General features: G+C 33.1%; 2 protein-coding genes, 2 long non-coding RNA genes and 1 pseudogene across 6 annotated transcripts; 3 read left to right on the top strand and 2 right to left on the bottom strand.

Moving 5' to 3' along the window:
* Positions 1-9,300: 9,300 nt before the first annotated feature.
* On the bottom strand, positions 9,301-18,659 carry LOC134278585 (uncharacterized). Its single transcript, XR_009994475.1, has 4 exons — positions 18,624-18,659; positions 17,619-17,678; positions 17,063-17,105; positions 9,301-9,394 (listed from the first exon to the last, which is right to left on the bottom strand). It is a non-coding gene; the product is annotated as an uncharacterized LOC134278585 (long non-coding RNA).
* Positions 18,660-32,189: 13,530 nt separating this feature from the next.
* On the top strand, positions 32,190-91,312 carry LOC134278586 (ficolin-2-like). Of its 3 annotated transcripts, none has more exons than XM_062760888.1 (6): positions 32,190-32,495; positions 88,108-88,244; positions 88,535-88,631; positions 89,208-89,375; positions 90,503-90,768; positions 91,128-91,312. In XM_062760888.1, exons 1-5 carry the CDS (start codon positions 32,210-32,212, stop codon positions 90,766-90,768), a joined length of 954 nt encoding a protein of 317 aa, XP_062616872.1. In that variant the 5' UTR covers positions 32,190-32,209; the 3' UTR covers positions 91,128-91,312. The 3 variants fall into 3 exon arrangements, with proteins under 3 accessions (XP_062616872.1, XP_062616874.1, XP_062616873.1); XM_062760889.1 differs by lacking the exon at positions 32,190-32,495 and adding an exon at positions 84,509-84,850; XM_062760890.1 differs by lacking the exon at positions 91,128-91,312 and having other exon boundaries at positions 90,503-90,831.
* On the top strand, positions 34,085-37,229 carry LOC134278584 (uncharacterized). Its single transcript, XR_009994474.1, has 3 exons — positions 34,085-34,132; positions 35,440-35,561; positions 35,668-37,229. It is a non-coding gene; the product is annotated as an uncharacterized LOC134278584 (long non-coding RNA).
* A 3,995-nt stretch (positions 91,313-95,307) lies between the features above and the next one.
* On the top strand, positions 95,308-138,935 carry LOC134278592 (thrombospondin-2-like). Its single transcript, XM_062760894.1, has 7 exons — positions 95,308-95,392; positions 121,959-122,051; positions 122,828-122,986; positions 123,066-123,242; positions 138,268-138,438; positions 138,606-138,776; positions 138,870-138,935. Exons 1-7 carry the CDS (start codon positions 95,308-95,310, stop codon positions 138,902-138,904), a joined length of 891 nt encoding a protein of 296 aa, XP_062616878.1. The 3' UTR covers positions 138,905-138,935.
* Positions 126,977-131,940, bottom strand: LOC134278583 (uncharacterized; annotated as a pseudogene).
* Positions 138,936-144,179: the final 5,244 nt, after the last annotated feature.

Below are 144,179 nucleotides of genomic sequence, written 5' to 3'. Positions count from 1 at the left end.
TGAAGGGGACCACCATGATGATCAAACGTCATTAGGTAAATATCATTAAATATTGATGACCAGAATATTTTTCTTTTTGTATTTCTATGAAAAAATGTTAATGGTTATCAGAGGGTTTTTTTTTTTTATTATAATTATGCTTTTATTTCTGTGAAACATTAGTTTGTTTCTAATTTTTTCCCTAATTTTTAACAGATAACCGACCACCAAACAATCAGAAAAATCATTCATGATAAAGGAGATCGGTTTGAATATATCTTCATCACGAGGTCTTTTTTATATAATGTCTGATATGAAGTGAGAACACTTGCGAACAAAAAATGACGAAAGGCGGTATACTATTTTTCAAACCAATAAATTATTGTAATTTTTCTACCAATTGTATCTAGTAAAAAATATATATTATATGTGTTCTAATAAATTTGAAATTAGATTTTAAAAAAAATCGTTGTTATTTACAAACACTGATAAATGAAGATGTCTGGACGGATAATTAGGGTGAAGATTGCTCTATTGCTCAACCTATTACAATGGAACATGTTTAATCCGACACATGGGCAAATCGCTTTACTGTAGTGTCCGCCATTCAATTTCATTTCTCATTTCTATTCATGTCTCTGATCTTTACACGTTGCAATTCTACACCGTGTTCATTGTACAGTTGTAAAATGCTCCCATTGCATGTCGGATAAGACAGGTTTCATTGTAAAAAAAAAAAGATTTTAAGATATATATATATAAAAAATTATAATATATATTTGATGATTTTGCAACACAACACATGTAAAATTATTCTTCTCGTACATGTAAGAGATTCCCACATCGTTTTTCTTCCATGCAGTGTTGGATGAGCAAAAGGAGTGGGACAACCAGAGAAAAGAACGTATCTTATCTGACAACCCCAGAAATGGGAAATTGGTCTAAACTAAGTCGAAAATCACTTATTCGTGAGGGGTTTGTGGTAGGAATCGAACTTCTTCTGTACTTAATTTTATTCATAAAGTATTACGTTACCCTTATTTGACTACACTTTGACATACTGCAATCAAAAGTCAGGGGGATTATTCAGTAAAAATTTTCAATTAAAACAAATTTTAAAAAATAAGGGGGCGCCAGCCAATCCATCAATCCCATATTACCAATCCCCCACCCAACCCTATATAATCCCCTCCTCCAATCCCCAACCAATCCCCCACCACCCAACCCTATAGAATCCCATTCCCAACCAATCTCCCACTTCCCAACCAATCCCTCACCACCCAACTAATCTCCTAACTCACCAAACCACCCAACCAAGGAATAGTCACATGAAATTGTCTTTTCACTGACAGTACAGCACGGGGAAACTGCAAACAAAAGGACCTGTACAATGGAGTGGGGAAAACTCTAATTTTTATCATTGTTTATCATTTGTATGCAAATAGGAGCATGGGATTAGTACATAATAATATACAAGATGCATTAAGCGTGTAAATGCTTGGGAAAATGCATATTCCGAGAGCGATTTCAAAAACTAGCCTTTTCGAAAAACACATGTAGTTTTTTATGTAGTAACCCATAAATATATAAAATGCAACTCATTGAGCTGTTTGGTCGATTTGTCAGTCATGTTGGTTCCTTACTGAGCAGACGTCACAAAAAAGTTTCCTCGACCTAATGATTCTCGCAATGCTTTCCCGCGCACATGTGCAGATGCAGCATAAATATCAGTCCTTTATCAATATGCATTTGAATATCGTGTTCTTTTCCTTGACCGGAAAAAAGTACAATTAAAAACAAATGGTTTCTGGCATTTTATTTGAAAAAAATAAATTAGCTTTGAATTAAAAGAGAAAACAAAACAAAGATATATATACAAACTAGGCTTTATATATTTAAAACTGGTTAACTTATTTTAACTGACAGTTTGCATCAAGTCTGCAATAGGTTGAAAAAAAATTGTTAACATCAAAAGCAATCCACGTAATAATTATTGAAGCAAGTCATTTTAACATCAATTTTCGTACAGAAAGTAATTTCATTATTAGCTTTTCACTAAAGGAGTAGCATACAAAACAATCACTTTAAAAGGTATAAAAATATATAGCAATATACATTGTAACTAAAGTGTTCCAAAGAACACATGTGTCACCTGCATTTAGCTTCTTTTATATAGATAAAACTATTTACATGTACATGCTACTAGGACATACAGTATTTCATGCAAAAGAAAAATCTAGCATGATACATTGTCACAATATTGTAAATATTGCTCCAAATGCGCTTCCATACATATTGGAGTGTTTTACTTTACTTGAGCTGCAAAAGGTAGACCAGCAGAGCTTAAGGAAATCGATTATGACGTCATGGTAAAACTGCACAAATGAATTTCGGCGAATAAATAAAAATTTTCTTTTTCACACACTCTTACAGGCAGTCATTTCTCATAAATATTGTAAACATAAATTCATGTGTAACTTATCTTGTCATTACAACACTATTTGATTGTAAAATCAAAGAGAACTAAATCTCGCTGTACTGACAGATATGATGTCATAGACTAGTTTGACATGCAGTTTGTCTGCACTTGAGACGCAGATAAAGCTATAATTGCAACTTGTAAATGTGAAATCTAAAATAAGATAAGCGTGATCTGACTAAATTTGACAAACGTACTACAAACACATGCACACCCCTTCGAAAATATGCATAAATACAAGAAGGATATGGAGATAACGAACAGTATTCAATCTCAGCGTCCATTAAACAATATACAAAATAAGAGCAGAGCAAACACGGACCTCCGAAATATAAGAGGTGGGATTGGGTGCCATGGAGGAGTGAGCATCCCCTGCCGACCGGTCACACCCGCCGTGTGCTCGTTGTCCTGATCAGGAAATAACGAAAAAAAATCCGTTGTCAATTCAGTGTATAAATAATGGACTAACAATTGGTATGAAAAACGTCAGTCAGCATTTAACTCAATGATAAATTGTATTTACTGACAAGGTCATTGTATCGACCATAGAATTTACAAAATGATGACTTTAAACGAAACTGTTGATATTCTTGTTTCATCAACTTGCTTGTCAATAATTTACCTCGTTTAAGAAATTGTTCATACGTAGAGCACGGTCTTGCGTATCGAATCAATTGAGATATATAGACTCCGTATGCAGGTGATGAAGCTATATTGCTGCATAAGTAAGGGAAGTTGACGATAGAAAAGTAAAAGTCATAACGTTTATCGTATAGCTTGGTTGTTAGATTACTATTAGTGTCTTTTTCAAGTAAAATATTCAAGTATGAAGCAGAAGTGTCGGACTCTGTTGTATCTTTTATCTCAAGCTTACCAGAAATATCGTATCTACGTAGGAATGGAAATTATCATTATTAATTGACAATACGTCGTCGATATATCTAAATGTCGAGTTGAAGGCCACAGGAAGTGTTTCCTTCTTTTCACGCATACGATTTTGCATAAATTCTGCTTCATATGAATATAAAAATAAGTCTGCTAATTACGGAGCGCAATTTGTACCCATGGGAATTCCAATAGATTGTTGGAATACCTGGTCTCCAAAAACCACATAGAAATTGTCAATCAGAAACTCAAGCATCTTCTTGATGTCAACTTCAGAGTACTTATATGTGCAATCAGAATATGTTTTAACAAAATAATTTTTCAAATGACCAATGACGAGGTAAGTAAGTTTACGAGTTCTATTTTTGTTGAAGAAGCAGCTGTCAATGATATCAAAAAGACTGTGTTTTAATTTGTCGTGGGGAATTGTTGTGTATAAAGTTGAAAAGTCGTAAGTTTAAAAGCTGTTTATTTTTGTAAAGTCTTGTGATTTCAAATTGTCCAAAAGTTCTTTAGAATTTTTAAGTATCCACATCTGATTTACACCACGTCTTGAATATATAGTTGCACAGTACTCTTGCAGTTTTTCCTTCACTACTGTTAATATTTTGTGAGAAGTAACGAAAGAGGCTTGGTTGAACATTTCAAAATAGTAGAGAGGGTTAAAAAAGGGTACAAAATACCAGAATTTATAGTTACCAGGGTAATCGGATATTGTTGAAATGAAGATTTTCGAGGGGTGTGTATGTGATTGTAGTACGTTTGCGTATAAAAGCGCATGACTGCGGCTCTATAAGAAACCTATTCTTTATCAATTAATAAGACTATGAAATATTGATTAATGCATTCAAAAATATGAATCAAATTTAGTCAGATCACGCTTATCTACTTTTAAATTTCACATTTAGAAGTTGCAAGTACAGCTTTATCTGCATCTCAAGTACAGAGAAACTGTGTGTCAAACTAGTCTATGACGTCATATTTGTCAGTACAGCAAAATTAAGTTAAGTATAATTACAAAAATCATGTGACTTTTACATCACGTGACAAGTCTAAATAAAAATCTAAATGTACTAAACAAATTTATCCTTTTATTAAACCTATGTAACGAAATAAATGTGATTATTATATTTTTTGAAACTAATTTTTTGGCATTTAAAATTTGCATATTTATGAAGTTGCAAACATCTAATGCATTTTGTAATGCTGTCAATTAATTGCAAATCCTTGTAGCTGTTCCTTTTTCAAGATTTGGTCAAACTTAAAAAAAAAAATCCTGAGATGAAACTAAAAACAAGCAGGACATTCATAATATTTTACTCATTTGAACTTGTTACTTTGTTTATTTATTTATTAAATTCATGGGCAACTGCAAACTCAGATACTTTCAATCAAAAATTTACCCCCACCCCCACCCCCTTCTGATTTTTCTTTTAAAACTAATGAAACAACTTTAAACTTGAGAAAAATTACATCTGTTTAAAAAAAATCACATCCTCTTGGATAAGTTATCTTGAATTTAAACATAAATATCCAACAATGGAAAACTTTAAACATAGTGTTTGGCATATAATTAATAATTAGATTTGCAATGGATCATCTGTATTCTGTAAAGTCAGTTGAAAGAATCCCCCATGAGACACTGTCTCCCACAAGTATCATTTTAAGGAGGTTCTTCATTTTACTTGGTTCCTACCAACATCTCATCACACCAGCTATATCAATGATGAATCTCCTCTTTTTTTTACACATGTAAATATAAATTCCAATAAAACAAGATAACTTTTCGCTCTTTTTAATTTTTATATTTGCAACCTTTCGGGTACATGTATTCTCAACTACACAGTATTAGATTTATGTGACAAATTTTACTGTTTCTGCTGCTCTGAAAATCTTGACTCCGGTTTTTCCACGTTAAAGTTTCTATTGGTCAGACATGCACCAGTAATGACCTACATTGACATTCACAAGTAAAACTGATAATTAGTTAATGAGAATTATGCTGAGTTGAGGGATTTTTTTGGCAAGGTACAGGATAACGCTTTATAAGTTCTAAAACATATCGGTATACGGTACAAGATTTGAGGATGCAGTCACATAATGTGATAAACATGTTCTTGCTATATTTGAACTTTGACATCTCAAACACTGAAATCTTGAAGACAGTGGGTACAAGTAAGTTGAAGTGGGTTGGAATTCAGCTTTCACTTGCCTGGTTTCAAACCTAAATGATATGGCATCCCTTCTTAACCTGCAATGGTAAATAATTCCTGCACTTTCCAATATACACCCATTTCAAGCTAATTAAATGTGTAACTATGTAAACCTTTAGAAAGTTGTTTTCTTTGTTCTAGTATAAGAATTGATCTGTTACTGGACAGGTATTAAATCATGTTAAAAAAAAATAAGCAATGTTAAAATTTCAATAAACTGAAATATTTTGTAACAATTTACTTTACTTTCATATTTTAAGAATGGTTACCTTGAAAAGAACAAAATCTTGGCCGTCCACTTTCTTGCAGAATGCTCTTGAACTTCTACAGTCATGGCCTATTTGGTCTTGTTCTGGTTTAATGGTCTTGCTTTTTCTTTATTCATCTTATATGGTAAATCCTTTGATGAAAAAATAATGAAAATAATTATTTTTCTAGAAACATGATCAAAAGAAAAATTCATTTATTCATACACAGACATGTTCATGTGTGTGGTCATCTTACCAGTAGTGGATCTTTGCCTGAGTATCAAATATACTGTAATTTGTTTAGAATATTATAAAACATGGTGAGTGTTTATACAACAGATATTAATCAGAGGTGAATATTCTACATGTATGTAGTTTTATCAAGTTCTGTTTTAACAATAATACATAAATACAACTACAAGTGTACATATATATTTTTTACTGTTTGCTATTTGGAAAGATTATTATTATACGCACAAAATTGAACTATAGATTACACAGTAGCGGTACTTCACAGATGAATGAAAGAGTCTATATAAACAAAAAAAAATCGATAAATATATCCAGTGCATTCTTAACCTATATCTCTTATGTCATTTGGATATATATAATAAATTTAAAGTTTAAATGATAGAAGCTTTTAAATAAAAATATGACATCAAAACAAACATGCTGTTTTCCTTTTTTTCTGCTTATGAACATCGCATGACCATATTTTGCTGATATATAGAATACTATAAAAAAACTTAGTTACTTTAAGCTTATGCTCACATATTTTAAACGTTTGATATACTTTTTTTATAGAAACAAACTTGCTCTAGTTTAATATTTTAACAACACAATTCTGTAAAATATGTGCCTAGTACCAATAAAGAATTGAAATAATAGGGTAAACAATGAAAAAAAACTTAAAGAAGTGGAAATTTATGTTTTAAAGATAAACTAGAGGTACTGTGAGCAATGAGCTCACTAAATGATACCCCCCGCCTCCCATAATGTCCATGTGATGCTTTATATTGTTTTACGGTAATGTGTAAAGAGGAATAACTCGTCCTATCAAATGTTATCCAGAAGCTTCTATACGTGACGTCATAGGTAAACATATAATCCATGTTTTGCTATAGGAAACCTAAAATACGTGTCAAATAAAAAAGGAAAATAGAAGGTGCACAATGGCAATATGTAATAAAGATTCTGTGAAAGTTTCAATAAATTTCACTCGGTAGTATAAGAGGAGTTGCGGATAAGAGATAAAGCGTAACAGACGGACGGACGGACGGAATCCCGATAACTATATACCCTCTCACTTTTCAAGCGGGGGATATAATAATGTTCACATAGTCTCTCTCAGCACATCATCAAAAGTAAACCTACTGAATGGCACAAATTTTATATAATCTCATTTATATTCCGGAGGGGGGGGGGGTATCAGCTGTATCAGACAGTAATGTTTATATGCTTCAAATTCATTTTTTTAATAAAAATAATTAATTTATTGGTCAGAGAGTCAAACTGTCATAACGTATACTTCGCTTGATTTGGTAAGGAACAGCTAGGAATCACCACTGACCACTACCGGTAAAACCATTGGGTATTGTAGGGCAAGTAAAATTAAGAAAAATATGCATTGGTTAATCTTGATATTTTTGTAATGCTCACAATATACATAAAATTACCTTCTGTCTTCATCGTTTAAGATGTCTAGCCTTTTTTTCGTCTTCCAGACTGTAAAACTTTGATGAGACCTTTCGCCAGAAAATGTTCATGCGATGTTTACTAAATACACATTGTACCTCCAAACGCCAGAGAGTAGTTCAAGGGAAGTAATTAGGAAGCAAAAAATGGTTCAAAATGTAGAAAAAGGTAATCTTTAACTTTGCATTTCTTTTACATCTTTGAATCTCCCACCAATATTTTACATAGTTTGATATAATCAAATATCAGCCTTTCATAATTAATTATTACTAAGTTTGTAATCAGTGCGCTTTTTTGGTTTAAGCCTCCAAAAACTCCACGAAACCAATCACCCATCTGATATTTTGTTATATGTAAAATGAACATTTACTTTTGAGAGATTAAATTAGAACTACAAATATAATTACTTTAATTTGTAGTTTTAAATTTATATAATTAAGGACAGATGATACAAACAAATTGTTTGGTGAATTTGAAGAGGAAGATCGAAATGAAAAAAAATGGCAATATCACATAGGCTGATATTTACCATTTAGCTTTTCCTAATAAAATTCACCTGGCTTGGTATATTTTTCTTAAGTTTCTATTACACTTTTAGCGCCAAGATAACATATTCTGAAATTTATTTTCACCTGTAAACCTTTCCTGAATGTGATTTGTCTATATTTGTTTTTTCATTGAAAAAATACTAATGTTTTCAAAGTGTTTTTCATATTCCAGTTCTTCGGAGAAAAAAATCTAAGAACCATTCACTTTTCTAAACTTGTGACATGATATTTAATCTTTTTGAAAGAAAAAAATTGTTTGTATCATCTGTCCTTAAAACATATTATGTTATAGCTTTTCATTTCTGGACACAGTTTTTCCTGATAAGTACGTTTTTCAAAATTAACGAAATTGAAGAATTTTGCACCCCGTTTCTATGGCAACCAAGGGTCTATTTCATAAACCCACTTTAGATTTTACAATTTTATGTAGTTGTATAAAATTATTATAAAAAAATCAAAATGTTTTACTATGCGTGACCAACCTATTTTGATAATTACAGGGAATTGATATTAAAAATATTTCTCTTAGGTTTTCGTTATCGTTATCGTTTTCAATTTCATCTACATAAATACTAAGTATTTCATTAAGCAGCTTAAGTGTTAATGGAACCGATGTATACAGACAGAAAACGCCTAAACAACATTTAAGGTAGGATGATAAAAAATTACATCCGCATATTAAAGACTAATTAAACCAATTTTACAATTAAGAAACCTTTTCCGAGTGTTACTAAACATCTCACAGAGGTATTGAGGTAGGCCGATCGGGAGGCTCAGAATTGATTCTTGAAACTTTTCCCTCGGCAGTTTCGCCACCTCAGTGAACCAAAATTTGCTATATACTTCGTACAAATTTCATAACTGTATACTATTTACCTGAAACACTTCAGCCTCTATGTGTTTTACTATTTGTTAGTATTTAATTTGTTTTCTCAAAAAATCGTTCCATTATTTGGGTTATTTCTTGAAGAGATGGTGAAATTATAAATTGAGGAATTCATTTAAGTATTCTGGAATATACACCAAGGTCATGCTAGTTATTTTTCTTCCCTAGAAGTCTTTCGGTATCTTATGTTTAATCTTTTTTCTCTGTTAAATAAATGCAGTTTCTCTCTTAAAACGCAACAGCAGTTAAGATATATGAATATATTGTTCATTAATTTTGACAGAAAGTGCAGGATCTGAATAGAAGAAAATGCCCTTTTTCTGGAGAAACAGTGAATCTAAAGATTTTAAAAATATTTATTCTCCGTTTGCCATAGTCATGGACTGCTTGTATTCTGACCCACTCTTCCTTTCATGAAATCCATATGTGATCCATTAGTAGATCATTTCCTTCAACACCAACTAAAAAAAAACAAACTTAAAACATACAATGTATATTAATTATGCTGCTGATCAAGGTAAATAATTATTATATACAAGAAAATTAGTTTTGAAAATTTCAGTAGGAATAGATTGGTTTTTATTGTTTTACTTTTTTAATATTTTTGTAAAACTCGCGTTTATTACAGGTCGCCGATATTGCGCATAGATCCGGTTAAAGTATCATAATCTTTGAAACAAAAGGTTGTATATTAAAATAATTATTTTCTTTATAAAATGAGTCGAAACTTAATAAAAATTTAAATTTTCAAAAATTGACAGAAAAAGCGAGGCTGGCCATCCGAACGGGATATCATCCGATCAATCATGTAATTATGGCTTAATATGAATGGACCCACGTCAGACACCAAAAAAAATATTTAATCAAATTGAAATCATATGAATATATTTTGTCTGTTCATTCGAAATCGAAGTATAAAGCTTTCCAACGATTTGTAAAATTTTAAAAACAATACAAGAAGTTGAAATAGCTGTAATGGATGAAAATAGGGTATCCTTTTTATGACATTGTTATAAATCTGGGACACTCGGACTTGGCTCTGCAGGGTGGTCTATATGAATGATGCACGTTAATTAGCCAGTATTTGGATTTGGATTTCAAAAGTTAAAACAATTAGGGTCACCACAATTGTATTATTGAACTCATTTTGCAGTGGGACTTGTTAAAGAAAATAAGCGTGTGTATTACAACATGATATAAAAATTCAAAATCCATATTTTTGATTTTATTGTGAAATTAGTGTTACGTCAAACTGACCAATATAGCTAGCATGTAAAAAATTTTTAAAAACTTTAATGTTAAAAAAAGTGTGCATTAATTAGGGTCTTCCGTCTCCAGCGGAAGACCCTTCTATTATTCTATTGTTTCTTTTTCACTTTTATTATTATTTTTTCTTTACACATTTTTGTGCAGACGATTTCTCGGAGATGCTTGAGTGGATTGACTTGAAATTTACAGGAATGATGTATCGTAAACAAAACTTTATTCAGATATTTATTTTTTCGAAAAATCACTTCCGGTCGGAAGTTATCGCCCTTTAATCGAATTTTTAGTGTCCATTTTGTCCGGACAAAAACTAAAAAAACGACAAAAGCTAGATTGCTGTCATTTTCAGAATAATAGACAACCTATTGTAGTTTTGCACCTATACTTTCAAATCTTTCGGAAGTGCTTAGTATTGAAGCTCGGTAGGGGTAAAAATTTAGGACACAAATCATGACTCAAATTTTGAGACATTTTGCATCATATCTTTTATAGTATAATTATTTTGTTAAAACATACTCAGGAATATTTGTGCAAAATGACAAGATCTTTAATATGATATCAGGAAAAAAGTGCTGACTCATCACATTAAGGGCTGAGAGAGGTTGAGAGAGGCCAAAAGTCTTTATTCGATAACTCTGTAACGGTCAATAATTTGTTATACATTACTGAAGCAAAATTGTTTCCCTCAACAATTTACACCTATATATTGTAATTTTAATGTCGTATGAAACATAATTAGGGGCCACAGGGGCCAAAATGCTAAATCTTTGAAGCTATATATCTCAAAAGTGGGAAAAATTTTGATAAATAATATTGAACAAAAGATGTTCAAAATCATGTTCTGAACAATATGCAACTTTTCATTTTTCGCTGAACGTCCCCGGTAGGGAGTTGAAGGGTTGGTCCCTACATGATTCTTTTGCGAATAACTCGAAAACGAAAAAGAATCTCTGAAAAGTTGTTGAATAAAAAGTGTTCAAAATCTTATGAGCTTTACGATGAAATCAAGAAAAAGGGGCTGGACACTCACATTAGGGGCCAAGAGGGGCCAAAAGTCTTTATCTGATAACTCTTTAGCAGTTTATATGTTGTTATACATTGCTGAAGCAAAGATGTTTATTTCAACCATTTACAACCATAGATTATGATTTTAATGTCACATGGTACATAATCAGGGGCCACAAGGGGTCAAAATACTTAATCTTTGACACTTTATATCTCAAAAGTTGGAGATATTTTGATAAGTAATATTGAACAAAAGTTGTTTTGAACAATATGCAACCTTTCATTTTTCGCTGAACGTCCCCATGAGGGAGTTAAAGGGTTGGTCCCTAAATGTTTCTTTTGCAAATAACTCAAAAACGAAAACAGAATCTCTGAATAGATGTTGAACAAAAAGTGTTCAAAATCCTAAGAGCTTTCAGGTGAAATCAAGAAAAAGGGGCTGGACACTCAAATTTTGGGCCAGGAGGGGCCAAAAATCTTCAATCAATAACTATTTAACAGTTAATAATTTGTAATTCATTACTGAAGCAAAGATGTTTATTTCAACCATTTACAACTGTATATTATGACATTAATGCCATTTGTTACAAAATGGGCCAAAATGCTAAATCTTTGACGCCTTGTATCTCAAAAGTGGAAAATATTTTAATAAGTAACATTGAACAAAAGATGTTCAAAATCATGTTCTTAACAATATGCAACCTTTTATTTTTCGCTAAACGTCCCCATTAAGGAGGTGAAGGACTGGTTTTTAAATATTTCTTTTGCAAATAACTCGAAACGAAAAAGAATTTATGTATAGTTGTTACACAAAAAAGTGATCAAAATCCCGAGAGCTTTATGATGATATACAGAAAAAAGGGCTGATCCCTAATGTTTAGGGCCGTTACAGGCCAAAAGTCGATTTTTTAAGTCTTTAATGTTCAATTTCTTTTAACAGATTATGGAAAATCACTACTTTAAAATGAAAATCTCATTCAAAATCTTATCTCATCTTATCAAGAATTGGACGGAAGACCCACTCGTTGCTCGCAACGAGATCGTATCTAGTTAAGGTCTTCCGTCTCCAACGGAAGACCTTATTGTTTTCGTTCTGTTTCTTTTTCCCTCTTCTTATTATTATTTTTCTATATTCTTACCGATTTTGTGCACGCAAGTTCTCGAAAACGGCTCGATGGATTTTCATGAAACTTTCAGATCTAATAGATATTGGTCTAAACCTTATTGGACATTTTTTGTATTGAGATCGTCACTTTCGGTCGGGAGATATGGACGATTTTCTTATTTTCAGAGGGTCTGCTTGTCCGCGTAACTCCACCTAAACGACTTAAGATATGGAGTTGAGATTTTCAGTGTAGATAGAGAATGGATTGTAGAAGTGCCATTTTGAGCCTATATCTTTTCAGCCCAAAAGGCACTGAAGCTAGTCTGGGTTTAAAAAATGACTCAAAAATATCTCACAAAATTTAACAACTTTTTTTATTATATCTTCTTATCTATAAACATTTTGTTAAAACATTTAGAAGAAAAGTTATTCAAAGATGCGAGATCTCTAATTTGATATGGAGAAAAAGGGGCTGCCTTTTCTAATAAGGGGCCTAGAAGGGCCGATAGACTTTCATCTATAACTCGTTCACTATCAATGTTTTGTTATAAATTACCGAAGCAAAAATGTTTACCTTAACAATTTTCAACAATATATTACAAAATTTTGATCATATGTTACGTAATTAGGGGTCACAAGGGGCCAGAATGCTAAATCTTTGAGGTTTTATACATATGTATCTCGAAAAGGGCGAATATTTTGATAAGCAATATTGAGCAAAAGATGGTCAGAATAATGTTTTGGACAATATTTATACTTCAATTTTTTTGCAAAACGGCCCCATTAAGGACTTGGAGGGACAGCCCCTAAATATTTCCATTCAGAATATATCCACAACAAAAAGAAATCTCTGAATAAGTGTTGAACAAAAAATTTTTGAATTCACAAGACCTTTCATTTGAAATCAAGAAAAAGGGGCTGACTCTTCAAATTAGGGGCCAAGAGGGGCCAAAAGTCTTTTATCTTTAGCACGTTAACGATCAATATTTTGTAATTTATTACTTAAGAAAAAATGTTTATCTTGACGATTTGCAACTATATATTATAAAATTTTGATCATATGTTACGTAATTAGGGGTCACAAGGGGCCAGAATGCTAAATCTTTGAAGTTTTATATCTCGAAAAGGGCGAATATTTTGATAAGCAATATTGAACAAAAGATGATCAGAATAATGTTTTGGACAATATTCATCTTCAAATTTTTGCAAAACGGCCCCATTAAGGACTTTTAGGGACAGCCCCTAAATATTTCCATTCAGAATATATCCACAACAAAAAGAAATCTCTGAATAAAGGTTGAACAAAAAGTCTTTGAATTCACAAGACCTTTCATTTGAAATCAAGAAAAAGGGGTTGACTCCTCAAATTAAGGGCCCAGAAGGGCCAAAAGCCCTTTATCTTTAGCTCGTTAACAATCAATATTTTGCAATACATTACTGAAGAAACTGACAATTTGCAACTATGTATTATAAAATTTTGATCATAAGTTACGTAATTAGGGGTCACAAGGGGCCAAAATGTAAAATTTTTGACGGTTTATATCTCAAAAGGGGGGAATATTATGATAAGCAATATTGAACAGAGGATGATCAGAATACTGTTCCAAACAATATGCATTGTTTGAGTTTTTGAAAAACGGTACATTAAGGACTTGCATAGGTGGCCCCTAAATATTTCCATTCAAGATATCTTTTCAACGAAAAGAAATATGTGAATAGGTGTTGAACAAAAAGTCTTTGAATTCACGAGACCTTTCATTTGAAATCAAGAAAAAGGGGCTGGCCCCCTCAAATGAGGGACGGAGAGGGGCAAATCACTGTCATCTATAAGTATATTGTTAAATAAATCAATACAATTCAATCAAGTAAGAGAAGTCTTGATCATTTCTCGTTTCTCCATAGCTTTCAAAGAAAAAAATCAGTGTAAACTCAACGTTAAAATGCACTTATGACATATAAAATTTATTGCAATTTGAAGTGCAAATTGTATTGGAACTACAGAGAGGTATTATGTTTGACATTTTGCCGCGATGACGTATGATTTGGTGGATTTTCCTTTCCTGCACCCCAATACACAAAACGTCAACATTTGTACTTAATCATGTTAAATTCGTCTGAATGCAGACTATGTTAAGTATTATTAATTTACAGGAGAGTTAAGATATTTTGATTTTCAGAATTGATTTTACTTAATATTCCACAGTCTATAATTGTAAACCCTACATTGTATGCACGTGTCATTTTAGAATTCACGTGTTACAAGTAAACGGATCTAAGTTGTACGACCCTTGATGTTCCGGCAGATTCTAATTACGTTAATTTTGTATGAGGAGGGAATAAAAATTTTTCTTAAATGCTTAATTCAACTTTTTACTTTATTCCTGTATGATATATTGGGTAAATTTGAATGAAAAGCACACGATTTGCAACCGTATAGCCGCTTTAAGAAACTAAGTATCGTACATGCTTGTCATTGCGAGCTTAAGTAAAAAATATCTTTGTCCACAAATTTTTGGACAACCCTCGTGCAAATCTATTTAAATTATTTGGGCATTTTATAACTTTAAATTTCTCAAAGAAACTCCAATGTTCAGAACGAAAATTCTTTTAATGATGTACGATATGTACTACGAGTGAAAAGGCAACGAAGAATCACCTTGAACTATGATGAAAAGAAATATATATACATTGTAAACATTGTAAACTATGAACTTCTGTTTATCCAAACTGGATAAAAATGGAATTATTTATAAATTTAGTTATGTCTATGGACGGCTACAAATCAACTCATAAAATTCATGTTCAAGGGAGTATAACATTCACTTGACTAAGGGAATTCATTGAATTATCACAGATAACTTAGGTAAGTAATTAAAAAAAAAGAAGTTAGAGTCACAAAAAAACTTCCATCTACAAACCTGATGAAATACAGGAAATTGAAATCTAGCAATGTCAGAACTGCAACAGCAATCTGACGATGGAAATGACGCTGTAAGTAAAAGTAAAATTGAGACTAGTGCATCTGATCTCACCAAGACTGTGCTTGATCTCCTCAGAAGATAGCTATAAATCGCAATTTTATCTCGGAAATACTAATATGAAGAGATGCAAATGTTTTCCACTTGAATAAAATAATCAGATTTGTTTGTTTGTTTAAATTAAGGAATATAAATAAATGTAATATGTTGCCTAAAATTGAGCAACGTAAGATTCTTTATCAGGGATATATTTCTATGCATGTATTTATCGAATATTATATATTGAAGGATATGGTGGTGGGATAATGTGCCATAGAGGATTAGCATCCCCTGCCGACCGGTTAAGAATGGAAATAACTACTGGTAATCAGGAAAACAATGCCTATATATCTAAATGTCGAGTTGAAGGCCGCAGGAAGTGTTTTCTTCTTTTCACGCATAAGCTTTTGCACAAATGCTGCTTCATATGAATTCAGATATAGGTAAACTATTTTAATAACGGGAGCAATAAAATTTAACTTTGAGAGAAAAGATAGATTACTTAAACGGGGGGGGGGGGGGGGGGGGGGGTTATGGTGTATGTTTCCAATAATTTGTATTACAAACGTCGAAATGATTTTGAAAATGAAAGCATTGAAACAATATGACTTAAAACTAATATTCAAAATTCGAAACTAATATTTATTGATCGACACATAGAATCAATCTGCCACAAACTGATGGGTAGAAAATTTAACACGGGATATAAAACATAATTCCCGGTCTAACGGTACTGATATGATTTTAACAGATGTGTTTAATGAATTAATCAATTCACTGTTTAAAGACCCCCCAAGATAATGGGCGTCTGCTTTTGAAGGGTATGAGTATGAATAAATACCTCATCAACCTTTACTGACCATATACTGTGTGTGTACCTAAAATACTTTTTTATCGTCTTTGGCGCTGACAACTATGTGCTATCAATGAATAACGCTAAAAAATCACTTATAAATACAATACATGACTTGGACATGTGAAGCGCTTATTCATGAGCATGCCAATGACTAATTTCCCATCAACTTCGCTCTTGAATACGCTCATTTATGTACACTTTTGTGAATCTGCAGTACCATCAATTGCAATATCTGACCACTTTCCTGTTTTACGAGAAAATTAAATAGTAACTTCAACATTTATTCCTTTCATGCATACAATTTCGCAAAAAAATTGCTTCCTATAAATATAAGAATAGGGCTGCTCATAAAGGAGCGCAATTGGTACCCTTGGAATTCCAATAGATTGTTGGAATACCTGGTCTCCAAAAAACATATAGATATTGTCAATCAGAAACTCAAGCATCTTTTTGATGTCAACTTCAGAGCACTTCTGTGTACAATCAGAATGTGTATTTACAAAGTTATTTTGCAAAAGACCAATGACCAGATAAGTAAATTTTTATTGAAAAAGCAGCTGTCAATGATATCCATCGCATGTATTTTGTACATTGACGTACATCTATCTCCAGTATGACATATACATTTTTACAAAAGTATCAAACTGTATATCATACGTGCTTTAAATTTCAAAGACTGAATTGCATATCATAAGGCCTAGCGATCAAGTAAAATTCAAATAAAGAATAGATATCCGTTTACAAGTATTCTTCATCTACTTTCTAAATGTTTGTTAAGACTATCTTTACAAGAAGATGTTTTTTTCATTATGTGCCATACTACAAAATACTTTTGATCTTTTTATGTATCGATTATTAGAAATACCTCACAGATACATACCTTGCCAGAAAGGAGGACGCTGCTGTAGAGAAAACGGGGCAACCTGTAATTACAATGAAGGAAAAGCTACCGGTAATTAAGATAAAAGAAATATTTTTCTTTGTTTCCACTGTTCATTGTAAGAGTTACAAAAAAAACTCAAATGCTGGTTTCACTCGGAGAAATGCTTTTCAGATGTTACATGCACACTGTAACTGTGTAAATGTGATCAGGTCTGTAGTGGTTGAAAAATATTTTATATTGAAACCGAAGTCAATGCAAAAAATAGTAAATGATTGTAAATATAATTTCCGGTAATAAAAGTTGATATTTATTAATTTTTATAAATTTTTAGTAATATCAATTATCATAAATAATTTTCTCCTACTTTTCTATAAGTATAAAATGTTAAGGAAAGCTTATTAAAAAAAGAATCATTAAATTCATATCTAAATGAAAACTGCTCCTTAATATTTGTTCCTTCTTTAACTCTCGCAAACGTGGGCAAAATTGAAGAAAAAAAATAGCCCCAATTAATTAAAATTCCAAATAACATATCCGTTGTTTATAATATTACCTGTGGAAATCGTACATCTCGTACAGGTGTGTAGATCTTTTTGAATCTTTGTGACAACACCTGTAAATGGAACATAACATGAATATCTATGATTTCACAAAATCAGCTCAGATAAAAAAACTGATCATAATAATGTCGATACACGTAGCTTAATTTAACTCATTAACATATGTTACGTAATTGATTTTACTCAAACGTTACTTTTTGATATGGTCATGTAATATAATTATGTGTCTTATTGTCTTATATTGTCATTACTGTAATTTAAAACATGTAACGGAGAAAGTACGGTAGTTGCTGAATCTGATTTGATATAAAAATCAGAGCAAAGATAAAACAGTGATAGTTCGTAGTGAGGAACTTAAATTGATGCTTGCTTTAATACGAGCACTAATATTGATTCAAAGCATACACGGAAACCACAAGAGGGTGCAGAAATAGGGCGCTTTTTCGAATTTCTTAAATTTTGGTGGAATTTCATGCTAGATATACTTTTCACTTCGGTCAACACTAACCCTGACTATTTCCATTAACATAGGCAAAGGGAAATTGATATTATACCGTCTTCCTCACTAACATACGTGTAATTGTAAAACCTAAGCCAAACTAAGATGTCAAATAATGATATTTGATTTCAATCTGCAACATTTCAAAATACAATTCATATATTGATTGACAAAATCATATGATTTATTTGGGAACAGTATTTATTGAATATGGGCTAATCGTTGTTTTTTAACATATATGAACATTTAAAACATATTTCTATATTTCTAATTTTTATGCATTTTTTTTTTCGAAGTAAACAACCATTTGACAAAAGTTGTAAACATTTTAGCTTTAATTATCTTTTTTTTATCTAATAGTAATAGATTTTCACCATTGTTTTCTGTTAATGTATATTGCTTTCTGTAGAATGTATTGGAAAGAATTTTTGGCTGAATAAACTTTTTTTATAGAATTTTAAAATAGAATTAACCAGGAAGAGATCTTTATCATACTTACCACAGATAAAATAATGCAGAGAAAGAGTACATGTAATCGAAACATTGTAGTAAAACACAGATGACACAGATCTATACATTGAAATAGACAGTGAGTGGTCTATAAACCTGAACCATTCTGTTTTCTAGTTTGATTAAAATCTACGGAAGTGAAGGACAACATGCCTTAATTTGTCTTCATTCAGAAGTAATTCATTAATTCATTAATCTTAGGTGACTGGCATGCCCTTCCTTCTCATATAACCCCCTTTAAAAAAGGTAAAACATTCTATTTCTATTTCATGTACTTAAATGTTTTACGTTTTGAACAGTCTGAAACAATCCTTGTTACTTTTATTACTACAATGATTATATTTTTTCTTAATTCCCGAGCAGTCAATAGACCAGAATAAATCTTTAAGTTCCATTTTCATCGAAAAGGCAGCTGTCAATGATTTCGAATAGCCTGGACTTTAATTTATCGTGGGGAATTGTTGTCTGTAAAGTTGAAACGTAGTAAGATCTTAGGCTGTTGATTTTGGAAAAATCTTGTGATTTTCAAATGGTCCAAAAGTTCTTTAGAATTTTTAACTATCCAATCTGATTTACACCACTTCTTGAATATATTGTTGCACAGTAATCTTGAAGTTTCTCTGTCACTAATGTTAATATCCTAGTGAGGACTAAAGGAAGAGGCTTATTTGAACATCTACTGGAACCTGCTATTAACTTTGTTTTTATAGATTCTTATGAAGATTCAGAATCCAACATTTATTTGGTAGTTCAAAATCATTTTGATTCTTTTGGGATATTTAACATATTCAAAACTGACATATGATTTTGAAGAATTTACTCCTTAGAATGTGGACTATGAGTATAAGTTGGATTACCACTTGTAGAATTAAATCCAAGTTCTTCTTGAGTACAATTTATATAATGTGCCTTACAAACGAAGACAATGTTGTTACATGTACCTGCTTTGTCAGCAGGGACCAAAACGTACTGATCTGATTATGCGATCTATTAGTAGGCCTTTCAACTAATTTTTCAAGTTGCACATATGGTAAAAAACATTGCATAGATAGATTTATAGGCACATGAAATTATCAAAAAAGATAAAAACTTATGCATACTTTTAATTACATCATTAAAAAGTTTAATAATTTATAATTGACTTTTCCGATGTTGTGTTTAAGAACAGGTAACTCAGGTGTAAAAAATGACCAACTATGTGACGATTCATGAGTTATCGTTTATAGGAATGGCATATAGGCTGTTTCAGCATTGGCATTGTTAAATACACAAATGGTTCCTTACATTGTTTTGTGCACAAAAAGTTTTGACCAAGAGAAAGAGAATGCCTTCACTCTACCTGAAATAACAGGGTCAAATAAACCTGGAACAGACTACATTCATAGTTTAAACTCTCTTTGACGATTACATGTATTATGAAGAAGAAAGTTTAATGTCATGTTTTTTGTTTTCGCGCTTTTTTGCTTCTTGTGTATATATATATATATATATATATATATATATTACAAGTAAATGCAACAATTGATCATCTTATTCGTGTTACTAAGCAAGAAGGGGAACGACCGAGCATAAAAATTTAATTAGGTTAGAACTGAGAAGGAGGGTAGATTTCATTTTATTTTTTAATTAAAAATTTTAATTATATCCAGTAAACCGATGTCCCCAACTATACAGTAAATAAGTTTAACATTGGGGCTAAATTTTAAAACCACTGGATTCTATTGAGAGTAAAGAAACACTTGGGAAATGCTAAAAACTGCCTTGCGTGTAAACAGTTTAATACCCCGAGCCTGCCCTAACGAAGTTTAAGCAGTGAGTTATCGTTCATAACACCAACCCCTAGCGGCAGTTGAAAGGCCTACTATTAGTCCTTTTTCAACTTCTAGACTTTTGAATACAGGATAGTTGTATTTCATATTGCCCCTCAGACTTTTGATACAAGGTTTAATCATGGATCAGATACATTTAATCCATTCTGACAAAGCACCAAGGTCTTCTTTTTCATATCTGGCCCATCGCATGACGTGATCTTCAACGAAATATATATTATTCATGAATTTCCGAGGCCAATTTAAGGATCGGGGTTCCCTATATTTAGGACCTTTTAAAATATGCGATCTAAGGTCCTGAGTATTTACTCTTTTTACATCAGCTGTAATAACGTGTCCAGCGGGACAATAGGTAAGATGTAGATCTAACTGTTGATTTACATAAGGTAGTAATGATCAAAAGAGACATCGTGTTTTAAAGGTTTATTGTAAGACCGATACCCAAGACAACTCTTACGTCTCCATGTATGGTTAAAAAGTCCCATCAGAAAGATTTCTTAAACGTATCCTTGTCTACGTGAAGGTATACTCAGTGAGGGGCTGTCTGTGTGGTGATCAATCTTTATTTGATAAATCCAAATTTCCTTGAGAAAATAGAATGATTAGGTGAATTGAAATGTTTGTATAATAGCTGCTGACCCCCATGATTTATTTGAAATCGATGACCTGATATTCTTTTATTAAATGATCCATTGGTTTCACCAACATGAACAAATTCACACTGATTACATTCTATTCCGTAGACACCATGAGAAGATTAGCAGGTAAGATTTTCCCAAGATTTGGTATAGAGGCTTTGTCCATTAAGATCACTGGTGAAATAAGTGTTATTTATCAAAATATCACAGGTTTTACAGGTTTTTTTTTTTTTTTTTTTTTACAGATTCTGAACATTTTGAAACAGAGGGCATGGGTTTGAAAAAGGAATCTTGAAATACATCTGGAAAAAAACCTTACATTCTTTCATTTTTATATGTTATTTGATTAATACCAAAAGTGGGAATCTGAAGATTAAATTTTAGTGAGTGGTATAAGAGGAGTTTCGGAAAAGAGATGGGTATTCTTCAATAATATAGAAAAAATGGCAGTGGCCATGCTTTGTAGAAGACCCAAAATATGTGCCTTATCGAAAAGCGAAATATGAGGATACAAAAGTATTATGTAGCAAAGGTTCTCTGAAAGTCTCATTAAATTCAGTTCAGTGTTCTAAATACCCCTAAGCGTTAAGATAGACGGACGGACATACAGACGAACATCCCATTACTATATACCCTACCGCTTTTTAGGTGTGGAACAAAGATATAAATCAGCTTATTAAGGGTATAATTTAACCAATTTTGCAATTAAGCAACATTTTAAAGTATTGTTGAACATTTTATTTGTTTATATCCTGGTAATGAGGCCCGGATTCGATTGTTTTCTCCTTGCCGTGTCTAAGTTAAGGGACTTTTAATGGAGATCTAAATACATTTTCAATCTATACACGGAAATAAATCAAACTTTAAAAAGAAATTACGATAATCATTCAATGAAATCTTGTCAACATAAAAAAAATATTGTCAACAGTTAAAAATATTAAAGAACTAAACAAGGCGTAATTGACGCAAAAAAATAAGCTACATATTACATTACAACTTTCTTGAAGGATTTTTATTTCTAAAGTATAAGTCACGTTATCCAACGATGGGGTATACGATGAGAAACCGATGCGTTTTTTGATGAAAATGGCGTAGTTGCCGGCCGGGCACCATTAGTGATCGGACGGTGACTGAGTCGTTTTTGCGAATCGGTTTGGTCATCGGTAGGAAATAATTCGTAGTTAAAATTCAGCGATGTCTCTACCGATGCCTCACATCTCTCCTCATCGGCAACCCATCATTAAAACATCTTTCAAGGATCGGCCGATGTATGGCCGAGCATCGTCCAATATCCGTTGAATCTGAGGTCATCGGGGAGTTTAGTTGTGTTCAACAGATAACGACCGACCATCGGTCGATGTTCGACCAAACATTGGCCCGTAGTCGACCGATGTACGAACGATGTTCACCAATGTATGAGCGATGTAATATACATCGACCGATTATCCTGGAACATCGTTTTATGATTAGCAATGCATCGCTGGGCCTTTTAAGTCCGGCCGGCAACCACGCCATTTATATCATAAAATGCATTGGTTGCCCATCGTATGCACATCGCTTGATAATGTGATTTTCTTTCATTTACAATTGATCTTAAAGGTCTCCATTCTTAAAATTTTAATAGCATATGACAGAAAAAAAAATGTTAAACGTCGTCAATATGTTTCAATGTCGTCTAAAGTTTATTCTCTACAGCATTTGTTTTTTTGATATGTTAAGAAATATTTTTTTTTTATTTGGCATATATTTTCTTTTTCTTTTGTATAAATATTGCTTTTGTTTAATGATTGTACGATTCGATAGTATTACGTATTTTATCAATCAATACTCTTTATTCATGGAAGCCAATCACAAAATAAATATCAGGAAAACATCACCATATTTCATTAAGAAAATTTATGAGTACAGTTATGTTTGATATAATTTGATAGACACAACACGGAAAGTATAATATTACCGAAGAATTCAAGCTAAAGTAAGTTATCAAATTCCACGTGGGACATTTTCAGTTCTTATTAATATTTCATTTGCTCAGAGAATTAAAATACAGTAAGTGAAAATCATTAAAATAAAAGCCAATGCTAAACGACTTCTGCTTGTGAAAATGAAATGAAAAATAAAGCGATTTTTGTAACATTTCTAACAGAATATTTATGTAAGAGAAGAAAACATTAAATTAAGGAGGGATTCTTGTCAGATTTCATACACCTTACAACTAATTGTATTCCATTAATTCAAGAAGACAATATAATTTAGTAATTGTATCGATTCGATTAAATTTGAACGTTTTATATTAGAGGTAAGGTCATTATATATTCCGTGGACAATACGAATTAGAAGATAACTGTTGCCGATCAGGCATATGCTATGTCTACTTTTATTTAACGACGTTCGATCCTGATATTTAAAGTCTTAAACTTTTTTTGCCAAGTATATTTTTAGTTTCTACATACATAGCTTAATTAAAATTCAAATCAAAAAATGGGGGTCAATACCTTCTTTTGGCGCTACAGTACATTTAATATGATCTTTTTGCACTGAAATTTGTGTCTTAATCAAAAATTAATTTTTTTTATGTTTTGCCTCCAATATTTTTATCCAAAAGCATGAAACAAAATGAACTCTAAGTTTGTTTTAAAAAAGACTCTTAAAAATTGTGAATAAGAAAAAATTTCAAATTGCTTCGCATACTCAATTATTTGACCTTTCTGCACTAATAAAAGGTAATATTTCCGGCATTGAAATTTAACAAGCTAGAAAAATATTTTAAAGTCTTAAACTTTTTCTAATCTTAAGCAAGTAGGTCAAATTTATCTTGAATATATAGAAAAGGACATCAAAAATGGGGGTATATGATGTGAATTTTTAGATATTACTAAAAAAGTGTCAATTTTACGTTAAAATTGGCTCTGTTTTTTTCCGGATTTTCAGAATATATATACTATATTTGTCACACTTTGTTGATAAAATTCATAAGAAATAATTTAATAGACATTTCAGAACCAGCGTAACACATTTCACTGCAAAAAAAGCCATTTGTACAACCAGGATGGAAGAAAAGGAATCCAAAATTAACAGTACTGTTATAGTTCAAAATGGTAAAACTGATTATTTTCGTCTAAAAAACCTTCCGCCACAAAATATAGTCCCTAGCTTAATTCTACTTGAATGGAACTCGCGGTTTTTTCATTGAATATAGTTAAATTTGCACTGTAGAATTCAGATTCAATGTTAGAACTTAAAAATAATGCAGAATTTTAAAAATAAAGAACCTGATCAAAATACGCTCAAAATCTCAGGATCGAACGTCCTTAAAAAGATTTTTTTGCATAAAAAAGATATGACTTTATAGAGTTTATGAAATGATATTTCCAAATTTACAAAACTGAAATAGATATTTGCAATTATGAATTTTCTCTATTTTCCTATTTTTTCTAGTTATACAAAAATACTTAATATGTACAAAGAAATAATACAAGATTAACACTCAATATGATTATATGCAATATCATTATAATAAAAAACAATATTTCTAATTGGATAAAATAGCGAGGCTTTTATTTTTTATTTTTTTTTGGGGGGGGGGGGGGGGGGTCTTTTACAATAAATTTAAAAAGTCTAATTTGGTTATTAATATTTTTCGGTTAAAATTTTATTTGCATATGAAAGAAAAATAAGAATTCGTTAAACATCATCAATATGTTTGAATGTCGTCTGAAGTTCCTTTTTTTTCTCTACAGCAGTTTTTTTTTTCTTTGTTTTTTTTTTTAAGAAATACCATTTTTCGATTGTGTAGATTTTTTTATTTCTTTTGCATTTTAACATTTTGCTTTTGTTGAATATATGCGATGTTATAGCATTAAATTAATCGATAATCTCCGTACATGAAAACCAATCAAAAATTATGTATGAGGAAGCGATGGATTTTATCTTCTTTTTTCATAAATAAAATGTATATTCGTGATGAATACAAATGTAAAGAGGATGTTATGTGATAGAAACTGCATGTCAAAAGTGGACAATAGTATAATAGTAGCAAAGAATTAAAGCTTCAATATAAGTTAAAACTGCCTTGGAGAGTTTTTTCAATGGAAAACTTATAAATATTTTATATACACAGGGAATTAAAAGGCAGTGAGATGGAAAACTTATTGTCGTCATCATAATAAATCTTTTGTTTGTGTAAATTCAATGAAAAATAAAGCGATTACAGGTATTACATAACGTCTCTAACAGTATGTTTGTATCAAGAAGAAAAAAACAACATCGACCAGTTTTGTAATTTCACTTGACTAAGAATAAATATTTTGTTGTCATTTTAGCATAATACCTAAATGCAAATAGATTGCACTGGTAAAGAATTCATTTAATTGAAATTTAAACATACTGCGTCACTAAATGATACCCCTGCCTCCCCTATGAGTATAGCGGTAGAATAAATGACCCGAAACAAGAGTCAGATCAGGAGGTGCCAATGACTGTGAAAGTATCATTTCATATTAATCAGTGGTGTAGAAAAAGTTGCGGATGCTAAATGGATACCCCTTTAAAATTTCAGCAATCAAATCAACATTTTTGCAATATATAGTATCAAAACTGCAACGATGTGGGCAAACAAATTAAATAGATTTCCTTATTATTTCTGATCAAATTTCTTGCACGAAATCATGAAACAATGCTCATATTTACATTTTTTAATTTCTTTTGACTGCAAAAAATATAAATTGAAACCAGACATATGCATCACCTGTATTCAAAATGTTTTTTTTTTTTATTTTAAGAATATAAAACATGAACTGTCTACTGTACGTTTTATGCGATAAGTAAAATTCGATGTTCTAAAAAAGGGCCTGTCGATTTTTTTTCGATAGTATATGATGAGTAACTTTATTATGTATCTCGTAATTTATAAAGAGAAAGAACATTGTGATTACCAATCTTTTTGATGTTTAGAAAACCTTTAAGTCTGAATAACTTCCCCAAGCTCAATCCACATATACCAACACTTCAAGAAAGGATATGGAGATAACGAACAGTATTCAATCTAAAAGGCCATTAAACAATATACAAAATTAGAGCAGAGCAAACACGAACCTCCGAAACATCAGAGGTGGGATCAGGTGCCATGGAGTAGTAAGCATCCCTTATATGTATAGAGTAGCCCGGTCTTCCGGGCTGCAATAAAAAGTTCATTAGCTACCTGAAAACTTTATGCTTTTTTTACGAATGCATGTACTGCGTCAATTATAGAATTATTTTGACTTTTTTCTTGGAAAGCCCAATAAAAAGGAGTGTGTATCAAAAAGCAAACACCTAAGCGCGGGTATTATTGTCTCATGACAGCATCTAGTTGTACCTGCGTATGACGTCTGTAAGAGTAAATAAAAGCGTAATTTTTAACGGCCCTCGTTATTTTATAAATTGCGATACTTCATCGCATATCTGAGAAAAGAATTACGGACGGGTATAATAAAAAAGAATATTCCCCCATCATCGCTGCTTATTCAAGCTTCAACGAATATTTTTTGCTTATTTTTACATGCAACAAAAGGAATGATATATTTAAGATTTTTACATGAGAGAAAAAAAAACTTGGAGTGACCTTCAAAACTTCATTAAGATACATGCATATTGACGATATGTTATCAATTAACAAGCAACTTTTATTTATATGTCGACTCAGTTTACCACTCTCAGGTTAAAATAGAAAAAAAAGCTGTCTGACACAACTGCTTCATATTTGAACATTTAAGGGGCCGACTGGGGTTTAATTGTGTAAAAACTACAAAAACAAAACTACTAATATTTATACCATATATAACTTACATAAACTTAAGTGTACATGCAAAGTTTGGGAACATCTGCATACCAGGCATTGTTAAGGGACCATCTCAATGACAGGATTATATGGGAAAGTGCCAATTTTTTCCACTTTAAAGAAAATTATACAAATACTACATTAGACATTTTGTTCAAACTATAATGTATGATGATAATGTATGATGAGTAATACTATATACTATATTGTATATTATATGTAAGAACCACGAAATTCTACCACACTGTTTTCAAAGGGGGCATCTCAAATGTCAAAACATAACGAATTTCCTTGTTTTTAAAGGATCTATACAAAAATATAAATATGACGGAGAGATTATCGAATTCATATGTTTAAATTTCAAGAGCATATATTTATTACTTTCTATTTTATAACATTTCTTTTATTGCCCCGTCTTTCGGAGGTTCACGTTATCCGACGTCAAATGCACACTATTGCGACGTTTTTTCTACATATCAGTTTAAAAATCGTTTTAAAAACCAGTTATTTAAAATTATGATAAAATTTTCGACCCGTAATATCTTAATTTTGTTTAGTTTTATTAATTAAGCGAAAAAAGTTGCTATAAAACAGTGAATACGCTTCATTTTACTGTGATGCGCGAAATATTGCGCAACGGAAACTACAGTCAGCCCCCTTAAATAGCAAATGACGTTAATGGTAACCTATTAACAAGATATGATGACTTCAACATCAAATCGTCAACTTCTCTTACGTATGTATCAATATGTCTTTATCACCTGTATATTGTGTGTCTCTCAGTTAATTAAATTTGATACGCAAGAGCATGCTGTATGTGTCCAAAATGAAGCAAGCTTTTGAAGAACATTGATATCAACGGCTTTGATTCAATCCATTTTTGCATTTTTTGAAGCACAAGTTCCAAAGTGGTTACAACGAAATTGTTAGTTAGAAGAATCTAACTGTGTCTCGGTACAAGCCCTCACCACAGTTAGAATACCACCCATATACTCGCAATGTTGCAAAAAATTGCAGAATCGCAACGAAACGATTTTGAAGGATACAAACGGATTTGCACAGAAAATAACTCATAAATTAATCAAAACAAACCTTTTTGAGATTGCTTATGCCTTTTATCCTTAAAAATAATCCATATAAATACGAAAATCCAAATAATTTTCTCAACGTTTTTCTTGCGATTCAAATCACCTGCCATCATGTTTACATTCGGAACTCTCTAGATTGTTCCTAGTAAATGCACTATGCGGGTTATTCTTTTTGCTACATTACGAATACATGGAACGAATTCTATCGTTAAACCGGGTCCGTAGGACAATATCATTTTAACGATAGAACATTCTATCTACGAAATTGTCAGCAAAAGCAGCCTTCTTTAAGCCTAATGCTGTATGATGTTTTTCACACTAACTGTTAGGCCATAATATGCAAACTTAATTTTTTTTCACTTTTCCTGATCATTACTAGAAGGATATGGAGAAAACGAACAGTATTTAATGTAAATGGCCATAAAACAATATAAAAATAGGAGTAGAGCAAACGCAGACCTTCGAAACATCAGAGGTGGGATTAGGTATGATGGAGGAGTCCTGCTGACCGGTCACATCCGCCGTACGCGGGTGTTCATTGTCATGATCGTGAAATAACGGAAAAATCAGTTGTCAGGTCAGTATATAAATAATGGATTAACAATTGGAATGAAAAATGTCAGTCAGCATTTGACTCTATGATAAATTGCATTTGCTAACAAGGTCATTGTATCGACCATAGAACTTACAAAATGATGACTTTAAACGAGACTTTGATATTCTTGTTTCATCAACTTGATTGTCAATAAATTACCTCGTTTCAGAATTTGTTCATACGTAGAGCATGTTTTTGCTTATTGAATCAACTGAGATATATATACTACGTATGCAGATGATGAAGGTATATTGCTGCATAAGTAAGGAAAACTATAAAAACAACTACATTAATGATTTATCCTTTGGATAATTTAAATTTACTTGATGAGCCGTAGCAAAGCAACAGTTTCTGTTCAATGAGAAATTTTTTTTTTGGTTTGTGACGTTTCATTTGTACGCCTTTCAACGTTTGTGACGTCAACGCCAACCGCATATTTTGACTTCTATACGTGTTATGGTGTTTTGTAGAATGTAAATATTATTGAAAAAATAGTAATGTTCATGTTTCATAATGGGAAACACAAACTATAAGGATTTATCGAAAATTTCATGGAATTTCTTTCTAGAATTAAAAAGCAAACATTAGACATATTTATGAAATACAGCCGTTCTGCAACAAAACTTTCCGACTACCCATATGGTCACAAGAGGCTGCTGATTCGAACAAGGACAATTGAAAACTAGTGCTAATTGTAACGGGAACCGTTACAGATGTTCCCCAAACGCTCCCCAACTTCATTTTGGTGCCTCATTCCCTCTAAGCTTCATCAAATAAACTAAACTCTATGCATCTTAAACTTAAACAACATTTTTCCTAAAATATACCAAGTACGTATATAGCAAATTTTTGCATTGCACGTGCGTACAATTGCATGCATATGCGGAATGACCATATCATTGTATCTACACTATTAATTCATTTAAATGTACTTAATATCAAGGCATTTAATCAAAAAGTATTCGAAAATACGCTAAATCAAGTGCGTTTGATATTATACGTATTGCACGTGCACGCACGTGCGTGCATATGCTTGATGACCATACTCTCTTGTAGATGTCTATTAAGACTATCTACTGTGGAATCATTTTTATTCGTGGGGGTCAATGTTCGTGGGTAGCCAAAAATTTCCTGGTTCGTGGGGACGTAATTTCGTTGGTAACAAGTTCCATTTCGATTTTTCCCTCCAACATAATTACAAAGAAGGATAACCCCGTCAATAATGCTTATTTAAGTTATCTCTCTTGTGAAAACAAAAATGTACCGCGGCTTGCACCGTCAAATTACAGCCGAATGATAGGAATGATAATTAGTAACATTAATGAATTAATTATAATTCACCCTGTGACATGAGAACTACGACAACAATGCCAAAATTGACTTAAAAACGTTTACCCTGAAACCAGATCATGCTAATTGGCTAATTAGCACCCACTCAAAAATTGCACTAAAAATTGACCTCATCAAACGGGCATTTGAGCGTGTTGAACTATAATGTAAACACTACTTAAATTTTATTACTTATTACTTATTGTATATAGTTCTCGTAACTTCTCGATGTCTTTGATACTTAATTTTTTTTTTAATTTTGGTTTCGTGTCAATAATTAATAACATGCAGATTGTCTTCTTTATGCGAGATCACTCGGACACAAGCTAAGAGTAACAATTATTTTACGATGTAAATAACTTTTAACAAATAATAAACCAAATGTTTGTATATACGTTCGTGTGGATGTAAATTCGTGGGTTAGGGTTACCCACGAAAGGCACGAACATTGGTCCCCCACGAACAATGATGATTCCACAGTATGTTCTTAATCCCATCCTGTTTGACTGAAAACCAAGGGAGTTACTGCGATTTAAATTTTTAGCCAATCAGATTGCAGCGCACGTGCATGCGCGTCATTTCAGAAAAATTATTTTATATCATATCGTAGGATATCTTAATGCATGACTATGTTTTAAATTTCAAAGTATTTCGTCTAAAAACGAATAAGATATTGAGATTTTTGTTTCAGCCAATCAGAGCAAAGCGCACGTGCATGCGCGTGAGTTCATGATAATTTGACCATGTCCTCTTGTCTATAATACTAATTTATTTTTATATTCTGAATTTCAACACATTTCATCAGAAAATAGAAAAGTTACGGCTATATCAATTATATTGGTCATTTTACATGTTGCACGTGCGCGCTCTTGCAAGCACGTGTGCGCAAAATGACCTTGATTCCGCAAATCTACATAACATGTCTACTTACCCTAAAATGTTTTACCTACATCAGATGAACAGTTTACAAGATCATTCGCGGACAAATAAGTACCCAGGAAGAAGAAAAGTAATAATAAGAAACAGAGTAAAAACAATATGTTCCCCAACTTCGTTTGGGGAACATAATCAGGTGGAGACTTCGACTTCACGTCAAGTTAGGTAAGTCACGCTGTAGGAATATTTCGTCCTTACTTTCTACATAAAACTTCATTCTATTCCGAAGAATAACCTAGGTACCCTCTTATCTTCATATTACAATGATTGTTCAAAATACCGTCTTCGTCTTTCTTAGGATGTTTCAATTGCAGATTCAATGTAAAACAGAGTACATGTACATTGGTGGTCCACGTCCATTAACGCTTAATTTATGAACGAGGATATAATGACCTTCCAAAAGACGGTGGCCCTTTTAATCAACCTTCATGGAGGTTCTTTTTTTCCTTAAATTTCTCACGCCAATGGAAATTCGATTGCTTACATTATTTTTGTCAGCCAGTATCAATATTATAATTTTGCGTTTCAGTCAGTGTTTTAGTATTATCAAAATTTTAGGAAAACATAATTTTACCGAATTTTGACGTTGTCTTACAATGTCACGATTAGCAACAAATCAAATTGATCAAATAAAAATCCATAAAATCAGTACAACTTTAATATGCAGAGGTTTATGAAAGATCATAATTTCGTTTTGTATCCCACTTAAAGTCATATGCAAGGTAGTTTGAACTTTACTGGGTTCTTCCCTAGAGTTGAAGAGTTCCACTAAATGAAGGACCTGTATGCAATACTTATAAGGTCTATATATGGATTTGTATAATCCATTCTAGAACAATTTTAATGAAAAAATCTGAAATTCATGTTTTGTAATTTTTGTACATTTTCCTTTGAATAGTGCAAAAACTTTCAAAATTTGATATCTTTTCAAAACCCCCGGTAACGCTTGCTGATTTTTTGTTTAAGGACAAGTAATGGTATTATAATTTTCATTAAATTTGATTTCATTTTTTTTTTTTACAATATGTTGCGAATGAGAGATAGGTGCACCGAATCTTAAGAAACAGACGCACACGAAGACGAATGGATGGACATCTTGATGAAAATCAACGGATATTTTTAAAAACAATATTAAATGTATCATTATCATATTTAGACCAATTAAATATTCAGCAATTCTTGTTCTCGAATCGATCTATCAGAGATAGTAAAATACGTTACAAACAGCCAATCACTGGTACGCAAAGCACTGAAGCTTTGATATTTATACCCGCTAGCTGGAAGATTAGCTTGCAATTTCTTCGCAGAAACCGTACAACTGGTTCAATACACAGCGAACAACATGAGCAATCTCTTGGCTGTAATTTTTATTGCTGCCTACTTTACAGTGCCTCTGGGTTCAATGTTTTCCCGGAGATACACCAGAAGCATGGACTTTGACAACAAAAAGTCAGAACAAGAACTTCTAGGAGAGTATGTTATATCGTTTAAAGACTGTGCTGAGAAATGTCGGGGAGATTGTGGCGTGTTTGGGTATAATGAAGGACTGAAGAAGTGCCGGCTCCACAGGAAACTCCACAGGTCGTCAACATCAGATGAGGAGGGCTGGAGATACTTCTTTCATGATTGTAGGTATTACTTTATGTACATATTGGATACGTGATTGTAGGTGTAACTTTATGTACATATTGGATACGTGATTGTATGTATAACTTTATGTACATATTGGATACGTGATTGTAGGTATTACCTTTTATATATTGTTTGGGAACTGAAATATATGAAGATAACGAACAGTATTCATACTCAAAATTCCTTTCTAACAATACAAAACAAAAACAGACAAAAGAATGACCTTCAAATCAATAGAAGTGGTATCAGGTGCCATGGAGGGGCATACCTGATAATTGGTCACATTCGCAGTGTGCTTCTTGACGAAATAACGGATGCAAAATTAAGAATCTAAGTTGAATAATGACCTTAATAAATATCTGAAAGTACAACAGAGAGAACCTCGGCTTTTGTTGGTTTCTGCTTAAATCCATTTCCTCATAAGTATAAAAGAAAACTATCCTGTATTGTTGTTATTGTTCATGTCTCAGATAAAAGCATTACCCTTATCAATTCAAATCTGCATTTTTATTAATCTAATTGAGAATGATATTTGTTTTTTGGGGGGGTGCATATAATTTGCTCTATATACATGTATAGATTTGCGTTTGCATTGGATAAAAATATTTTAAATATAACGATATAAAAATCATTAATTAAAGCACAATTAAGAGCAAATGCCGAGATATATCCTAAAGCACATGCAATTTTCTGCGAATTGATTCCCATATTTTTTTTTTTAAATTTCTGTTGAATGATTTTAACTAAACAAAACATAAATGGTGATTTTGTTTGCGTTTCCTCAATCTAGACTATTTTTTTTTTTTTTTATTTTTCCTTATCATGTCATTTAATGAAATTATTAACTTTGAAGAAACAAAATAAGTAAGTTTGCATTGGTTGTTAAGCTGTAGTGACGACAGACAAACACAAACGACCATTTGATTGGTTGTAAGGCTGAAGTGACGAAAGACAAAAACTGGCAACCATTCGATTGGTTGTTAGGCTGTATTAAGGAATTTCCATACCCGCATTACGTCACAAAATTGTAATAATATTTTCCGACCGTATTGACTCTTTTATTAGAGATCGTTCTTCATTTCCGGTTTCAATATGGAGCGAAATAAAAAGTGGAGGTTTGTAAAAAGGGCCATAAACATTAAGTAATCGCCTTGGATAAAGGCAGAAAATCTCGTTTTCCATCGGATTTTGTTCCTATTACGGCCGTACATATAGTTGACCACGATTATAATGTTTAAAGGTTAGAAAGTTGCGATGAACACGTATACATCATGTTGCTAGACAAGAAGATGTGACCACGGATAATTTAGACGACAGAGAATGGAGTATTGGAAGAAGAGCGGTAGAATTGGAGACCCTGGCTGATGGACTTAAAGCATGTTATCTTTGCAGTCAGCCATTACATCTCTTAAACTGTGTGGGTGAAAAAAAACCGGTTTAGCCCAAATTTTACTTGTTAAATGCCAATATCCTGAGTGTGGTTTTATAAATGATATACCAACTGGCACTAAACATGCTAAAGTAAATTGTCGTAGAAAAGCCAGTATTGGTCACTTCGACGTATATATACAGATACAGATACAGATAGTAAATGGTGGCCAAGCCTGGGATGTCAAAACAAAGTAAGCTGCAGGTATGTGAACATAATATATCCCTAACTTCATGTATAGTGGAAAAATAATGTAATATGTGAATGGCAATTTCTTCATTTACCATGTTTACAGGCATGTTTGCCTTTAAGATCTGAAAGTTTTTTTTTTTTTTAATTTTAGGAATAATTAATGGGGGTTTGGGGGAAACCCACATAAAAATATGCTTGCGGAATTAAAAATCCCAAACATAACACAAAAAAGTTGTTAATTTAAGGAATGTTTTTTATTTTTGTGTGAGTTATTGGTGTGTGAATCACACAGACTTGTCACGTAGGCATATTTCATTCATGAAAAATATGCCTACATGCAAGTCTGTGTGATTCACAAACCAATAATTCACACTAAACTGAAAAACATTCCTTAGGCCAAAATAAAAAATAGTCTTGTTTCCTGCTACCCGACCTACCCTATTTTTTTGCACCTGACCCTAAAGTTTTTTTTAAGCTTTTGGGGAAAAAATAAAAAATTTTAGGAATCATGTTTCAAAAGTGAAAAAAAAAATACTCAAGTTGTGTTACATGAAATATATGTTTAAAATATAGACTTTCATAAAATTCCACTGTTGTGCATCAAAAGACATGGAATTTCATTTTAAAAGATAATATTGACCTATAGCTATGACATGTTCATTTTGGTTTTGTAGTAGTTCATATCCAGAAAATACCGTTGGAAAAAATAAAATTGAATTAAAAAATAAAATAATTTTCCTACCTACCTACCCTATTTTTTTCGGGCTGGTAGCAGGAAACAAGACTATTATTTTTTTTTTGGCCTTATATTTACATTTTACATGTTTGGAAGCAACTAAAATATGCTAAGTATTTGAATTTCTTGCTGCCCTATATATCGTTGCATTTTTTCCAACATCGCTGCTGCCTCATTGTGACGTCATATTAACGCATGTTTCTCCGTGTATATTTCTACGCATGAGTATACACGAAAATGGTTTTCAAATCAATTTCACAGTTGGCTTACTAGAAAAACACAGCGAATGTAAATATTTAACTTTGATGATCAGATTGTGTGTAATTGTTGATCTGTTGTTGTCATTTCTAGAATTTGAAATATTGGATGTGCCCCTCTGTGTATAAGTCTCATTATATAATGAACTCAAATACATATTTCAAATTTACATTTTTAAATAAAATTTTATTAAAGCTGAACAGGAAGTGCACCATGTCTCCTAGCTGGGCGATGCATTCAAAAGCATGATATTACTGATATTGTTGACATTAATCAAATGATACATGTTTTTTTCCATTTTCACTTTTTTGCCTTTTTTGAACAGGTGAAACCTACCAATCAAAGATTGCTTTTCAAGATCATGCTGATCTCCAGGACATTGTTTTGAAGCAAGACAAAGTTTCTCCAGATCATAGTCCACAATGATATTTTTTCACTTTTGGCTAGGTAAGTTTACTATTTTTTTCAGCTTGCAAATAGTTTGTTATTTTTTGGTATATGTAAATTTACATTTTTGCATTGTAAGTTCTAATTGTCTAAATTATAATTGTAGCCAGAACACCAGATATTCTACAGATTGCTGCAGTATCAGGGAATGAAGAGATGAATGTCTATATGTGACCAACAACTCAGATTTGTCTTGAAGCTTCTGTGGCCACTCGGATGACATGCATTGGTGGAGTACTAAAACGTAAAGGACAAACAGTTACATCAGTCCCTCCAGAGGATGGTCTTAGATATTTCCTTGTGTTTTTAAAGGAATTTTTCAAGCCCATTTTGGTTGGCCACAATGTGCAGAATTTTGATGTCCCAGTCCTGGTGAATCAGCTGACAAAATATGGTTTATTGGAACATTTCAAAGAAAATGTTTCTGGATTTCTTGATAGAATGGAACTTGCAAAAAAAAAATCCGGAAAAAAGGGATTGATGTAGAGAACTATAAGCAAGAGATTTTAGTGAAATCACATCTTAAGATGCACACAATCACTTAAGCAACTCTACGAGAAAAAGAATATCTGATATGTCATCTTCAAATGATGTGTTCGCTCTGTCATACTATGCATGCAAATCATCATTAGACACCTCAGTGAAGTCTAAAGTTATTTCATCCCTGCCAAACATATTGAAGAATCTTGTTGATTGTTCCCTTAGTCTGTCTAGTATCAAAGCTGAGATGAATTCACAAACGTGACCCATACAATGGAATCGGGAATGTGTTCTGTGAACGTGCAGATGAAACAAAGATCCTGAGAGTATCAAAATCCAAAAATGTTATTGACAAAGTTGTGGCTTATTTGAATGCACCATGAGAACATTTACAAATGTGTAGTATGTATTTACTATTGATCTGAATTTAAGAGATATCCCAGGTCCAGATATTGAGGGTAAAAAACATGAAAAATACCAGCAAGTGGTTGGGTCTTCCAACTTTTTCTCTCAAAAATTCTTATTTGCTGAAAGGTTAAAGGTCAAGGTCATTTGGGTCACTCTGTAGATGTGCCTCCTCATGTTTCACACTTCTTTAGTACATATAATGGATATCAAAAGAAAAGTTTCATGCAGGTAATTTTGTATTTTTTCTTTGTGTTTGAGAAAAAAAATGGGGGGGGGGGGTTAAACAGCAGCCTGCACTGACTTTATCAATATGGAAAGGTATACATTTTTTTATGTTTATCAATTTGTTAGATGTTTATTTACTTACTTTAAAAAGAATTATTAGGTTTAAACCCATATTTTTCTTATTTTACCTGAACTTGCTGATAATTTTCATTTTTTTTTCAACTTTAGCAGAACAACATAAATGCTTTCTTTTTCATTTAAACATGTATATGTGACTGTATTGTTACAAAAATTGTGTAAAAATATTATTTCAGTTTATCTATTGTATTATAAGAGCTACTTTCTAGCCAAATAATTAGCAACCAACGTAAAAAGTACCTCAGCATGAATTTTAATAAATTTGAAAAACAGACATATCTTGATCTCATTGATATACTTATTTAATGTGGCAATGTGCTAGTTTTATTTGTTTTTTGTGTTGCTTAGATATCCTACTTTTAGTATGCAAAACAAATTTGGGATTAAACCCATATAACTCTGAGTATGGAAAGACCTTAATGGTAAAGTTAAAGTCCGTTTTTCCTTCGTTCCATTTGCTTTGGGGAATCAATCTCTTATCCACAACTTTTTTCATATCACTGAATGCAACTAAATTAAACTTTCACAGAATCGTCGTTACATAGTGCTTTTGTGCACCTTCTAATTTACTTTTTGATCGGACACATTTTTCGGGTTCCCTATAGCAAAACAATGACACGGCCATTCTTTCTAAAATATTGAAGGGTACCCATCTCTTATCTGTAACTCCACTTATACCACTGAATTAAATGTTATGCTACTTTTATAGTATTTTATTTTACTTTCAGATCTGACAATTTTTGCGAGTCTCCCATAGCAAAACATAGACTTTACCATTATAATCATGTGGGAGGTGGCGATATCATTTATAAATAAAACTCATTAGTGACTCACAGTATATCTAGTTTAAGTACTGTTCAGAAAATCATTTTAAATATTATACAGATTTTTTAAAGAAACGTGTTTAAGATTTAACAATCGCTTTGTTTCCGTTTCTAAAAGCATGCTCAATTGATGAAGATTTTATATTAAATAATAAACATGCTGTAATCGTTTAAATATTTCCAATAAAAATCAATTCTATTTGTTGCAGAAATATCTTAATTAAAATAGATAAGAAGAATCAATACAACAAGATAATAAATTAACAAATTAGAATTTTAAAAAAGGTGCACAATCAAGATTAAAAATTTCATTCAAGTTTTTTTTTTGTTCATATATGTCCACAGCCAATTCAAATAAAATAATTTTAATTTAAGCTTAGAATAACAGGTTTTTTTTCATTCTTAAGATTTCAATATTCGTCTGCATTTGCATTTGCTATATCTTGTAATGTGATGTACAGAATATACAGAATATAAATACAAAATAGAATCATCGATTATTTATTTTTTTGTTTGTTTTTGTTTTGTTTTTCCGTTTTTTGTTTGTTTGTTTGTTTGTTTTTTTTTTTTTTTTTTTAGTTCTCGCTACAGACTGTCAGGATATTCTTGATAAAGGTCACAATAACAACGGCGTGTATGACATCTACCCTTATGGGATCAGCTCTATTCCTGTCAAGGTGTTTTGTGACATGACTACAATAGGAGGGGGATGGACGGTGTGTTGTTTATTTATATAGCTTTATAAATGGTGTATACAATGATTGAGGTTTGATGTTCCTTAGGAGATGAGTATTTAATATCAACCTGTAATTTGTTTGAGATTCGATCTATTAATCTGGGATTTCAGTATCAACCTGTAAGTTAACTCAGATTTGATTTGATATTCAGAGAGAGAGAGAGAGAGAGAGAGAGAGAGAGAGAGAGAGAGAGAGAGAGAGAGAGATATATAGTATACACCTATAATTTGATTGAGATATGATTTGTTTTTCAGAGGAATTAAGTATAAAATATGCAAATTTAATTAAATATATATTTAAGTTCTTCAGGGGATGGATATATGTTAATTTTATATGAACATGAATTTCTTACTAAGGGGATAGGTAAGATAAATGAAATTTCTTCCCTTTTCAAATTTCTGATGCAGATTTATCTGTTTTCAAAATAATTCAACTGTTATGTAAATTTTTCAAGGCAATTCAAAAACGGATAGATGGATCCGTGACCTTTGACAGGAACTGGACAGAATATAAAAATGGTTTTGGTTCACCGGAAGAAGAAATCTGGATAGGTAAATACTGGTCTTTTGATCTCGTTTCGAATTTGGACAAACACTATTTTAATATTGACTTTTCATTTATGAACATTACAAAAAGATTAAACTAATTTTTAAATGTACCATTAATGTTAACTGTGTGTTGTTGAATTCCTAATTAAAATATATTTACCAATTTTTGAAGATTGTTTAGTTATTGTTACAAGGGATATATAAAAAAACATATATTTCCAGGGACAGTGCGTCTAAAGATGATTTCGCATGTTAATTAAAAATGATTTGAAATATATATAAAATGAATTAAAGGTTGCATTCCTCTTTAACATTTCAAGTGTATGTTGTTTTTAATACTTTTCAAATATTTACTCAATAATATATTTTGATCAGTTGACTTTTGTTCACGTGAATTCCATTATAATAAAAGTTTGTAGTTCAACACTTGTTGAAAAAAACTCAGATATTAAGATAACTAAGATGTGTATTTGATATATTTAAAAGGGATATATAAACTTTGACTTAATTCATATATTTCCTTAAAAAACAAGAAATTTTATAAAGCTGAATTAGTTTATGTCAATACGAAATGATTTAAAGATCAATAACACTTTCTTTTCAATAAACATGCTAGTGATAAAGAAATAAAGAAAGTGTTTTTAACTTTGTTGTCTATTTTGTTTTCTGATATTTAAAATGTATTTTATATTTGATATATTTCTTTTCATTTTCAATTATTTACTCAAAAGCTTTTTTTTTGAAACTTTACTCACATAATTCTTCTGTTAATGTGATTGCAACATTATGTGTGTTTGCATCATTCGAATAATTTATTGATTCAATATCTTGATACAGGAAATGACATCATCCATCAGTTAACAACAAAAATCAATCAAAAACATTTAATCTTTCATTTAATAACACTCTCCATTTGATATATATGCAAATTTTATGAAAAGTAAGAAAAGTTATAATCTTATTAAAATGATAAGACATAGAACAAAATGATCGCGCTATAAAGTGCTTGCGATGAAAGGTTAACGTCATGTTTCTTATGTACAAATTGAGTGTCTGTTGCATCATGGTGAATTATTTGAAGTGAAATGAAAATCAAATATTTCCAAACATTTTTCGAACACCAATTCTTACTTTTTTAAATTCCAAATTATTTGTTGAATATTGAATTTTATTCATTTTTAAGGCACAGTATCTACAAGATTCTTTTTGAAAAAGTCATTTTTAAAAACAATCTTTAAGGTCAATGGCAACGAAGGGTTTCCGGAGAAAAAAGGTTTATACCCAGGTTTTTTTACTTATGAAAAAAAGTCATTGAGAGTGATCTTTATGGAATTCTTAGGCGCTGAAAACAAAGAAAGCATATGTAATAGACTGAGAGGTAAACAAAAGCATGTATGTGTTTTTTATCGGATATATTCAACTTTGCAGTAATAAAGGAAAAGCAGCGATGGGTTTGTTTACATTGTGTTGAGGGGGCAGACAGTTAACAGGTGGTCATTTAGAATAGGTAAATGATTGCTGGGAAGTGCAAAGGAGTGAAATAATTATGCTGAAAGTGTTGATAGCTAGGTGGACCGAATGAGAACGATTCCATAGGTTATGTGAATGATGCACCATTAAAAAGTTACTATAAATCGTTGCAAAAATGTTTGTTTTGACAGTTCGTTTCCAATTAAGTAAATATATGCAAACAACCACTCTCTTGATCATTATGAATATTGATTAGATGTTATTACAGTAAAGGGAAGTAACTCAAAATTAAAGAACAATGCTGGTATTTCTGTGTTTTGTTTCAAAGTCGCATTTTCAGCCAAATTATATGCATGTCATCGGAAATAAGGTTTCAACAATGTGTTTTATGTATAAACCTTATGAAATAAATGGGTTTTAGAAAAAACGTATGGTTAAAAATAATGTAGGTCCATTTAACAACATTTTAACAACATTTTACACAGGAAATGCATTGAAAATTGTAAAAACATTGATTTGACAAAATCGTTAAAGGAAGGCTGGCTTGATGGGTAAAAAGAACCTGAATTGAACATGTTTGGTACCATTAAACCTCTTAACAAAATCTTGTAAAATTCTCTACGAAAGCCAGAAACGTTGCCAATGTCCTTAAAGTGTAACAAATCAAATGTTATCGTTGCATTAATAGGATGCTAAATGAATAATAGAATGCATTTTATGTATTGTATTTTTAAATAAATATTATCGCTCTTTTTAGCACACAGAGCCGCCTGTCTTAATTAAATGTACCCCAGTATAATCATTGAAGATTAGATTGGATATAATATCTTATATGAATCAATTATCTCTGTGATATATTCTCTGTACTTCTGTTATGAACATAGTGTATTGTATAATTTATACAAAGGGATTGGATACAAGTTCTTATAATTTTAAAACATCTGTACTTCTACAGGTGACAGTATGTTAGACACAGGTAATTCTATGTACGATCTGTTTGGGATGTCCTTCTCCACCCCAGACAGAGATAACGACACAGATAGTAGACGTAACTGTGCTGCTAACTACAGAGGAGGCTGGTGGTTTAACTGCTGTCATGACGCCTTCCTCAACGGTCCCTGGTACCCGGGGTTCTGGGCCTGGCCATGGTATTCCCATTAAAGTATGGAACATCCGTGAGGGGGACTACCATGATGGTCAGACGGCACTAGGTAAACTTTATTAAATCTTTATAACATTTTTTTTGTTTTAGTATTACTGTGAAAATTTCAGTTATAAAGTTTTTCTTAATTGAAAAAAAAAACATGTTATTATACATTTATCTGTGAAGTATAAATTTAATTTTGTTTAACAGACGAAAGATCATCGATGGAATATGAAAACCCTCAAGAGACGATTTTAAATTAATTTTTATTGTTGAGTTCTTTTTTTAATATTTAACATCAAGTAACAAACATGTAAACAAATATGTTTTAGGTAAAGGAATAAATAATTGTAATTTTTTTCTACTGAATGTATTTAGTAAAAGATGTACATTATATGTGTTGTAATAAAGAGTTTGAAATTAGAAAATTTTGTTCTTATTTACAAACATTGATAAATGAAGATGTCTGGACGGAGAATTAGAATGAAAATTGTTCAACCTATTACAGTGGAACCTGTTTAATCCGACAAATTAGCAATGCTCTTAACTGTGATTTAAATTCCACCATTCAATATCCTTACTCATTTCTACTTATGTCCATGAGCTTTAAACTAATAAAACACCTTGTTCATATAGACACATACTTTGTAAATGTTCTTCCCGTGCATGTCGAATAAGACAGGTTTCATAGTAATAAAGATTTTAAGATAGTTACAAAAGAAATTATTAAATATATTTTATGTTCATGTTTTGCAGTACAATACATCTTAGATTAGGCTTCTCTTAAGAGATCTTTCTCCATGCAAAATACTGAATACTGTTCGTTATATCCATATCCTACTCAAAAGTAAGGGAGACCACTCAGTAAACATTTTGAATAATAAAAAGTTAAGTTTAGAAGTAAGCTGGGGACAGCACCAACCCTCATCCCCGGTTCTACGTGCCTTTATCAGCCTGTGACCCCCCCCCCACCCCCACCCCCACCCCCGTTCTCCCACCAAGAGTTGTCGTTCGTTCCTTTCAACTTTGCAATAAATTCATAATAAAAAATAAATTATGATAATGAAAATTAAAATAAATATAATCGTAGGATCATTTTAAACTAATATTTCAAAATCTATTTAGTTACTATGTACTTTTATAAAGGAAAAACATGAGCGCAAGCAAACAGTTTAAATGAAATAGAATAAACTCACAATAACTTGATTTTTTTAAATTAATTTATGAAATCTTTAGCTTTACTTGTTGGATACACATATATTCTTTGTTTTTCTCTCTATCCGTATCTTCGTTAAGAACAAAATATGCAAATTACCAAAAAAGTCCGTTCTTCTTTGTAATTATAGTTTTGTATGCAAAGTATCTTACTTTTCCAGTTTTTTAGCTCACCTGAGTCGAAGACACAAGTGAGCTTTTCTCATCACATTTGTCCGTCTTCCGTCTGTCTAGTTGTCCGTCTGTAAACTTTTCACATTTTCGACTTCTTCTCAAGAACCACTGGGCCAATTATGACCAAACTTGGCAAGAAGCATCCTTGGGTGAAGGGAAATGTAAATTGTTAGAATGAAGGGCCAAGTCCCTTCACAAAGGGAGATAATCAAGAAAAAACAAAAATAGGATGGGGTCATTAAAAAATCTTCTTCTCAAGGACCACTGGGCCAGAAAAGCTGAAACTTATGTGGAAGCATCCTGAGGTTGTTCAGATTCTAAATTGTTCAAATCTTGACCCCCGGGGATAGGGTGGGGGCCATAATTAGGAATCAAAGTTTTACATAGGAATATATAGGAAAAATCTTTGTATTTTTTTTTTCAAGAACCACTGGGCCAGAAAAGCTGAAACTTATATGGAAACATCCTGGGATTGTGTAAATTATAAATTATTCAAACCATTACCTCCCGGGGTAGGGCGGCGCCACAATGGGAAACAGAGTTTTACATAGAAATATATAGGAAAAATCTTTGAAAATATTCTTCTCAAGAACCACTGGGCCAGAAAAGCTGAAACTTATGTGGAGGCATCCTGGGGTAGTGCATATTTCAAATTGTTCAAATCATGACCCCCGAGGATAGGGTGGTGCCACAATGGGGAATCAGAATTTTACATAGAAATATATAGGTATATTTACATTTGCAAATGTTTTCCTTTATATAAAACTACTGAAAGCAAGCGTTTTTATAACTGTATAAATACAAGTACGAGGTCAAGAGGTCATAGATGTGCGTATGGATAAACGTTCGACGTAATTTCTCAGTGACGTCATAAAGGGTCGACGCGCGTTCTCTGGATTACACGTTGGTTTTTGAAAAAATAACGCATTTCACAGGTTAACAGTCACACGCAGGCAAATCTAAAGTATGAATAAGTCACAAATGTAATTATAAGTAATAAGGTATCATTTTTTGAGTTTTATTGAGATGTAAAACGGGTTGGTCACGTGATCAAATCTTCCATAAAGCCCCTAGGGCTTTATGGGATTTGATCACGTGACCAACCCGTTTTACATCTCAATAAAACTCAAAAAATGATACCTTATTTCTTAAAAAATCTTTTAAAATCTTTTTCTCAAGAACCATTGGGCCAGAAAAGCTGAAACTTATGTGGAAGCATCCTAGTGTAGTGTTTATTCTAAATTGTTCAAATCATGACCCCCGAAGGTAGGGCGGTGCCACAATGGGGAATCAACGTTTTACATAGAAATATATAGGAAAAATCTTTGAAAATCTTCTCAAGAACCACTGGGCCAGAAAAGCTGAAACTTATATGGAAACATCCTGGGATTTTGTAAATTCTAAATTATTCAAACCATGACCTCCCGGGGTAGGGCGGGGAAACGATGGGGAATCAAAGTTTTACATAGAAATATATAGGAAGCATTTTATTGTTTAAATAAACTTAATTTATACAAACTCAAAAAAGATGAATAATAAGAATTAACTCATTTAAAAGAAATAAAAATATGTCGATAAAGATAAGTAACATTATTTTTCATCCGTGCGAGAGGAGAAAAAAGGGTCACAATTACCTGCCTATGTACACGTATAATGTAGAAATCAGCCATTCTTTTGATTGTGTCATTCTGTCTATTTTATCTTAATCAGTACTATACATGTACAGGAAGTATGACAGCGAATTCATCATTTAAGAAATTAGATATAATTTTTAGTGTTTCACTGGGGTATGACATGAAGTCGGTCACGTGATCAAATTCTATAACGCCCGAAGGCGTTATAGTAAATTTGATCCCGTACCGACTTCTGTCATATTGAGTAAGTTATCATATTGAATAAGTAAATTTGATCACGTACCGACTTCATCTCATACCCCAATGAAAACTCTAAAAATGATATTTTATTTCCTATATTTATATTTTACGTTTTTATTCATGTTACAAAGAAACATTGGCATTATTTAGACTTTGATTTTGAAATGTAACGTAACGTATCTACGGCGCTATGTGACGTCACAGTCGGAACTTTCCAAATTGCTCGTGCAGTTTGCTTTTCATGCGCAAGAAAGTCTGATCATGTGACCCACTGCATGTCATTGAGAATTGAATTTCAATTTTATAATCAATGTTGTGTAAGGACAAACATTAGCAAATGTAAATATAAGAAATTTTCTTCCTTTACAATTCTCCCTGATTATCCCGGTTTTAAATGCCTTATCACCGTTCTAAAAATTATCTCAATATTTTATTTCTACCATAGGCTTGATTGACATGTCGAAAAAGTAGACCTCCGATCACTAATATCTATGGGGGGTGACATTTACCGAGTTTTTAGATTGTGCGAAAAAAAGGTTTATAATCTAGTATTTTCAAACTTACAAAATCAGTTGGACATTTAACTCGATTTAATTATTTTTCGACATTTATACAATGTAGCTCTGCGTTAATCTAACGTAGCAATGGACTTTTGAGATGTATCTAAACACACTTGGAGACTTGACCGTTATATTCTTCTGTGTAATATGGAATTGAAAAGAGCACCTGTTTGACATCCAACTTTACTTTTTGATCGGACATATATTTCGGGTTCCCTTTAGCAAAACAATGACACTGCCATTCTTTTGATAATATTGAAGGGCACCCATCTCTTATCTATAATTCCTCTTAAACCACTGAACAAAATATTGTGCTGCTTTTACAGATTCTTTATTACATAATGTCAATGTGAAATTCCTATTTTACTTTCTGATCTGACAATTTTTTCGTCTCTTCCATAGCAAAACATGACTTTACCATTATTATCAAATGGGAGGTGGTGATATCATTTAATGAACCAAGTGCTCGCAGTGCATCTAGCTTTAGTACTGCTCAGCGAAACATTTCATATTATACAGATTCTTTTAAAGAACACTGTTTAAGATTTAACAATCGCTTTTGTTTCAGTTTCTAAAAGGATGCTCATTTGATCAAGATTTTAAAAAAAACATACTGTAATCATTTAAATATTTCCAAATTCATTTTATATGTTGATAAGAATATTAAATTAATTAATTGAAATAATTAAAATTAATTAAATTGAATTAAAATAGATGAGAAAAATCTATACAACAAAATAATAGATTTGAATTGTTAAAAGTGTGCACTATCAAGAGTGAAAATTTCATTCCAAATTTTGGGTGTTCAAATTTGTCCACAACCAATTCAAATAAAATAATTTTAGTTTAAGCTTAGAAAAACAGCCTATTTTCTTCCTTGATATATCGATAGTTTTCTGCATACTATGTTTGTGTGCCTCCATCTTGTAATGTGATATTCAGAATACTAGTATAAAAAATATAAATACAAAATAAAACCATCGGTTTTTTTTAAGTTCTCGCCACAGACTGTCAGGATATTCTTGATAAAGGTCACACTAATAGCGGCGTGTACGACATCTACCCTTATGGAATCAGCTCTATTCCTGTCAAGGTGTTCGGTGACATGGACTTAATGGGAGGTGGATGGACGGTGTGTTGGGCATCTTTATTCTGTTTTGATATGTTTCATAAACATAAACAAATCACCACAGATTACATTCTATTCCGTAGACAACATTAGAAGATTTACAGTCTAGATTTTCCTAAGTTTTGGTATAGAAGCATTGTCCAGTTAGATTACTGGTGAAAGAAGTATAAGTTATCTAATTGTCACATGTTTTACAGATCTTTATAGAACATTTTGAAACAGAAGACAACGGTTTGGAAAAGGAATATTGGAATACATCTGAAAAAGAGACATTACATTCTTTCAATTTTTGTTTGGTATTAGCTTTTGGATTTAAAACAAAACTTGGAATCTGAAGATATTCAGTGGTATGAGAAGATGCAGATAACAGATCAATATTGTAGAAAAAACGACAGTGTCCGTGTTCTGATGTAGAACACTCCAAATATGTATCCAATCGAAAAGTAAAGTAAGAGGAGCACGATAGCATTATGAAGCAAAGATTCTCTTGAAGTCTTAAATTCCGTTCGATGTTATGAGTACGAGTGTTAAGACGGACGGACGTACAGACGGACATCCCGATCACTATATACCTTATCGCTTTTCAAGTTGGGGAATAAAGATATACATCAGCCTAATTAAGGGTATAATTTAACCAATGCTGCAATTAAGCAAGATTGTCAAAGTATTGTTGAACATTATTTGGTAATGTCGCGGTAGTGCAAGTGAGAGGCTCGGTGTTGATTGTGTTCTCCTTGCCGCGTCAAAATTGTAGTACAATTCGTTGTATGTATCCTGTGCCGAGCCCCTATATGTATCCCTTGATGTACCCCTTTTGTGTATGTGTGCGTATGACGTCATGCTTTTGTGTGTAGATATAAGAAGAAGACTCCATTCTGTGTGAATAACCACCGGGTAACTTTTGTGAACTATTTCGACCTGCTGTGTGCGGTCTGGGGCTGCTGTGTGCGCCTCTCATACATAATAACTTGCTGCTGTGTGCGCTCGTTATCTTTGTATATTTGTGTATTTGTTAACTGTCTTGTTTATGTAATAAATGTCATTACAACATTGGCGACGAGGATAAACGGCGCGAAACATCCGGCCATGTGCTTTTGAAAAATTTCAAACTCAATTTTACTTTAGATAACGATTCAGAACCCACATATTTTAATTTGTACTAGTGTATTGGATAAGTTTATTCACATATAGAGTTATTTTTGATAAGATAAGGGTTAATTTACAAAATTTATTGTTCGTTCGAATTTCCTCAGAATGTAAGGGTAGCCAAGTTCTGAATAGGCTTACAGTTACACTTGTTATTCCATGTAGGCAATCACATACTTGTCATCCAAATACACCAGGGTAAATACATACATGTTAACCTATTGTGATGAAAAAGAGGGAGATTCAGACCTCAAAAGCGGTAGCATTGCACGCGTGTTGTTTAACGCTTGGATTATCGATATCTTTCATGTAATATACATGTATATTATAAGCCTTAAATGAAGTCAGGTACCTACACTAATTAACTTTAAATATCAACAGCAAAGAAGAAGACAGAAACACCTTAAGTTTGACATAAATTGTATAAATTCAAATATTTTTCATGCTCATCATTTTGCTTGGATTGGCTGCTTTACTTAGCCTTTTGAAGAGTGATCTTTGCTGAAATAGCCTAGAAGCAATAATTCTGAATGTTCATTCAGTTTTTAAACAAAACAAATGATGGCATGGTTTAATCTAGATCTAAAACAAGTTCGTATCTTTCGTTATATAAATCAGATTTCCCGCGATGATCGAAAACGAAAGTAGAGATGTGCCACATGGCTTGGTCAATCGAGTGATTTCTATTGACTTTATTGATAAAGTTGTGAGCTTCTGTGCTTTTAAAGACGATCTCAAATGTTTTCTTCTAATTCTTAAAAGCTGTATCTCCTTTTTCACGGCAGGGATGTTGATTAATTTATCGTAACCAATGTAATCACTGGTAGTCTTATGTTGTTGTCGTTGTCAAATCCGTGCTTGAAATCTATGTACAAAAAAAGCGTTTGTATGATTCCGAGTCAAATCACGCGATATCTAGCGAGATTTTATGAGAGTGGCTTCAAAAATGGATACCCAAGCGAACCAAAAATACTTTAGACGCAGCTTTTGTAGAAAAGCGGTAGATTTCTGAATTAAATCGGTAGGCGGGAGATGGAGTGAAAAAGCGGTAGACTCCCGCCTAAATCGGGAGAGTTAACATGTATGGTAAATAGCTGTTCTATTTTTTTAAGTCCTGTTCCCATAATTAATAACAAAATTGTAGAAAAAAAAATCGATCAGAAGTTTAATACTCCCCCCCCCCATTCCTTAGAGTGGGCGCGCACTGCGGTACAATTGCTAATTTTTTTTTTTAGAAAGGAATAAAAGAAAGGTTCATTCAAATTGCTTTGCGTATAACTAACACCTGTGTTAATTTTTGATTTCATCAAACAGCAAATACTGTTTACCTTACCAATTGCTCCCTAGCAATTTGTGTATGGTTATTTGCCATAATTAAATTGCTAAATCTTTCTCCTTTCTTTCTTTCTATCTATTGTCTAACATTAAAAGTTTGTACTGCTGTTTTTAAATAAATATCACCAACATTGAACATCGTGTAAGTATTCAAACCGCCACTGAGGAAGAGCTCCAAACTTTAGAGAACATTGGAGAAAAGAGAGCTCAAGCTATCATCCAATTACGAGATATGCTGAATTTTCCTATTTCCATTCAACTGCTGGCTTATGCCTCAACAATCAAGGAAGGAGTATGGCAGCAGTGGATCAATGAAGGCCGCATTGAATTAGACGACAATAACGGACGACCAAGTAAAGCTGCAGGTAATGAAGATCTTAGTCGCGAACTAAGACATACCAACCAGAAATTAGAAGCCTGTTATTTTGAAAAGGAGGATCTGCACCACAGGTTAAATATGCAGCAGGGCAGAATGCAAATGCAGGCAGAGGAGCTTCATAGTAAAGACTTAGCCCTAAAGGAAAAAGAAACTCAAATTTTTGAACTTCGAAAAGAGCTAGATAGACAAAGACCCGTAAACATACCAAACTTGCCACTGGGTTATCCACAGACACCTTTAGACAGGGCAGGAATTAAGCATGAACCCATGACACCGCATCTGACCTCTTTGAGGGCAGAACCTGGACAACGCACCTTGGAAGGAGGACACATGATGACTGGTATTAGGTCTCATTCACCATTTGAGTTGGGATCAATGCAGTCATTTACTGCATTTCCTTCCTCTGGAGGACCATCCTTTCAATCCTCTACCCCGTGTAGTGTGGGTGGTGCAAATATGCAACTGGATTTTGGCCATCAGCGATCTACTCTTGGAGATAATTTTTCCAGTGCCGACCTGAGACAACCAAAAAAGAGACATACACAGGCTACTAGATATAGAGGAGAAAGTAGCTCTGGCTCATCAGACTCGGAAGATTCCAGTGAGTCTGATGACTCACTTAACTTATCCAGAAGGAAAACTCGGCATGGTAAATCCCGGAGGAGCCCATCAAGACCTAAGATGCCTACCTTTCGTGGCGACAAGAACTGGGACTCGTTTCTCTTCCAGTTCCAAAGACAAGTGAAACAATATAATTGGAGTGAGCGAAAAGCAAAGGGAAGGCTACTTGACTGTCTGCAGGATAAGGCGTTAGATTTTGCACGTGAACTTACACATTGTAGCTATCAGGATCTCTTAAAGAAGATGTCAAGGCGATTCAGTACAAAGGAGGCACCCATATCTGCGAGACGACAGTTACAATTTGTACGACAGAAGGAAGATGAAACTTTTGAGGAGTTTTCTCAAAGAGTCCATTTTCTAACCATGGATGGACTTCCAGAAGCAAACGACAGCACTGTTGACCAAATGGCGGTTGAAGCTTTCCTAAGGGGATGCAAGGATAAGGAGGCTGCTCATCTTGCTATGGAAAAGAATCCAAAGAGTATTTACAAGGCCTTGAAGTATGTCAAAGCAGCTGTAAATAATCGCAAGGCACTGTTCGGTTCGAGAGCTAATTACAGTACTCGCCGTGTAAGTTTCCAAGAGAACTTTGTTGAGACAGCTACAGACGAAGCATGTATTCGTACTCTTCATGACTCGAGACGAGACTCTTCCGAGAAACTTGAAGGCCTGATCTCCAAACTCATAGGACTTATGGAAAGTAAGGACCAGCCAAGGTCAAGGTCACCAACACCCCCACCAAGCCCACAACGTCGTTGCTGTTACCTTTGTAAGGGTTATGGTCATTTACAAAGAGATTGCCCTCAGGCTAGAGACAAGGGAAGGAGCCCTAGCCCCGATAAAAGGGATTTAAACTTCAGAGGACTGGGCGGATCGGCCAACACTCAGTCCAGCCAGTAAATGATGGCCAGACATTACTGACGAATGAGAGTCTTGATGAAAATTATGAAACATGTCATGAAGAGCTGGAAGAAACACCAGATGTATCACTCTTGTCATTGGATGAGCTCGGTCATGAACTGAATTCATCTTCTGACAGAGATGTCAAGGAAATACTTGTAAAACAAGTAAATGTAGATAACCTGGTGATCCCTATCCATACACATTCAAAGAAAGTCTCTGCTGTAATAGATACTGCTGCTCAAGTATCTGTGATGAATATTCAACTCGCGAGAGAATTGGGACTGAAGATTGATGACAAGCAGTTCATATACCTAAGGGGTGTGGTACCTGATGAAAGGATACCTGGGTATATAATTAAAAATGTACCAATTTGCATAGGTAAAACCTACCTTGCAGATCTTTATGCAGCAGACATAACTGATAGTATTTTACTTGGTTTGGACTTCTTAGCAAAATACAAATGCATTGTAGACTTCAAGGATAACACATTGCAAATAGGCAACAGAACCATTACTGGGATATTCAAGAGGACTGAAAGTGACACAGATGTTGACATAAGGAAAGTTTTCATGCAAGGAAGGACAGTCATCCCTCCAAATACAGTTTCCTGTACAAATGTTGTTATTGATGGGCCCAACATTGATGATGACAGATATCTAGTCCTTGAACCTTTGAAGACTAATAGGAAGTTTGTCATGGCAACAACCATAGTTGATTCAGGGAAATTGGCTAAAGTCAACATTATGAACCCAACAAATGGTACGATTGTTATAAAGGCTGGGAAGCACATAGGCAGCGCAATAGACCTCAGCGAGGAATTAGGAGATGTAGAACAACATTACATAAAATGTGCTCAACCAGTAAGTCAACCAGCCCCAGCAGAGAAACTAGATCTGCCTGAGCACTTGCGTGAATTGTTCGAGAGAAATTGCAAGAACCTAAATGCTGATCAGACAAACAAAGTCAAGGCACTGCTTAATAAGTATAGTGAAGTATTTGCAAAACATGACTTAGATTTGGGATGTTTTTCGGAGATTAAACATCATATTAACACCGGATCTTCTTCCCCAGTGCGACAAAAAATGCGTAGAACTCCCTTTGGGTTTGAAGGAGGAGAAGAGGCACACTTGCAGAAGATGTTAGATGCCAAAGTTATACAGCCTTCGACTTCTGAATGGTCATCTGCTCCTGTGTTAGTTCGTAAGAAGGATGGATCGGTCAGATGGTGCATCGATTATTATCAGTTAAACCAAAAGACAGTCAAGGACTCTTACCCCCTTCCTAACATAGAAGATTGTCTCTCAACATTGTCCGGCTCAGTCTACTTTAGCACATTAGATATAGAGTCGGGATACTATCGAGTAGAAATTGACCCAGCAGACCGGATAAAGACAGCATTCATCACTAGATTTGGGCTATTTGAGCATGTTCGAATGGGGTTCGGACTGTGTAATGCCCCCGCTACATTCCAGCGAGTTATACAGCTTGTGCTACGAGGCCTTACATGGAAAGATGTCATTGCGTACTTAGACAATGTTAATGTTCTATGCAAATCCTTTGAAGAACACCTGCACAATCTTGATGTAGTCCTAGAGAGGGTCAGCAGATATAACTTGAAGCTCAAGCCGAGAAAGTGCTTCTTATTCCAGACTGAATGTGAGTTCTTAGGGAAACGAACTACTCGAGAGGGTGTAAGGATTTCTCCAGCCAAATTGGATGCTGTACAGTCCTGGCCTGTCATTACAGATAAGAAAGAGGTTGAATCTTTCCTCGGCTATGCTAATTATCATCAAGATCATGTACAAGAATATGCTGGCATTTCAAAGTGTCTCTATGAGCTAACAGGTTCAAAAGCAAAGCAATTTCACTGGACTACAGAGCATCAAGAGGCATTTGAACACTTGAAAAGAGCACTATCCTCAGCACCCTGTCTCGCCAACCCAACTTACACTGACGACTTTATTTTAGACACTGATGCGTCTGAAGCAACGATAGGAGCTGAACTTATACAGTTGCAAGGTGGAAAGGAACGGACGATAGCCTATGCCTGTCATGTTATGTTACCAGTACAACATAAATATTGCACCACTCGCAAGGAGTTGTTGGCTGTTGTGAAGTTCTGCCGTCATTTTCGTCATTATCTTTTAGGGCGACGTTTCACGATACGGACTGACCATAACAGTTTGGTGTGGTTATTTAGATTTCGACACATCGAAGGACAGTTATCTCGCTGGATTGAGGGACTTTTACAGTTTGACATGCAAATCATTTATCGTAGCGGGAACAAGCATTCCAATGCTGATGGCTTGTCACGTATTCCTGATAGATTGGAGGCTTGCGATTGTTATAATGCAGGCACCAACTTGGAATCTCTTCCTTGTGAAGATTGCAATTATTGCATCAGAGCCTGTCAACAGTGGGAGAGATTTTCAGAGGATGTAGACAACGTAGTACCTCTAGCTGTCAAGGTTATTAATCCTGAGACAGGTAAAACTGAAGAAGTTTTAAAGGTGGAGTGCAGTACTGATGTAAAAGAGGATGATCCTAGTTGTGTAGTAAATTGGCCAGAAAAAAGAACAAAGGAAGAAATATTAAAACTACAAAATGAAGATACAGACTTGTCAGTATTATTCCAGTGGCTAGAACGACCTCCTACATCACATGACCTACTTCAGAGTAGCCCAGCCTCAAGGTCATATTGGTTGTGCAAACGTCAGTTGGTCATAAAAGACCGGATACTTTTCTATGCCTGGCGAGATGAAGCAAACCGGAAGCTTTGCTTACTGGTTCCCAAGACTATGCAAGAAGAGGTACTCTACTGTTGCCATGATATGAAGTCAGCAGCGTATTTGGGACAGGACAAGACGTTGCAGCGAGTCAGACAGCAATACATGTGGCATCGAGAAGTTCAAGATTTAGTAGATGGCATCGAGAAAGTTCCAAGAATTAGAATCCACGGTTACAACTAGAGCAGGGAGGAAGACCAAGAAACCTGCATGTCTGGAAGAAAATGTATAATTACAAGTCTTGCTCTTTTTATTTGGTTTTATTGGGCCAGGCAGTCATATAAGTCAAACTTATTGAGGTCATTATCTCGATAAGGTACATACTAATAATACTTGCATATTATTTCATGATGTTTTGATTAGCAGCTTCTATTTTTGTACAAGAATATATCTAATTTTATGAAGGAAGCGTTTTTTGTGCTAGGCTATGAAATTGATCTGGAGGGTGATATAATATTTAATTCTTATTGATTCATATTCATTGTATGTGTATTGTGTATTTCTTGCCATGCGGTGACCTGCCGCATCATTTGTTTTTATTTCAGGTCCAGGATAGGGTCAACTCTTTGGAACAGGGGGGAATGTAGTACAATTCGTTGTATGTATCCTGTGCCGAGCCCCTATATGTATCCCTTGATGTACCCCTTTTGTGTATGTGTGCGTATGACGTCATGCTTTTGTGTGTAGATATAAGAAGAAGACTCCATTCTGTGTGAATAACCACCGGGTAACTTTTGTGAACTATTTCGACCTGCTGTGTGCGGTCTGGGGCTGCTGTGTGCGCCTCTCATACATAATAACTTGCTGCTGTGTGCGCTCGTTATCTTTGTATATTTGTGTATTTGTTAACTGTCTTGTTTATGTAATAAATGTCATTACAACAAAATTAAGAGAGTTTTAATGGGAATCTAAATACATTTTTAATCTGTACACAGAAATAAATCAAACTTTTAAAAGAGATGACGATTTTCATTCAATAATTTCTCGTCAACCTGAAAAATTCTTGTCAATAGTTAAAAATATTAAAGAATTAAACAAAGTGTAATATAGGCAAAAAAGCTAAATATTACATTACGAGTTTCTTCTAGGATTTCTATTTCGAGAACTTATCAACAATTCACCATCCAAACAATTTGAATACAGTTAGTGAAAAAGTTGAAAGTCATCATCATTTCAAAAGCTAAGGCTTATTGTTCATTATCTGAATGTATATAAAAAAAAAAATAAGGATTGTTTTATGACATTTCATGTTAAGAAGGAAAAGAAGCCAGATTTGTAATTTTACTGTTGTACTGGAAAGTGGTTAGATTGCAGGGTTGAAAGTTTGGCCATTCCAATTTATTAGAAAAATGGCGAGTAGAAACTCTGGAGATCTACAAGTATTTACATGCATCAGTGCTCTTTCACGGAAACTTGGTTATTGATGAGTTGAAAATTCGACGATTGTCAACAATTGGTCAGTATTAGTTCTAAATAAATATTCATCTGCTCACAGAACAAAAACAAGTTTAACAAACGAGATAATAATAAATAAAAAATCTCCTGTTACTTTCTAGAAAATAAAAAAAATATGATTAAACGGTCCAAAATTCTTTCAATTACAAAGGATCTTAAAGGTCTGCTTGGCAAAAATTTTATTATTATGTGACAGAAAAAAATAATCTATCTATTCAACGTCGTCAATACGTTGGAATGTCGTCTGTAGTTTATTCTCTATAGCATTCTTTCGAGTTAAGAAATACTTTTTGATGATGTATATATCTTTTCTTTCATATTTTTATATCAATATTGCTTTTGAATAATGATGTTACTATTTGAAAGTATTACGTAATTTATCAATCAATACTCTTTAAACATGGAAGCCAATCGCAAATTAATTATCAGGAAATCATCGTCACATTTCATTAAGAACCTGACAATGTATGTTTTATGAGTACAGTTATGTTTGATAAACTTTTACAGAAACAACATGGAAAGTATAATAATACCCCCAAAAAATTGAATCTAAAATCATGTTATCAAATTCCTTGTGTGACATTTTCAGTTCTTTTAAATATTTCATTTCCTAAGAGAGTTATAACACAGTAAGTAAAAATCATTATAATAAAATCCAATGCTAAACGACTTCTGCTCGTGAAAATGAAATGAAAAGTAAAGCAATTTTTGTATCATTTCTAACAGTATGTTTATGTTAATAAAAAACAGTAAATTTTGGAGGGATTCTTCTCTAACTTCATACATCTAACAACTAATGAAATTCCATAGATTCAAGAAGACAAAATTTAGTAATTATATCTGTTAGATTGAATTTGAATTTGAAGAAAGAGAATAATTCATTAAACTTCGAATTCCATTTTTCGATTGTGTATTTTTTGGTCTTTTGCATTTTAATATTTTGCTTTTGTTGAATATATGCGATTTTACATTACTATTGAATTGATCATCACTTAACATGAAAACCAATCACGAAATAACTACCATGAAACGGTGAATTTTATCATTTTTCATAAATAAAATGTATATAATTGATGACTACAATGTAAAGAGGATATTATGTAATAGAAACTGCATGTCAAAAGTAGACAATAGTATGATTAGTAGCAAAGAATAAAGCTACAATGTAATTTATCAACTGCCTTGAAAAGCTTTTTTCAGTGGAATACTAATGAATATTTCATATAGACAGGGAATTAAAAGGCAGTGAGATAGAAAACTTATTGTCATCATCATAATAAGTCTTTTTTTGTATAAATTCAACGAAAATTAAAGCAATTACAAGTACTACATAACTTCTCTAATAGTATGTTAGTATCAAGTAGAAAAAACAATATCGACCAGTTTTGTAATTTCGCTTGACTACGTATAAATATAAATATTCTGTTGTCCATTTAGAATAAATACCTAATTGCAAATAGATTGCACTGGTAAAGAATTCATTTAATTGAAATTTAAACTTATACTGCGTCACTAAGTGATACCCTCGCCTCCCATATGAGTATAGCGGTAAAATATATGACCCGAAACAAGAGTTAGATCAAAAGAAAAACGGGAGGTGACAATGACTGTGAAAGTATCATTTCATGTTATTCAGTGGTGTAGAAAAAGTTGCGGATGAGAGATGGTACCCTTCAAAATTTAAGCAATCAAATCAACATTTTTACAATATACGTATAGAAAAACTGCACGATGTGGGTAAACAAATTGAATAGTCCTCTTTATAATTTCTGACCAAATTTCTTGCACGAAATTATGAAAAAATGCTCATTTTCACATTTTTCAACTTCTCTTGACTGCATAAAATATAAATTGAAACCAGACATATGCATCACCTGTATTCAAAAATGTTTTACACTTTAAGAATATAAAACACGAACTGTCTACTGTACGTTTTTATGCGATAAGTAAAATTAGATGTTCTAAAAAGGGACCTGTAGTTTTTTCGATAGTATATGATGAGTAACTTTATATAGTAAATATAAAAATATATATATATAAATATTTTTTTCAGATTCACTTTATGGAAGTAAATATGTTATGTATCTCGTAATTTATAAGGAGAAGGAACATTCTGATTACCAATCTTTTTTAATGTTAAGAAAACCTTTAATTCTGAATAACTTTTCCCACCTCAATCCCCATATACCAACACTTAAAATTATATGTATAGAGCAGCCCGGTCCTCCGGGCTGCAATAAAAGGTTCATTGGCCACCTTAGAATTTTATGCTTTATTTGACGAATGCATGTACTGCGTAAATTATATATTTATTTTGACTTTTTCCTTGGAAAGCCCAATATAAAGGAGTGTGTATTTAAAAGTAAACACCTTAGTGCGGGTATTACTGTCTCATGACAGCATCTAGTTGTACCTGCGTATGACGTCTGTAAGAGTAAATAAAAGCAGAGTCCGCGTTATTTTTGAACGGCCCTCGTTATTTTATAAATTGCGATACTTCATCGCATATCTGAGAAAAGAATTACAGACGGGTATGACAAAAAAATATTGTTTGCATTTTTTTACATGGAACAAAAGGAATGATATATTTAAGAATAAAATTTTTACATGAGAAAAAAAAAACATGCAAACACTTTCAAAATTTGATATCTTTTCAAAACCCCTGGTACCGCTTGCTGATTTTTTGTCTAAGGACATGTAATGGTATTATACATTTTAATTTAGAATAATTTAATTCGGTTGCAGTGCGTCATTTGATTGGATAAAAAATTAATCTCAATAGTATAATCTGGTTTGCTTACGTCACAATGACTTACGTCAAAATTGTATCAATCCGCTTGACGTTACGTTTAAAATATGAACAATTTGAAGGCGTTTTAAAGAGAGAAATTGACTTGTTTTATATTCTTAATGATTGAAAATTAAATTTTAAGGTATGAATTAGATAGCAACCCAAATTATACTGCTATAACCTGGGTTGGAACAGTTTTCGCCTTTTTATACACTGCCCCAACCGAGGTAATACAGTATAATATGGGTTGCTGTTTAATCCATTCCTTAAATATCTTGAAAAATAATCAGTAGGTAAGGTACCTTGCGTATGTCCTCAATGCGTTTTTTCCTCACTCTTAGAAGGTACCGGTCACGGTAGCCTAGTGGTTAGAGCGTTCGCTTCGTGATCGTGAGGCCCGGGTCCGATTCTCGGTCGCGGCGCCGCGTCATACCTAAGACATAAACAAAGGCAGTGACTGTTATTTCGCCAAGCGCTCGGGAATAGATGTTAAAGTTGCGGATCTTTCGGATATGACCTTAAAAACGTAGGCACCGTGTCACGGTAGGCGCTGGCACGATAAGAACCCTCACTGCTCAATAGCCCTGAGTGCCGAGTATAGATCAAAATTTGAAGCCATTCACCGGCATACGGTGACGTCTCCACATGAGTGAAATATTCTCAAGAGAGAAGCAATATACAATCAATTACTTCTAGAAGGGTATGGACATAACGAACAGTATTCAATATAAAAGTCTATAAAACAATACCAATACAAAATAAGAATTGATATATTTTAAGAAAATTTCAAAATATCCGGCACTGTGCATCAGAGATTTTGTGACATTTTCATTAAATTTCATTCAGTTTTATTAACACTGGTTGCGGATTAGAGATAGGTACACCTAATCGTAAGAGACGGACGCACAGGAAGACGAATGGACGGACATTTTGATGATAATTAACGGATATTTTTTTAAAACAAAGTTAAATATATCATTTTCATGTTTAGACCAATTAAATATTCAGCAATTCTTGTTTTCGAATCGATCTATCAGAGATAGTAAAATACGTAACAAACAGCCAATCACTGGTATGCAAAGCAATGAGGCATTGATATTTATACCAGCTAGCTGGAAGATTAGCTTGCAATTTCAGAATTACAGAAACCGTACAACTGGTGTAAAACACAGAAAACAACATGAGCAATCTCTTGGCTGTAATTTTTATTGCTGCCTACTTTACGGTGCCTCTCGATGCCATCTTTTCCCGGAGGTACGCCAGAAGCATGGACTTTGACGATAAAAAGTCAGAACAAGAACTTCTAGGAGAGTATGTTATATCGTTTAAAGACTGTGCTGAGAAATGTCGGGGAGATTGTCGGGTGTTTGGGTATAATGAAGGATTAAAGAAGTGCCGGCTCCACAGGAAACTCCACAGGTCGTCAACTTCAGATAAGGATGGCTGGAGATATTTCTTTCATGATTGTAGGTATAACTTTATGTAGATATTGGATAGGTGATTGTATGTATAACCTTTTATATGTATTGTTTAGGAAATGAAATATATGGAGATAACGAACAGTATTCGTACTCAAAATTCCTTTCTAACAATACAAAACAAAAACAGACCAAAAGAATGACCTACAAATCAATAGAAGTTGTATCAGGTGCCATGGAGGAGCATACCTGATAATTGGTCACATTCGCAGTGTGCTACTTGACGAAATAACGGATTCAAAATTTAAAATTCTATGTTGAATAATGACCTTAATAAATATCTGAAAGTACAACAGAGAGAACCTCGGCTTTTGTTGGTTTCTGCTTAAATCCATTTCCTTATAAGTATAAAAGAAAACAATATCCTGTATTGTTGTTATTGTTCAGGTCTCAGATAAAAGCATTACCTTTATCAATTTAAATCTGCATTTTTATTAATCTAATTGAGAATGATATTTGTTTTTTTGGAGGGTGCATATAATTTGCTCTATATATAGATTTGCGTTTTATATATAGATTTGCGTTTTGTTCACGTGAGCATTGGATTGATTGATTGATTGTATATTGTTTAACGTCCCTCTTGAGAATTTTTCACTCATATGGAGACGTCACCGTATGCCGGTGAAGGGCTTCAAATTTAGAACAAAAACCTGTCAAAAACGCATACTCGGCACTCAGGGCTATTGAGCAGTGAGGGTTCTTTATCGTGCCAGCGCCTACCGTGACACGGGAACTACGTTTTTAAGGCCATAAGACCCGTGAATTTCACTTCTGATGCCGAGCGCTCGGCGAAGGAACAGTCACTACCTATTTTTACGTCTTAGGTTTTGGCGGCGCCGCGAACGAGAATCGAACCCGGGCCTACGATTTGTTACCACTATATATAGCATTGGATAATAATATTTTGAATATAACTATATAAAAATCATTAATTAAAGCACAATTAAGAGCAAATGCCGAGATATATTCCAAAGCACATGCACTTTTCTGCGAATTGATTCCCATATTTTTTTCTTAAATATTTCTGTTGAATGATTTTAACTAGACAAAACATAAATGGTGATTTTGTTTGCGTTTCCTCAATCTAGACTATTTTTCATTTTTTTTTTAATTTTTCCTTATCATGTCATTTAATGAAATTATTAACTTTGAAGAAACAAAAGAAGTAAGTATGCATTGGTTGTTAAGCTGTAGTGACGACAGACAAACACCAACGACCATTTGATTGGTTGTAAGGCTGAAGTGACGACAGACAAAAACTGGCAACCATTCGATTGGTTGTTCGGCTGTATTTATGGTAAAGTTAAAGTCCGTTTGTCTTTCGTTCCATTTGCTTTGGGGCATCAATTTCTTATCCACAACTTTTTTCATATCGCTGAATGCAATTAAATTAAACTTTCACAGAATCGTCGTTACATAGTGCTTTTGTGCACCTTCTAATTTACTTTTTGATCGGACACATATTTTGGCTTCCCTATTGCAAAACAATGACACTGCCATTCTTTCTAAAATATTGAAGGGTACCCATCTCTTATCTGTAACTCCACTTATACCACTGAATAAAATGTTATGCTACTTTTACAGTATTTTATTTTACTTTCTGATCTGACAATTTTTGCGAGTCTCCCATAGCAAAACATAGACTTTATCATTATAATCATGTGGGAGGTGGCGATATCATTTATAAATAAAACTCATTAGTGACTCACAGTATATCTAGTTTAAGCACTGTTCAGAAAATCATTTCAAATATTATACAGATTTTTTAAAGAAACGTGTTTAAGATTTAACAATCGCTTTGTTTCCGTTTCTAAAAGCATGCTCAATTGATGAAGATTTTATATTAAATAATAAACATGCTGTTATCGTTTAAATATTTCCAATAAAAATAAATTCTATTTGTTGCAGAAATATCTGAATTAAGAAAGATAAGAAGAATCAATACAACAAGATAATAAATTAACAAATTAGAATTTTAAAAAAGGTGCACAATCAAGAGTAAAAATTTCATTCAGGTTTTTTTTTTGGTTCATATTTGTCCACAACCAATTCAAATAAAATAATTTTAATTAAAGCTTAGAATAACAGGTTTTCTTCATTCTTAAGATTTCGATATTTCTCTGCATTTGCATTTGCTCTGTCTTGTAATGTGATGTACAGAATATACAAAACATAAAAACAAAATAGAATAATCGATTATTTATTTTTTTTATTGTTTTTGTTTTGTTTGTTTGTTGTTTTTTTTAGCTCTCGCTACAGACTGTCAGGATATTCTTGATAAAGGTCACAATAACAACGGCGTGTACGACATCTTTCCTTTTGGAATCACCTCTATTCCAGTCAAGGTGTTCTGTGACATGTCTACAATGGGAGGGGGATGGACGGTGTGTTGTTTATTAATATAGCTTTATAAATGGTGTATACAATAATTGAGATATTATGTTCCTTAGGAGATGAGTATTTAATATCAACCTGTAATTTGTTTCAGATTCGATCTATTAATCTGGGAATTCAATATCAACCTGTAATTGAACTCTGATTTGATTTGTTATTCAGAGAGAGAGAGAGAGAGAGAGAGAGAGAGAGAGAGAGAGAGAGAGAGAGAGAGAGAGAGTATGTAAATAGAAAAAAAATGTAATTTGATTGAGATTCGATTTGATACTCAAGGGATTTAGTATAAAATATGCAAATTTAATTGAATATATAGTTATCAGGGGACGGATATATTGTAAATTAATTTGAACATGAATTTCTTACTAAGGGAATAGGTAAGATAAATGAAATTTCTTCCCTTTTCAAGTTTTTATGCAGATTTATCTGTTTTCAAAATACTTCAACTGTTATGTAAATTTTTCAAGGCAATTCAAAAACGGATAGATGGATCCGTGACCTTTGACAGGAACTGGACAGAATATAAAAATGGGTTTGGTTCACCGGAAACAGAAATCTGGATAGGTAAATAGTGGTCTTTTGATCTCGTTTGGAATTTGGACAAACACTATTTTAATATTAACTTTTCATTAATGAACATTACAAAAAGATTAAACCAATTTTACCATTGTGGTGTGGAAAAATTGTAAACATATTATAAGATGATTGTCTAGTTATGGTTACCAGTCCACAAAAAACATCCAGGGACGGTGCGTCAGGAATTGCATGAATTCTAGTCAAATATATCAAATGAATTAAAGGTTGCATTCCTCCTCATGTCTAATGTAGGTAGGCAAGAACAACTCAATTATAATATCAGTTGACTGGGTGTTGTTGAATTCCTAAATAACATTTTGTAGTTCAACACTTGTTTAGACAACTAAGATATTAAGATAACTAAGATGTGTATTTGATATATTTAAAAGGGATATATAAATTTTGACTTAATTCATATATTTCCTTATAAAAATCAAGAAATTTTATAAGGCTGAATTAGTTTATGTCAATAAGAAATGATTTAAAGATCAATAACACTAAGAATAAACATGCTAGTGATAAAGAAATAAAGAAAGTGTTTTTATAACTGACTCTATTTTGTTTTAAATATTTAAAATGTATGTTATATTTGATATATTTCTTTTCATTTTCAATAATTTACTTTGATTTTTTTTTTTTTGAAACTTTACTCACATAATTCTTCTGTTAATGTGATGCAGCATTAGAATAATTGATTGATTCATGCATTATCTTGATACAGGAAATGACGTCATCCATCAGTTAACAAAAGAAAACTCGTCATCTCTTTATGTGTCCATTACTCTCCAGAATGGTACAACGCTGTATGAAATGTACGACCGATTCTCTGTCTCCGACGAAGCAGGGAAATATCAACTCTTTCTTGCAGGACCTGTCACGGGGAATTTAGGTAAGTGTATTCACGTTAATGTCTTAAAACTGCATAAAAATCACGAATATCATCATATAATTCTTTTCAAAGAAAGACGATTAAATTGTTGCATATAAAGCCAATGCTACATAATTTATTTGCAATACTCTGTAGAATTTTCTGATTCCGTGTTAATTAAAGGTTTTCAATATTTCATGATGTCATTTTTTAGGTAAATTTACAATTTCCGAGGACATTTAATTTGACATAGCTAAGTAGTTGAAATTTTAAGTTATATATTCTAAAAACAAAGGAGATTATGTTGTACAATCAGAATTATTTGTAATTAGCATATCCAGTGGCTAACTTTAAAATTTAAGAACATTTTTAGCCGAAATTATGACTGAAATATTGCCGATTTGGCGTAAAACAAAAATCAATCAAAAACATTTAATCTTCGATTTAATACCGATTCCCTTTCATTTAATATATATGCTGAAATTTCAGAAAATAAGAAAAGTTATAATCTTATTAAAATTATACGTCATAGAAAAAAAATATCGCGCTATAAAGTGTTTGCGATGAAAGGTTAACGTCATGTTTCTTATGTAAAAATTAAGTGTCTGTTGCATCAAGGTTCAGTGAATTATTTGAAGTGAAATGAAAATAAAATATTTCCAAACATTTTTATGAACACCAATTCTTACTTTGTTACATTCCGAATTATTTGCTGAATATTGCATTTTATTCATTTTTAAGGCACGGTATCTACAAGATTCTTTTTGACAAAGTCATTTTTAGTCAATCTTTAAAGTGTAACAAATCAAATGTTATCGTTGCATTAATAGGATGCTAAATGAATAATAGAATGCATTTTTTGTATTGTATTTTTTAATAAATATTATCCATCTTTTCAGCACAAAAAGTCACCTGTCTTAATTGAATGTACCCCAGTATTATCATTGACGATTAGATTGGAGATATATCTTATATGAATCCATTATCTCTGTGATATATTCTCTGTACTTCTGTTTTGAACATATTTTATTGTATAATTAATACAAAGGGATTGGATACAAGTTCTTTTAATTTTAAACATCTGTACTTCTACAGGAGACTCCATGTTAGACACAGGTTATTCTTACTACGATCTGTCTGGGATGTACTTCAGTACCCCAGACAGGGATAACGACAGGTCTGGATATAACTGTGCTGCTTTCAGTAACATTAGAGGAGGCTGGTGGTTCAACGTCTTTCACCAAGCCTTCCTTAACGGTCAGTGGTCCCCGGAGTCCTGGTCCTCTCCATGGTCTCCTACAGTACAGAGTGGGACATCCATAAGGGGGACCTTGATGTTGATCAGGCGCCAATAGGTAGCCCTCATTAAATCTTTATAACTAATTTTTTTCCTTGAAAATAAAATAACATTTCTGTGAATATTCCTTCTGGTCATAAGATATTATTTTTAGACATATATGCTCTTATTTCTGTGAAGCATTATTTTATTTTATTATTTTTTAACAGATGACGCTGAAAAGTCACAAGAAACACCTCCGAAGTTTGATGATAAAAAGTTGGAGGAATTTCGGTCGCCGGAAAGGGATGAATGGTTGCGATGGATTGAGACACTTGTCCGAGCAAGTTAATTTGCAATTTGATCCAAAACATTCTACGATTTCAGTAACTAAAGACATGCTTATCATAAAACACATATAAACATGGACACTTGCGACAGCTTTAAATTGAACTACGAAAACTCCGAGGTGTTTGGCAGCTGTTCATGGCATGATTGCAATGATATTTTCCAACAGATTTACACTTTTATCGTGAGTAGAATTTAAAGATAAAATAATAGTTTATCAATTAAATCTAACGAAATGTCTACCCAAAAAAATAAGGATGAACATTAGAGACTGTGCAGCTGTCAAAAGTGAAGAAAAAAATGTAAACAAATGCTAGTTTTCTCTACATGTATGTACACAGGTTGAATCGATAGCCAACAAACTGTATGAAATACTAGTTTACGTTGTAAATAAAATAGTTATCATTTTACTTGCTTATTTTGTTATTTTTTTTTACATGAAAAGCAAGTAGAGCAGGTCATTTATAATTTTTGAACCGGTAGATATTATTGCGCCATGTGATTAGGTCACGTATTGACCTCTGACCTGTGACAAACTTTATACGGAATTGAAGATATTTTCTCTCTGTATGTTTATATAATGGAGAGATACCACAAATGTATATATTTTTAGATAATGTTTGACATCAAGTGAGAAAACTTGTGCAGAAGAATGTTTTTAGTATATGGGGTGAACTATTTTTAAAACCAGAAAATAATTGTATTTTTTTTCTACTGAATGTATTTAGTAAAAGTTGTACATTATATGTGTTGTAATAAATTTGAAATTAGAAATATTTTGATCTTATTTACAAACATTGATAAATGGAGATAACTGGACGGAGAATTGGGATGAAGATTACTTTACTGTTAAACCTATTACAGGGAACAAGTTTAATCTGACACATGCAATACTCTTTTATGTGATTTCTGACATTCAATATCCTTTAACCATTCCTACGTAAGTCCATGAGCTGTACATGTTGTTCATTCCGACACATACTTTGTAATTTTTCTCCCCGTGCATGTCGGATAAGACATATTTCACTGTAATAAAGATTTTAAGATATTTACAAAAGAAATTATAAAGTATATTTGATGTTTATGTCTTGCAGTACAATACATTTTAAATTATGCTTCTCTTAAGAGACCTTTTCCCATGCTGTATTTGAATGGTAGCTTGAATCAACTACCTTTCACTCCTTAATTTTAGACACATTCTGGAGCCAATGTGTATGTTTGATCCACCTATCAAGCATTTATAGTTATCTCTACAGACATTAAAGTCGCTTGAAGTAATTTACAGCAATCTAACAAATAATTTCAATCAAGAGAATTTATCACTTGTAGAGACGACCATAAAGGGTTTGAAGTTGGATAAAATATACAGATTAGTTAAATAATGTATGTAGAATTAGGGAGTGAAAGGTAATTGATTGACCAATGCTGGAAAATGAAGAAATTCTCCCCAAAAATGCGCAAAAAATGTTGCGCCGTAAATTTCACCTTTTTTACATCATTGGATCTGTAGGGTTATGGTCAAAGATTAATATATAAAACCATAAGGCTATCTCCCACCCAGAGTTGTCGATCGTTCCTTTCAACTTTGCAATGGGTTCATAATAAAGAATAAATCTTAATAATAACAAGAGGCCCATGGGCCTTAAAGGTCACCTGAGCATTATTCAACAACTTTCCAGTGATTGAATTTGATCCATGTTTTAAGCCAGATGCTGTTACTTAAATGTGGACATTTCAGTTATTACTTGAATATGAATGAAATGTATTGGATTTTCCTTACAAAGAAAGACTCGTGATGTATTTGAATGCCATTTGACACACACAAATGCTCTGATTAGAACAGCGTATTTGACATTGTTAAACATTAATTTTATAACAAGAAAAATCAAACTTGATCTATCGCTGTCACTGTAAAGGTATCCAGCAAGTTTCAGATTATTATAATCTCGTTAAGAACATAAATTCAAGTACTGCATCAAAACATAAATTTAGTGTATCACGAACCCTATTGTGAACCCAATTGTAAAAAAAGATAAAAAAAAATACCATAATTCATCCAAAAAGCAATGAAGCAAAACGAAATGCAACTTGATCCAAAACTAATCAAGGTAAAAGATATCGAGCAAGTTTCAAATCATGACAATCTTGTTTAAAACATGAATTAAGTGCATCACGACATAAATTTATTGCACCACGAACCCTCTAATAAACCCAAATATAAAGTAAATGAAAATAAAAATACTATATCAAACATCAATTAAGCAGAATTAAATGCAAACTTAAATGCAATCTATAATTAATAAAGGTAAAGTGCCATGCTAAAAATCAGCACAATATCTTCACGCGTTTAGGAGAAAAGTGTGAAAACCCTGAAAAATTGAAAAGGTCGTAATTCCTTAAAAAATCATTGAAGCGGAACGGTATTCAATCTTCATCTGTAACTCATCAAAATACATCCACTTATCAAACATCAGCTCAATATCTACAAGCGTTTAGAAAAAAAGTGCGGAAAACCAAGTAGGACAGACTGGCAGACAGACTGGGAAAGATAGAAGGACGGACCGACGAACGGACAGACGCAGAGGAAACCTTTAGTCCGCTATGAAATCAGCATTTATGGTCACAAATACCAAATTAAAAGATTAGTTATTCCCATTCTGATGCAATCCATGCCTTTTGTTTGCTGTGTACGTCTTACATGTATTTAGTTGAATGTCGTTACAAGAAATACGTCGCGGAGCATTGTGTTTTTGCGTCGCTCTATTATGACATTACAATGAAAAAGCTTTCAAGCTCGTTAATGCTCATTTTACTGCTTCAAACAACAGTGCATTGACCAATCCAAACGTGTTTCACAAAAGTGCATTATAAAATAAACATTTTAATTATATGTAGTTAAACGGTGTTCGCAACTATACAGTACTTAAATAAGTTATATAAGTATATTTTCAAAACCACTGGATTCACTGAGAACAAAGAAACACTTGGGTAATGCTTAAACTGCCTTGCGTGTAAACAGTTACAAGTACATACCCCGAGCCTGCTTTAAACAAGTTTCAGAAGTGAGTAATCGTTCATTACACCGACCTCTAGCGGCAGTTGACAGGCCTAGGATATAGAGAAAACGAACAGTATTCAATCTCAACGTTCACAAAACAATACAAAATAAGAGCAGAGCAAACACGGACTTCCAAAACATCAGAGGTGGGATCAGGTGCCATAGAGAGGTAAGCAGCCTCTGCATGGTAACAAACCATTTTGCATGTTGACTAAGAAGGCAGAATTTGACTTCATTAAGGGAATTATCAATGGAAATCTAAATACATAAATAGTAGGCTTAAAGAAATACAAATGTATATGACGATTATCATTACAATAAAAAGCTAAAGGACATTTATTTAATTTGTTATGAGCTATTGGATTTATACCAAAAATGGAAAACTGGGAATATGAAGAATACATTTTATTCAGTTGTATAGGGTAGTTGTGGATAAGATATGGATATCTTCCAAATTATAAAATATGTTTCCACTAGCCATTTTTCATTATGTGTTGAAATCGTCTAAATTTCAACCCTCTAATGTAACCACTTTTAGTCCCACAGTAGAATTACAAATCTTGTTTTTTTTTTCCTTTTCAATGAACCTGTCAGAAAACGATCCCTTTATTTTTCAAATAAAAATTACTAAGTGATGGACTGGTGGCCTTTGCATTTTTTGTCTTTTACAAAAAAAAAAACAAGTGTCAGATCAAAATGAAAAAAAACAGGTCACATTGTCTATGAAAGTATCATTACATTTTATTCGGTGGCGTAGAAAAATATTCGGGTGAGAGATGGGTACTCTTAAAAATTTTAGTCTCAAATTACCTTTTTTTCTGCGAGAAATACATGTAGTATCATACCTGCAACTACGTGTGTAAACAAATTGAATAACACTCCTTATTTGTTCAAAACCATTTTTTGCACGAAATTATGATCCAACGCTTCTATTTACTTTTTCAACTTCTTTTAAATTAGGAATGATGTACATTTTAAAATCACTATTTTTTTTTTAATTTTTCTTTTTTTTTTTTTGACAAATAAATATCGATATTACCAGTTAAACTCATATCGTCTTTTACAGAATATACAGAATATGCTTTTACTTCATTTTTTGAATTATAGGTACTTAACACAAACAAAAAATGAATGCACAAATTGACATACTTTTTTTGACTGATCATAATTTGAAATGACATAAGTAGTTAATCTGTAAAATACACATGTATAAAGAAATCGTAGGATTTCCTTAGTGCGTAGATATCATGAGATTTTGTTTAAATTTCTATTTAATTTCATACAAAATTATTTTGTACAAATTTTCAACCTTATGACAAGGTCTTATATAATTCCTCCGCTATGTGTGGTAAATGTTAATCAAGTTACCAATTTAAATGTAAATCTTTGAGAAATATTGCTGATTTATGAAAACAAATCGTGTGATCCATCCGTTATAATTAAAATTAAAGCAATAATGAACAAGTACATATCTCCCTTGCATTTCAAAACATCCATTTCTATATTAAATGAACTTTACTATCAGTAATATTCAAATACTTATTGTTGTAATCATACTTAAGAAAATTCTAAAAGTGTTTTTTTTTTTTTGTTATTTTCAATCATTGTCACTAATAGATAAATAAAATAAGTAGAAATTTCCAAACTTCTGAATCAATCTTTGTATGTATACGATCTATAAACTGAATTTGTACAATGGCACTAAGTTTCAAAGCTTCTGTGAAATTTCATTAAATTTCATTTAGTGTTATAAAAAATGTTGTGGATTAAAGATGGGTTCCCCAAATCTTAACAGACTGACGGACAGAAAGACGAATGGACGGGCATCGTGATGCTATTCCTGGGGCTAGGTAGGGGCCAAAATGGCCGACCTCAATTTTACATAGGGATATATAGGGAAACCTTTTAAAATCTTCTTTTCAAGTACTTCAAAGCTATGATTAGTGATATATATATATATATATGTAATCATCCTCAGGTAGTGTAGATTCTAGTTTGTTCAAATGATGAACGCCTTGAAGGGGGGGGGGATTATTCAAGCCTGATGTGCTCAGGTGAGCGCTGTGGCCCCTGGATCTCTCGGTTTTTTTTTTCTTTTTTTAATTGCAAAAATATGCTTTTAATTCTATGAAACATTAGTTTGATTGCATTTTTCCCTAATTTTTAACAGATGACAGACCATCCATCAATCAAAAAAAAATCATTTAGGATAAAGGAGGTGGTTTTAAAATAATCTTCATCACGGGGTCCTTTTTAAAAAAAATAATGTTTGACATGAAGTGAGAGCACTTGCAAACAAAAAATGGTTTTGCTAAAGGCGGTTTACTAATTTTCAAATCAATAGACTATTGTAATTTTTTTTCTATCAAATGTATCTAGTAACAGGCGTATATTATATGTGTTGTAATGAATTTGAAATTAAAAATATTTCATTTTATTTACAAACACTGATGAATGAAGATGTCTGGAAGGATAATTAGGATGCTGATTGCTTTATTGCTCAATCACGCATTTTAACGCAAATACCTTTACCCCGGAATCACGCTCTTTAACGCACTTTTCGTTTTTTGGCGTTTCCTGCTCTGATAACGTGTAAAGTTTTGATGGCACGATAATTGATGATTTTATAATAAATTTTGTAATTTCATTCCAATATTTTTTGCAAATAGTAATATTTTCCTCAATCTAATACTATGTCCGGGTCGTTTGATTTATTTGACGAAACTTTTGATTTGAGACAAATTAAGCTCTTTCTTTTGACACTGAGGCTCACCACTCTATTTCAATTAAAATTTGTAAAAACACAACCAGATTTTTTTTCCCGCCTTACAAAGCAATAAAAAATGCACATACAAAAATAGAAAGAAACAGAATAAAGGAACGACAATATCATGTCGAAAAAGAGGTTGATTTAGGGAATAACTATCTTCTGATTTGGTATTTGCGACCGTTAATGCTGATTTAACGGTGGCAAAATGAGTTTTACCGGCGACGTGTAAAACGGATGTTTGCGACCGTTAAATCAGCATTAAGATAAGTTATTCCCATTCTAATGCAGTCCATCCAATCCATGTTGTTTACTTCTTATTTTGATGAATTTTGTTACATGAAATACGTCATGGAGCATTGTGTTTTTGCGTCGCTCTATTATGACGTCACAATGAAAAAGCTTTCAAGCTCGTTAATGCTCGTTTTACTGCTTCAAACATCAGTGCATTAGCCTATGAAAAAGTGTTTTACAAAACAATTGCATTAGAATTTAGTATTTAAATCTTAATGATTTTATTATCAAGTCTACATTGTCGGCTAATTGTATTCGGCGCGTCGGCGCGCCAGCGCGTCCATCTCATCCCTATATCACAAAAGTATTTTCTACCTGCATTAAAACACTCAAATGACAGCGATTTTCTTTATAATTTAAGCGTTATCGCTTATATTCAAATGGACAGCCCGATCCCGATTGCATTTTTTGTTGGATGGATCCAGAAAATTTTTCCTAAAAGGTGGTGGCTCAGATTGATTGCCAAGATTATTGCTGTTTTATGCCGAGTCGGCAATATTTCAACAATTTTAATTTTCCAGGGATTCGGATCGTCTTGGATCCACGCATTCCTTACCACAATTTGTGCTAGAGTAATCCAGAATTTATCCCATTTTTTTTAGTTGGTATCCTTTTATTCTTTCTTTCTCTCTCTTTCTCTCTCTCTCTCTCTCTCATTCTCTCTCTCTCTCTCTCTCTCTCTCTCTCTCTCTCTCTCTCTCTCTCTCTCTCTCTCTCTCTCTCTCTCTCTCTCTCTCTCTCTCTCTCTCTCTCTCTCTCTCTCTCTCTCTCTCTCCAAACGTAAACTATTGCATTTAAAAAACACAAAATACTGCAATTAGGCGTCAGAACCCACTACCCCCACTTTTTTTGCAAACATAGACATCATATAGGTATCAAATAATGTAGGATTACCCCCTCCCGCCCCTGCCCCCAACATAAGGACACTCTCACCAAGCACGTTGCAGTGTAGTTGAAAAAGGGTAAGTGGTGGTGTTTGAAAGAAAAAAAATTGTTACTGAAGGAAGTTCGTCCCCACCCAACCACACACACACACACGAAATGGGATTTTCATTTTGGACAATTTTTTTCTTTCTTTCTTTTCTTTTTTTTTTTTTTTTTTTTGCTTATTAAGATTTTTCAGGTTCAATTTTTTTCTCTTTCTTTTACCCCCCCCCCCCTTTGCTTACGACGCCAATGTAACAAAATAAAATTTTCCAGTATTACCTAGTGACCTTAGACTCCAGAGTTTAACCGCTTTTTTAGAAACTTGATTGTCATGGCGGTTAGTTGCCATACATTGATATCAGTGTTTGAAAAAGATTCCTTCTTATGTTTTAAACTAATGATGCTACTAAAAATTAACTTGTCTTTATTTGAGGATGGGAGTAACTTTAGTAAAGAAATGTCTGCTATTAATAGTCCTTAAAAACAAACTTTTGGTAAAAAAAAATTACCTTATTAATTTATTGAATAAAATTGAACAAAAAAGTCTTCCACTTGTTGGCATACCATTCTTAGGTTATGGCAGGGACCTATATACATCAATACAAACATTACCTTTTTGACTCTGAGGAATCCTGCCATTTTCTTTTTTATTTGATTCTCACAAACTTCTTTATAAAGCATAAATGAACATAATTTTAAAAAGTTGTGAACAGAGTGGCAAACATTATTTTTTTTTTATTGAAACCGTCATTAAAATCAATTCCTATCAGTACATTCGGTACTTTGATTAGCAGAGGAGATTGAGCCCGATGCTAGTATAAGCGATAATTTTTATTTTTAAAATCTGTTGCACGAGCGCTCCGATGCGCCAAATACAATTAGCCACATGGTCACCGTTTCCGATATTGTAAAATGTTCCACTTACCTAATCGTGTGTGCTCGTTCCTAAAAATAGACGTATACATGTATACATAAAACAGGATATTTGGGAGAATTTTATACAGGTATACTACATACCTGTTTGATATTTTTAAAAAAAAGCAGAACAAACAAGAAGTATGTGCGCCAATGCTCACATATGATGCTCCGCTATAATGTGAACATACAAGACTATGTTTAATGTTCGGTTACAGGCAGATGCACGGAACAAATATGATGTTGACATCAGATTCATATCCAAAAATAAATCCCATTATATGGCATGTCTCAACAAAGATTGTGCTAAAATTTGAAGAATATGCAATGAGTAATTGATAAGAGAAATGCGATAAAAATTCGCTACATATATGTATGGTACGGACAGACGCACGGTAAAACAGGAAGTTGGCATCGGATTTGAACAAAAATGAATATCATCACATGGCATGCCACGGCGATGAATTTGCTAAGATTTTAAGAATCTGTAATGGGTACTGCGAAGTTGCTGAGAAAACTTCGACTAAAAACGTTGTTACAGACAGACTCACAGCTAGGGAAACAGAACTACAAACAAGTGTAACGCAGTATACCCCCTCTCCTTGGCAATGTCTACTGATTGTCAAAGGGTATATAGTGCCTAAGGAATATCCCTTGATATGCCTCGTTTATATTGCCAGTACATTATTATTTATAAATGTTCACTTATAAGCCGCTTTCACATGTTTAAGAAAACATATACACTCTGTAGGTTCATGTATGTCAACACTGCATACACTAGAAATAAAAGGTTTTTAAAAAACTTAATAGGCGAAGTAAAACTTTCAAGAAGAGGACTAAGATGTGGTCTAATGGGATTCTTCCACCAGCCTGATTTTTGTTAAATACACAGAAAATACTTATGACATCTTGTGGATGGACAGTTAACTCGTGGCTGTTTTAAAAGAGTAGTGCAGGTGGTGAATACCATGTAGATACATGTATAAGGAGCAATACATTTGGGCACTTCAAACTCCATTCTTAATTCTTTCGGGGGGGGGGGGTTACACATCTTTGACCAACAGCGATCTTACTTATCCCTGCATTTCATCTTTGAAATTACATTATAATAACCGCACTTTCTAAAGAAAGCACGGTCTTACCTAAACTTTTTCTACATATAACTCAGCAGCCTAATCCTCTTTTGGGAGATGGTTAGTGGTGTCACGAGATGTGCAGTAAGGTTCGGAATTCTGATTTTGCCTTGGGGGGGGATCAAATGGGGGTCGAAAAATGATGTTTTATGCTAAAAGCCCCGTCTTCCCTGAGCTTCCTCTACGTATTACTCTGCAGCCTAATCATCTTTTGGGACATGCTTGGTGGTGTCATGTAGATGTGCAGTAAGGCAGTAAGGTTTCGTAATTTTGATTTTGCCTAGGGGGGTCAAATGGGGGTCGAAAATGATGTTTTTATTCTAAAAGCCCGGTATTCCCTGAAGTCCTTCTACATTTTACTCAGCCCTCTAGTCATCTTCTGGGAGATGGTTGGTGGTGTCATGTAGATGTGCAGTAAGGTTTCGGAACTTAGTTTTTTACCCCGGTGGTCAAATGAGAGTTGAGAAATCATGTTTTTTATGCAAAAAGCCCCGTCTTTCTTGAACTCCTCTTAAATTTGACTCATTAGCCTAATCATCTTTTAATTGAAAAATTCTCCAGAGGGACGTTAAACATTGATTGATATACAATCATTCAATCAATGGATTGATTATATATTGTTTAACGTCACTCTTGAGAATTTTTCACTCATATGGAGACGTCACCGTATGCCGGTGAAGCGCTTCAAATTTAGACCTATACTCGGCACTCAGGGCCATTGAGCAGTGAGGGTTCTTTATCGTGCCAGCGCATACCGTGACACGGGACTTACGTTTTTAAGGTCATAATCGAAAGACCCGTGACTTTCACTTTTAGTGCCGAACGCATGGCAAAGGAACACTCACTGTCTTTGTTTACGTCTTAGGTATGACGCGGCGCCGCGAACGAGAATCGAACCCGGGTCTCCCGATCACGAAGCGAACGCTCTACCAATCAATCAATCGAGAAAAAAAACATGCAAATTCACAAAATAGGCCCTTCTTTTTCTCAATTAAAGTGTTGTATGCAAACTATCTCATTTTTCCAGTTTTGTATTCCCACAATTTTGATATTTTACTTTTTTCCTGGCAGGTAAAAAACGGAAAAACGTATGATATACTTGGACTAAAATCTGAATAGCACCGTAATCATGTTTCCCTTTCAGCTAATGTTATTCTTATCAAGCAATGCATCCTAGAAGATTTTTTTTTCTTTTAATGCGAACAACTTTAATTGCCCCTTTTAAGTCTATCAGTTTCTACAGGAATGTCACAAATTCAACTGTAAAATTCTCGAGTACTTGATGTTGGAGAAACGGATTCATTTGGTCAATTGAATTTTGAACTCCCGTTTTGTCAATATATGCAAAACTTCTTTAAGCTGAAGACCATAGCCTGAAAATAGATTTAAGTAATCATTTTTTATTTTGAATATCCTTTGTTCTAATAAAGTACATTAGCCTTTTTTTCAAATTTGTATAATTGTTAGACTATCAAAATTTCTTTAAAGAATCATGATGGTTTGAAATTTAGACTATTCTCAGATTATGGCCTAGAAGCGGCCGGGTGCTGTTTTGTGAGGTAATTTAACGAAAGTTTTATAAATCATCATTAAGAAAAAAAAATTGATATTATACATACAGTAACATAAATCAACAACACCAATAAAACACTTTGAGCGCTAAAAAATTATTCACTTATCATAGGCGTCTGAAGCAAATTGAAAGAGGGGGCAAATGTAAGTCGGGGGGGGGGGGGTGGGCTAAGCCAACAAAAAGGTAAACCCCAATTTTCAATATATAGAAGATGTTTATCTTTGCAAAAAAAAGTCCCCACTAAACCCCCTCCACTCCCATCCCCTGGTTACGACGCCTATGCTCATCTACAAATTGCTTTCTTTATTTATTTATCAAATTCTTTTTAATAATTTTTTTTTTGGCAAGTATTGCAAAATAAACTTAACTAATACAAATTCAAAAAAGATAAGTCATCAGAATTAACTCATTTAGAAAAAAAATATTAAAGATGTCGAAAAAGATAAGTTACATTTATTTTCCATCCGTACAAGAGGATAAAAAGGGTCCTAATTACCTTGCCTAGATACATGTATACAAAATCAGCTGTGCTCTTAATTCTGTCATTTTGGCTATCTGATCTCAATCAGTACTATACATGTACAGGTTAGCATAACAGTAAATTCATCCTGATAATTTGACTTCCTTTCTTTCCTCCCTGTTTTCCCCGTTTTAAATGCCTTATCACCACTTGAAAAATAACCTCAATATTTTATTTCTACCTTAGGCTTGATTGACATGTCTAAAAATAGACCTCCGATCACTAATATCTAAGACCGAGGAATGACATTTACCGAGTTCTTAAATTGAGAGAAAAATGTTTATAATTTAGTATTCCTAAATTTTATATAATTTGTTGTACATTTAACTCATTTTCATTAGAACCCTTTTTCGACACCGGTAATTCTATGTACATGTAATTCTAACTTAGTTATGGACGTTTGAGGTGTATTTTAATACACGTGGAGAATTGTACCATTATATTCTGTGTAATATGGAATCAAAAAACAAATGTCTGACGAAAGAGGTTTTTTTTAATGTGATACACCGTGAAATGCTGATACCTGAAGCCTAACTGGGTAGTTTATCTAGGGAGTGTGACTGTATGTCTTATATGTTCTACGTAAGTAATATATACCTGTAGGTATATATATCGTTTTCTTAAAAGTGCGTCGAATTTAGATGATATAGATGATGAATACTTTTTAATATTTGGTTGAATGCAGCATTTTTTAAAACTTGTAAATGGGGTTAAAACTTACAGAAGTAATGAAGGAACGGAGTATTTTTATTACACAATAGTCGAATCAAAGGCGCCTATGAATTGAAACCGAGGCAAGATTATCATATCTAGTGTAGGGGTCTGTCACAGGTAGCGCTAAATAAGTTTCACAATTTACAGGTAAAATTTAAAAGCCGATTTCTTATAAAAACAAAATATACTTTTTATATTTTTTCCCATTTATGAATAAAAAATATGAAACGAGAAAATATTGTATCTCATTTTGGAATAAAGATTAAATAAATTAAGAAATGCGATATTTTTGTGAACTTAGCGTTTTCGCAGACCCCCTTGAGTCCCCGATAATTGTTATGAATGAATATTCCAAATTGATTGCTGCATTCCCCTTGAAGTCTTCCGATAATTGTTATGAATGAATATTCCAAATTGATTGCTTGCTTTCCCCTTGAAGTCCCCCGATAATTGTTATGAATGAATATTCCAAATCGATTTCTTTTCATCATATGAAATGCACGATGTACTTTTAACATTTCAAACAAGCGTAGAACAGAATTCTCGTGTATGAGGGGAATTTAATTAAGTGTAATATAACCTTACAAAAAGTATAATTTCAAAACAAAAACAAAATTATGTCGATTTATTTTTTTCTTTCCAAAAACTGTATTACTGCAATGCAGACGATTTGATTTGTTTAGCAAAGAGGGATAATCAAAAAAGAAACGAAAGTAGAAAATAAATCGGGTACGTAACGGACAGGTTTTGAAATTCAGGAAAATATTTTCTAAAGTAAAAGTATTTATTTATTCCTTAAAGAAGGATATGGAGATAACGAACAGTATTCAATATCAAAGTCCATTAAACAATATACAAAATCAGAGCAGAGCAAACACGGACCTCCGAAACATCAGAGGTGGGATCAGGTGCCATGGAGGAGTGAGCATCCCCTGCCGACCGGTCACACCCGCCGTGTGCTCGTTGTCATAATCAGGAAATAACGGAAAAAATCCGTAGTCAATTCAGTGTATAAATAATGGAAATAAAACGTCAGTCAGCATTTGGCTTAATGATAAATTGTATTTGCTGACAAGGTCATTGTATCGACCATAGAACTTACGAAATTACGACTTTAAATGAGACTGCTGATATTCTTGTTTCATCAACTTGCTTGTCAATTGATAATTTACCTCGTTTAAGAAATTGTTCATACGTAGAGCACGCTCTTGCATATCGAATCAACTGAGATATATATACTCCGTATGCAGGTGATGAAGGTATATTGCTGCATAAGTAAGGGAAGTTGACGATAGAAAAGTTAAAGTCATCACATTTATCATATAGCTTGGATGTTAAATAACCTTTAGTGTCTTTTTCAAGTAAAATATCCAAACATGAAGCAGAAGTGTCGGACTCTGTGGTATCCGTTATCTCAAGCTCACCAGGATATATAGTATCGACGTAGGAATGGAAATTATCATTATTAAAGCTGAACACTACTCGTAAATATATATTGTGCACCATATTTACCGTTCTTTAACGCTCTCCCTACAACTTGCATATAAGAAGCAGGTCGCTTATCATTGCAATGTATTTTACTATAGAGATCCAACGAGTGTAGACGTGCATCTTACAAAACATGCCACTCAATCTCGATGAAATTATCAAATTTTACGTATTTATTCCAAAACAAGACAAAAGTATCATTGAAAATACAGGTCAATACATTATTTACAAAAATAAAATGTACATAAAAACAAGAAACAAAGGCAAAAGACCTACGACCACGAAAGGAGTACTAAATGTCGGCCACGAGTTTGGAGTGTGCAATCGGGTGTAACGAAATTGGACGGTTTATATACCCGTCTGACTGTGCCTATTTATGAGAAGTGTTCAGCTTTAATTGACAATACGTCGTCGATATATCGAAATGTCTAAAAGAAGTAACCTGGAAGCGTGGGGAAATATATACATGCAGAAACAAACAAGGTAGTTCAGGCTGCTTAGTGCAAGCGAACTCTAGATTTTATTGACGCAGTTATCAAAAGAATTTTTTAACCAATCAGAATCAAGTATATTATAGAAATTAAATGATATGACTAGGAAATAGAAACTATTTTTTCAATTAAACATTCTAATGCAGATACACTAAAATCTTCAAAACAAGTTATGTATCTTTTCAAGGTAATTCACAAACGGATAGATGGATCCGTGATCTTTGACAGGAACTAAATTGAATATAAAAATGGGTTCGGATCCCCGAAGCGGAAGTCTGGACTGTTAAATAGTTATCATTGATCCCGTTTCAAATTAGGACAAAAACTAGTTTGATAATAGTTTAAAAGTAGTTGTGAATTAAGGACTACGTTTTAGGGCTAGTTGTTACGTATTGATTAATGTAATGGGTGAAATTTGTTGACTGAGTGTTAATGAATTCTTAAATCTTTTTTTAGTCCACTTATTTATTTTAGACTTTTGACAATGAAGTTGTGAGTACGATAATGATGACCAGATAGCACTAGATTAACCTCATTAAACATTTTTTTTTCTTTTTCTATTTCATTTAAAATTTCTATGGATAAAAGAGATTTTTTAAAGAAAAATATGCTCTTATTTCTGTGAAGAATTATCTTATCAGAAAAAAAATCATTTATAATAAAGAAAAAGATTTTGAATTAATCTTCATCTGTTTAAAATAATGTTTGACATCAAATAAGAAAACTTGTGAACGAATATATTTTAAAGAAAGAGGGTAAATTATTTTTCAAAGAAATCAATTATTGTTATTTTTTATATTACAAAATATTACAATATTTTAGATATCAGTGAAGTCCTAAAAAGAATAGTCCATCCTGATAAAGTATATATATTTATCTTAAAAAATTGCAAATATTTCCATTTGTAACCTACGGAATGAGTGAACATTCCCTTCAGACCAGTCACTCAATCCGTTTGCTCCTTCTTATGATTAAAAGCATTAAAAAAAACCCATTGGATATGAAAATTACGTCCTAACAATTACTAAGAAGAACAACAGTCAGTATTTCACTTACCAGGAAATAATAAATTCTCTTTGCTGACAAGAGCATTGTGTACACTCAGATACAATTGAACTATTACAAAGGCAGATAATGTTATCACCTGCTTTGTCAACTGGGATCAGTACATAAAGGTTGGATAATCTATCTTATTCTTTTTCACTTCTGAATTATTTAACAGCTGAAAGAAAAATGTCTTCTGGTGAACAAATCCATTTCCTTCAAGTTTAACACATGTAGTGATGAGTTATTAGTCAGCATTAATATAAGATAAGTATCGGCCATTTAGCAAAATTGTATGTCAGGGATCAAACAAATATCAATGTCTATAAAATATGTGTTATACCAAGTGTTGAGATTGAAAATTACTTGTTTATATCATTCGAATTTCAATAATTATTTATTAACATGACACTAAAAGGAATTTATACATCTAAGTAAGCAAATGTATCAAACCTCCTCAAGAATATTTAGCTCATCAGTACTAAAGCATTATATTTAAATAAGACCATATAGACATTGATATTAAATAGTATTAGCTAAGTTAGCAAATAACCGCCTAGTAAATAAAGGAGATTACCAACTTGTGCCATACAATGCAATTGTTTTTCAAAGGCACATTAAAATATACGTGTATGATCTACACAGAGATAAACAAAGGAGAACAAAAAATAAGACCCAGAAGATGCATACGACTAAAAAGTGAATTAAACTAGCATATTCATTTCTATTAATTACTTTCTTTCTCTCTTTTTCTCTTTTTTCTATATCTCTCTCGTATTTGTAATTTGTAATTGACATTCCAATGAATAGGTATTTGAAATTTTTGTAGCCAAAAAGGTAAACATATAAAAAAATAACCTTGTTTAGCCTTTAAAAAATCATAATACAAATATGTCATCAGTGAGGAATAAATGCATTTGATTGCTGTTTTGTCAAATATTAAAAGTATTTTATATTTTCAGTTGAATTATTATTTGTGGATGAAAATGTGTAGCTATTTCAAGAAAGATATGGAGATAACGAACAGTATTCAATTTCAAAGTCCATAAAACAATACAAAATAGGAGCAGAGCAAACATGGACATCAGACGTGGGATAAGGCGCCACGGAGAAGAGTACATCTCCTGCTGACCGGTCACACCTGCCGTGTGCTCTTTGTCATGATCGTAAAATAACGTAAAAATATGTGGTCAAATTAGGGTATAAATAATGGACTAACAATTCGTATGAAAAACGTCCTTCAGCATTTGACTCAATGATAAATTGTATTTGCTGACAAGGTCATTGTTTCGACCAAAGAACTAACAAAATTTTGAACTTAATCAAGCCTGTTGATATTATTCTTTTATAACTTTGCTTGTAAATAATTAACCTCGTTTTGGAAATTTTTCATAAGTAGAGCATGCTCTTGAGTATTGGATAAACTGGATGGAAATCTAATAGAAATTCAGATAGATTGTTGGAAGACATGGTCTCCAAAAACCACATAGATATTGTCAATCAGAAGCTCAAGAATCTTCTTGATGTCAACTTCAGAGTACTTGTGTATGCAATCAGAATCTGTTTTAACAAAATAATTTTTCAAATGACAAATGACTAGGTAAGTAAATTTATGAGTTCCATTTTCATTGAAAAAGCAGCTGTAAATGATATCAAAGAGCGCGGTTTTTATTTTTCGTGCGGAATGGTTGTGCATAAAGTTAAAAAGTCGTAAGTTTTTTAGCTGTTGATTTTAGGAAAATCTTGTGATTTCAAATTGTCCAAAGGTTATTTGGAATTTGTAAGGATCCACATCTGATTCACACCATTTCTTGAATATAAAGTCGCATAGTACTCTTTAAGTTTTTCCTTCACAATTGTTAATATCTTAGTGATGAGTAACAAAAGACAAATAATATATCTTATGATTTTAATATATTTCCTGGAATCCATTCTTGTATTCCACCCTCCTTCTGCTAAAACCCATTAATTAACTCTCCAGTATCTTAATTGTAATTAAGGTTTAAGTAAGATATCCAAAATTTAGTTAATTTACATTACCTTTTATCTATTTTATAGGAATCTAACATTGTAATATCGTAAATCTGCATGGCAAAAATGACATAAATATTAAAATATACTTATAAGAAGATCAAACAAAGAATACCAGAAGGAGAGTAATAGAGAGAGAATACGTTTTTAACAGTTTCCAACGTTCTGTTATGTAGGTTGTTGTAACCTTCAGCAATGTTTCTATCAAACTTTTCCCAAACAATTTCCAAATTCTTTCTTTGATAGTTACTTTCTTTTATCAACCCCCCAGTCAGAGAATCAACATTTCTTTGTAATGTTTCTATATAGTCAAAATTTCTAAGTCCCCAGGTAAGTTTTTACGTTACACCGATCTTATATTGAATATATTTATTATATATTTAACAGTATAATTTAATAAGTCTACAGGATAAAAAAAAGGAGCAAAACAATTTTTCGAACTTAATTTATTCCATTGAAACACTTTTAACACAATTTGCAGAAACGTTTAGACACCCTAGAATTAAAAATTCACAACGTTAACTACTGCATTATCCTCGGTTCAAACGAACTCAAAACAAGACAACCATTCCTCAAAGAGTTCACCCTATTTAATAAAAAAATTCTTTTATTGAATGGGTTTCCATGTGGTGACTAAGTCGTCTTCTAGTTCTGCTTGGAAAAGCTGTCTCACAAACCCGTATATCTTCTTCCATACATGTAGGTTAGAGTAGATTAAGATGACAAGAAGGCTCATCGAAAGTGTATTGCCTTGCTGACAATAGTAACATAATGTTCAATTACATATAATTTCCACTCCTCCAGTTTGACATTGAAGGGAAGGCACTTCCGGTTTCGGTTCCATTGGTTTTTCCGGATAAACCAACCTTTTATCAGAACATAAACTGTTTAAAAATCATTGATTAAACAAGATTTTTTACTTGGTTATTTCCTTTCAATATTGGAATTTATTGATGACCTCAATACTGCAAGTATAATTGCTTAAGTATGTGAATCTGACATCACTTGACTAAATAAAAATATTGCTGTTATTGTTAATAAAGACCTGGAAAGGCCAAATAAATATTTTCTTTTAGAATTGATCAATCAACACACTAGATTTGAAAATCTGAAGCGGATCTAAAATGGCGGCTCTCTCCATATACTCAGCCATTTAGCAAGTCGGGTTCTAGAAGGTCAGCCGAGCGTTTGATTGAACGAGACTTCTACCTGAAGATCAATGTGGATGTAAAAAATTCGTTGGTTTAACACGTGGAAACTACGTTACAAATCTGTTTCGAATCATTGCTTTAATCCGAGGTTTCCTCAAACGACTATTAAAATTGTTTTGACTGCATCTTGAAGTAGAATTCAACATAAATACAAGAGGATAATGACACAGCCTTTCTTCCACCACGGAAACTTATCCTAAATCACGTTTATAAGTAATGGCTTTTCAAGAAACTTGTCCGACAAAAACAATCACATTGTTTAGTAAGTATTAATTGAATAGTGTTTATTTTCCACGCAGACTTGTGACACATAAAATGAATAGAAAAGACAAAAATAAGAAAACTATTTTTTAAAGATTGGTTAATAAGCAGGAAATTCAAGTTATAAGAGCATACATTTCTAAGTTACATTGAATAACCATTCAATAGAAGAAATATTTCAGTAATAGCGTTAAGAACTACTCAGTGATGTTTTGTGAGTGATTATGTATCGGGACCCGACTCAGCATCAGTATGTGAATCTGACATATTTATCGCTTATACGATATAAATCGTTTATACGAAATAAAGTAATTTTTTGATCAAATCAAATACAGCTTTTCAACCGAAATTAAATTATAGAAAGATGTTAAACAAATGTACACTGGTGGTTCTCTTCCATTAACGGTTAATTTGTGTACTGGGAAAAATGACCTTTCAAAAGACGGTGACACATTTTATAAACCTTCATGGAGGTTCTTTTTTACTTCAATTCTCGCGCCAATGGAAAGTCGATTGCTTACATAACTTTTTTTAGTCGGTATCAGTATTATACTATTTCGTTTGAATCAGTGTTGTAGTACCGGGCATTCCGGAGATTTTAGAAAAAACTTTTAACTTGAATTTTTACAGTGTCTTACAATGTCACCATTAACAACAAATCAAGAAATCATCCATTGAAAGCTACATATTACCAGTAAAACTCATTTAGTCCTACAGAGTTTTATGTGAGGTCATGATTTTTATTTTGTATACCACTTAATGCGTTTTCTTCACTTTTACAATTAAGGGTACGTAACATAAACTTAAAATAGATTCAAAACTTGATAAACGTTATATATAAAAATTTTCCAACCTTCTGAATCAATCCTTGTACGATCTACAAACTGGATGTGTACAACGGTACTATGTTTCAAGCTTCTGTGAAATTTCATGACATTTCATTTAGTGTTATAAAAGTTGTTGTGAATTAGAGATTGATTCCCCAAATCTTAACAGACGGACGTACAGAAAGACGGGCATCGAGATGATATGCAAAGGATATAATTTAACATATGATCAAATCCATCAAAGAATATCTTTAAAATATAAAATCCATTATTTTCATCTCTAGACCAATTAAAGATCCAGTCATTCTTGTTCTAAAATCGATCTTCCAGAGATAGTAAAATACGTAACAATCAGCCAATCAGTGGTACGCAATGCACTGAGGCTTTTATATTTATACCCGCTAGATGGAAGATTTGTTCGCAATTTCCTCACAGAAACGGTACAACAGGTGTAATACACGGAAAACAACATGAGCAATCTCTTGGCTGTAATTTGTATTGCTGCCTACTATACGGTGTATCTCGATGCCAAGTTTTCTCGGAGGTACGTCAGAAACGTGGACTTTGATGATAAAAAGTCAGATGACGAACTTGTAGGAGAGTATGCTTTATCGTTTAAAGACTGTGCTGAGAAATGTAGGGGAGATTGTGAGGTCTTTGTGTATAATAAGGTATTGAAGAAATGTCGGCTCCACAGGAATCTCACCATGTTGGCAACATCAGAAGAGAAAGGCTGGAGATCTTTCTTTAATGATTGTATGTATAACTTGTTATATATATTGTTTGGGTAAATGAAGTAAATGGTTTTTTGAGGGGGTGCATTGAATTTTTTAATATATAGATTTGCGTTTTATACAGTCATGTATATAAATTTGCGTTTTGTTCACATGTGCATTGAATAATAATATTTTGAATATAAACTATATAAATATGTTTAATCAAAGCACAATTAAGAGCAAATGCTGAGATTTATCCCAAAGCACATGCAATTTACTGCAAATTTATATATCCCCATATTTTTTTTCTTAAATATTTCTGTTGAATAACTTGAATTAGATAATGCATAAATGGTGATTTTCTTTGCGTTTCCTCAATCTATTTTTCAGTTTTCTTTTTTTTCCTTATCATATCATTTATTGAAATTATTAACTTTGAAGAAACGCAATAGGTATATACTCAAAATATGATAAGGATCATTTAAATTTTCTATGTATTTAGAAAATCAATAATTGTATAACTGGCAATATTTTGTCCAAATGCAAAAAAATGTCTTTAACAAACTTGCACGTGTATTTCATGTCATGGAAATGGTTTCGCGTCACATTTTATACTTTTGCTACAATTGCACGATTTTCACTCAGGCAGCGGTGTGATTCTTTGTAAGATTTAAAAGGTCTCACCTGAGTGTTTACACTACGTTTATCAACACAATGGCCCCCTCATCGTGTAAGGCGTCGCCTGACTACAAAACAACTAGGTAGATGTATTGGAATGCTTGACGCTGGTCATTCACAACGTGACATTGCAAATGCGCTAAACGTTACCCAGAAAGTTGTAAACAGAGCATGGAACCGACGGCAAACGTTTGGTACAGCAGCACACCGACATGGGGTGGTCGTCAGAAATAAACAACTCAACACAAAGACCATTTTGTGGCTCTTCAGGCACGATGCCACCCCTTCTGGACAGCAACCAGCCTGCGTAACGACCTCCTGAACGCCTCGGGGGTAAACGTCTCGACTCAGACGATACGGAATCGGATTCACATTGCAGGTCTCAATTCGAGAAGGGCATGTGTTCGAATCCCTCTGACTGTGCGACACCGGCGGGAGCGATTGGACTGGGCTGAAGACCATGTCATTTGGACACAGAAAGATTGGGTTCCAGTTCTGTTCACCGATGAGTCCAGGTATTATTTGGACTTTAAAGATAGGAGGCACCGAGTGTGGCGACGACGACGTGAATGTTTCCATGATACCCACAATCAGTGAACATGACCGTTATGGCGGTGGTTCCATCATAGTCTGGGGTGGAATCAGCAGGGATGGAAGAAGAGATCTGCATGTCCTGGAGAGAGGAACAATGACGGGGGTGTGGTACCGGGATGAGATCCTGGATGTTTACTTTAGACCCTACGCCGGTGCTGTTGGCCCTGAGTTAACCCTGATGGATGATAACGCCCGTCCACCTCGCGCCAGGGTGGTGGAGCAGTACCTTCAACAGAAGACAATTGTCCGTATGGACTGGCCAGCGCGGTCGCCGGACTTGAATACGATTGAGCATGTATGGAACATGCTGCAAGTTGCCCTTTCACGCCGTAGAGCACAAATAACAACTTTGGCAGAGCTGGAAAACGCCCTAGTTGAAGAGTGTAACAACCTTCCCATTGGAAACATCCGGGTGCTTATTGACAGCATGGCTCGACGTTGTCAAGCCGTCATTGATGCAAGGGGAGGCCATTCTCAGTATTGACACTACATCAACTATTTGGGATGATGGACTTTCTCCAAAAGCTTTGTAATTTTTCTCTGGTTTACATTTAACCTTTTTGTAATGAAATGCCTTTTGGTGTTGTTATAAGATTTCATGCATTCCTTATTGGTTAAAGTTCATGTTGTTCATAGAAACTCATTAATAACCAGAGTAAACACATTCTTGACTGAAATTTTTGTCTGTTGTTACGTTCGTGGTAAATTACACATATATAACCTAGTGATCCTTATCAAATTTTGAGTAGTATATATATATATATAACATTGAGAATGTAAAACAAAAAATATTTTCATTTTTTTCTTGTTTGAACGAATTTCAGAGGTACAGGATCAGATCTTATTAAAATTTACCAAAGGTTAGTTTTCAATTAATACGGGAAAATGATATTCAAAAAGTGATAAATTTTTATAAGCTTCTGTGTGCTTATAAATGTTATTTTCTTCTTCTGTGAATATATACTCATGTCAGAAAAAAACGTTGACTGTCATTTGATTGACTGTAGAAAAGCAGTTATATCAGAAAAACACTAACGACTATTTGATTGGTTGTCAGGCTGTAGTTATGACACACAAACACTGACGATCATATGACTGTTTGTTAGGATGTAATTATGATGAAGTTTAGGCCTCCATTCGCTTTGGGGCATTCATCTCTTATCCACAACTGTTTTTAAATTGCTGAATGCAGTTTAATGAAACTTTCACTGCATCTTTGTTACATAGTACTTTTGTGTACCTTCTACTTTACTTTTTGATCACATGTTTTGGGTTCCCTATATAAAAAAAAATGACAATGCCTTTCTTTCTATGATATTTGAGGTTATCAATCTCTTATCTGCAGCTCCTCTTATACCACTGAAAAAAAACGTTTTGCTACTTTTAAGTATTCTTTATTACATGATGGCATTGAGCACCTTTTATTTTACTTTCTGATCTGAAAATTTTTGCGTGTCTCCCATAGCAAGAAATGGACTTTATCATTATAATCATATGGAATGTGTCGATATTATTTATTAAACTAAGTGTTCACAGTATATTTAGTTTAAATACTGTTCAGCAAACATTTCAAATATTATACAGATTTTTTAAAAGAACATTGTTTAAGATTTAACAATCCCTTTTGTTTTAGTTTCTAAAAGGATGCTCATTTGATCAGAATTAAAAAAAAAAGATAATAGATAAGCTGAAATCAGTTAAATATTTTAATAAAAACCAATTCTATTTGTATCTGATTTAAAAGAGATAAGAAAAATCAATACAACAAAATAACAAATTGGAATTAAAAAAAAAATGTGTGCAGTATCAAGAGAAAAAATATCATTCAAGATTTTTTTTTTCATATTTGTCTATGATCAATTCAAATGAAATAATTTTGTTTAAGCTTAGAATAAGAGTCTTTTTCATTTTAATATCTCGATATTTCTCTGCAAAATATGTTTGTGTACCTCTATCTCGTTATGTGATATACAGAATGCGAAACATATAAACATTATAAAATCATCGATTTTTTTTTCGTCTTAGTTCTCGCTACAGACTGCCAGGATCTTCTTGATAAAGGTCACATTAATAGCGGTGTGTACGACATCTATCCCTTTAGGATCCCCTCCATTCCTGTCAAGGTGTTCTGTGACCTGACTACAATGGGAGGGGGATGGACGGTTTGTTGTTAAATAATATAGTTTTATAAAAAGTGTACAATGTATACAGTACACGTGTGAATTGATTAAGATTTGATATTCCTTAGGAAATTGGTGTTTAGAATCAACCAGTTATTTGTTTGAGATTCAATCAATTAATCTGGGGATTGGAATTTAGTATCAGCCTGTAACGTGACTCAATGTCTTACAAAGGGGATAAGTAAGAGAATTGAAACTTGTTCCCATTTCAAGTTCTGATGCAGATTTATCTAAGTTTTCAAAATAATCCAACTATTATGTATTTTTTCAAGGCAATTCAAAAACGGATAGATGGATCTGTGACCTTTGACAGGAACTGGACAGATTACAAAAATGGGTTTGGTTCACCGGAAACGGAAGTCTGGATTGGTAAATAGTGGTTTTTGATCCTATTCAAAATGATCACAAACACTATTTTAATAATACTTTAAAAATATCTACGAATGAAGGATTGATTTTAAAACTAGTTAATACGTACTTATTTATGTTCAGGGTAACATTTTTTGACTGAGTGCTGGTGAATATCTGTAAAACATTTTGATCTTCACCAATTGTTGAAACAACTAAAATATTAAAATAATAAACTGTGTATTTGATATATCTAAAAGGGATATACAAATTGTGACTTAATTCATATACTTCCTAAAAACACAACAAATTTTCTTAAGCAGATTTAGTTCATGTCAATTGAAAATGATTTAAAGAACATGTAATAACACCAAGAAGAAACATGCTAGCGATAAAGAAATAAAGAAAGTGTTTTTCTTTAAACTGGCTCTATTCTATTCTGTTCTAAATATTTAAAATGTATGTTATATTTGATATATTCTTTTCCAATATTTTTTTTACTCAATGAGGTTTTCTGAAATTTTACTCGCTTAATTCATGTGTTTGTGTGATTGCAGCATGTGAATACTTGATTGACTTCAATAAATCTTAATACAGGAAATGACGTAATCCACCAGTTGACAAAGGAAAACACTTCATCCCTGTATGTGTCCATAACTCTTCCTAATGGTACAAATTTGTATGAAATGTACGGCGGATTCTCTGTCTCCGACGAAGCAGGAAAATATCAACTCTTTCTTACAGGACCTGCCACGGGGACCCTAGGTAAGTGTATTCAACTTAATTTCTTAAGCACAAATGACGTATATCATCAGAATCTTTTGATTAAAATATTATTAAGTTTTAGAATGCTGTATGTATAAATTTGGCTAACTTTATTTTTATTTATTTATTTAAATGAACTACAATATTCTAGACAGTTAGATTAAAGATGTATGAATCCATTATTTCTGTGTTTTATGTTCTAATTCGTTTCACTCAAACGAACATCAATTATTTACAATCAAAACAAGAACACTTGTCTACATAGGAGATGGAAGCACTTGCTTGCCAATATTTATTAGACGTATACATATACAAAACAAGTCTTCAATGGTACGATTCTTTACCTTCTTCTACAATATATCAAAAATATAATTAATCACACATAGCAATACAAAATGCATTTTAACACAATACTTTTATATGTCCTCATTTCACTGATTAAAAACGTAATATATTGCATTTATGAACACAGTTATGCTTCCCTCGCCGCCCAAGATAAAAAAACAACATGGATTTATGTTGAAAAACAACTATGGAAACCTGTAAGTCCGAAGCAATTGCGAGGTAAACAAAATGAATGACGGACTCATTCTCACAAACTTACCTACGTATCATATATTATAATGTACAATTAATCGACTAGTTTTATATGTAAATTACCTTATGCAAAATGAATGTAAATTAGAACTATCAAAATGAATAAACACATTTCGACTATATGTAGCTAATATATACACAACAATCTTACATTTATATCAAATTTTACATAAAATTATCTAGAGGGACTAAGCAAATTATTTCCCATCTTTGACAATTAATCTGTGTAAAAAACTTATAATTTTCATTAAATGAAAACAATTACTTTCTTTATTAAATAAAATACAAGTAAAAAGGTTGAAAGAAGGATATGGAGTAAGAGGGTGGGTGGATTGGTGTAAATGTCGCAAAGCAAAGCTATCGAATAAGTTAAAATCGTGATTAAAGTGAATACCTGTTCACCCGTTCTACAGGTATCGACCTTTAAATACTGACCAATAACTACTGTCGCTATTATTAGCACATAATAAACAAAAGCAAGTGTTCATAGTACATATGATAAATTAGTATCTTCTCTTTAATTTTTGCAGGTGACAGAATGTTAGATACTGGTTCTCCTGATAACTACGATCTGTCTGGGATGTTCTTCAGTACCCCAGACAATGATAACGACGGATGGAGTGGTGGTCACTGTGCTGCTTCCTTTGACACTAGAGGAGGCTGGTGGTTCCGCTCCTGTCACTCCGCCTTACTTAACGGTCCCTGGTCCCCAAGGTCCTGGGGCTGGCCATGGTATCCCGCAGTAATGACTGAGACATCAGTGAGGGGGACCAAGATGATGATAAAACGTCACTAGGTAAACACCATTAAATCTTAATAATAGTGATGAAAGAGCAACTACTGCTCTCAATAACCGTAGAGGAGGGTGGTGGTATAACAACTGTCACCACACCTTCCTTAACGGTCAATGGTCCCCGGTAATCTGGTTATACCCAGGGTATCCTACAGTAGAGAGTGGGACGTCTATAAGGGGGGCAGGCTGATGATCAGGCGCCAATAGGTAAACCTACTTAAATTTTAATAACCAGGTTTTTCTTTTTGAATTTCTGTGAAAATTTCTAATGGTTATAAGAGATTTTAAAAATATACATGTAGATATATGCTTTTAATTCTGTGATGCATTATTTTGATTCTTTTTTTTCTAATTTTCAACAGATGACGGATCACATATCAATTAGAAAAATCATTTATGATAAAGGAGACGGTTTTAAATTTATCTTTATCAGGGAGTTCTTCATTTAAAAAAAAGTTTGACATCAAGTGAGAAAACGTATGAACAAAAATGCTTTCAGTAAAGGACGTGAACTATTTTTCAAAGAAATAAATTATTGTATTTTTGTTCTACCGAATGTATTCAGTAAAAGATGTACTTTGTGTGTTGTAATAAATTTGAAATTAGAAATATTTTGTTCTTATTTACAAACACTGACACAAGATGCTTGGACGGATAATTAGGATGAAGATTGCTTTATTGTTAAACCTATTACGATGGAACTTGTTTAATCCGACATATGGGCACTACTTACCTTTGTGTGTCAATGATCTTTACACGTAGCAATACTTGTCCATTCCGACACATACATTTGTAATCTGTTCCTGTGTATGTCGGATAAGACAGGTTTTATTGTAATAAAGATTGTAAAATTAAAAAATAGGTATATTTGATGTTCATGTTTTGCAGTATAATACATCTAAGATTATGCTTCTCTTAAGAAATACCTCCATCTTTTTTTCATGCAGTATTTTGAATGGAAGAGCAAAAGAAAGGGAGTGGAACAGCAAGAGAAACGAACCTTTTCTGAAAAATTCTGACATCCCCCAAAAGGGGAATCTGGCCCAAACTAACTCTAAAATACCTTTTTGCGGGGGGTGGGGTGGGGTGGTAGGAATCTATTTTATTTGAAACAAATTTTATTCATACAGTATTATATTACCCTTATTATAACTATATAACAAACTATACTTTGACATACTACACTAAAAAATTAAGAGAACCATTCAGTAAACATTTTATTAATAATAAAGTTAGGTAAAGAATTAACTGGGAGACAGCACAAACCTCCACTCCACTCTCCCGGTTCTAAATGCCTTTATTAGCCTGTGGTTTTCTACATGCCTTTATCAGCCTGTGGTTTTCTACATGCCTTTATCAGCCTGTGGTTTTCTACTTGCCTTTATCAGCCTGTGGTTTTCTACACGCCTTTATCAGCCTGTGGTTTTCTACATGCCTTTATCAGCCTGTTTTTTTACATGCCTTTAACAGCTTGTAATTTTCCTCAAGCCTTTATCAGCTTGTTGTTTTCTACATGCCTTTATCAGCCTGTGGTTTTCTTCATGCCTTTATCAGCCTGTGGTTTTCTACATGCCTTTATCAGCCTGTGGTTTTCTACATGCCTTTATCAGCCTGTGGTTTTCTACATGCCTTTATCAGCCTGTGGTTTTCTACATGCCTTTATCAGCCTGTGGTTTTCTACATGCCTTTATCAGCCTGTGGTTTTCTACATGCCTTTATCAGCCTGTAGTTTTCTACATTTCTTTATCAGCCTGTGGTTTTCTACATGCCTTTATCAGCCTGTGGTTTTCTACATGCCTTTATCAGCCTGTGGTTTTCTGCATGCCTTTATCAGCCTGCAACATATGTTAAGTAAACTAAATTTAATTTATAAAAATATACATGAGTTAGGTGGCGTACAATAACTGGGTTTTTTGAGTATTTTTTTGGAAAATTAAAAAAAATTAAAATTGTTGTAATATGATCTCGCAGCACAGTTAATAGTCTTCAAAATGCCACAGAATGGAATAATGTACTATGTAAAACTTATGATTAGCTGTATACTACATAAAAACGTGGTATAACATGTTGGATGCGATGTCTATTTTAGTATTTATTATATATCCTGTCCATATATAACACAAATAGGGATACTGCTGTGTATTTGTATGCAGTTTCACTGAAAAGTAAAATAAGGGCCCTTATAAATCGATGTATTGCAAGGGCATATTCTTAATGTATCTTGCCAAGTTTTTACACATAAACTCAAGAAGCATTAAGATATTTGGAAAGTGCTGCGAATCACATAAAATCTTGCAAATAAATTATTTATAGCTATATTTAATGTAGTTGACAGAAATTATTCAAACTCCCGTCAAACAAGTTAAACTTGTATTAAAAGGGAATTTATATAGGTTTGCAGCATTTTCCAACAACTACATATAGTGTTGAAAAGGATAATAACTTAAACTAAGATTTTTGACTTGGTTATGTCCTTGCAAAAGTTAAATTTATATTCACCTCTAAACTGAAAGTATAACTACTAAAATCATGTGACTTTGACATCATGTGACAAGTCTAAATAACAATCTTAATGTACTCAACATTTAGAATTGAACCACAGTGCATATTTTATTTTCAATGAAGTCCTCAAAAGAATCGCACATCCTAATAAAGTATATATTCTTTATATTTAAAAAATCGCCGGTATTTCCATTTGTAACCACTAATTAACTGCGCTGCAATTTATATTGGAAATATACACCATATCGAGCGAGTGTGCTAAGAAGTCTTGAAAGATAAAATTTTTCCAGTATTTATTTATGATTAATAAATATTTTGTTTTTATAATGATTTAGTTATTTTTTTTTTTAATTTTGAAGATATAAAACTGATATTTTTGAGGCTTTTTAGGGGAGAGGAAAACAAAATATGATGTTATGTTTGACGCACAATTGTAAATATCTTATCTATTACTAATACCGGTGCGTGGTATTCATATCAAAACTATAAATATATGGTGACCTTTTTTCCATTGAAGGACGCAGACATTTATCATGTTTAGACTGTTTCCATTCTTTTTAATTGTGCTAAAGAGTAAGTTGCTTTTAATTTAAATCTTGTTTTCTGTAACAAATAGAATTAACTCTTTCTCTCTCTCTCTCTATGTCTTTCTCTTTCTCTCTCTCTCTCTCTCCCAGTAAGATATAACATATGGAAGTTTTTTCTTCAGTAATTATATGCATAATTATGAACTTTTCTAACTGAATTTTATCTTATTGATAGATTGCGGATTGTTTTATAATTCTTATAGATCTATTACTTCTTAACGTGTGGTTAAATTTAATGCAAATTCAAAACAAAAAAAAAATTATAAACATGATTTTCTTTCATTAGACTCACTATTATCAATATGTATAGTTTGATGTTCGACTTTAGAGAAAAAAAAACAAAATAGAGCTTTAATTATTATTTTTTAAATCCTGTATATGGCTTAACGAGGACGATTTAATTATTTCTATGGTAGAGATTTTGATAATTTTTTGATAATTAAATTTTACTGTTATATCTATTGTTATAAGTTTAAAAAGTAGAAAGTTTATCATCCCAAACTCTTAGAGACACATCTCAAAAATGTACACATTATAATTATTATTTTAGGATTTATTGGACGAACGCCAAATTATTCCATGTATTATATTTTTTTTATTTTCTGTCTGGAAATTTCTTTTTTATTTAAAAAAAATTGATGAAAGTTGTTGTAAAAAATCACCCCAATTTGAAATTTAAAATAAATCACCATCTAGGTTGGTTTTAAATTTTTCAAAGCCCAATATCTTAAAAACTATTTTATTTAAGGAATTAGCTTATTCCAACTTATATTATACGATATAACATAACGTGGGGCAGTTTACGCTTTATAAACCGCGAAACGATTTATAAAAAAAGCATTAAGTGTCCCCAGTTTTGTTATATCGTATAATATAAGTTGAAATAAGCGTCATTCCTTATAATTTAATTTCAGTGCAGACAATGAGATAATTTCCCCCCAGAATAAGGCTTCACGTTGATTCAATTTCAAATGTTACGTTAAGCGGAGTGATACGTTTTTAACGTTACTCATTTTGACGTTGGCAAGCTATGTTATACAAAATGGATAAAATCTTTTATACAATCAAATGACGGGTGACATTAATGTTAGTCTTTATGTTATTGCAGGGTAAGAGGAATTTGCTTCTAGCACTTTTCGGGTTAAGAAATTTGTCCTGAACCAAACACAATCAATTCATAGCAAACAATTATTAGTATATCGTTAAACTTTAACGATCCTTGTAGTCGTACATTTTTGGGTCTAAATTTAGACGTGTAACGTGACAAACATCTGATTTAAGTGTCGATTTGGCAGCAGTGGAATAAAAATTCATGCAAATAAAAATAATATCAACATATCAACATTATATTGTTTTTCACATGTTATTTTAAAATGTGTTTCCATTACCTTGCCGCGTGATTCTTTGTCATACATTGTTCAATAATTAAATTATAGCACAGGAAGGAACAACAATGAGATCCTGCGGATCTATTACATACTGTCGTCGGGAGTGTTTCTGCGAATTAAAGAATGATGAGACTGGAAGATGCTGGTGTCGTAAGTCAGCTTCAAAATATTGTAAAATACTGTATATTGGCAATTAAGCACGGCTGTTTTAATTTCATTTTGTTCGCGATTCGTCCTTTTCCCGCTAAATTTAACCCGTCGTGAATGCTGTCACTCGTTTAAAAAAAATATTTTAAATGCGTAAACAAAATTAAAATGAAGTTCTTGCAGCATGAAATTAAAACCTTCGCAGTTGGTACTTTTTAAAAAAAATTGTGACATTTAACCACCGTGGAATTCAAACGACTTACAGTAACCTCTTTCTACCGTTATAACACACCTCTAACCTCATTTGCTTGAATTGGAAGAATTCGTAGCGGCAGATCTGTAGCTTTATGGTTTTAATTATATATTTGTCTTTGTAATGTAAAATAGGAGTAATTTACAGCGCAATATCTTTGCGCACTTTGGGAGAATTTCTACACTTTCAAGCATTGGTCAATCAATTACCTTTCACTCCCTAATTCTAGACACATTCTGTATATTTTATACACCTCCCAACCCTTTCTACTCGTTTCTACAAGTGATAAACTCGCTTGATTAAAATTATTTGTTTGATTGCTGAAAATTCACTTCTAGCGACTTTATTGCCTGTAGAGACAACTACAAATGGTTGAAAGGTGGATGAAATATAAATATTGGCTACAGATTGTGTCTAGAATTAGGGAGTGAAAGGTAGTTGATTGACCAATGCTTGAAAGTGAAGAAATTCTCCCCAAAAGCGCGCAAAAAATATTGAGCTGTAAATTGCAACAGGATCTGTAGCGTTAACAAATATATAGAACCATTACGATACAGATCTGCAGCTAAAGAATTTGGAGATAAACGTAATAAAATATTATCAAAATCCGTAAACGTCCGGACAGCTTTCCTCGGGAGAATTCATCGAGGCCAACATGCGAGAGGTGAAAATCGAGAGAGAAATTCTACATGAAAAAGGAGGTAAAACTTTATGTTATCTCGATTTATAAGATTTGTAAATTGAATTAACGTTTCTTTACCTGGAAAGTCAAAGTAGGTCTGCAGTTTCTTATTAAGTCAAGTGCTATTTCTTCTGGGCCTTATCTGTCATCAGGGATAGTTTCCTTTTATGAGTAGTGCTGGGGCCTGGAATCTCTCTGTTGTGTTCCTAGGAATCTAGGAACACCAAAATGTACAATGTTTTGACTCAATTTAATTAAAAACGATAATCCTGTTAAATTACCGTAAAAATTCTATAAATGTGCGTTTAATTTGCTCGCAATGTTTGTTTGCGTTGTTTTACTGCAAAGTCATCTGACGTCACAAACGGCTCTTACGTCCCTTAACCATGTCAGTTTTGAATGGCGCTTAATCCACATTAAATATTAACGAAATAAGCAGTTATGAAGAAGGAAAATTAGAGAATGTAAATATAAGCATTGGATTCATATTTTTGGCTGTCTTCGGTCCCATAACACACCTGGCCGTGCCGACAAATTTATCATACCGCGCTAACGCGCAGTATTCAATTTTGCAACAATTTTGTGACAGAAATGCAAAATAACATAACATGTAAACATGGATGCAAATTGTAAACAGTGAAAACATTGGTTTAGAGGAAAGTTCAATACATCAAAGTAATCATTTGAAAAATACGAAATACACTGTATTTATGTTTAAGTTCACTTTATAGTGAATCTTTCCTATACATTACAGCAGCGAAAACTGGAAAGATTTCAACCGAAAGTGAATAATTATATGATGGTCAAAGACTCTGACTTTGAATATCAACTATTATTTTTTAAGGATTTTTGATAAGTAACATTTACTTGGGGTACCTGCAGGAATCAGATTACCTAAACTTGATGGTAATATTCCAAAATTGAATGATTACCATCTTTTTGAAATCAATAATTTTAAAGACCAGTCTTGAGAAATTATAGTGATCCACCTTTTTTCTCTCTTTTTTAGGAAAAATTGTAATGTTATAAAGAGGTAGGTTTACCTCCCTTTACAGGCTGTCCATTGACCCCCTTTTTTTTTACACTTACCTTGGTTAAGTGTATAATATATAAGTCGATTTTCAATAGATTATTTTGTAATGGTGGTCACATATTAAATATCTCAATGCTGGTGAAAATGAAATGATTCAATTTATATAGAGTTAACTGGAGTTTCTCTCTGATTATGCAGGTTATTGCTTTCCTATTCTACACAGGTAACAGAAGCTAGTAAAATTTTATATTTAAAGCAATTTCTGAATGTTTAGAAATACGAAAATACAATTAACTTAAACATTTTAAGACAAAAAACCAAAAAAGATAAATAATCAAGTCAAAATATTTCAGCACAAATTTTCATATATACAATGAACATTATTTCAAAACAAAATGATGTAAATGATATACAAAAAAAATTGTAACAGAGCTGTGCTTTCAAAATTCATGTAAAAAATTCCATTTCATCTACAAGAATAAACAATTTAAGTCATTCTAAACAAAAATCAATAAGTATTCTGGATGGTCATGATCAGTAATCTAATTTCTGGGAAATCTGTATAAAATCATAGATGCACTTTAAATATAGTGTGTATAAACACTTGCAAGTATTTCATTTTTTGTTGCATTTATTGGTCAGCTCGTTTAAAGCCTCAACAATTGTGATATCTAGAATACTGCATAAGCTTGATTATAAAGTAATTACATGAAGACTTGGATTACATGTATGATAAGAATATTGATACTGAAATTGTTATAGTACATTTGCTCTGGAAAAAAAATATTAATTCATATCTACATTGTAAAAGTTTATACTCTCATTAACTCCATTATTGTTGTGCAGGGACTAAATGACACAACACATAGTAACATTAATAAACTTACAATTTTTATATACAGCAATTTTTCATGAACAGATAATATTCGGTGAAATTACTTCATGAAACTAAAGAATACAATGTTGAACATATATCAAAGATACCAATTACTTGATGCAAGTGTATATTTATTGTACAACTCTAATCATTACTTTAGCAGGACTCAATTTCTTTAAAATAAACTTTGTAAACAATTCATATTATCTCATAAATTTTATGTAAAATATTTCATGTATATTCAAAATACCAAGTTCATGATATCCATGCATCATACTGACATACAGTGTCAATGAAAATGTGCAGTCAAGCCCAACGGCTGATCGTACGGTTCTCTTTCAAAGTAACAATAGCCCTTTAAATGGAACCGTTAACCACTCACCTGTTCGCTTGACCTAATTCCCTGCTACTGGCATTCCAGAACTTGTATCAATCATTGTGGGGTTTCGATAAGAAATTCTTGACAAAGTGTGTGAATTATCGGAAGCATTCAAGAAACAAAACGAAACGTTAATAAAAGAAGTACAAACTCTACACTCAACAGTGCAACAAAAAAATAAAGAAATTAGTAACCTTAAAGAACTATAAAACACACTACTCAAGACTCTTAATATTGTTCCTTCATCTCAGTATTCTGGCTCTTCTAGTTCATATGCTGATAAAGTGAAGTCATCCTGTGACATCTTTGTGAAAGATAGTGAAAGATTCCCAAAACCACAAGAAACAATATCCTACCTATACCACGAACACACTGAACAACACGAACAAAAACTTTCAGAGTAACAATGATAGTGAGGATCGCAGGGAAACAGATTACGTATTTCGGGGTGTTAAACAAGGTCATCGAGTGAAACGATTATTGATGTCACGAGTAAAAGCAGAAGGAGGAATCGACGCGATTATAGATTCAATCAAACAGTACGCAAAAGCTCGTAACGTGTATATCACGCACATAGTAGTTCGGAAACTCTGGAAACAAAAGAACCCAACATATACACTTAGAGTTAATGTAAGGGTCGAGGATTACGAGAAATCGTTGCAGCAAGGTTTTTGGCCTTGTGGTATATTGGTAAGACCTTGGCAATCCCAGTACTCACGCGACCGTTACCACAATACTTATAATGGTTAAGTGTCTCTAGGCTCTTGTATACGCGTTAGCGAATATCCAGATAATGCTGCGTATAAAATCATGGAACATTAGAGGTATCATGTACGGTACACCATCTCTGTCAAAACTTTTGAATGACACTGATATCTTCATTGCTGTAGAGCACTGGCTTCTTCCGGAGCGAATCCATTTTCTAAACTCTATTGACTCTAGTTTTAATGCATACAGTATTTGTGACAAGCGTATATCCATTGAACCAGAAGAAAGAACCCACTCTGCAGGATTTTGAGGTGCTGCGATTTTGTGGCAAAAAGGCTTACCTGTGTTCCCAGTCGAACGTGATTGTAGTGATCGTGTGGTAGTCGCCGTCGTCAGATGCAAAAACATTGGAATTCGTATAATCGGAGTACTATTACCGTCAACTAACTCAAGTCTGGAAGAATACAGATCAGTGCTAGAGCATATAAAAAAGCTGTATGACGCTTATAGTTCAAATGGACCTGTTATAATTCTCGGTGACATCAATGCTCACTTATCAAACAGATATGGAGATAAAAATTGCGCCAAATCCAACGAACATGGGCGGATCATCGACGAATTTATGAATGAACGTAGACTCATGTCAGTCACAAGTCAAAACAATAGTACTGGTCCAGCTTACTCCCATGTTGCTCACAATGGAGAACAAACGTCTTTGATAGACCACGTGCTCGTTGTACAGGATAATCTCGACTTCGTAAGGACCGCAGGATAATTGAGGACCACTACCTAAACTGCTCCGACCATCTTCCGATTTTTGTAAACATCTCTTTCGAAGGTAAACTACCTAGAAGAAGGAAAACTCGTGAAGAAAATTTTGGCATCAACTGGAGCAAAGTGTCAGATGATGATGTATGTACATGCAGGCAGTTAGTTAGAGAGATGACCGATAGCTTTACACTAGATGATTGCTCTGCAGTCGGCATCGAAGAGTACGTCCATAGAATTACAAAATCCTTGAGAGACGCTGCTGAACTTTCTTTACCATTAAAACGTTACTGTCCTTACCTTAAACCGTACTGAAATTATGGAAGTGTAAAGGAATTACATATCAAGAATAGAGAGAAAAAGAAATCTTGGGTAGACGACGGCGAACCCCGAGGCAAGGAACATCCCTCATACCGTGACTACAAGCAAGCAAAGCGCCACTTTACAAATGCCCTCAAGTAGGCCCAGAGGCAATATGAACAAGAACAGTTTAAACGCCTACAAGAAACAGCAGAAATAGATATAGGGTTGTTCTACCGGACTATTAGACGGCGTAACAAGAAATCATGGACGTCTAACGAATTGCGTGTCTACGGAGAAATCGTTCGGAATCCTGACATTATTTGGAATGCATGGTATACACACTATAAAGGATTAGCAGAAATTAAACAAGATCCGTCTTTTGATCAAGAATTTAAGAATACAATATGTCAAGAAGTTTCTAAAATGCACGCAATCTCAAAGGATAATTGCGATAGTATAAGCAACGTATACGTAACTGCAAATGAAGTCACTTCAGCATTGCGTAAAATGAAAAACAGCAAAGCTCCAGGATTTGATGGATTTGTAGCAGAGCACATCAAGATTGCGGAAGATATCCTACTCACACACCTTGTGAATTTATTCAACGCTATCCTCGTCAATTTAAAGGGAGTGTCAATTACACTTTTCAAAGGAGGCAATAAAGACAAATTAGATAAGAATAGCTATCGCGATATAACCCTTATGTCTGTTTTACAAAAACTCTTTGAAAACATTCTGTACGCAAGAATACGGAACTACAGCAAAGAAAAATGCTTTCCCCATCCCCTACAACAAGGATTCAGACCAGGATGCGGTAGTATAATGGCAGCATTTGTTTTAACCGAAACTGTGAATCACTACTTAGAAAAAGAATCAGACTTGTACGTAGCATTTTTGGATAACGAGAAAGCTTTCAACAGTGTATTGCACATGGGTTTGTTCTATAAACTGTTTCACATTGGCATAAATGGAAAAGGATGGCGTCTTCTTTTTGACTCATTTCAGAACACAACTTCTTGTATATTATACGACGGGAAAATGTCGGATGAATATGTCTTACAACAGGGCGTTGGGCAAGGACGAGTCCTGGCCTCTTGGTTCTTTCTACTTATGATAGACGGCCTTATACATGAATTAGATCATCTCAATATCGGACCTCGAGTTTGCAATCTTCATGTTCCTTGCGTTATCCTTGATGACGACGCCTCCTTGTTTTCAGTACTCAGAGCAGGATGCAAAGATAGCTAGATGTTTCATCCAACTATGCATCGAAATGGAGATTAACATATAATCCTCTGAAAAGCTGTGTCATGTACTTTACCTGTTAGCGCAACCGGAAACAACCTGATGTAGAGAAGAACTTTCATCTGGGAAAATACAATGCGTGGATTAACATCACAAATGAAAATACGTATGCCGGGATTAAGATAACAGACACACTCACGAGCGAAAACGCAATTTCGCAAGCATGCAGCAAAGGACGAAAAATTATGAATTCCTTAATAAATACTGGAGTGAACAAGCACAGTATGAGCCCTCTCTTAAGCTCCAGATTATGGAAAACAGTTTTTCTACCAGCAGTTCTATATGGTTGCGAGATGTGGACAATCATGTCAAAGAAGTCAACAGAGAATCTCGAAATACTACAAAGATTTACAGCACGTAGGATTCAAGGCTTCGATCAACAATCTCCATCACCATGCACTATATACTCATGGGACTCATGAAAATGGAAACGATTATTCAGAAGAAAAGATTATTCAGAATAATCAACTACTCCTCTGGAATCGTCTCTGTAGATCTAGCTACACTCTTTTTTCTAAGCGTCTGTTTATTGCAAGACTGTGTACCTTCTCCGATAATACTCGTCAAAAGAAACGCGGATTTATAGACTGTATTTATAAGATTATGAAAAGTTACAATATAGATTACTTTTTTCAGCGAGTACATCATCAATAGAGAAACACCGTCAAAACTCAGTTGGAATCAGTACATCAACAATCTTATAAACCATTCTTTCATAACGAATGAAGGATTACACTTGGAAACAGAACTAAATCGTTTTGCAGAAATACATCAAGAACTTACACCCCACCAACTTTGGACACTCAGTCTCGAACACCCAGAGTTTAAACTGGAAACTATTCAAACTTATAAATCTCTCAATTACATATTAGACGGAAGAAGTAGTATGCAAATTATGCAAAAGAAGTACACAGGATATCGTATTACACTTCATCTTAGACTGTCCGAATCTGTACAAAAGTCTCATGACCCTGATCGTTAATTGTCTACCAGTGAATACATATATCGATATCACACACTTGCCCGAAACTACTATGGTATATATCCTTCTAGGGTCCAGAAAGGATGGAACCATACCAGAAGAGGAATGAGACACCTTAATACTGTCGGTATCTTCCGGAATCACAATAATGTTGAAGGACATGAAAACTATTTTATAGTTAAAGATAAAATCTTTAATGAGTTTCATTGCAAAAAAAAGCTTATGATCTCTTTCGTTCAATACACATGTATATATATTATTTATCAATGCACTGTTGTTGTTGTTAAATGTTTATTAAAATGATATGACCAATCTCTATGCTATAGAGGAAATAAAGAATGCCTGTCTGTCTGTCCTAATTATCAATTACCGGTGAGTCATAAAGAAGTAAATCTCAGTTTTTCTGCAGAATATAACACCTGCACCGTCAACTCTGAAGTGTAATATGCTTTTATTGAACAATAACATTTCTCTCCTTTTCTGGGGCCACATTAGCTTTGATACAGCAAATGTGAGTAAAATTTTACTTTTTTTCTTTAAAAATTCAACAGATTTGGTAAAAAATTATCAGACAATTAATAGATAATATAATAAAAACTAGAAGCATCAATAACAACTATCTAAATTTCATATGACTTCAACAGACATATATGCACACAGTATCAAATATGGATGTAATGACAATGTCAATAGTGTTGGAAATCTTACAAGCCCGCAGTGTAATAATGTAAATGTGATGGGACTTTTTAACAATACTCAGAGACTTAAGCGTAGTCATGGACATCGTTCGTACAATAAACCTGCAATACACGACGTCTCTTTTGATTCATTACTACCTTATGTAAATCAACAGTTAGGTCTACATCATATTCGAACCAAACTTTACTCTTCCCTTTGAAACTTTTAAATAGTCTTCTTGAAAAGACCAAGGAACATCCAAATTTAGATTCCTCGACACCTGAATAAAGGCTCGGTTCTGTGATTATGGATATTGCACATCATAGGCTTTTTAAACCCGCACGTTTCACGGAAGAAAATGCAGCTAAAACAATCCGTCTTTTCCTTAAACTTCAATATGCCAATAAAGGAATTGACGCGGTTAATATAAGTAATATTCTTAATCACAAAAGGGTCCAGTCTTGTATTCCACCATATATCAAGTTAAAGACTACGCCTTGTATTTCCTACAAATATACATCGACCATTGCTTCAAAACTTTTCAATTACAAAAACACTTTACATGGCCTGGATATCGACTATCTGAAAAATAATCCCCTTTCGTGTTCATGTTCTTCTTCGCCCTATAACAATAGTCCTGCTGGACACGTTATAACAGGTGACGTAAAAATAGTTCGTAATGAGGACCTTAAATCACTTATTTTAAAAGGTCCTAAATATAAGGAACACCGATCCTTCAACTGGCGTTGGAATTTCATAAATATTATGGATTCTGTTGAAAATTACGCCAGACGATGGTCTAGATATGAAAAAGAAGACATTGACACCTTGTCAGAATGGATTAAATATATCAGATCCATGGTAAAGTTACGTATTAAAAGATTGAGGGGCAAAATGAAAACCATCTATCATTCTGATTGCACACATAAGTACTCTGAAGTTGACATCAAGAAGATGCTTGAGTTTCTGATTGACAATATCTATTTGGTTTTTGGAGACCAGGTATTCCAACAATCTATTGGAATTCCCATGGGTACAAATTGCGCTCCGTTATTAGCAGACTTATTTTTATATTCATATGAAGCAGAATTTATGCAAAATCTTTTGCGTGAAAAGAAGAAAACACTTGCTGTGGCCTTCAACTTTACATTTAGATATATCGACGGCGTATTGTCAATTAATAATGATAATTTCCATTCCTACGTCGACACGATATATCCTGGTGAGCTTGAGATAAAAGATACCACATAGTCCGACACTTCTGCTTCATACTTGGATATTTTACTTGAAAAAGACACTAATGGTAATCTAACAACCAAGCTATATGATAAACGTGATGACTTTAACTTTTCTATCGTCAACTTCCCTTACTTATGCAGCAATATACCTTCATCACCTGCATACGGAGTATTTATATCTCAATTGATTCGATACGCAAGAGCATGCTCTACGTAAGAACAATTTCTTAAACGAGATAAATCATTGAAAAAAAGTTGATGAAACAAGAATATCAACAGTCTCGTTTTAAGTCATCATTTCGTAAATTCTATGGTCGATACAATGACATTGTCAGCAAATACAATTTATCATTGAATGAAATGCTGACTGGCGTTTTTCATACCAATTGTTAGTCCATTATTTATACATTGAATTGACCACGGACTTTTTCTGTTATTTCTTAATTATGACAACGAGCACACAGCGGGTGTTACAGGTCGGCAGGGGATGCTCACTCCTCCATGGCATCTGATCCAGCCTTTGATGTTTCTGAGGTCCGAGTTTGCTCTGCTCTTATTTTGTAAATTTGTTTAATGGACGTTGAGATTGAATACTGTTTGTTATTTCCATATCCTTCATGCAATAATGCAACAATTTTGTGACAGAAATGCAAAATAACATTACATGTAAACATGGATGCAAATTGTAAACAGTGAAAACATTTGTTTAGAGGAAAGTTCAATACATCTAAGTATATCATTTGAAAAATACGAAATACACTGTATTTATGTTTAAGTTCACTTAATAGTGAATCTTCCCTATACATAACGAAAGCGAAAACTGCAAAGATTTCAACCGAAAATGAATAATTATATGATGGTCAACAGACTCTGACTTTGAATATCAACTATTATTTTTTAAGAATTTCTAATATTTACATTTACTTGGAGTACCTGCAGGAATCAGATTACCTAAACTTGATGGTAATATTCCAAAATGGAATGATAACCATCTTTTTGAAATCAATAATTTTGATTTTAAAGACCAGTCATGAGAAATTATAGTGATCCACCTTTTTTCCTCTCTTTTTTAGGAAAAAATTATAATTTTATAAAGAGGTAGGTTTACTTCCCATTACAGGCTGTCCATTGACCCCCTTTTTTCATACTTACCTTGGTTAAGTGTATAATATATAGGTCAATCCTAATTAGATTATTTTATAATGGTGGTCACATATTAAATATCTCAATACTGGAGAAAATGAAATGATTCAATTAATATAGAGTTAACTGGAGTTTCTCTCTGATTATGCAGGTTATTGCTTTCCTATTCTATACAGGTAACAATAGCTAGTAAAATTTTATGTTTAAAGCAAGTTCTGAATGCTTTGAAATACGAAAATACAATTAACTTAAACATTTTAAGACAAAAAATCAAAAAAGATAAATAATCAAGTCAAAATATTTCAGCACAAATTTTCATATATACAATGAACATTATTTCAAAACAAAATGATGTAAATGATATACAAAAAAAAAATTCTATCAGAGCTGTGCTTTCAAAATTAATGTATAAAATTCCATTTCATCTACAAGAATAAACAATTTAAGTCATTCTAAACAAAAATCAATAAGTATTCTGGATGGTCATGATCAGTTATCTAATTTCTGGGAGATCTGTATAAAATCATAGATGGACTTTAAATATAGTATGTATAAACACTTGCAAGTATTTCATTTTTTGTTGCATTTATTAGTCAGCTTGTTTAAAGCCTCAACAAGTGTGATATCTAGAATACTGCATACAATATGTAAGCTTGATTATAAAGTAATTACACGAAGACTTGGATTACATGTATGATAAGAATATTGATACTCAAATTGTTTTATTACATTTGCTCTGAAAAAAAAATTAATTCATATATACACTGTAAAAGTTTATACTCTCATGTACTCCATTATTGTTGTGCAGGGACTAAATGACACAAGACATAGTGACATTGATAAACTTACAATTTTTATATACAGCAATTTTTCATGAACAGATAATATTCGATGAATTTACTTTATGAAACTAAAGAATACAATGTTGAAAATATATCAAAGATACCAATTACTTGATGCAAGTGTATATAGCTAGTACACCTCTAATTATTACTTTAGCAGGACTCATTAATTTCTTAAGATTAAACTTTGTAAACAATTCATATAATCTCATAAATTTCATGTGAAATATTTCATGTATATTCAAAATACCAAGTTCATGATATTCATGCATCATTAGAGAAAAGAATCTAAACAGTATAGGGTAAAACTAACTCACAAACACCAATACAGTATATTCATAATATATATGAATATTAATTGATACATCATATGTCAAATGATCATCATTTTTTTACATGAATAATTGTCATTGATGGTACATGAATTTTCCTTAATAAGCAACATTCAATTATTTTGTACATTTATTAATTGTCTGTTGAAAATTAATCCACAATAAAAAAGTCATAATGAAGGATTTCTGTTTAGTACAATTGTTTTGTGATCATTAATGACTTATTTGCAAATTTTATTGGCTATTCCACGCATGCATACAAAAAAAAAACAATTTAAAGTATACATATGCCTAAAACAAAGACTGGTGCATATAAGATACTGTAAACAGGGAAATATTCGCCCCATTTTATTTTTCCCACTGTTAAAGGTATAGACAAATTTAAGACGGGGTAAATTTAAAGAACACAGTATGATTTCTTCAATAAAACTGTTACTGTAGAGAATTTAAAATGTTGCAAAATTGTGTGAAAGGCTGAAAATAACACAGCCAGGGCGAATATAACCCTGTATACAGTAATCAATGTACCAAATGTCACTAAGTGACACTGGCACATTGGTAAGTCGGAGAGGGGACAAGATGATATATCTCCCCCCAATAAGTTTTCATGCCTCCCTTATATCAAATTTGTAAAGTATATGTACAGTAAATCATTTTATGGCCTGATCAATATGCCTCAATCACATAAGTTTCACAATGAGGGAAGTTTGTTAAATCAAATCAAGTTGGGAACCTGAATCATGAGTTACCTTTTTTACCAATTGTGTGCATTTTAAATTCAAATTCATTCAGTTTTGAAATTCTTTGTGACATGTAAACAAATCAAAATTGAAAACATAACTTCACGTTCAAATTCTTTAAAAGAACATGCTGGGAGTTTGTATAAAACAACTATTTGCACTTCTCCAACGTCTCTTAAATTTATTAAAGCCATGATGAATTCAAGCAAAGTGTTGCTGAATTTTGAGATACATGTCATCAAATGGTCTTGTTTAACGTATAATGCTGTTCCATGATGAGGACGATTGCTGTCTCTTCTCTTTTCATGATTGAACAAAGTCAAGTAACCTTCCATCATGAAATTCTGTTCATTGTGATGGTTAATCTTGTTTCTGAAAAACCAATAACATCTGATGCGACAACATTGGGTTCATTTTTAATTTCATTGAAATGTTTGTGAAGAGATCTTGCATTATTAAACATAATTTTTAGTTTGTTCTGCTTTTTTTTGTACAATGGAAGATAACACAGTTTTAGAGGTGCTTCCTTCCTCATTCATTTCATTTCTTCTACAACTTTTTCATCAACAGTTAATGTTTGCTCATTGAAATTCAGAATATGCAACTTGTCAACAGATCTAGCTCTACTAAGAGCTACATAATGAAAGTGGGGTGTTTTCCTTATCCTTGACTGAGACAAATCTACTACAATTTCATCAACAGTGCAGCCCTGTGCCTTATGAATTGTCTTAACAGCAGCTGCGCAGGTATGTTAAGGCAGCACATGGACCAGAATTCGGCGAATTAACATTTTTGTTATAATAATGTAACACTAATTAATCGGAAAAGTCAAGGATAAAACTTTTGTTATAATTATGCATTCTATAGGGATTCGATGGGACTTATACTACATGAAGCACTTCACCACGACGTCACCACGTGACATCTATAATTAGAAAATATGTCTTAATGAAAAAGTGAAAAGTTCAACACTACCCCGGGGATAATTAATTTCAATTTGTAATAATAGTTATGTAAAAACATCTCTGTACCAAAAAAAGTGCTGCTAGAATCCAACTGACCTATCACAGAAATAATCATTCTTTACTTTCGGACGAAAGCTTCCCAAAATTTTTACATTTTATTCATAACATAAAAAAAATATTATTTCGCGTAAACCATACGATTCTAGCAGCACTTTTTAAAAACAACAGAATAAGAACTTTAGATAGAAACAAAAACTAAGTTTCAAAGTGTGCAGCGTAGTGTTGAACTTTTGCATCTTATTTCATCGGCAAGTAAACAACATCACTGCTTTAATTTTACGACGAAATTGTAGAAGTATATTACCATACCTTATTCATAAGCTTTGTTCCCACATGAATCACACATGATATTCATTCTAAATGCTTTTAAACTCCGATTTCCTGTGTTTGTTTGCATGAATTCTCGTTACGTTTCACTTTCACTCTGCTACTGCATGATCAACAGTTATGACGTCACGGGTTTGGTATTTAACCCTGTGATAACTACAGAGACCCAGAAACGACAAAATTCCGTTTATATTATGCCTCTGCATATTTTGATTAATTTTTACGACCTCAAATCAATCTTAGATATCGATTATAAGAAATTGTTATCTCTAAACTTCACGTCATATAGCTAACTATGACGTCATATCATATAGGCAAATAGAATATTTGGTTGTAAACTTAACCTACCTGCGTGGTCTTAAAGGAAACTGTATTCTTTGATATGTAGTTGAATTGAAAACAAAAGATCTCTGACAGTCAAATATTGGTGTCCAATCATCCATAACATCACCATGGAGAAGATGTCTGTATTTCTGTCGAGCAATTCCCCATACTGCAGAATCTAAAAACTTCACCCACGCTATACTTGGCCTTGATACACCAGGTTATCTGTTTTCAACAAGAAATACAGTACATGATGAACCATTTGTCAAGCCATCGGTGACATCAATATTAGCTGTAATGTCTTAATCATTCCAATGGCTAGAGTTAGTCTTGTCATGAGATTTGCAGTTTTGCTTACATCATCTTGATTTTGCAGCGATCTGATTAGTCGGTCTTTCACAGACTTACTGTGGTCTTGGAGGACACTGTCAACAGATTTTACACTGACTTTTTCACCAGGAAGTTGCTCTATAAAATTATTGTTATATTCATCTACTTTCGCATTCATTGTGAAAAGATGGGGAGCATTGTTTGGATAATTTGGACTATTTTCAGGAATGATGCTCATGTGATATATATCATAGTCCTCCGAAGTCATCTCATTGTGACGAAGACGATTCAAAAGCTGAGCAAATTCTAAATCATTCTTTTGTGAATTCAGTGAATGCACAAAAAAGAATTCGTACATCATCTGGATTTTCACCCTCCTTAGCACATAAATACTGATGTAAATCTTGATAAAGCGCTCTGATTAACACCAATCTCCCAACTCCTGCACCTCCTGACAGATATGCATGAATAGGTTCCTTTTTAGACTTGATCCACTGTATAACATGATTGAAGAATTCACGTTGCTTCAAATTTAAACTGGCTACAAGCTTTAAATACTCATCATCAGGTAATCAAACAGAACTCTGCTCATTCAGTTATCTTGTTGATGGAATTCCAACATCACTTCCTTTATCATACTCTCTCTGTTCAATTGGTCCTACTGGATTAAAGTGAAGAAATGTTTCAGAATCAACATTTCCTTCATATTCATCATCTGAATCAGTTTGTTGAGCACCAAGAGCTAATTCATCATATGCTACTGTCAAATCATCCTGTGCCATCTGTTCTGCCTGCTCAAGCATATCAGCACTGTGTTCACACTATTTGATTTTCTGAGCTTAGAAAAAAAAAATTTCTGGTTAATTGACTGCTCAAAGCTCTGATGTCCACAGAGAAGATCAGAACATTCATTTCGCAATGGAGTGAAAAACATTAGTTTTTCTTTATAGTAATTTTCTGGGTTTGTCTTTAGGCTATAACGCACATATTTTATAACTCTTGGTGGTTTTCTACGCTTAATTAATCAAAACAACTAATGTGCTGTCATCTTTAAATTCATCTTCAGTATCAGTTCCATTTTCTTCATTTTCTGACCGGTGCCTGTCACATCATTTGTTTCAATTTCAGACAGCTCAGCTCTACTTTCCTTTGGGAAAACAACGTTTAACTGTGACACATACAGCTAAACACCTGTTTTCAAGTTGTTTTGGACGTTTTGCATATCTTTTAACTATGTTACTGCATTCTATGTCTGTGGAATTAGCATTTTCGAGTTCTGAATCAGGTTTGACAAGTATTAGACGGTCATCAACTGGAAATGTGTTTATGAACATTACATCTCTTGGTGCTTTCGTAAGGGGCATTTGCAAAACTAGATATGCTGCTTCTTGTGCTCCAACTTCAACACTGTTAAGAAATTGATTTCCAATGTGTCTAACTTGTCTTTTAATGTCAAGATTGCCCTTTCTTGCTTCTTTTATAGCTCTATTCAGCAGATCACTCATGCCCCTTTGGGATTTACTTATGTATGAGACAATGTACATTGCACAAGCATAGGGATCAAAAACATACTGAATATCAATGTTTGCTGCCCATGCATGAAAAAAGTACTGTTGTAAGCATTCACTCTCAAGTCACATGGTTTACGTTTTAAAAATACCTTGGGTGTTCTCAAAGAACTTCTGATGCATTTTATATAATCATCTTCTGATAGTTGTAGTACATTCTGCAAAAAGTCTTGGAAAGTGCAGCTTATGTCACATCCATTTTTTAAGTCATTCACTTTGTTTTGCATAATCTTATGCATTTTCTTGTATTTCTCAATGTCACTGTCACTGTCCAAAGGTTCCAATTTCATAGTAGCTTGGAGGGGTGAAAGTGGAAATCCAAATTTGCAAGCAGCCTTTCCTTTCTTTTAGCATGTTTGCGAGTGTTTATGAATTTGCAATTCTGTCAAATTGTCTTCTGTATTCCTTTCACACTTTAAGTAGCTGTCAACAAATGCAACAATTTCCTTGTTATCATTTTCTAAGTATTTTGGAGCATTTTCAATCCAAACAATCAAGTGAGCATGTGGTGATCCCCTTTCTTGAAATTCAACTCTATAGAAAAAAGTCTTGTATCTTGCCAATAGGATGATGATCACTCTTGAGCACAGTATTTTAAAAAGTCCGAAAACGATTATCAAAATACCTTGTACATGTAATTGGGTCTTTCTGAACTAACTTTGACTTTTCAGTCCATATCATGCTCTCAATTTCAGAATCTGTGTACTGTTTATCATCGTTTAAAATTCCTAGTTCTCTGATCAGATCATTCCAGCGTGTATCTGCAGCAGAAAAGGACATAAACTTAGTTGGAAGACCAAGCTGTCGTATCATTGCAAAAACATCTTTCTTTCTTGTTTCAAAATAAGGAGGAGAATTTCTCAACTGTTTGAAAACATAAAATCCCTCATTGTGTCTGACAATGCTGTTAATTTGATCAGGATTTCTCATTTCATTTGCAGTAAAGGTTTTCCCCTTTGTTTTGCACTTCCTTACAGCTAAATTGCATTTGTCTGTTACCTGTTTTAGTTGAATCTTTTTCAATTTGAAAAACAAATTTGGTACCGACTGACGACTGTGCAGCACGTCTATCAACACTACGTAATTCCCACTTAGCAATATTAGCATATGAAACAGGTACTTGACGGTGATCATTTTCCTCTCTTCCTTTACCACAAAATGTTGATGGAAATGACAAATACTCAGCCTTTTGATCTTGATACAAACTAAATGGACGTTGTCCCTCTCCTGGAGCAAATGTGAAGATCTGATTGATATCATATGAGTCACTGTCTAGTAGAGTATCACAATTTCCATCCTTACCACTGCTATCAAGTTCACAGAATTCATCAGAGTCTGATTCATCTGATTGGTCAAGCATTGCTGAATCTTCATTGGTGTGACTCTCTATAAACTCTCTCATTAATTCGTTTGCAGAGTTGGTGACCTCATGGAACCAACTGTCATCTGATAAAATTCACTGTTTTTCATTAACCAATGTAAAGCTATCAGAACCTTTGTAGGTCGGATATTTTCATGACAATAAGAGTGCTGAAAAGATAGTTTTCTTTTTAACTTCACAAGTATTGTAATATTTTCATTAAGTCTCCTGGGAAGACTATTGATTGTTGGTTGAATGTCAACTGGCACATTTACACAACTTGTGATTGAAATGGTACAGGTCCAAGGTGTATGTGTAATGATTACATAACGTTTTATTGATATGATTCACATTTGATTTGTTTGGTCGGAATGACACAGTGGTTTATTCATATCATCACATATTTAGGTTGATGTTGCCCATACTGTCCAGAGTTGATATCTGAAGCTCTTGATTTTCTTATAATCACTTAATAAAATTAACCACTATTTAGGTTATCTATAGGGGTTTTAAGGTGTTATAAAATGAGTATTGATAGAGAATGGTTAAACAGTTTATCTTACTCCTGGTTGTTTAGGAATAAGGTCTTACAAGTTTACAGCCTTCGGTTGCAATCGTGATGAAGGGAATGTATACCTTCAGATAGGTTACGACATATACGCTCTGTTTCCTCTAAATAATTGTTCAAGTTACAATTGCAGATTTAGAAAGATAAAGAAAGTTTTTATTTGAAAGATTTTTTTCCTGATATGATGGCACAGTATAAAATATAAAATAGATAATATTTAATTGTCATTTAATTTGATTTCGATTTACAATATCATGCTTAAAGTTAGCCAGGTACAATCATGCTTTACATAGATTCAGATATTACATCGTTTACATGTGTGTTTTTTAAAGACAATGCCTCCCAAACAAGCAGGAAAAACACAAAGGAAGAAGAGGAGAATTCCGTCCCCGGGTGATGCAGTGGTAAGTCTCAACACCTTAGTACAGCGGTATCAATTAAAGTTTAAGTCACATTATCCAACAATGGGGTATACGATGCGAAACCGATCCGTTTTTTTAATGAAAATGGCGTGATTGCCGGCCGGTCACCACTAGTGATCGGACGATGACTGAATCTTTTTTGCGAATCGGTGGGGTCATCGGTAGAAAATAATTCGTAGTTGGAATTCAGCGATGTCTTCAACGATGCCCCACAACGCTCCTCATCGGCAACCCATCATTAACACATCTTGTAAGGATTGGTCGATGTGTGGCCGAGCATCGTCCAATATCCGTTGAATCTGAGGCCATCGGGGGGTTGCGTGGTCCTCAACAGATAACGACCGATCATCGGTCAATATGCTGCCTCCATTAATAATCACAGCTAGTTAACCGTTGTTCTTATGATTTATTGTGACGAAACGAAACGGTGAAAAGCTATAATAGACAAAAACAATAATAAGAGTGATGTACAATGCTCAAAGTTCAGAAATTTAATGAAAAATCTGAAAAATACCTTTGTTCAATAAATATGACACAATACTGAGAAATATGTGTGTGTAAAATTTGCATTACTTTACAAATATGTGCATATCTGTTTTGACAAAACATGGAAAAATTTAGCCATTCAAAATTCCCGGTAAAATTTAACAGTAAATTCACACACATTTAGAAAGAAATACTTTGCCGAAAATAGATAAGCATAATACAAATAACTAAAAGAAGTTAAATATATGAAATACTTTCATTGTGGGCAGAGTAAAAAACTGCAATAACAATATGACTGTACATGTACTGAGTAAGGCGACGAGTGACAGAAAGAATCTCGTGTAACACTCACGGAAATAACTAACACAAACAAAAAAGAAAACCAAGGCATGCTGGAAAAAAAATTCCGGATTACAAGACGGTACAGTCGATGTTCGACAAAACATTAGCCAGTAGTCGACCGATGTACGAATAATGTTCACCAATATATGAGTGATGTAATATTCATCGGCCGATTATCCTGAAACATCGTTTTATACTTAGCAATGCATCGCTGAACCTTTATAAGTCCGACCGGCAACCACGCCATTTTCTCATAAAACGCGTTGGTTACCCATCGTATGCACATCGCTGGATAATGTAACTGATACTTTAAGGACTACTGGGCCGATTTGGTCCGATGTTGGGGCATCGTTAACACCACGGATTACTACCGATTACCAACGGTCTACGGCTACCGGCCGGGAAAGCGACCTAGGCATACGCAGCAATAGAAGCAAAACAGGAGCATTTGACTCAAACACAAGGGCCTATTGCCGTGTCAAATCAAGTATCGATTGACTCTGCAGAACTAGCATAGCAAATTCTTGCACAACAACAGAAGAGTGTAAACAAATAGTCTACAACCACAGATCAAGCTTCTGCGGTGATGCCCCCTGTGGAGAAGTCATCAAGCCAAAAAACTGGGCAAGATGCACCATAACCCTCTCTCGATAAACCATCATCAACTGGCCAATCACTAATCTCCATTTTAGACATAGTTTTTGCAGTTGAGTCAGCAAGCAAGTCATTTGAACATGCCCCCATTGAAATTAATGACGTTGTGCCTCTTGGGGCAATTGTATCCCCAAAAATTCAACAAAAATATAGAAAAATAAGTACGTGGATATCTGTTTACTTTTGCTATCCACAAATGAAGAAACCCTATCAGTAACAGTAAAAGCTGGAAAAATTGAACTTCACCAATTATCTGCAAATAGAACCCCACTATCAATTAATCAATGGACAGATGTATTTCACATTTTAGTTGTATTTACTTGCAGAAATTTCCCCAAGAGGCATGCAGTCTAATTAAGAACGCCTATACAGTCCGCTAAATCTCCAGGCTTCATGTTGAACAAGACTGGAAAAGTTATGATGAATTGATTAGAAAACTTAGAGAATCAGCACAATTGCCATGGGCAAAATCAGTCACAGAGCTGCACCTTAAAGCAGCGTCCTTGGGGGCTAGGTCACAACATAAATCTTACTCGCATGTTGGTTAAAATCAGCCTTTTCGTTAATTCAAATCTTGTTTTGCACACAACAAAGGGCAAGGATGCAATAGCAAAACATCTATATATGTCCAAATGCCAAATCTGCAATGGCTACAATCCTGAAGCCATCTGCAAAAGAGGCAAAGCCTCTCAATCGTCTACCCCACGAGAAGAAACGTAAAAATTACAAAATGAATTAATTTGCTACGATTCTGGCAAGTTGAAATACTTTATCAACGGCATCACACATTGGTTCCGATAAGGTTGCACAAAACCCCCATCAATTCAACCCCTCACAATCATAAGTCTGCTTATCAGGATTTTGAAGACTATAATAATGCTGGGTTATCAGTTTTAGAATTGCTGGGCCATTTATGCGACCACCACTTCCGCAATTTATATCTTCTCCCCTAGGCTTTGTTCCAAAGTCTGAAACCAATAAGTTAAGAATTATTCATAATCTTCATAGGCGTAATCACAGAAGGGCAGCGGGGGCACTAGCCCCCCACTTTCAGATCATGGGAGGGGGGCAAGAGTATGTCTGTCCCCCCCCCCCCGAAATATGAATTTCGAGTTTTGGGAACTTTCATTTCCTTTTTTTTTGCTTGTCAAAGAATTTCTGAAGTTGAACCTCCCCCCCCGCCCCAATTTTAAGTTTGTGACAACGCCTCTGATCTTTCATACACTATGAACGACTCTGTTAATTACAACATTCCTAGAGAAAATACTGAAGTTCAGTATGATTCTATTGATGATGTTGTTGCTCTTGTGCGTAAATTTGGTCAAGGGTCCTTGATGGCAAAATCTGACATCAAAGATGCATTTCGTATAATGCCAGTTAATTATCTTGATTATCATCTTCTAGGTTTTGTTTGGAAAGGCAAGTATTATTATGAGTGTTGTTTGCCAATGGGGGCTAGTTGCTCATGTCAAATATTTGAAAACTGAGTGAGGCGTACAGTGGGTTATGTTAAAAAAACTAGGTGCTTCAGGTTTGTCACATATTTTAGATGGCTTTTCCGTCATAGGTCCATCGGGATCATACAAATGCAAGCATGGTTTGAACAACTTTCTTCTGTTATGAAATAGAGTTAACATACCTATTAACAAGGAAAAACTTCTGGACCTGTTACATCTCTGACTATTTATGGCATTGATAAAGATTCGCAGGAAATGGTAAGTCGTTTTTCGCAGGAAAAAATCACAAATTGTCCCAACCTACTCATGCAATATTGTAAGGGAAAAAAGAATATGTTAAGGGATCTTCAGTCTTTTATAGGTCTTCTGAACTTTGCCTGTGTGGTGGTAATCCCGGGAAAAGCCTTTTTTACGGCGTTTGATTGATATAACATAACTGTCGGTGTAAAAAACTTCAGCATTCTATTCGCTTTCTCGTCTGAGGCAAGAGCGGATCTCACGATGTGGCTTCATTTCATTTAACACTTTAATGGAAAATCAGTTTGGTTCATTGAAGTCTGGGAATCCTCCTATACTCTTAGTCTGTATACGGATGCTACAGGGTCTTTGGGATATGCGGCTGTTTTCGGTTGGTGAGTGGGATGGAAGTTGTGCTGATTTACGTATTACAATAAAAGAGTTGTTCCCAATTGTTTAAGCTTTGGAAATCTGGGGTTCAAAAATGAGCAATAAAAAAATTTGTTTATGTCAGCAAGATGGCAATGGTGCACATTATAAAAAAAACAATCTATTAAGGACAAGTTTCTTATGCGTTTAGTACGCAGATAAATTCTGGTCTCCTTGTCGCACAGCCTTCTGTTTTGAGCAAAGCATATACCAGGTAAATACAATATTATAGCAGATAAGTTGTCTCGCTTTCAATTTCAGGCAGTCGGGGAGAAGGCTCCTCACCTCGACCAGCGGCCGACTCATATTCCCCGACAGCTATTACAGATCTGAACCTAGTTACCTGTTCCATTTTGGCTGCTTTTTCTTTCAGGAGCTTCATGTACTGCTGGTACTCCTGTCACCTACTCGTATGTCATTTCTCAGCTTTCGACGGCCAAAGCTTTTGCAGGCTTTGACCCTAAACGGTTCAAAGGTCACAGATTTTTGAATAGAGTCAGCCACTTATGCTGCAAAGTTAAGTTATTCAGAGAGTTGCATTCAACATCTCGGACGTTGGAATTCAAACTCGTTACATTGGTATATTAGGATAAAATCGTTTCAACTTTTAACTTGCATCATCAAATAGATAGTTAGGTAAATACAGGTAAGTGATTAACTGCTATTTGAGTCTTTTGCACTGTAAAAATGCATATTAAGTTAGGTATATGGAAAGCAAGTTAGCGATTAGCTTTTGCTGTTCATTTAATTTTATTAGCGAATATTTTTATATCATTGTACTGTTCAGATTGAGACAGGCCAGTAAATAACTGCTGTAAATATTTTGGTAGCCCTTCCCTCACCCGACTTGCTTGCTGACTCATATATATATATAACGAGAATTGATAAATCCATGCCTTTCCTTTATAATGAATTTTTATAGCATTAAGGCAGGTCAGTGCCTACTTGCTGTCCATAAAAAAAATGGTTGTATATGCATGATTTTGAATGTTATTCTTTGTTTGATGATTATCAAATTCCAGTCCTATCTTAACAAGCCAGTGAATTACTGCTGGCTAAAATTTGGACAATTGTTGTTACTTTTAATTTAATTGAAATAGTATTTTGTTTGCAGGCTGACCTTGGATGGCACGGATGTGATATATGATCACATCTTGTGGCAAATTTGTTCAGATGTTCCATCTTTTTGCTATATCTTTCTTATTAGGTTGATTCTCTTGTCTTAAATGTACTTTTTTCTAATCTTTTTTAGGGGAGCAGACATTTTTATATTTTGCTAAATTAACAATCTGAGCATGTGAGTCTGATCCCCTCTTTTGTATGTGAAATTGATTTTTCTTTGATTTCGTCATTTGAATAAATGATATAATTCATCTTTAAAAACGAGTTTTAGTCAATTTTATATATAGTTAGCAAAACCTAGCTGCAATGAACCTGATAAGCATTGAAAGACAAAAATACATATTTGCTTGGGGAGAATTGACGTCTTATAGTGTAACAAAATTCCTAAAAAGATCTTTAGAGAAAATTTAGTAAATTTCAGTAGAGTGTACAGCTTAACGCAAGTTTTAAGCTTACATGGTTTTTCGCACGAATTAAGCTCACATTGTTGTAATAAAAATTACCGTTTTCGAACTGCAGTACAATGACAAAGCCTTCGTTATATTACATATATAATGACTAGAATAAATGTCTTTTAAACAGATCTTAAGTTTCCAAAGTGGATGTTTAAAGGAAAAATTTATACATAAATGGTAGGATGTTTCGACTATACGATGCTACCATAGGTATTTAGATATTGTATGAAACGAGCTTTCTTTGATACCATGAAGAAGGATATGGAAATAACGAACGGTATTCAATCTCAACGTCCATTAAACAAATATACAAAATAAGAGCAGAGCAAACACGGACCTCCGAAACATCAGAGGTGGGATCAGGTGCCATGGAGGAGTGAGCATCCCTGCGGACCGGTCACACCCGCCGTGTGCTCCTTGTCATAATCAGGAAATAACGGAAAAAATCCGTGGTCAATTCAGTGTATAAATAATGGACTAACAATTGGTATGAAAAACGTCCGTCAGCATTTCATTCAATGATAAATTGTATTTGTTGACAAGGTCATTGTATCGACCATAGAATTTACGAAATGATGACTTCAAACGAGACTGTTGATATTCTTGTTTCATTAACTTGCTTGTCAATAATTTACCTCGTTTAAGAAATTGTTCATACGTAGAGCATGCTCTTGCGTATCGAATCAACTGAGATATAAATACTCCGTATGCAGGTGATGGAGGTATATTGCTGCATAAGTAAAGGAAGTTGACGATAGAAAAGTTAAAGTCATCACGTTTATCATATAGCTTGGTTGTAAGATTACCATTAGTGTCTTTTTCAAGTAAAATATCCAAGTATGAAGCAGAAGTGTCGGACTCTGTGGTATCTTTTATCTCAAGCTCACCAGGATATATCGTGTCGACGTAGGAATGGAAATTATCATTATTAATTGACAATACGTCGTCGATATATCTAAATGTCGAGTTGAAGGCCACAGCAAGTGTTTTCTTCTTTTCACGTAAAAGATTTTGCATAAATTCTGCTTCATATGAATATAAAAATAAAAACCATGTATTTGATTTTTTTTCTTTTTGTAAGTATTTAAAAAAAAATATTTGCTCATTTACCATTATTCCCCTTGGTTTCGTCGAAATGTAGCACGGAAGAGGGACAAAATTGCAGAATGAAACCACACTTAAGGGTAGGATAATGAAGTATTGTTTACTTTTTTAATAGCAAATTCCTGCCTTGAAAAGAAGAATTCTTCTGCATTTACGATTTGAAACATTAAAATTTTGCAGTGTGTAATCTTTTTTATGATTCTAGATTTTAGAAGTTGACTCTTAAAAATTCCACTTTATCAACATAGAAAGCAGTCAAACAAATGGAAAAATACTATTACCATCCCGAGTTAAAGAGTCAAAATGTACAGAAAATACAAATTACATTAGCTGGACTGTATGTATCACTACGTTTCTGCCAAGAGCTATTGCTTTCAAGAGAATAGATAAAAACAGTTACAATTTACAAGAAACTACAAAAATTCAAATGAAAATAGTTGTTATTTTTCATCCATGAAGATAACAAAGTTCTACCAATTGATCTGTGTGAATTATGTTTCACTAAATGATTTGAAACTCAAATTATGTAAACAAAATCTTGAAAAATGTATTTTCTTGTCTTGATACACATTATTACATCATAACAATTTGACCTTAATTTGTGCGAAAAAACCACGCGCATCACTGATAAGTCCTTCTATGAGAAATCAAGGGAAACTAGACGTGCAAACACGGGGGACCTTTTTAAAACTGAATTTATTTTAATAATTTTATTTATCACCACAGAAAACAAATACTTATGGAAATAGCATAGTACAACCAACTCTGTACTGTATGAAGTTTGGTCCCATCGATGGACAATCACGTGATGAACCCATAATTTGTGTACTGAATGTAGGTCATGAACAAATTTCAATATCGCAGGGGCATACCTTGGTTCAAATTAAAAATTCAAGATATTTGTTTCTGTATACCTTGTAGTTTCTGAAAAATGCTGCCGCTCTGAATGGAATTTGCTTTTTGATAGTTAAAATTTCAGGTAAATAAGCCAATGTCGAAATATGTTTGACTTTTACTAAATATTTTGCGTACTTATAAAATCACACCTTCGTTTTAAAGAAAGCAGCATCACTTTTCAAATTGAGAAAAAATATCCTTCATCTATAATCAAAAATGGTTAAGATCTATTAAGTGTATGTCCTTGCAAAAGTGCGATTTAATGAGGCATCTCGATGTAAAATGTACGTAATTTGTACATAAAAACACGGCTTAATTAATTAATTATATTATATTTATGGTTAATTAATAATCGTACTAAACAATAGTTATGCATTAGTATTAATCGACTATTTAAAACCTGTTAATAATATTCCATTAAGGACATACGCAATGTACCTTACCTACTGATAATTTTTCAAGATATTCCAACTTTAAACTTATTATACCATTTCATGTTCATAGACAAAAAATCGACATGCCTTACGAGGGGTTTTAAAAAGATATTAAATTTTGAAAATTTTTGCATTTTTCAAAGAAAAATGTATAAAAATTACAAAACATAAACTCCAAATTTTTTTTTCATCAAAAAATAATTTAAAAGAGGTGCGTACAAATCCATATATAGACATTAAAAATATTGCACACAGGTCATTCATTTAGTGGAACTCTTCAACTCCAGGGAAGAACCCAATTAAGTTCAAACTATGTTGCGTATGACCTTAAATAGTAAAACACATCTTTCGTTGTTAAAAAATAGCTCAATCTACCTCTCACAGCACATGTAATAAGTCATTTTTACCAAAATGACGTCATGTTTACAAGTTCATCGCGATCAATGCTTTGTCTATAACCAGCTACATGGCATTTAACTAGCAAGTTTTTTTTTTTAAATGCATTGATAAGTTTTGATGTGCTTATTATGGTAATACAGCTAAAAGTTGCATTTTTTTTTCATTTTCAGTTATAATGAGAAATACATAAAAGTCATATTTTTATGTGACGTCACAGTACAATTTTCCGGTATAAATTAGGCCCCGCCCCCTTATCCAGCCTTAACATTGCTGCGTGTGAGCTTAAAAAGTTTAGAATATATATGCCTTAAGCAAGCTGAAAATTTACCTGATTGGTTGTCATATTGTTTAATGTTTTGATTGCAGCACAGGAAGGAACAAGTCAATACTGCAGGAGATCAGGCTGTTGCGGGAGTTGTCTTTGCGAACAGTTCGGGGAGATTGGAAAATGCATTTGTTGTAAGTCGCGTTTAAATATTGCAAATAACACATTAGTACCGCATTGAGCTGGATATGTATACCTGGAAATGTTCGTTCATGATAATATGTTTGGAAAGAAATTTGTCCATGTTTATTTCTTTTAATAAAAAAATAGCGTTTCGTATCCAAACGGTCGTTTTCTTGAAAGTAAAACATATAATCTATAATATTAGTCTCATTAATTCAGAGAACTCAGACGATATTCTTTACTGAACTAATATTTAGTCTTTCACCATAACGCTATAGATCATGTAATGAAAATATATGGTGCAATTAACTTCGCAAGATTTTCTGCGCAATTTTAAGGATAAGAGCGATAGCGCATTTGATAGTCACTTTCACCTATTCTAGTAGCGATTTTTTTTTTAAAATACATTGTTTAATCAACATTTTGCCGTACAATGTTAGTTTATACATGCCTTAAAGCAAATCACAAAAAAAATAATATTTAAATATTAATAGTTCCCTCATATGATAGATATAAAAATATATAAAAAAAAATATATTTAAAAAAAAACCATCTCTAACCAAAAAACAACTTCTAAATAATTTTGTTTGTCTCTCTTACTAGCAGTGTTATGAAAGTACACAGTAAGTTAAATGTAATATCGGTTATTTTCAATGAAAAATTCTGAACAATTTTGGATCTTTTGGATTTTGCAGAATTGAGATAAAACACAATATTAATCAAAATAAACAAATAAATTCATTAACACATTCAAAAAAAGAAATGTAGTCTTTTCATATTGGAGCAGATGGAAGTCATTGCAGTAATACCTTTTCGTCTTGGGGAAAATGGACGTCTTGTAGTGTAACCTGTGGAAACGGTTCCCAACAAAGACATAGGAGTTGTAATGGAACCTGTTCTGGTGCGTCATCAGAATCCAAGACCTGTCATCCAGGCCCTTGTCCAGGTAAAGGCAAAAAAGTTTAAATTAGAATAAGGTGTAATATAATTCAGATATGTTTATTTTCGTTTGACATCTTTTCAAGCAGCAGTAAATGGATCGTGGAGTTTATGGGGTAACTACAGTCCATGTGATAAAACGTGCGGAAACGGCTGGAAAGTCAGATTCAGGAAGTGCAGTAATCCTCAACCGGCACGAGGTGGTCTTCCTTGCATTGGTGATTCACTGGAAGCAGTGCGGTGCAACACGTTCCATTGCCCTGGTATAAACATATCAAACAATCTATTTAAAGAATATAAAAATACTTAGTACTAATAGAATCATTCATTACTACAGTATAATAACAAATATTCCCCCATCAAAGCAACATTTTTAAGCTTGGACAATTTTTTAGCTCACCTGAGCTGAAGGCTCAAGTGAGCTTTTCCGATCACATTTTGTCCGGCTTCCGTCTATCTGTCTGTAAACTTTTCACATTTTTGACTTCTTCTCAAGAACCGCTGAACCAAATTTCAACCAAACTTGCAACAAGGCATCCTTGGGTAAACGGGATTTGAGTTTTTTCAAATGAAGGGCCACGCCCTCATTCAAGGGGAGATAATTGGGAATTAATGAAAATTTGGGGAAACATCCTCAGGTATTGTAGATTCAAGATTGTTCAAATCATGACCCCAGGGGGTAGGGCGGGGCAACAATTGGCCGACCAAAGTTTTACATAGAAATATTTAGGAAAAGTCTTTAAAAATCTTCTCAAGAATAACAAAACCATGATTGATCATATTTAGATGGAAGCATCCTCAGGTAGTGTAGATTAAAATTTGTTCAAATCATGATCACCGGGGGGAGGGCGGAGCCAAAATGGCCGACAAATGTTTTACATAGAAATATTTAGGAAAATTCTTTGAAAACCATCTTCTCAAGAATAGCAGAACCCTAACTGGTCAAGGGTTTACTTTTGAATTAAACGTTTTCAATAATCAAAACAATTTATACTTTTCCTAGCCACTGTTCTTAGGTAAGCAATGTGGCCCATGGGCCACCTGTTAATTTTTATATGCAATAAAAGGAATAAAATATTTAAAATTAAAATTGTTTCATGAGAAAAAACCACTTGCTGTGTCCATCAAAATATCATTAAGATACATGTATATTGACGATATGTTTTCAATTAACAATTTACTCTCAATTACATGTCGACTCAATTTATCCTCGTTAGCATATATTGAAAAAACCGGGGTCTAGCACAAGTGCTTCGTATTTGAACATTCTCCTAGAAAATTACTTAAATGGTAACATATTAACAAGGCCTTATTACTTGAACTTAAAATCGTCAACTTCTATAACGTATAAAGCGATATATCCTTATCCCCTGTAAATTGTTTTGATGTCAACCAGGACCCGGTTGTATCAACGTTTCATTTAATTTAATGAATTATTAAACCTAATGATTCATTAAATTCTTTATGATACATAAGTTAATAAAGTCATTAAAGTGTGTTGTACAAAACCCTTATTAGAGTCTTATTACTTAATGAATCATTAAATATTTAAGAATTCATTAAAAATTTATTAACATTAGAGGAATATCCCACAATACAATGCATTAATACTTCTGGGAGTGTATCTGTGGGCGTTTCCGTTGTTTACAAAATACTTATAATAAATAATCTCTAATTAATGAAATAGTTTTTTTTAATCAACCCCAGATAAATATTGTTTTAATTATGACCTGAAAATTAATAAAAAAGTAAAAAAAAAAAAAACACGTGATTTAACGAAGTCTCTGATTGTCTTGAAGGATATAGGCTTAGTAACTTTTTATTTACTCTTACGGAATTCAATTCAAATGTAATAGAAATCAGGGAAAGAAAATTAATTCTAGCGAAATTCAACTTTTAACAGAACTTATGTAGAGAACTGTCGATATCATAAATATAAGTAGCAGGGGGGGGGGGATGGAAGAGAAATACAACATAAAGTATGTGTAATTCGCTTATATTCTTATTCTGTCCACTTGTCTATTATTTGGTATTACAGGCACCGGGGGGGGGGGGGGGGGGCTCCCGTAACACATCTTTTTCTTTTTCCCATTTACGTATTCTTATATGTACCTCTTTTGTCTCAGTAAGCTGTTCATATTCGTGCTTTTTACATTTTACTTTGTTTTTAGCTCACCTGAGCCGAAGGCTGAAGTAAGCTTTTTTGATCACATTTTGTCCGTCGTCCGTCCGTCCGACTGTCCGTCTGTAAACTTTTCACATTTTCCACTTCCTCTCAAAAACCACTGGGCCAATTTTGACGAAACTTAATACAAAGCATCCTTGGGTGAAGGGGAATCTAAATTGTGAAAATGAAGGGACATATCCCCTCGCAAGGGGAGATAATCAAGAAAAGACAAAAATAGGGTTGGGTCCTAAAAAAATCTTCTTCTCAGGAACCACTGGGCCAGTACAGCTGAAACTTATGTGGAAGCATCCTTGTATAGTATAGATCCTTGTATAGTGTAGATTCTAAATTGTTCACATCATGACCCCCGGGGGAATGGCGGGGCCAGAATGGGGAATCAAACTTTAACATAGAAATATATAGAAAGAAATATATGAAAATTTTCTTCTCAAGTAAAAGTACATATTTTAAATGCATGGTATCTACCGGTAATCTTCGGCACTTGACAGTTATAAGATCAGTTTAAATACAAAAGCTTAATCTTGTAATAGTGTTTAGATTATATAAAAACAATCAACTAACACAGGCAATCAATGTAAAAAATGTAGTAATTTGATTTTCATGGTTAATTTAAAAAGATTTCATAACTTTTAATAGATTTGACAAAAGTTCCTTTTGTGTCAATGTTTGTCTTTTTCCACCATGACTCTTTCCAGAAAATGAGAAAAGTTTTTGTTCAAAAACATTCTGCTTTAAAACATTTTTATGGTACCGGAGCTGGGATTTCAAAGCATTGACTTTGTCATACTCCTTTATTCTCAATTAAGGGGATGAAGGATGTATAGTCACGTGACTCAGTTAATATACGTCATAATCTCTGATAAAATATGTAAAAAACCAGATTAAAACCACAGTATTTGTAAAAAAAAAATACTGTTTGTTTGAGTTCACTATCTTGTATAAAAATAACTAAAAACATTCAAACTCAAATTAAGGAATAGATTGATCCTCTCTTCTTTTCCCTACACTGCGCGTCCAACGAGTCGCTGACGTCATAGTTGATCTTAGTACAGTAAGATTATACAAGGTAAAACATGGGTAGTACATAATATCATAAAAACGGGTCATGATCAGTACATGGTTTGATATTTTATGAATTGCTGAAAACAAAAAATATTTTTACATGGTTATTGACGGAAATATATTGTAGTTATGTCTTACTAAGCTTATTTCGCAAATGTGTGACGTCATAGTAGGGTTTTCCCGTACTCGAGAAATGTAAACATGACACGTTTTTCTCATGATCATGACTCGTTTAACTTTGCCCCGTGCAATATTGAGCTCAGCTTCACCAATCGATATTTCTACAGTTAATCAATACAATGACGACCTTGAACTTCGACGTAAATTTTCAAATATTAAATGATAGGATTTTTTGCAAATTAATTTTTTTATGCTATAACTTGTCTTTAAAAAGTCGTAAATTTCCGTCTCCAGATGTGATGTTACAAAAGAATCTTGCTTTTTCGATTTTTTAACCCTATTCATACTCTAAAGTATTTTAAAAGACACATTTCCGCTGGTATATTTTTTATCTATGGTGAAAAATTTCAATTATCGACCGAGTAATGGACCCAGCAACACGGAGAATAAAAACTCCGCTCAGACACTGTGGGGTATAGTATTTGTCACTCAATATCTCAGAAATAAATCTAGAAACCTATTGATATGTCTGCTTTATAAAATGTAGGACATACTAAATAAGATATATACAAAATATGAAAAAAATTAAATGACAGGTATTTTTTTAGCTAAAGGTTCTTCATCCCCTTAACACTCGCGGGCTGATTTCCATAAACCATTGAAAATAATGTCATCACTCTGTTTTTCCAGTTGTGCTTGTTTTTCTTCTCTTTTTTCAGCTCTTTTTCGGAACTCTTCTTCCTGTTTTTTCCTCTCTCTGTCGTTGAATTTCTCTTTTTCTTTTTGAGAATAAATCTCTTTCAGTGGAAACGGATTTAATAGCTTCCGAAATAAGGTCCTCTTTGTTTCTTATTATCCATGTGGATGTCTTGTTCATTAGGAAAAGTGTGTAAGCCTCAAGAGCTAGAGCTGATATATTAGGTTTAGCTTTTAAAATTTGATCCATGTACGCGAACAGTCGCTCGAAATAAGAATTATGTTTGTCCACATTCTTAGTAGCCAGTTAGAGTTCCTCAGTAAAAGTTTCATATTCACCATCTGGCATGTGGTCTTTATAGACATGCAGTACTACTTTCCGGATCGCTGGTAACAAGACACAAAGAATGATTTCAACATCAGTGTCATAATTAAACTCTTTGTTCAGGAATTCAAAAATTCCGTCGCCATTAAGGTAGGGTTCTTCTTTGGTTTCAGACTACATGGAAAATTATAAGTACATTTGTTGATATGTCTTATATATTTAGATGCAAGAAATTTAAAACACCATATTTTTCTTTCCTCATCAAAATTATACAACTTTAAATAGAAATGGTAAACTGTGTTTGAAAATTAGCAGGGACTATATTTTTGGCGGAATGGTGGCGTATGAAAATATCTTCTTTTATAGCTCTCAAAATTATTATAGAACATAAAATTCAGTTATATTTTTTACGCAATCAAAGAATAGACAAAATTTTCAAATGTAAGTTAAATAATAATAAGGGACTAAATTTTCAAAATATATAAAAAAAAATAAGATTTTTTACACATACCAGAACTACGTTGGCTTTTGAATGCTTCAAATATAAGTACAGATTTGAGCCAAAAATCCGTAAAAACTGTTATTTCTCTCTTAGTAAACGATCAAAACGTTTATTTTTTGTATAATTTTGTACCTTTATGTGACAACCTTAATATATGTGAAGATTGGAAAAAATTAAATATAGGAAGCATATAAAAATAACTAATAAATCCTAAAATTTTTTCGGATTAGTAAATATCCATTTTATTTATATTATCCATGTCAATTTAGTAATATTATCTAATAAGCCCTATATGGTAGTATGTCAAAAAAAAAAACATTCAATCTTTTAAATTACAAGAAGGGATCGCATAATTGGAAACAGTAATTTTTTATTCTTAATGTCCAGGAAAAGGTAATGACCTTGACCTGACCTTGCCTTTAATATTAAACGGTAAAATTTAACCTTACTGATACCATCACTTAGTAATATTGTCGTCTTGATTCTGTGAAAATTTCATTAATTTTTAAATACAAGAAATGAGAGAAGAATCCTACCTTATATTAAGTCTATTCCTGTTAAAGCTGGAACGATCCCCTTTATAAAATCAGCAAGATTTTCAGTTACATCCGCCAAATCAGTTGATAGATGGCGATAATTTTGTGTCATAGCTTCAATTGATGTATCCTTTTTCTAGAGAATATTCCAAAGGGGTGTTGTAATCATCTTTGAAATCAATCCCTGGGCTTTCAGTCTGGCAACATAAAAAGAAACTTTAAGATCTGAGAGAACAGATTTTAAAAGCCTTTTGTTTTCAATATCTGATTTCTCCAGAAATTCAGTCATGTGAAGATGAAGAAAGTAAAGGCATGCATCATTTTGAAATAAGATGTTGAATCTGTGGCCCTTAAATGGTTGCAGAGGAAGTGAGATCATTCTGTTTTCAGTAAGAAATGACTGCATGTATGTTCGGAAGGTCACATAACACACACACTTTTAATCACCTCTTCTTGCAAAAGCCTTGCATGCACTTCTTATTAAGCGAAAACAACCCGATTCATCAATTTTAGAGAAATTCTCACAAAAAAGTGGCGGGTTTCCATCGAAATTTCCCTTTTCTGCTTTACATAATCCCTTCTGGGCCGCATTCGCCATATGTACCAGGCCATGAACACCGCAGAAGAAATTGTTTAGTCTGCTAACTGTTTCTCTTTCAACATCATCCAATGCGTGGTAATCTTCCCGTATCTGTGGTAGTAGCTCTTCTTTGTAACTTTCTAATACCTCATTAAACTTTAATTCTGTAGCAGCACGATCACTCATCGTATTTTAGATATTGCAGATAATTTTTTTTTTCCAACATTCTTCTGGGTTTCCTCGTTGTCAGAAATACCCTGTAAAATTACTTTGAATGTGTCCAGTGTGTTTTGTGCTGATTTTGTGGCCATTTCACGAAGTCCTAATGCAAAATAATCAGCTTCTTCATCACGAACAGAAAACCCACCATATTTAATGCCAAACTTCGATGTCTCATCTGTGTGCAAAGTGGTGTTGAATTTTTCTAACAGTTCTTCTTGTAGTTGTTGTTTGGCTAGACAGAGTCTATATTAACAACTGTTGATGGAGAAGTTAGTCGGTCAGGTTCTTTTCCTGCTAACTTCAAACAGGTTTCTATGGCTGGTCCTAAATTAAAATATGAACGTTTATGTAAAATGTGCATTTACTTTATGTTGGTGCATACATCAAGTCAACAAATCAGAAAAAAAATTACCAATTTTAGTTGATGGGACATTGTGTTTGAAAATAGAGTAAACACACAAATGAAGTGCTGGAGTGAATGCTTCCTCTTTCTTGTCAAATAGATTGATGATTTTGGTGTCAGTAAAATCATGCAGCTACTCCATGAGATAGGAAATTTCATCATTATTTTCCTTAAGGTAGATCGCGGGTTTACTGTCTGCCTGAAAACATAGGCTAAAAATTTGTCAGCTTACTCCTCTCGTTTTAAAGTTTTTCTTTCTAAAATTTACATGAGATTCGTCTGCGTGGTTAGATTGTAATCGTAATTCAAATGCGCTAAAGATGATGAGAACAGATGACGCTTTTTCAATGAAATATATAGTAAAATGTCCCTTTTCTGAAAGTAAACACATTTTAAAACCATAATCATAACATTAAAACGAAGCAGACGAATTTTATATTACTGGATACAATGAATGTGGAGTAAATTTAGAATCGATTTATTTAAAGTTTTACAATTTTTCAGCAAAAGTATTATATTTTCATCATGACGTTATATTACGTTGGTGCGACGTCATTATTTTCGTATGCCTGCATGACTCGGAAAAAATTGAATTAATCAACAATTCACTCAAAATAAAACATACAATCCGTGAATTCAATTTCCCGAATATAATCATAGTCATAGGTAACCCACAGCGTTGCACCCGTAATAAACGTAAGGCTAGGGGTGCAGAAAAATTATAAGAAACGTACATGGATGAAAGAAAAAAAAGAAACATCATACCGGATTTGACAACATTTTCAAATATATATATTTTTGTATCTTTTTTATCTATTAATAAAATATACCCAATTTTAAATCGGAAATAGTGCAGTTGAATGAAAATAGTTTTATAAACAACGTTGTATACATGTATACTTCATAGAATTAATTACTTTTGTCTATCCCTGAATAAAGACTTCAATTTTCCCTTCAAAATCTCGTAAAGGCAATTTCTTATCACTACTTTGCCGATATTTAGAATACTATAGAAAGCATACAGTACACTATAGAAAACAGGTATTAATACTCTAGAAAACATAACTACCACATGCATGCTCGCGTCCCCTCAATTAAAATGCCTGATACTCCCCCCTCCTTTTTTGTGCTTGTCGAGGAATTTTTGGTTGTGGATAGTACCCCTAACTGAAAATATATACGAGTAGATGTGCCCTTAACTGAAATTGCTTCCTATTAGCCGGAAACTTTTGCCTTGACACCCCAACTTCCACATAAAACACCAATCGGAGTTGTACGCCGAATCGCTATTCATTGTCAAGAAAAGAGCCTGAGTTAATCATAGATGAAAATTTATTGGACATACATATTTTATTAGGTGATATTTTATTTGGTGATGTTACCTAAATCATTAACGTCTCTCCTGTTGATAATTATCTAATTAACCCCCCCCCCCCAAAAAAAAAAAAAAATCATCAATAAGAGAAACTCATGTACAAATGATAAGCATATTAATTTACCATATAATGTCCATTTCTTTCTCGTTTTTAAAAATCTTATACCTGTACTTGACTCAGACAATATTGTTGCGCATAAAAATATTACCAATCTAAGCGTACATCATCGCGAAGAAAATGGAGTTGGAGATGGTTGTTTAACAAATAATATAAAGTAGATTAGTATGTACTATGTAGACTAAATTAAACAAGCAAAACAAAATTCATTAAAGTGAACAAAAATTTAAAATGCAGGACAGGCTCTAGACACAACGGCGGTGGATCTGTTTTTGTATTGTATTAACAATTAGGCAATAGTATTTTAGAAAGGTACGTACACACAACAGATATTAGCGTTAAAAACTACGTATACTTTTATAGACAACCTTGATCAGTACATCAATTATTTTCAATTATATAACAAAATATTTAAAAACACCAAGCAACCTTTAATATAAATTTCACTTTTTACTGCATACAGTACTGCTGAAGGTATTTTTTGCTTGCTAATCTGAACGCGGTAATCTTTTTACGTCAAATCCTATTGTGACGTCAGCAAACCCGCGATCTACCTTAAGGGTATGCTGAAGCTCAATGACAGTGATTCTAAGTTGGTCATTTTCAGCTTGTAGCTCATTTAGAAGTGCTTGGTAGTGTGCTTTAGATGTGTCATCTGATGTTTCCATTTTTTTTACACTTAGTCTTCCAGTAGTCCACTCTTCGTTTAGTGCTTTTGACAGCTTGATTTGATGATTTCAGTTTCTCATGTAGCACTCTATTTTGCTTTATTACATCTTCTGATTTTTTGTTGAGTGTCTGCATGTGAGATATTGTTCCAGTCAACTCAGACATTAGTGCTATTTTTTTTCTCCTTAGTCAGATTCTGGTTTACCTTGAACACTGAGTCTGAAATGGACATTGCTGTAGAAAAGGCATCACCGCTAGAACTGATCAGATATGTAGCTTCGGGCATTTTGGGAGTCACCGTATTTGATACTATAGGTGGAGGATATGGAAATAACGAACAGTATTCAATCTCAACGTCCATTAAACAAATATACAAAATAAGAGGAGAGCAAACACGGACCTCCGAAACATCAGAGGTGGGATCAGGTGCCATGGAGGAGTGAGCATCCCCTGCCGACCGGTCACACCCGCCGTGTGCTCGTTGTCATAATCAGGAAATAACGGAAAAAAATCCGTCGTCAATTCAGTGTATGAATAATGGACTAACAATTGGTATGAAAAACATCAGTCAGCATTTCATTCAATGATAAATTGTATTTGCTGACAAGGTCATTATATCGACCATAGAATTGATGACTTTAAACGAGACTGTTGATATTCTTGTTTCATCAACTTGCTTGTCAATAATTTACCTCGTTTAAGAAATTGTTCTTACGTAGAGCATGCTCTTGCGTATCGAATCAATTGAGATATAAATACTCCGTATGCAGGTGATGAAGGTATATTGCTGCATAAGTAAGGGAAGTTGACGATAGAAAAGTTAAAGTCATCACGTTTATCATATAGTTTGGTTGTTAGATTACCATTAGTGTCTTTTTCAAGTAAAATATCCAAGTATGAAGCAGAAGTGTCGGACTCTCTGGTATCTTTTATGTCAAGCTCACCAGGATATATCGTGTCGACGTAGGAATGGAAATTATCATTATTAATAATGAGCAAATTCTGTTCCTAGGAACTCTGTAAGCTTTCTGCTACCTTCAGATTTAGATTTGTTTTTCTGAATTTTTCATATTTGACCACAGTCGCCTAATAGCCACACTAATTGATGTCGGGTTACAGTTACCAGAATGTGACACAATCCGCTGGGCAGTTTCGGATACGCCATGTGTTCTTTTAAAGTTAATGACATCAGAATTTAGAATCCTGGGAGTAGTACAAGACATCTTATGGTCAGCTTGTTGAATAATAATAGCGATGAGACAAATTTTCCACCAAGTTCTAAAAACTATTTACATTATTTTTAGGGATTTCAAAATATTTTTTTTTTCTTAATAGAAATTTGAGTGCATTATTTGAAGGATAGTGGAGTAGTCAGAACATTTTTTTTTTAAATCTCATCAATAGCGTATTTATAAATCAAAAACCCTTTTCGTATGCAAAAAAAAATACATCAAATGCCTATACTAAATAATTTTTATTTAAAAATTATCTTCTTGCGTATTTATAGTTTTTAGAACATCTATATTTACCCAGACCTCCAGAGCATAACCCCCCCCCCCCAAAAAAAAAAATTAAATAAATTGTTTGGTGCACTTTAAACGACCAGTCTAAAGTGTCCTCTCCCAATATATTTTTTTAATACACATACTTTTTAAAAAGGATTTCAATGTATTTTGGTAATACACGCTATTATTGTATTTGCTTTTTACAAAATCATTGAAGAGGCGACAATACCAGTTAAGAGAATTTAATTAGGCATTATTTAATAATAAAAAAAATCCCCATGGAACACCCCATATTGAAGCTATGAAGAGTTCTTCCCCGTAAGATATCCTTGGATACTGTAAACAAACACTGTAACCCAAGCTAGCGATTTCGTCAGCTTCGTTGACGGCGTCATTTTCTTTAATGAATTTTAAAACATGTGTGGGGTTATTCTAAAAGCGCTTCTTAGCACAGATGTTTATTAAGATACCATGCATATTAATTTGAAGAGAATTAAATTCTGAATCGATCTAATGTTGTTACACATGAATTATGCAACCTGTTCTATTGAAGGGTGAAAATGTTGTCCAAAAACTACTTACTTTATGCAGTCTTCTTTCATGGTAATATCTGCATCTGTAACATTTGGTATAATTTTGTTCGGTAAATTCTCCAACGTCTGTTTTTAAAAAAGAAAATTTTCAGCACCTTTGTTGTCCTGGAAATAGCGGAATGAAAAAGCGCGACAATTACTACCTACTATATTTCAGGTGTAAGTTTTTCAGTAAAACGCATTTTTCAATTGACGAATATATATTTACGAGTAGTAAAGTTAATAAAGATAGTAAAAAATATTTAACAATGTTGAATCATTTTTTTTCATATCTATATTCTTGAAATAATCATTGAGAGCGGAAAAACAGTAAAATTTGGGGTTTGAAAAAGCATTGTTTTGCTAAGAGTCACATAGCGTTACGTAATGACGTGACATGACTTGTGGATGCTACACTAGGCCAGAACAGCTGAAACTTATGTGGAAGCACCCTGGTATAATGTAGATTTTAAATTGTTCAATCCTGACCCCCAGGGGAAGGGCGGGGCCACAATGGGGAATCAAAGTTTTACGTAGAAATATATAGGAAAAATATTTGAAAATCTTCTTCTTAAGAACCACTGGGCAAGAAAAGCTGAAACTTATGTGGAAGCTTCCTGGTATAATATAGATTCTTAATTGTAGGAATCATGACCCCCGGGGGAAGGGCGGGGCCACAATGGGGAATCAAAGTTTTACGTAGAAATATATAGGAAAAATATTTGAAAATCTTCTTTTCAAGAACAACTGGGCCAGAAAAGCTTAAACTTATGTGGAAGCATCCTTGTATAATGTAGATTCTAAATTGTTCAAATAATGACCCCCGGGGAAGGGCCGTGTCACAATGGGTAATCAAAGTTTTATATAGAAATGAATAGGAAAAATCTTTGAAAATCTTCTTCTCAAGAACCACTGGGCCAGAACAGCTCAAACTTATGTGGAAGCATCCTGGTATAGGGTAAATTCTAAATTGTTCAAATCATGACTCCCAGGGAAAGGGCGGGGCCACAATGGGAATTGATGTTTTACATAGAAATATATAGGAAAAGTCTTTGAAATCTTCTCCTCAAGAACCACTAGGCCAGAAAAGCTGAAATTTATGTGGAAGCATCCTGGTATAATGCAGTGTTAAAATTGTACAAATCATCACCACTGGGGGAAGGGCGGGGCGACAATGGGGAATCAAAGTTTTATATAGAAATATATAGGAAAAATCTTTGAAAATCTTCTTTTCAAGAACCACTGGGCCAGAAAAGCTGAAACTTATGTGGAAGCATCCTGGTATAATGTAGATTTTAAATTGTTCAAATCGTGACCCCCGGGTGAAGGGCGGGGCCACAATAGGGAATCAAAGTTTTACGTAGAAATATATAGGGAAAAATATGTGAAAAATCTTCTTTTCAAGAATCACTGGGTCAGAAAAGCTATATTTTATGTGGAAGCATCCCGGTATAATGTAGATTCTAAATTGTTCAAATCATGACCCCCGGGGGAAGGGCGGGGCCAAAATTGGGTATCAAAGTTTTACATAGAGAGATATAGGAAAAATCTTTGAAAATCTACTTCTCAAAAACCAATAAGCCAGAAAAGCTGAAACTTATGTTGAAGCATCCTGGTATAATGTAGATTCTAAATTGTTCAAATCATGACCCCCGGGGAAAGGGCGCGGCGACAACGGGGAATGAAAGTTTTATAAAGAAATATATAGGAAAAATCTTTGAAAATCTTCTTCTCAAGACCCACAGGGCCAGAACAGCTGAAACTTATGTGGAAGCATCCTGGTATAATGATATGAGGAAACTTATGAGGAAGCATTCTTGGGTAGTGTAAATTCTAAATTGTAGGAATCATGACCCCCGGGGGAAGGGTAGGGCCATTATAAGGAATCAAAGTTTTACATAGAAATATATAAGAGAAATCTTTTAAAATCTTCTTCTCAGGAACCACTGGGCCAAAAAAGCTGAAACATATGTGCCCATGGAAAGTTGATGGGGTAGTGTAGATTTCAAAATGTCTAAATTATGATGAGTGGGGTAGGGTGGGGATGCATTATGTATAACAAGGGGGAAATTTGGTAAAGAACAAAATGGTCAAAGCTTCTCAGGTGAGCGATGTGGCCCATGGACCTCTTGTTTCTCTACATTTACTCCTATGTTGTTCTATTCCTATAAATTCATTCTTAAAATTCTGTCACACAAACAATGAACTCATTCAACGAATGTACATATAGATATAATCATAATAATGGGGTGGAGTTTTAGGAAAATTCAACTTAATCCTTACAATACGAAAAGATGAAAGTATCAATGAGAAGGATATGGATTTAACGAACAGTATTCAATCTCAACGTCCATTAAACAAATATACAAAATAAGAGCAGAGCAAACACGGACCTCTGAAACATCAGAGGTGGGATCAGGTGCCATGGAGGAATGAGCATCCCCTGCCGACCGGTCACACCCGCCGTGTGCTCGTTGTCATAATCAGGAAATAACGTAAAAAATCCGTGGTCAATTCAGTGTATAAATAATGGACTAACAATTGGTATGAAAAACGTCAGTCAGCATTTCATTCAATGATAAATTGTATTTGCTGACAAGGTCATTGTATCGACCATATCATTAATAGGAAAGTCACGAAGATTGTTCAATACAAACAAATAAGAAAAGGATAAAATATGGGAGAGTATAACAGCGCAAAATGGAATCACGTTTACCTTTTTGCGAAAAAGATTTCATATATGTATTGTACATGTAATTATGTTCTGCATTTTTATTTACTTTTTTTGCATTAATTCATTAGTGTCTTTCCGACAATTTAACTAGATACAGACACAGGACTATTTTTATAAATAACTTAAAATACGTTATTTATAAAATAATAGCTTGATGAGACATCGTTTACTACAATGTATCTAAATCTTTCAATTATGATCTCTAAGAAAAATAAATACTAAATTACATGTTTATAAAATGTTGAAAAAAATAAAACTGATAAAGGCAAATTATACTCGTATTTTAAAATATACCTTTCTCAATGCAATGAATACCGGGTAATTTATAACATTTTGACTTTAGCCATGAATAAAAAAAAATAATAAACCGTTAAAATATCCCTTAAGCGTTTTTTTTTATCCGTTGAACATTATATGTACTTGTGGTAGAAGTAGATGGTTTGTGACAGTATTTATCAAAAATGACTAAAACTTTAAAAAAAGAAATTAATTTATATGTAAAAAAAAATGTTAAAACGCAAAAATGACAATCTGTGCAAATATTTCATAACGATAGGCTGAAAGGTGTGTGTGTGTGGGGGGGGGGGGTAAGGAGGGGGGGGGCTTGCTATTACAGTATATAGAAAAAGATCTCTGATATATATTATTCACATGCATGATTTCATTGATATTCGTCGACCATAAAGTAGCAGCTGTATTTTTATTTTTACTGTTTACCTTTGTTATAAAGACAAAAACCACCTCAAAGATGATGACGAAAGAATTGACGTCACTTAGTTTACAAATATACTGAAAGTATTTTGGATTCCCTGGTTTACAGTTGGGATTTCTTTTGTGATTTGATTTAAAGAAGCATCTTTTATACCTATAATTTTGTTAACAAGGTAGGTGATGTATTTGTATTTCTGAATGGCGTATAGTCTTTATTGAAGGTTCGACAGACCGTCCATTATTTTATTTTTAAAACGGTATCATTTCCCAATTTTCTCGTCCATAGTGTGCAGTGAAAAAGGCAAAAAAGGCACTTATTCTTCTCTTTCTGCCAAGCGAACAAAGCATAAAGTAGGCAGCCATACTTAATGACCACTTTATGAAGCCCCCTTACCTTCATTAAAATTGAGGAATTTAATGAAGGTTTAATGCACCGATTCGTCCATTAAAACATTGATACAACAGAATTTAATGACCCATTAAAATGATCAGTTTAATGAAGCTTTAATCATTCATTAAATATTGACACAACCGGGTCCAGTTTATTAAATGTGATACGCAAGAACACGCTGTATGTTTCTATTATAAAGCAAGCTATTGAAGAACATGGGTATCAACGGTCTACTTGAAGCCATTTTGCACAAGTTCCAAGGTCTTTACAATGACCTTATCAGCATGTACAACCTGTCTTTAAGCTAAATGCTGAATGATGTGTTACGTACTGTCAAGCCATAATTTGCGTACTGAATTGGCCACGGACTTTTTCTCATTTTTTAAGATTTTTACTGTTAAAGACTCTTAGCCCCACCTCTGATGTTTCGGAGGTCCGTGCACATTTTTGCACTGCTCCTGTATTGTTTAGATTGACTTTAAGCTTGAATATTGTTTGCTAGCGCAAGCAAAAGTTAAAAAAGCCTGCGGTACATCCATAACTATAGTACTAACTTGAACATGTTCTACTGATTTGTAGTTGATGGACAATGGTCAGCTTGGTCAGGATATGGACAGTGTAGTAGTAGTTGTGGGGCAGGTGTTCAGATAAGGATTAGAAACTGCTCCAATCCTGCACCTGAATATGGAGGTAACAACTGCACAGGAAGGTTTAAGGAGAGCCAACTGTGCAATCTCAGGAGTTGTCCAGGTTTTCTTTTTTCCTACTCTTTGTTTAATTTGTCAATTTTCAATGGAAGCCAAAATGTTGATTTTATTTTGTTGTTTTCTTTCTTTATTGTACTTTTCCATCTTTAATTGAAATTATTTTTTGTTCGTTTTAACACTGTGATACAAATAAATGATCAACAATTGTAGTCAACGGTAACTGGGGTCAATGGGGTAACTTTCGGCCATGTGACATGCCTTGTGATGGGGGAATTCATATCAGAATGAGAGGATGTGACGACCCTTCTCCTTCTTATGGAGGGCTTCAATGCCCTGGTCAATCAGTTCAAACAGAGGCATGCAACACTCAGCCGTGCCCAGGTACAGTATGAATAAATCCCACACAAGGTGAATTTCTGTGTACATTTTCGATTCTTTTTACATGTTTTAATTAATTTATTTGCATTATTTCAGCATCCAGTCAACCAATAGATAGTCTGATCGGATAATGTTGTCACAAATATTGTTATACATACATATATATATATATATATAAGTATATATATATATATATATATATATATATATACATATCATGAAATGAAATCGATATTCCCTCTTATTCTTTCTCATTTAGTAAACAGATGTTAAAGATATTAAATCTCTGTAATTATTAGATTTAGCAGAAAAAAGTATTACACAAGCAAACGAAATCACCATATGCAGGTGAAAATTAGGTTTTACTACATGAAATAGAAAAACGAATTTGTTGCCGGAAAAGCTGAAGCCATCTCATTTGTTATATTCGTAAATTTATTTTCGTTGTTGGCCCTTTTCGTCTTAAGTAAGTAAAACATCCAAATGAAGGATAAAGAGATAACAAACAGGAAATATGATACAAATATGGTAAACTTCGTGGTGTCTTTATTTTTTAAGTTCACTGGGATATCTCGAGTCGATATACACTCAAAAAAATATTACTTACTTTTACTCAAATCAAGTAAACAAATTACTTATTTAAAGTAATTTTTAAGTAAAAAAGTTTGTCACCATAGCAGTCATGATAAGTAATTTAAAATATTTATTAGTAATTTTAAGTTATACAATTTTATATTTATAGAAACAGTGACGAGTAAATAATTTACTTAAAATAAGTAAATACAAAGAATTACTTAGTATTTGAAAAAAAAGCTTTTTGGGTTATTTAGAAGTGGTTTTGAGTTGACATTTAAAATATGTGAGTAAACAAATCATTAATCTTGTATTTAATCTAATTGATACTCCTCTGATAAAAGAGAATCTGACATATGGAATTGATTGACGTATTGTCAGAAAAAACAGAATTTTAATAATAAGGACTCTTCTATAGTCAACTTATTTTATTCTACATTGCCGTGCAGATGTTTATTTCTAGTTTCAATTCCTTATATTTCCATGAATTATTTTAATAGTTTACCTAAAACATATATACTAGGTCACTTTAAAGGATGTAAGTTGGGATATTTATATCTCTTAACGAATAAGGCATTTAATTGTAACAAAAATTTCAGACGCAGAACTGTTTAGAAACATTTGATTAATATTTTGTTTTATTAAAAAATATTTTCAAGGGCGATGATGGAAATCCAAGTAAATTATTTTACTTAAAATTACTTAAATTATTTTTTTGAATGAATTCTAATATACTTTAAGTAATTAATTTACTTACAAGAAGAAGTTTTAAGTAATTCGTGAATTACTTAGTAATCCTTAGTAATACTCAATCATAGTCAGTAATCAACAATTATCTTAAGTAATCAGATTACTTAAAATAAGTAAAAAAAATTACTAAGCAATTTTTAATTTTGAGTGTATGAATGAAGGATATGGAAATAACGAACAGTATTCAATCTCAATGTCCATTAAACAAATATACAAAATAAGAGCAGAGCAAACACGGACCTCCGAAACATCAGAGGTGGGATCAGGTGCCATGGAGGAGTGAGCATCCCCTGCCGACCGGTCACACTCGCCGTGTGCTCGTTGTCATCATCAGGAAATAACGGAAAAAATCCGTGGTCAATTCAGTGTATAAATAATGGACTAACAATTGGTATGAGAAACGTCAGCAATTTTTTCAATGATAAATTGTATTTGCTGACAAGGTCATTGTATCGACCATAAAATTTACAAAGTGATGACTTTAAACGAGACTGTTGATATTCTTGTTTCATCAACTTGCTTGTAAATAATTTACCTCGTTTAAGAAATTGTTCATACGTAGAGCATGCTCTTGCGTATCGAATCAACTGAGATATAAATACTCCTTATGCAGGTGATGAAGGTATATTGCTGCATAAGTAAGGGAAGTTGACAATAGAAAAAGTCTTTATAATTAAATGATAATTCTTCGTCAATACATTTGAATTTCTGATTATTGAAGGTAAAAATCCAATATTATAATAGTTGAAGTTTTGGTCAGAATAGCTAACTTTTTTAGTGATCTCAAAATTAATTTACTCAATTTCCCTAATCGATCTATCATTAAGGGCGAATTGTTTATATTTGTACCCATCGAACTATGTCAAATCCCATTTAATCAGAATATTATTGTTTAATTGAAATCCACTTCTGTTGTACCTCTCAACTGCTGTTCAAGAACGGAGCGTTACAATATACAATGAAAAAGGCGTCTGTGACATCCAATTGCTTCTTTACATGCCTGTACCTGGGATAGATAATTATATAACAGGTGATATTCTACAACTAGTATTGATAATGATAAGAAATCTTATCAGATGCACTTCTGTAATCCCTATAAATTTTTGTGCATTTTCCCTTAATCATGATTAACATTTGTAAGTTAGACAAAGTTTTTATTTTCTTTGTATTTCTCAGCATTCATTTCTAAACCCTCGACGTATTGTGGATTTCAGAAATGGTAGAGTACATTGCGTATAGCAGTGAGTCTGCTATATTTTATTTCTGAAAATAGTCTCCAGCATCCATTTAAAGGAATGTAAATGTGAACAAGGGGTCCATATGCCCTACAGGTCACTTGAGCATCATGCAACAACTTTTAAATGATTGCATGTGCTTCATGTGTTAAGCTAAAGGCATTCACAATTTTGAAAGAGGCATCATTTCTAATGATAACTTTATACTTATCAATTGTTTAGTTATCGCCCGAATGGCGCCGCAGTGGTTAGAGATTCTGCTCTAGAGTCGCGAAGTATGGAGTCAATCCTTACGTCACGGGTTCGAATCCCACTGCGGGACGTGGAGACAGGTCCTTCGGAAGAGACTGTATAAACTGAGGTCCCGTGTCGCAGTAGGTGCTGGCACAAAAAAGATCCCTCCCTGCTCAGTGGCCCTGAGGGCCGAGTAAAGGACAAAATTTGCAGCTCTCCAGCGGCAAATGGTGGTGTCTCCATATGAAATTCACGGTGCCTGGAGATAAACCCTTGCGTATTATAACTAAATAGGTACTTCATCTTCGTATTACCCAGGAGCATATATTGGATTGCGAAACGTCATAAAAATCCTTACAAACAAGTAAGTGTTCAAGTAAGCAATTTTCGTTAATCCTCACTGGGATATTGACAGAAGTGAAGGAAACCTTTAAGAGTACTCTGTCACAATATAGTCAAGAAGTGGTGAATTAGACGTTGATACGTACTCAAAAATTCCAAAGAACTTTTGGACAATCGAAAATCACGAAATTTTACCAAAATCTACAGCTTAAGAACTTACGATTAATCAACTTAATACATAACAATGCCCCGTGATAAATCAAAGTGTAGTCGTTTTGATATTATTGACAGCTGCGTTTTCAATAAAAATAGATCTCGTAAATTTACTTACCTGGTCATTGGTCATTTGCAAAATTGTTTTGTTAAAACACATTTTGAGTGCGCACACAAGTTAACATCAGAAAGATTGACAATATCTATGCAGTTTTTGAAGATCAGGTATTCTACAATCTATTGGAATTCCCATTAAGCGATTAAGCGATGAAGCAGAATTTGAGCAAATTCTCTAATGCATGAAAAGAAGAAAACACTTGCTGTGGCCTTCAACTCGACATTTAGATATATCGACGACGTACTGTTAATCAAAAATAATTTCAGTTCCTACGTCGATATAAAATATCCTGGTGAGCTTGAGTGAAAAGATATCACCGAGTCTGACACATCTGTTTCATATTTGGATATTTTACTTGAAGGAAGACGATAACGATAATTTTACAACCAAGCTATATGATAAAAACAATGATTTTAACTTTTATATCGTCACCTTCCCTTTCTTATGATTCTATATACCTTCGTCGCCTTCATATGGAGTATATATATATATATATATATATATATATATATATATATATATATATATATATATATATATATATATATATATATATATATATATATTTATATATAACCGAATCCAATCCGTTGGCGGTTTCGTTTTAAAAAACTGCAATCACTTGGCGGCACGCGTTATTTACTGGCATAAAATCGTTTGCCGCTAAGTGAAGGCATGTTTTTTAAATTGCTCTATCTCTTTTATTAGGAAAGATACGTCAATGAAACTTTCTCTGTTATAATAGTCGATCATTTGTAGATGAAATAAGCGCAAGAACATTATTAAATTCTCAGTAAATAATTTATTTTGATCGGTTTTGTGAAGGTACCCTTTTTTGAAGTATATATAATATTCGTCAGAGACCTCATTTTGAGGCATACTGCGGTTTTTGGACGTTTTTTCTCTTAAGTGTGATATATATCATTCTGAAATTTTTGTCATGGCAATATAGGAATGAAATGCGTCATATGTGATAATTTCATAAGCAAATATCCTTGAAATCGAGTGCAATAAAGGTTTATATAAAATGTAATGCTCAGTTTTGGAGTTCAGCGCATTATATATACTATAGGATACTACGCATGTCTGACCTAAAAACGGTATCAAAAGAAAATGGCGAATGGAATGTTTTTGTTTTAGTTTGCTTCGATTCTTATACAAAATGAAAACAAATAGATTCCGCTGATAAAAACAACATCTCATATCAGATGATTTGAACGTGATTAATTAGAAGAGTTTTCAGAGGCCAATGAGGATGTGATATTTAAAAACATGTGGTATTGGAAATATTTTTGTTTTCTTTCGGTAAGCAGTAATTCATCAAGTGGATTATCATGCTACTATATCTTCAAATATTTGAAGAAAGCACGTTTCTTAAGGCGTGTCAAATTTCCGTCTAGTTCCTGTTTATCTCACAGAACATCAGTTATAAATACATGTGTTTTGCAGCTAAGACATTTTCCCAGCCGTTGTGGTTTGTTAGCGGAGAAGGAAAAATATTGACTATCTTCATTCTAGCTGGATTTCTTACATAGACAAATGATATCCTTCATAGACAAATGATTTCAAAATGTGTCGTAAACTTTGTTATGAAAAAATAACGTAACAAGTAAGAATCATTCGTACTTTAAAGAAAATGGCATTCAGTGTTTTCACACATGACCATGTAGCAAGCTATGTGTTACCAAGGAGAAAATGGCATAAAAGTGCAAGGATTTCAAAAAGGAATATTTTTAATCCTTGTTGAGGTTAGTATATTTTTTTTCAAAAATTTTAATTCGATTAGTTTTGATTGAATGATTATGTATCTATAAATAAATATGAATTTTAAAATTGCAATAAATAATGAACAATAAAATCCAGTTAACAAAAATTCAAGGAACGTAATGAGTTAATTTGCATCACAATATTACTCATTTTCAAAACATGTATTTCCAAAAA

Source organism: Saccostrea cucullata, unplaced genomic scaffold, assembly GCF_032062105.1.
Source record: "Saccostrea cucullata isolate Sc308-1 unplaced genomic scaffold, CSIRO_AGI_Scuc_v1 ctg2787, whole genome shotgun sequence".
Classification (NCBI taxonomy): Eukaryota; Metazoa; Mollusca; class Bivalvia; order Ostreida; family Ostreidae; genus Saccostrea; species Saccostrea cuccullata.
This window is presented reverse-complemented; position numbering and strand designations above follow the sequence as displayed.

What these genes read in the sequence shown, in the direction of transcription:
- LOC134278586 (XM_062760888.1), top strand. Translation starts at nt 32,210, where the DNA reads ATGAGCAATCTCTTGGCTGTAATTTTTATTGCTGCCTACTTTACAGTG. An exon ending in GAGATACTTCTTTCATGATT is followed by an intron (nt 32,496 to 88,107) that starts GTAGGTATTACT and finishes TTTTCGTCTTAG; the next exon opens with TTCTCGCTACAGACTGCCAG. An exon ending in GGAAACGGAAGTCTGGATTG is followed by an intron (nt 88,632 to 89,207) that starts GTAAATAGTGGT and finishes ATCTTAATACAG; the next exon opens with GAAATGACGTAATCCACCAG.
- LOC134278592 (XM_062760894.1), top strand. Translation starts at nt 95,308, where the DNA reads ATGAGATCCTGCGGATCTATTACATACTGTCGTCGGGAGTGTTTCTGC. An exon ending in TCATCCAGGCCCTTGTCCAG is followed by an intron (nt 122,987 to 123,065) that starts GTAAAGGCAAAA and finishes CATCTTTTCAAG; the next exon opens with CAGCAGTAAATGGATCGTGG. An exon ending in CAATCTCAGGAGTTGTCCAG is followed by an intron (nt 138,439 to 138,605) that starts GTTTTCTTTTTT and finishes CAACAATTGTAG; the next exon opens with TCAACGGTAACTGGGGTCAA.